The 142,566-nt window shown below is 50.3% G+C and overlaps 3 protein-coding genes across 3 annotated transcripts; all 3 read right to left on the bottom strand.

Moving 5' to 3' along the window:
- Positions 1 to 1,103: 1,103 nt before the first annotated feature.
- DCAF8 (DDB1 and CUL4 associated factor 8) lies at positions 1,104 to 51,878 on the bottom strand. Its single transcript, XM_065420559.1, has 14 exons — positions 51,780 to 51,878; positions 50,535 to 50,605; positions 32,555 to 32,624; positions 30,272 to 30,948; positions 29,170 to 29,310; positions 26,821 to 26,915; positions 24,562 to 24,672; positions 21,141 to 21,213; positions 20,187 to 20,244; positions 19,135 to 19,242; positions 18,520 to 18,650; positions 4,359 to 4,478; positions 2,959 to 3,075; positions 1,104 to 2,355 (listed from the first exon to the last, which is right to left on the bottom strand). The coding sequence occupies exons 3-14, from the start codon at positions 32,601 to 32,603 to the stop codon at positions 2,242 to 2,244; spliced, it is 1,794 nt and encodes a 597-aa protein (XP_065276631.1). The 5' UTR covers positions 32,604 to 32,624; positions 50,535 to 50,605; positions 51,780 to 51,878; the 3' UTR covers positions 1,104 to 2,241.
- A 26,423-nt stretch (positions 51,879 to 78,301) lies between these two features.
- Positions 78,302 to 93,894, bottom strand: PEX19 (peroxisomal biogenesis factor 19). The gene is made up of 8 exons (XM_065420560.1): positions 93,834 to 93,894; positions 91,310 to 91,416; positions 89,884 to 90,049; positions 87,144 to 87,229; positions 86,625 to 86,786; positions 86,366 to 86,542; positions 85,984 to 86,028; positions 78,302 to 80,016 (listed from the first exon to the last, which is right to left on the bottom strand). Exons 1-8 carry the CDS (start codon positions 93,892 to 93,894, stop codon positions 79,933 to 79,935), a joined length of 888 nt encoding a protein of 295 aa, XP_065276632.1. The 3' UTR covers positions 78,302 to 79,932.
- A 19,618-nt stretch (positions 93,895 to 113,512) lies between these two features.
- Positions 113,513 to 141,902, bottom strand: LOC135892821 (Fc receptor-like protein 3). The gene is made up of 14 exons (XM_065420617.1): positions 141,812 to 141,902; positions 140,750 to 140,764; positions 139,963 to 140,220; positions 138,277 to 138,543; positions 132,300 to 132,578; positions 130,430 to 130,717; positions 125,943 to 126,230; positions 125,230 to 125,532; positions 124,174 to 124,281; positions 123,716 to 123,743; positions 120,978 to 121,075; positions 120,040 to 120,108; positions 114,125 to 114,156; positions 113,513 to 114,015 (listed from the first exon to the last, which is right to left on the bottom strand). The coding sequence occupies exons 1-14, from the start codon at positions 141,900 to 141,902 to the stop codon at positions 113,884 to 113,886; spliced, it is 2,256 nt and encodes a 751-aa protein (XP_065276689.1). The 3' UTR covers positions 113,513 to 113,883.
- Between the last annotated feature and the right edge of the window lie 664 nt (positions 141,903 to 142,566).

Below are 142,566 nucleotides of genomic sequence, written 5' to 3' on the forward strand. Positions count from 1 at the left end.
GGCTGCTAGTGAAAGGGGGTTTCAGGCTGTGAAAACAGAGGGGAAAAGGGCCTGCTGCCAGCCCCAGGAGCCTCTTGGCTGAGAGCAGGGCATGGTCATTGTCAGCATGGGGTGGGGGTGGCACGCAGTAGGACATGGAACCTGGTTTTGGGGGCATGGGGTAGGGCACCACTCACGGACACAGGCGCCTTGGTGGCTATTTCTGCCTCCCCGTGGTGGAGGTCCCCTGCCCTCACACACAAAGCAGGGAATGGGGGAGACAGCAGGGAAGCCCTGGGACCCGTGGAAAGGATGCTGCCCACAGTGGAGATGTGTGGTGCTTTAGGCAGGACTGGCAAATGCAGGGCAGCAGGAGAAAGGTGCCCTCTTGCCCTGCATGCCAGCACAAACAGACTCAGCCCCTGTAGGAGTGGACAAGCCCTTAACCTGGCCGGCAGGTGCAGAGCCTGGCAAAGCCAGGAGGAGGGGAAGGGAAGTGGCAGGAAGTCTAAGGCACAGTCTGCCCATGCACCTGTTGCAACAGGAGTCAGTAAAAGCTTCTTTAAAAAAAAAAAAAAATACCAATGCCCAGAGCTCAACCCTCTCCCCCTCGGGGGGTGGCTAGGGCCAGGGGAGAACCAAGTAGCACGCAACCACGGCAACTGGGCTGGAAGGATCCATTGCCCTGGTGGAGGAGAGTGGAAGATGCGTCTGCCACCCAAGAGAGCACCAAGCTCCCAGGGGCCGGTCTGTCTGTGTACAGCCATGCAGAGAAAAGGGTGTAGGGTAGCCGGGTGCCTAGAAACGGGTGAAGCCACGTGGCCGCTCTGCTCCCAGCCCAGTGGAGAACTGGCCTTCGGGGACACTGCGCACTGTTCTCCCAGCAGCCTCCAAGCTGCTACAAGACAAGTGGCGACAGAGGGCAGGGGCCCAGCGTTGTACAGGGGCCCCGTCCTGCTCCAGCTGGGACCACAACATCGACCTCAACAAGAGAGCACAGCCTGCTCTGAAGCCAAGGGTGGCAGCCAAGGAAAAGCTCCAAGCTGCTGAGTCTGGCGTGGTGTGGAAGAAACGCTCACAGACAGCTCCCCCACCCCACTGCAGCTCAGGCCCCTGCAGCTCTCGCTCAATTTTTTATTGCATTTATATATAATATATATTTAAACTTTTACAATAATTTTAACTTGATAACATCCAAGTTCAGTTTGGTTCATTTGGTGTTTAATATATATAAAATTAGGCCTCTAAACAGTGATGGGGAACCTCCTGGCCACAGCTCCCAAAACAATAAATTTTTCTTAAAAGTAACAGAAAATTAAAGGACCTTCCTTTACTCCCCTCCACTAAGAGGCTGATCCTACCACCCTTCCTCTGGCAAATAACTCCCCTCCACTGGAATCTTACCAGGGTAAGGACAGCAAGATCAGGGCCCTATCTATCTATCTATTTGTCAAGGGGGGCTGGAGAAAGGGTCAAAACCAAGTGCAAATCACTGATATGTACAAACTAGGCAAGCATCTCTTTGCAAACACCCCTGTGGTGGGGCAGGAAGGGGTGGGAAGTAGGCATGACAACAGGTTCTGCATGGGTGATCCAAAACACAAGCTCGGTGGAGACGTTCTAGATCGGGTATTCCTTTCATAGGAACCAGTGGGAGGGGGAAAAAAAATAAACCCAACACAGAAAGGGAGGGAAGTCCCCAGTTTGAGAGAAGCAGAGCCAAAGATCTCTCGGGTGGGGGGGAAAAAACAAACCAAGAGAAGCACGAGACCGTGCCCCTCAAAGCACAAGCTTGCAGAATGCCTCTCGGGCCCACACCAACAACTCGAGGAGAGGAAGGAAAAAAAAACAAACAACTCAATGCAGGCTCAAGAGACGCTCTTGGGAAGAGGCATGCATGGAAGCCAAGCGCGCCCTCCTCCGGAAAAATCTTCTAGTACCAAAAGAACACGGCCTCTCCACAGGCCCCCCTGCTTCCAGGCAGTTCCACACGGGGAGACCAGGGGCTAATGCTCTGTCACTCTTTCTCTGACACTCCACCCCTCCCCTTCCTGGCAAGGGCTCCTAAAGCCCCTAAAGCAAAGGCGAGTCCAAAGTGCAATCTTGCTGAGCTGGTCACCCCAGGGACCACAGGGGGAGAAGGAGTTGGGGGTTCCTTAACATTCCAATAAAAAGCTGAAAGTGTTTGTTAGTAGAGATTTTTTTTTTTTTGTCTCCTCCCTTCACCCCACCCTTCCAAGGGGTTCTCCGTCCGCGGTGGCCTCATGAAGGCATGCACTGCACCCGATCTGGACCCTCCTCTTCGTCGTCCGAGGTGTCAGAGGAGCTAGGGGACTCGTCCGAGTCACCGTCTGTTGCTCCGGGTTCTCTTCGGCGCTGTCAAGAAAGAACAGGATGTCAGCCCCGCCCCCTCAACCAGGCCCCGCCCCCTTTGCAAACAGCAAGTCCTGCAGCGACTCCTACAGAGGGCAGCCCAACATGTAAACAAGCCAAGGAGGAGATGAGTCACAGGAGGCTGTTCCAGCTGGCTGGACCTTCCCATCCTCAGACAGTTAATGGCTGAGCCAGGAATAGAACCGAGGAGTCCCAGCCCTGTGCTCTAGGCACTAGCCTACACTGCCTTCCAAGAGAAAGGGCATCCAGCTGTTACATGCCGGGAAGCTCAGACCCAGTCTCCTGGGAACTGGGTCCTGGCCAGACTCATGCCAGAGTATGGGAAAAGCATGTTAGTCTGGGAACGCTAAGCAGAAAGGGGAGAGGGAGGGGATCAGCCATGTCAGAAACCACCTTGGTTCTTCTAGACTCTGCTCCTCACTAGCTGGAGCGAGACATGGACTGTACTGGTGACTTGGGAGGGAGCAACAGGAGGGCCACGTGGGCTGGCAAATGCTCAGGTCTCTCCTCATTAGTGTTGGTCAAGGACACCCCAGAAAGCCAAGGGGTGCAGGAGGGCCACATGCAAGCAGGATGGACACCTACCCTGTGATGACGTCTCTGTCGGAGATGGTGCATGAGGAACCACAGCATGTGGCTGTCAAACAGGTCAGTGTGGTGCAAGCTGTCCTCGTCTCGCTCCCGCTTGTTCTTCTTGATCACCTAGAAATGAGAGCACCAGAGAGTGACCAGACAGCAGCGGCAGCGCAGAGATGTCACTGCCTGCCATCGCTCTGGCACTAGATCCAGCCTCTGTTTATTCTGCGACAGAGTTCGACCCACCAAGAGGACATCAGGAGTCAGCTTGAGCAATGTGATCCAGAAAGACGATGCCACGGAAGGCGAGCAGTCAGCAGGCCTGGCCTGCTCCAGTCAGCTAGTGTCTCTGCCCGTTGGGTGCCACCTAAGCCGTGGCTGGGATCGAAGTAGGTAGTGCCGTACGGCTGGGACTCTCCCGCCCAGGCTGAGGTTGCTATCCACATGCAGCTCCTAGGCTGCTGCCAGGAGAGTAGCACCAGCTGGATGGAGGACTCCGCTTCGGAGCTCGATTCACAAAGCTTGGCTGGGAGGCAAGGGAAGTGCAGCAGCTATCCGGGGACAATGCCTTTCCTAGCCCCCTTCTCCAACCCCCTCCCGGCAGAGTGTAAGGGCAGCAAGGCAGGAACACGACTGAAAAGCAAAAGCAGTTCAGCCCGAGCATACATGGCTCAGATACTATCACAGTGCTGTCCAGTCAGAGATCCTTAAGCCCATCACAGCATTAGACCAGCTACACACATGGAGCTCCACACCTTGGAGGTGTCAACAGCACAGGGCAGGTCAGACTGGCAGTGAAAACACACCGCTGGAGGTGCAGGGAACAGAACAGCTCTTGGAGCTGGAGCTTGTCTGACCGTGCACAGCCCAGGAGCTCAGCTCAAACAGGGATCTGTGACCGAATGTGGTCAGGCCCTTCAGTTTTACCTGTCCCCTAAGCGACTGCACTTCCCACAGTGGAGCCCCCACAATACATGAACCGGCACTCTTCAGCATCCCTGAGCCTCCCAAGCCATCTCAGCGGTTTTGGGAGATCTCCCATCCAAACGCTGCCCAGGTGCTGCTGCCTGCTGTTACCTAACTTGGCAGCTACTTCGCCGTTGCCCTCGATACTGACGAAAGGGACTGAGCCCCTAATGTAACAGACACAGATGGTGATTTGGAAGGCAAAGGGGTCGCTTAAGAGATGACAAAAGTGACAGGGGATGGATCACTTGAGGATTACCTGTTCTGTTCACTCCCTCTGGGGAACCTGGCATTGGCCACTGTCGGAAGACAGGATACTGGGCTAGATGGACCTTTGGTCTGACCCAGTAGGGCCGTTCTTATGACAATTCATCCCAAGAGCCAGGCAAGCAGCACACTGACACCCAGAGGCATAGACAGCACTAGTTAGCGCCAGCTCTCACCTCCTTCAGTCCAGCGAGCTCAGTGGGCGCCTCCGCGGTCGGTGCCCAGATCTTGACATCGTGATCCAGCCCGCTGGTGGCCAGGACAGGAAGGTGAGGGTGAGGCTCCAGGCAGTTTACCTGCAATGGAAACAGTCTTGCAGTGAGAGCAGGCTCACGGGAAAGCCAGCGAAGGCAGCCCGGCGGGCAGGGGAAGCACAGGACGGAGGCAGATGACTAGGCACGGGTCAGCCCAACACACTGTATATTGGAGATGGCACCAAGGCACAGAACCCCCCAGTCTATTCTTGGCTCTGCCGCTGGCTCATTGATCGTGGGCAAATCACTTCCACTCTGACTTGGCTTCCTGATCGGTAAGCTGGGGACAGCACCACTCCGCACTACGGAAAGTGCTTTGAGATCCACAGAGAAGCCGCTAAGTGTTTTGCGCAATGCTGAGCACACTCATAGGCAGAGTGACCCCACAGTTACAATCTAAGATCTAGATCAGAGGTCCCCAACGCGGTGCCCGCGGGCGCCATGGCATCAAAGTGCGCCTGTGTACTGGCCGGCAGACGAGCATCCGCCGAAATGCCGCCGAATTTTGGCGGTGACTCCTCTGGATGACGCTGCTTGTCAGCGGCATTTTGGCGGATGCTCGTCCGCCGCCGCCACGGTCCTCCGTGGCTCGTCGTCTGGCGCCTGCCAGACGAAAAAGGTTGGGGGACCACTGATCTAGATTCTACTGCCACCTATGCTACAAGCTTGCCCCATGACCCTGGCCAAGCCGCCTCACCTCCGTGCCTCAGTTTCTCCATCTGTCCTACCTGGGGGCGGGGGGGGAGGGGGGGAGGGAGGGAGAGCTCAGTGGTTTGAGCATTGGCCTGCTAAACCCAGGGTTGTGAGTTCAATCCTTAAGGGGGCCACTTAGGGATCTGGGGCAAAAAATCAGTATTTGGTCCTGCTAGTGAAGGCAGGGGGCTGGACTTGATGACCTTTCAGGGTCCCTTCCAGTTCTACGAGAGACACACACACACACCCCTTAGAGCAGCATGAAGCTGGAGTCATTAATGATTTGTCGAGTGCTGAAGACAAGGGAAGTGCCCGAGTTCTCAGCCTTACACAGGCATAACAAAGTTCTTCGCTCACTGCAGCACAGAGCTGTAGATGGCTGACTCACGAGCCTGGTGTGCTGTACCAAGGCTGTGTCACCGCACCTGATTAGCAAAAAGAGATGCTGAAACAGCTGCTTCGGATGTGGGAAGCAGCAAAAGGCTGCTCTGACTTTCTACTGGGATCAGTCAAGTGCCATCGTGAAAATCATTTCTAGCACGACACCATGGAAGAGGGGGCCCCCCTCAGAGGAAGCCGCCACTACTTGTGGAGCTCTGCTTCAGACCCATTCCATGGGGAAGTCTGTAGTAAAGGAGGATGTCTACTTTCTCCTAGAGCTGCTCTAGCTGAGAGTAATGAACTCACATTTCCAGACAGCGCACCCAAAAAAAGGGGAGGCGGCAGACAGAACCGAGAGAGAGCGCGAGCGCGCGCTCAAGGGGAGTTAATGCTCACCAATTAAGTTGTACCCGAACTGTTTGGTACATCTTAAATAATTCATAAGACGACTGAATTCAGACGAGGAGGCATTCAAGCTCGCACGTTTCGCGAGTCTAATGTGGTGACAAAGGAGGGGAAAGCTAAAACCCAGAGGAGAATATTCAACACTCCAGTGAATTAGCTCAAGAACAGGGAAGGCGAAGTACACACTGAATAGCAAATTGAAGTGTAAAAGGCAAAGCTTGATAGTTTTATGCAAGTTGCTTGGAAACGAGTCTTCAGCCCAGATCCCTGGATTCAAAATTAGGCTACATGGAGACAGTAAAAAACATCTGCTTATTAGATGGTTATCTTAACCCTAAGTATTAAATACAGAGTATGTCCAATACTAGCTAAAAAGCGAAACCAGCATTTTAGTCTAGATGGAGCGGTGTAGAGAACACCTCATTCAGTGCAAGTGACAGATGGGGCGGTGCTGACCAGACAGGCCCTGCTTGTCCAGACTAGTGGTGCTAGCTGGTAGATTGGAAAAATCTGAGGTGTACAAGGCAAAGGCTAGAAGGAAGAAAGGCAAAGCTCAGCTGCAATAGGATTTGCTTTACCCAAGAGCTTCATTGGGATTCAGAATCCACTACACACCCACTTAACACACGCCTGCGTGACTACAGGATGCACGGTGGCTGTAACCCAATACAATCCACATCCAGCCGGTTCCCCGGGAGCCTGCCACTATGCATGGTCCAGTCGTGAAAGCGACAACCAAGGCTCTACTTTCCAAACAAGTAAAAGCTAGTTCTAATAACATGCACCTCCCGAGATCTCAGAGAGCAGTAATGAGCTGGTATTGACCAGGAAGAACTAGAAATGGATACCTGCACATTCACTACAAGGGCTGATCTCTGAAATGCATTCACCGTCAGCCCATTGAAAACACAGGTTTTGTGTTTCAGTGAAATCAGACACCTGAAGTAGGGCCTTTACACATAGGAAAAAGCGCCTCTTATTTTACATCACTCCTATGATTTACTGCATCTGTAATTACAGCGCTAGTATTACCGGTAATAAAACACCTGACATGAACAACAAGCCAGTTTTATCAGTGACAGACTTTTTTGATTAAGCTTCCGTGAGGAGTCAGAGCGTTCCAAACACAGTCAGGATTCAACATTTCTCTGAGTATTTCAATGCACAGTATCTGGCAGAATACATTTTGCTGTCAGGAAAAGAACAGTGTTCACAGGGAGCAGCAGAAAGTCTATCACTCGGGACACTTGATACAAGCCTAGAGAAGGCACGAGGAAGTCCTTGTAGGGAATAATCCTGTGCAGACTAAGGAGACTCATGAGCTTGCCCTCCATCCCGTCCACCCGATTCAACTGCATGGCCTTGTCCTACATGGGTTCTGTACCTTCTCCAGCATCCCACAGGTCAACACTTAGGACACGTGAACTCGGCAATGAATCTGAAGTGACCGGCTCAGTTAGTGCACATGAAAATTGTTGGTTATAGCACTTACAGAGGGCTCTGACAAGTCGCTTTTCCCCCCCTCTTGTGCATTTCGAGAGCCAGCAAGGAGCAAAGAATGTATTGTTTGGGATACAGCGTGTTGGAGGCCCAGTCAGACACAGAAAATAGAGGCCTGGCAATTAACCATAAACCCTGAAATGTGTTCCAGCTACATAGATGGCTAAGCCATCCAGAGCATAAGGCTAGAGGGATCAGTTTTCCAAACCCTTGCATTTGCACTTACTCCCAAGAATGCCCATGAGCAGGAATGATTGGAGGAGGGAAGAACAATGAACAAGGGAGCTAAAGGGAAAGCAAGACGCACTCCTGTCTCCCACAGCTAGCTGCCGCTCCAATGTCTCAGCACCATTAGCTAGCTGGCTGGATTCCCAACCAATAAACCTCATCTGTGGCAGAGCAAGTGTCGGAGGCCAATACAAAGCAATATGGCAGGTGTGTCGCACTGAGAAAGCTGACCGCGGAAATGAGTTTAGCTATAACCCGCTGGACTGGTCACCCCTTGGTAGTGCTCAGTTATCCCTTGAGGTCTGGCTTTAGCTCAATATACTACTTGTGGACACTGCCAAACACTCTGAGTGAGCTGTTCTGATCAGCTCCTGGTACTAAAACTCCTACAACACCCCGCCTCTCTCATTGCACCTCACAATATAATGGCACAAGGTCACCTCCCTTCCCTGGAAAGCCAATTTAAAGTATCTTTGCCAAGGACCACAGCGGAACTCTGACGTGGGACCCAAGGCAACAACTGGAAGCCAGGATACCATTCCCTTCACCATCCTGAGGCCTTCTCACTCAGCACAAGGTCTAACCATCCAAAGGGCCTGACTGAAAAGATTCTCAGGACAAGGCAGGCAGCCTAGTGCAGGGACAAAATCATGGAGCTGGGAATCTGGATTCTAGTCTTGGTTCTGGCACTGACTGACTGTGGGACCCTGGACAAGTCACTTCTCTCCTTGCTGGTGCTTACCCCTCTGTAAAATGGGTAGAACGTATACCTCAAAAGAGATCTTGGGAGACAATGTTAAAGTGCACAGTTCTGAGGAGAGGTGCTACCTACTGCAAAGCATCCATAATCTACGCAGGTTGGGTGTGTATTTTCGGGCTTTTAGCCCCTAGTTTGGAAGTGTTGCTGGGTGACATCACCGTCTGATGGCTGTTATTCTCTAGTGCCGTTACTATGTAATCTACTTACAAATCTGCCTTTCAGAGGAGATGGGTCTTAGTTGGAGAGGGGTTGCCCAACAGTATCTGCTCAGCACCAGTTTTCATTGTCATTATAATCCAGCCCTAAACAGTATCAAAATAGCATCTCTCTTGGCTCTGGATGGGAGTTCTAGGCCAGGCTCCAGCAGGAGCCATGATCAGATCCCTACAGAATTTTAGGGAGAATAAAGAATGCAGGAAGCAGAAGACCCCCAGCTACCGCCAGAACTAGATCTCTGTGCCATCTGACCCTGCGTGGTGCTGTCACATTTTAGGCTCACCGAGAGGATGCAGTAGGAAAAAACAAACAAACATTCTCCTCAGCTTTCATATTGCTACCACCAGATGCAGCTCCCAGCACAGTGCAAAGTCAGTGGTGCTGGAGACCACAGGGGCCTGAGCAGCACTGGGGTGGAACTGGACAGCCGTGAAATCGGTCTCCTGGTGCCAACAGGGTCAGTGCACCAGAACACACTGCTGAATGGATGAGGGGGTGTCACACAGGCAAAGGGAGGTGGTGAACAGCAGCCCAGGAAGCTACAGCTGGTAAGGGCAGCGAAGTAGCCAGGAGGATAAGCTGTGAGACCGAAGCTCATGGGAAGGGCAGCAATTGCCTTGTTAAAGGAGCTGCTTTTGGAGGTTCTCGTTACATGGGGTCTTTGGTGTGGAAAGTTGCCAAGACGCTGATCAAGCCTCAGCGGCCTGCGAGGCAGATAAGTGTTTGCGACTCATCCAAGCTGACACAGCAAAAATCTGTGACAGAGCTGAAAACAGGACCTGGCCTGCTCCCCAGCCCCCACTACCAACTCCCTTCCTACCCACCAGGAATATCCAGGAACTCAACACTAAACAACAGCGCCCATTGAGACGGCCGCACTGGATTCTGCTCTTCAGTGCTAGGTTCGGTTGCTTGGGCTCAGAGCTGAAGGGGGAAGAAGCACGTAGGAGACCAGTTACCACGTCACGGGGTGAACACACTCTCCAGTGTTAAGCCCAAGAGGCCAGTTGTGGCAGCCTGCCTAAGACTGTGTCCACAAGCTAGAGTGAAGAGAAAAGGGGTTGGGACCCCAGGACTGGTCCTGCCTCCACCCCCTTCTCTTTAAGGATTAGGATGGCAGCGGCACAGCGCTTCAAGGTCAGTATATTCACATCATGAGGGTGTTTATACTGAAGCCACCATCTGTGACAATCTGGTCAACTGTCCTTGTAGCCAAAACAGCAAAGGGTTTCTCTGATACCGGTAAAAATGACCAATGAAACCTTGTGAAAGGGCCAGTCTCATATCCGGGTATAAGGGCAAATGTAAAATTGGTGCCTGGAACGTTCTAATATGGAAACTGCTAAAGCCATCCTCCCCATGCAGCTGCACATCCTGATTGGGGATATCCGCACGCTGGATGGGACACTGAAGAGTTCAGGACTACATGCTTTTGTTGGCAGGCCGATGGGTAGCTCCAGCCAGGGGTGGCTGTTGTACTTTCACCCAGTGGGCACTGCAGGACTGGCAAGTGATTAACGAGCGACTCAGCAGCGTCCGATTGCGCACCAACCGTGGGCATCTTACCATCACTGCCCCGTACGGTCCCACGAACGCCAAGGCCAACAATGCGTGAGATGCAAGTTTTACAGTCTGAGAAGAGGGGTCATCATGACTTCAGAGCACAGCTAGGAAAGAACAATGACACACAGGCAAGTACGCTCATGAAGTTTGGTATTGGGCAGAAGAACAGGAACAGGCAGTGATGCTGGAATCTGCAGCTGCCAATGAGTGTGATCTCTCACTTGCTCTTCTAGTCACCCAGCGATTCACACGCTGAGCTACTACAGCCCAGATGGTTTCATCAGGACTGCTCCTGATCATGTCCACCAACAGTTAACAAGCTCAATGGTCATGGATGTGCGAGTGTGCAAAAAATGCTGCAACTTTGACACTGACCATTGACTTTTGCTGGCAAAAGTGTGCCTCTGACTTCAAAGACAACAACGGATAGGCCACCATTAGTCTGATTCAACCGAAAGCTCTCACTGCAACCAAGCTATCAGACGGCCTTCTGTTCTTAACTGCCCAAGGCCATCAAAGGGTTAGAGACCGAGGTCTCACTCCTTCGGTCATCTGATGAGGAATGGCGTTGTTTCAAGTCAATCAGTGCTGACTGCTGCTGCTCAGTGCTAGGGCCTCAGCCCTTCAAACATCATCCCTGGATCAGTGAGGAAATGCTCAAGACAGTCGTAGCAAAGAACAAAACGAAGAGGCTATCCTTCAGCCAAGGAGCCATCCGGATCACAATCCACAGGCTGAAGGGTGGGAAGGGACCAGGTGTTTGCAATATCATCCCGGAGTTGCAAGGGCATTGTACTGTGGCTGCATAGGCTCTTTCAGACCACCTGCTGCACTAATATTCCCCATGACTGAAAGAAAAGGGCAATGAGGTATTAAGCTGTTGTCGGACCCAGCGAAAGTCTTTGCTTCCACATTAAGGTCTGGAATCAATGATGCACTTCGTGGCAAAGGCCGGGACGCTCAGTGTGGCTTTAGAACTGGTGGTTCTGCTCTCGACCAGAACTTCACCTTGAGGCGGCTTTCGGAGATGATGGCTCAATTGAATAAGCCACGTGCAGCACTTTTTAGAGACTTCCATCTGGCCTCTGATTCCCTGCATCAAGCAAGCGTGTGGGATCTGATGTGGTGTCTAGGCATCCCTGGGAAGACAGAGCCATTAACAGAAGAGCTCTATAATGGAACAGAAAGCTGTGTTTGAGTCAATGGCAGATAGGAAACTATGCTGTGCATCTCCACGGGAGTTCAAGAATGGTTACAGGACCCAGCCTTGCGTTCAATATCAGCATTGATTGGCTGATGGATAAGCTTGAGGCGGCAGCTATTGGTAGCACTGACTGCTGAACACCACTGGACATCAAGGTCTTGAATACACGGATGACATAGTCCAGTTGGTGCAGTCTGGTGGATCGCTGTAGCTGATGGCTGATCTGGTTGGGCAAGAAGCAGTGTGCATTACTTGGGTTATTAATCCAGATAAGATGAAGTCCCTGGCTATTACCATCAAGCTCTAGTTTCCAACCAGCTCTGTAGTAACCAGTCCATGGCAACTCTCAGATACGTTGGTAGTGTTGGAGGATGGTGGAAAGATGTGGACACTTGTACAGCAGCAGCTGCTGCCATATTTTGGGCCTTTCAGAGGCCTCTGTAGGGACGATGTACACCTAACTTGCCATGAAGCTGTGAGACTACAGAACCATGGTTATATCAACTTAACTGTATGGAAATGAAACGTGTGCTGAGGAAGGCTGAAGAACACCAGGCTGATATTTTCAATTCTTGTCGTCTTTGCAAGCTGCTCCATATTAAATGGCAGGACGAGATCAGAAGTGAGGATATTTAAAGCCAAACACAGAAACCATCTTCATCAGCACTGGTTCGGTTTCCATGGTTTTCTTGGTATGGACGTATTAGAAGGGAAGGTCAACGAATTCCAAAGCGTGTTTACCAAGGAATGCCACTAAAAAGGCGTGCAATCACATGGCACCAACTGTTTTGATGGCACAATAAGAGTGCCAGAGATGGCCTTAAATGGAATGTCCAGACAGACCACTGTAAGGACCTAGAGAGAAATCGATATCCATGGGGCAACACCATCTATAGCAGCGAAGGGTTGAGGGAGAGTCTCCATATTTGTAAGACAGGAGGCAATAGAGGGCTGCCCAGCTCTGTTAGAGATCCTTGGTGAGAAGATGCTATACAACTGCAGAGTATTACTATGTGGGTCTCACACCAGCAGCTTAGCAGCGAAGACCATTCCCAACGACCTAGGATAAATTAGGCCAGTGCTCTGTCTGCAGTAAAGTTAGGGGCAGTCAAAGCAACACAGAGAGAAGGTGAAAGATCCCTTGTAATTTACAGCCTCAAAGCCGCTGCTTCCACCCAGGATTAGAGGTTCTCAGGACTTGCTGCCCTGCTGGTGAACAAACACTGACAAGCCCCCAACTGGGCAGGAGCTCAGAGATTCGCTGGCCAAGACAGTGCTAACTGGTGGCAGAGGAAAGACCATTTATAAATAGAGTTGGTTCAGCATTGGAGCAAATAGTTCAGAGCTCCTGGCAGGAGCAGCTTAAGGCTCAACATGGACAGACCAATAAAAATCACAGGAGCTTCCAACCATGGTCATGTAGGTTTTGGGGTTTGTTTTTTGCAGGGCTGGGGGGGGGGGGGGCGGGTGCACTGGTCACCCTTGCTGCTAGAAACAACATGGTGTTGCTAGAGGTGCTCTGGGAAAGAATTCTGGGGCCCTGTACAAAATACAGAACCCACAGAATCCGCTGTGCTCTGCTTGCTCAGACCTCTATAATTAAGTGCTGATGAACGGTGCTAGATTGAAAGCTCCCGGAAAGTGACCTGGAGGGACCTTCTCCTCCTAGGCTAAGCTTCACTGCTAAGACTGGCACTAACTGACCCTTGTTGCCATTCCTGTTCAAGTACCACGACCAACCCACTCCCTGCATGTACAATGCAGCAAAATAGACCTAAAGTCCCCAGTAGGAACCCCTGGTTTCCTTAACCATCAGCAGAAGCCGCATCATGCTCAGGAGAATCACAAATGGAAGGAATGCAGTAGTGGTGACCCAGCCAGGAACGAGCCTGCGTGTTGACTACAGACTCCTCCATAGCTAGGGCATCTGGCACTGTGTGGCAATGCACAGTTTGAGCTCCAAAGGCTGGTATCAGCCCCAAGTCCCAGATTGCTCAAGCTCAGTCCTCTACCGGAACAGTTATGGCCCCTTCCTACCTCAGCTCTGAGTCACAGCGACAACATGCTAATAAACTTGTATTGTGAGCTGGGACTGAATGACTGAGCCCAACAGGGCACAATGTTTATCTGCAATCACAGCAATTTGCTAGGCCCAGGGAACAGGAACTTGTTCCTAGCTGCTGCTGCCTTACTCATTGATGCCACCGTTGGCAATTGCATGGCCAGATGGAGAATGTTTGTTGCCGGTGGTGAGGTACAGCCAGGATTCCAACGCTCCCTGGAACAATTTTGCTCTGAAAATTCCATGTTTTCTTGAGTGGTTCCCAGTGACCCATGGTTAAACCACAGGATAAATAATAATGCAGCTGTAAATGCAGCTTTACTAACCTGCCTCTGAAACAGAACCCACTGACAGAGATGAGTTTCATGGGTTTTAGGCAGAGCTGCGCAGGTTGGCTATTGGGCAATAGGACGGAGATAGCATTTGAGAAAGTTACTTCTGGTAAATTTCTCATACTCCTGGTTGGCGACACTGCCCAGGTAAGTCTCTCTAAGTGTAGTTACCTTGATCACTATCGGTTACGCAACTTTTAAATATTTCTGACTTTCCCCCATTGATGCGGTTGCATGTCACTCCACTTGACTGCATTAACATTATCTCTCACCGAGCCCATGCACGAGCCCAGCACAGCTGTCTTTGGGTTGCCAACACCAACGAGATAGCTGAAATACAGCCGGCAAGACAGGAAGCTTGTGCAGGAAATAATATTGATGGCATTTGACTTCACAGGCTGTGGCAAGGGGGTCTAGTCAAGAGGACAATGGACTGGGAGTCAAAAGACCCAGGTTCTAGTCCCAGCTCTCTGACTTGCTGTGTGAACTTAGGTAAGTTACTTCCTCTCTGGACACTAGTTTCCCTGTCTGTAAAATGGGGACAATGATACTTCTGCTACTTTCTGAAGCACTTTGAGATCCACAGAGGGAAAGTGTCAAGTGATGAAAACCTAGCTGTGGGGGCGTGTACAACAGGAGGTGGGGATAAGATTTTGTTTGGAGTATGGGAGGAAAGGTAGGTGAATAACGCACTATTCTAAGAGTCAGCATTCCGGGCTATGTCAAGCATGTGGGGTAGCAGGATCTATCCCACACAGCCGGAATTACTCCATGTCTCTAGAACAGCTTGAGTGCCTGGTTTGAATGGGATACAATTCTTTCACATCCCAGTCCCTAGAGAGAGGAGCCGGAATCAGGGCCAAAGACTTGAAACCAGGGGTAGGCAAACTTTTTGGCCCGAGGGCCACATCTGGGTATGGAAATTGTATGGCGGGCCATGAATGCTCACAAAATTGGTGGTTGGGGTGCAGGAGGGGGTGAGGGCTCTGGCTGTGGGTGCGGGCTCTGGGGTGGGGCTGGAGATGAGGGGTTTGGGGTGCAGGAGGGTGCTCCGGGCTGGGACTGAGGGGTTCGGAGGGCAGGAGGGGGAAATCAGGACTGGAGCAGGGGGGTGGGGCACAGGAGGAAGTCAGGGGTCAGGCTTCGGGCGGCACTTACCTCAAGCAGCTCCCAGAAGCAGGCTTCGGCTCCTATGCAGACGCGCTGCCCCATTTGCAGGCATCGCCCCTGCAGCTCCCATTGGCCGCGGTTCCTGGCCAATGGGAGCTGCGGGGGCAGCGCTTGGAGTGGGGGCAGTGTGCGGAGGCCCCTGGCTGCCCCTACATGTAGGAGCCGGAGGGGGAACATGTCGCTGCTTCCAGGAGCTGCGCAGAGCCGGGCAAGCCCCTGCTCCCCGGGTGGAGATTGGAGCAGGGCAAGCTCCGGACCCCGCTCCCTGGCGGAAGCTCGAGGGCCAGATTAAAGCTTCTGGAGGGCCGGATGCGGCCCCCGGGCCATAGTTTGCCTACCCCTGCTTTAAATCATACTATACCAGTGATTTACAAGCTTCAGATGATTTCTGGACACTGCCACCATGATCAAGTCAAGAGTACTTGATCTGGCCTTTCTCAGGAGCACAGGAAGAGAAGGAGTCTTTTCCCTACCTAGCTGCTCTAATGCATCGTGCCACAATGTCATGTCAGTTCAGAAGCAGTGCTCATGGACTCTGGGGAGAGCTTCTGTCAGATGCTATGCACGACATGGCTCGGGGGACGGGAATGCTCCTCAATGGCTCACAGGACTCTAGCAAGAGAAAGGGCAACAAAAGCGATTCACAGTATGAAACAGCTTCCATAGGAGGGGAGATTAAAAAGAATGGGACTGTTCAGCCTGGAAAAAAGACGACTAAGGGTGGAGAGGATTGAGGGCTAGAAAATCGTGAATGATGTGAAGAAAGTAAGTGTTATTTACTCCTTCACGTAACACAAGAACCAAGGGTCACCAAATGAAATGAACAGGCAGCAGGTTTAAACACAAACATAAGGATGTACTTTTCACAACGTACAATCAAGCTGTGGAATTTGTTACCAGGGGATGTTGTGAAGGCCAAGACTATAACTGGGTTCAAAAAATCATTAGGCAAGTTCATGGAGTCATAGAAACATGAGAACGGCCGTACCGGGTCAGACCAAAGGTCCATCTAGCCCAGTATCCCGTCTACCGACAGTGGCCAATGCCAGGTGCCCCAGAGGGAGTGGACCTAACAGGCAATGATCAAGTGATCTCTCTCCTGCCATCCATCTCTACCCTCTGACAAACAGAGGCTAGGGACACCATTCCTTACCCATCCTGGCTAATAGCCATTAATGGACTTAACCACCATGAATTTATCCAGTTCTCTTTTAAACACTGTTATAGTCCTAGCCTTCACAACCTCCTCAGGTAAGGAGTTCCACAAGTTGACTGTGCGCTGTGTGAAGAACTTCTTCCTTGTATTTGTTTTAAACCTGCTGCCTATTAATTTTATTTGGTGACCCCTAGTTTTTGTATTATGGGAATAAGCAAATAACTTTTCCTTATCCACTTTCTCCACATCATTCATGATTTTATATACCTCTATCATATCCCCCCTTAGTCTCCTCTTTTCCAAGCTGAAGAGTCCTAGCCTCTTTAATCTCTCCTCATAGGGGACCCGTTCCAAACCCCTAATCATTTTAGTTGCCCTTTTCTGAACCTTTTCTAGTGCCAGTATATCTTTTTTGAGATGAGGAGACCACATCTGTACGTAGTATTCGAGATGTGGGCGTACCATCAATTTATATAAGGGCAATAATATATTCAGTCTTATTCTCTATCCCCTTTTTAATGATTCCTAACATCCTGTTTGCTTTTTTGACCACCTCTGCATACTGCGTGGACATCTTCAGAGAACTATCCACGATGACTCCAAGATCTTTTTCCTGACTTGTTGTAGCTAAACTAGCCCCTATCATATTGTATGTATAGTTGGGGTTATTTTTTCCAATGTGCATTACTTGAAATTTAATGTGGATAAATGTAATTTGCCATTTTGTTGCCCAATCACTTAGTTTTGTGAGATCTTTTTGAGGTTCTTCACAGTCTGCTTTGGTCTTAACCATCTTGAGCAGTTTAGTATCATCTGCAAACTTTGCCACCTCACTTTTTACCCCTTTCTCCAGATCATTTATGAATAAGTTGAATAGGATTGGTCCGAGGACTGACCCTTGGGGAACACCACTAGTTACCCCTCTCCATTCTGAGAATTTACCATTAATTCCTACCCTTTGTTCCCGGTCTTTTAACCAGTTCTCAATCCATGAAAGGACCTTCCCTTTTATCCCATGAAAGCGTAATTTACGTAAGAGCCTTTGGTGAGGGACTTTGTCAAAGGCTTTCTGGAAATCTAAGTACACTATGTCCACTGGATCCCCCTTGTCCACATGTTTGTTGACCCCTTCAAAGAACTCTAATAGATTAGTAAGACACAATTTCCCTTTACAGAAACCATGTTGACTATTGCTCAACAGTTTATGTTTTTCTATGTGTCTACAATTTTATTCTTAACTATTGTTTCGACTAATTTGCCCGGTACCGACGTTAGACTTACCGATCTGTAATTGCCGGGATCACCTCTAGAGCCCTTTTTAAATATTGGTGTTACATTAGCTAACTTCCAGTCATTGGGTACAGACACTGATTTAAAGGACAGGTTACAAACCTTAGTTAATAGTTCCGCAACTTCACATTTGAGTTCTTTCAGAACTCTTGGGTGAATGCCATCTGGTCCCGGTGACTTGTTAATGTTGAGTTTATCAATTAATTCCAAAACCTCCTCTAGTGACACTTCAAGCTGTGACAGTTCCTCAGACTTGTCACCTACAAAAGCTGGCTCAGGTTTGGGAATCTCCCTAACATCCTCAGCCGTGAAGACTGAAGCAAAGAATCCATTTAGTTTCTCTGCAATGACTTTATCGTCTTTAAGCGCTCCTTTTGTATCTCGATCATCAAGGGGCCCCACTGGTTGTTTAGCAGGCTTCCTGCTTCTGACGTACTTAAACATTTTATTACCTTTGGAGTTTTTGGCTAGCCGTTCTTCAAACTCCTCTTTGGCTTTTCTTATTACATTCTTGCACTTAATTTGGCAGTGTTTATGCTCCTTTCTATTTGCCTCACTAGGATTTGACTTCCACTTTTTAAAGGAAGTCTTTATCTCTCACCGAGTCCATCACTAGCGATTAGCCAAGATGGTCAGGGACGCAGCCCCATGCTCTGAATGTCCCTAGCCTCAGACTGCCAGTGCTGGGAATGGCCGACAGGGGATGGATCACTTGATTCCCTGTTCTGTTCATTCCCTCTGGGGCACCTGGCATTGGCCTCTGTCGGATATGGGGCTAGATGGACCATTAGTCTACCCAATATGGCCATTCTTACGCAGAGGGTCAAGGAGCTGCATTTACTGTTAAAATTGGCATTTCTACCAAGATCTCAGAGTGCTTCACAAAAGTGGACAAATACCCCATTGCAGACCCATGGGAGTGCCTTGTACATCAGTGGCAGAATTAGCTATAAAACCCAGATCTCTCAATTCCCATTCTGCCCTCACCACTAAGAAGAGAATCCATCAGTCACAACTCCCAGCTCGCTATCTAACGCGGTGGGAGCCCAAAGGATTGCGGACAAGAGATGGCTTCGCAGCACGGCTGTGGAGTCTGGCACGTACAACAGAAGAGGGCACTCACCACTCCTCCTTTATCGCCCTCCATGAACTGCACAATCTGGCAGGATGACTTCTCCCACAGGAAGATGTGTCCACAGTCACTGCCACTCACCACGAACTCGCTCTTCGGGCCATAGAAATTAACCCCCTTCACTGAAAGGAGAGAGATTTCAAGCAGAGAGCTCGAGGACAGCTCCAAAGTCCACGCAGCTCTCCCTGTGACATTTGTTTACTTTATGCCTGGCTGACAACAGGTTTCCAAGGTTACCAGCATGGATCTGTTCATCCCTCTACACACAATGGCTCACGCTGTACAAGCGCAAGAGTGGATTTTAACATGTGAATTTGGTGCTTGTGAAATAAGGGACTAAGAACGAGGCAGTAACAGGCACGGATTGTATTCTCCACACAGCTCTACCTATGCCCCCCAGTTCAAAACCGCACTATCCACCGAACCTCTTCCGAGTGGAGATGGCAGAGTTAGCGATCATGAACGATCTCAGTTTAAAAGCCTCAGAGGTTTTTGATGGCAGAAGCGTCCCTGCCACTTAAGAGGCCAAGGGGTTTGTGCATGCTCATTAGTGAACAATATCAGGGAGGAAAGAGACAGAGGTGCCTATTAATGGCTTATTCTTACCTGTGGCATTATTGCGATGTCCCTTGTATCTCTTGACGTACTCTGCCCCGTCGCTGTGAGAAGAGTTGAAGAGATAGATGTCTTCGTCATTGTAGCTGGCCAAGAGGTCTGCCACAGAACAAGAGACGTGCACACAGGATCATTAGCATCTGCCTGCTGATTCTAACATGCTAGACAGTCTCTGCCCTGAAACAGAGGCTAGGATGGGCAAGCCATACAGCAGCTTATGCCAGCACACCTCCCAGGAGCCCCCCCAAAGCAGACTCCACTACAGCCCAAGAGCCAGGGCTGATCTCAGAGCCTTGTAAAGAAGGTAGGCAGGTGTCCTTCCCATTTTACATTCAGGGATGAGGTAGAGTTAAGTGACTCATCCTGGAGCAAAGAATCTGACTCAGCTGCACACAGAACCTAGATCCCAGCCCCTTACTGCAGTCACTAGTATACAGTGTGCCCCCCCCGTAGCAGATGTCTGTGGCTGTGCAGTCCTAGCTTTGGGGTATGTTTCTCCCCTCCCAACACGTTTTCCTTTATGGAAACAGCAGGTTTAAAACAAATAAAAGGAAGTTCTTCTTCACGCAGCGCACAGTCAACTTGTGGAACTCCTTACCTGAGGAGGTTGTGAAGGCTAGGACTATAACAATGTTTAAAAGGGGACTGGATAAATTCATGGTGGCTAAGTCCATAAATGGCTATTAGCCAGGATGGGTAAGAATGGTGTCCCTAGCCTCTGTTCAGAGGATGGAGATGGATGGCAGAAGAGAGATCACTTGATCATTGTCTGTTAGGTTCACTCCCTCTGGGGCACCTGGCATTGGCCACTGTCGGTAGACAGATACTGGGCTAGATGGACCTTTGGTCTGACCCAGTACGGCCTTTCTTATGTTCTTATGTTAAACAGCTCAAGCTGCTACATACACCCAAGAAGTCCAAACAGGAAGGCTTCAACTCAAGGACATGGTATTCTCACTGCTCAGCACCTTAATGAGCAGGACCCACAGGAGCAGAGGGAGGTGGCTGCAGGACTGGCCCTAAAGACATAGTGCTTTACATACCTGATCCATCATGGCTGTACACGAGACAGGTGATGTTAGCTTTGGACTCGCTGTTTACCTAAAAGCGAGGGAGAAGGACCAGACAGCTCTAGTCAGACTTCCTTTGCTCAGAGGCTCCCAAATGCTAATTCAGCGATGCAGTTACACTGACCATCCTCTATTATGGTGGTGCCTGACAGCAATTGGCTGTGTTCTACAACAGACTTCAAACCGGGGCCTGTTTCTCTCCAGCCCTAGGCAGCCCATCTTTGTAAGATTTCACACAGCGTTAGAACATTCGAAGGGTGAAACACGCCATGCAGTTGTTGGGTTTTGCTCCATAATTTTTAGATAGGAGGTCTCTGGGTGCAATTTTTTCTTGGCAACCCAACTTTTCCCCACCAGACTCTACAGTACAGTGGATCCTGAGTAGATCTGGAACAACACTTCATAGATTTAAGTGTTGGCCTTAGGGGCCCTTTTCTGCTGCTCTTCACATAACCGAATGGTTATGTGCTGTGGACGCAAACCTGATTGGTTGGGGCTGGGAACGTGCAAGCTTGATTGATAAGGGCTGGGCACACAATACCTTCTCCATCGGAGCTACGTTTCTCTATCAATTTTCTCCTATGGAGATGGGTTCATGCACAGATGTGCAGCCCCCTCCAACCCTCCCAATCATTAAAAACCTAGACCAGTATGAGCAAGCTGCTTTGCTGTAAAGCAATTAGGGCTGCTACACGCCCACTCACCCCAAACCTGGCAAACCCACTAGGACAAGGAAATGAAGAGTTAGCCACCTAACAGTACATACCCTCTACTGACCCACCCATAAGCACGCACCTTCCCAGGCCACGCCTGCAGCCTATAGGCTGTACGGGATACTGCAGGCCATGGTTGAGGAATAACCCTCTAACCCTCACCCCCGTAAGCTGGGGGAAGGAATTCCAATACATCATGAAAGCAGCTTCCTACCAGGTGGTGAGGGCAGAACTTCTTAAGCACGCCATTGTTTTCATTTTCATCTATTTTCCGCTGATCATAAATCCTAGATGAAGACAGAAAGCCGGTAAGATTAATGCCAAATTCAAACACACGTAAAGCTCTTGCACGAATTAAGTGCTTTTCTGCAAATGAGTTTTCAAGTGCCCTACAGCTTCTAACTATGCAGATTAGATGTATCTAAGTCACTTCACCCTCGATTAAATGCACCAGCTCCGAGATGGAATGTGGCAGCTGTTTAAGACTGCAGTAAAACAAACTCTAGAGGGAACGTAGATAAAATGCAAGGATCAGAACTGGGATTTGGCCATGACAAAGGCTGACACAATAGCTCTTGAGTAGAGCCACGTGATCTTTAATGACAATGAGAGGTTGGGGCCTTAGATCTGAGTCTCATCTGACAGAATGCAACACCTACAGCTTACTGTCTACTTACATCATGCTGGAGCAGTTACATTTGTACCTACTACACCCCAGAGAGTTTTAGATAAACAGCAGATAGGCAAGGGAGAAAACAGGTTTTCAGCTGAGATTTGATATGACTCGGAGACACCATGTGGCAAGAGACAAGATTGTATCTCCTGCCAGTTGGAGCAAAGGGAAAAGGCTCTTACCCCAAAAAGGGGGACAGAGGTGGCTAGTGCTAGCTGAGCAGACGAAGGGAATTCAGCAGGAAAAGCCCTTGGGTTGTGGAGTAAGTCTGGGGCAAGCAGGAGTGGGGAGCTTGTGGAGGACAGGATGAGGCTGCGCATAATTGTATACAACCAACCACTAATAAATTAAACACCACAAAATTACCAGGGCCAGCTGGTATCGCACAAGAGTTCTGAAGGAACTCCTATGAAAATGTAGAACTACTAACTGTGGTTTGTAACCTGTCATTTACATCAGCCTCTGTACCAGATGACTGGAGGATAGCTAATGTGATGCCGATTTTTAAAAAAAAGCTCCAGAGGTGATCCTGGCAATCACAGACTGGTAAGCTTAACTTCAGTACCAGGCAAACTGATTGAAACTATATGAAGAACAGAATCACCAGACACGCATGAACACGATTTGTTGGGGGGAAGAGTCAACACAGCTTTTGTAAAGGGAAATCATGCCTCACCGATCTGTTAGAATTCTTTGAGGGGTCAACAAACTTGAATAAGGGTGATCCGGTAGATACAGTGTACTTGGACTATCAGAAAGTCTTTGACAAGGTCCCTCAAAGGCTCTTAAGGAAAGTAAGCTGTCACGGCATAAGAGGGAAGGTCCTCTCATGAATCAGTAACTAGGTAAAAGATATGAAACAAAAGGGTAGGAAGAAATGGTCAATTTTCACAGTGGAGAGAGATAAATAGTAGGGTCCCCCAAGGATCTGTACCGGACCAATGCAGTTCAAGACATTCATAAATGATCTAGAAAAAGGGGCAGAGGTGGCGAAGTTTGCAGCTGATATAAAATTACTCAAAGTAAGTCCAAAGCAGACTGCGAGGCGTTACAAAGGGATCTCCCAAAACTGGGAGACTGGACAACAAAATGGCAAATTAAAAATCAACTTTGTAGATGAAAGCAATGCACATTAGAAGACATAATCCCAGCTCTGCATACAAAAAGATGGGCTCTAAATTAGCTGTTACCATGCAAGATCTTGGAGTCATTGCAGATCGTTCTCTGAAAACATCTGCTCAATGTGCAGCAGCAGACAAAAAAAAGCTAACAATGTTAGGAACGAGTAGGAAAGGGATAGATAAGACAGAAAATATGCCACTACATAACTCCATGGTACGCCCACACCTTGAGTACTGTGTGCAGTTCTAGTTGCCCCATCTCAAAAAGATACATTAGAATAGGAAAAAGTACAGAGAAGGGCAACAAAAATTATGAGTATGGAACAGCTTCCATACAAGGAGAGATTGAAAAGAAAAGAGACAACTGAAGGGGGAACATGATAGAGGTCTATACAATCATGAATGGTGTGGAGAAATTTAATAAGGAAATGTTATTTACTCCTTCACATAACACATGAACCAGAGATCACCCAATGAAATTGACAGAAGATTTAAAACAAAAGGAAGTAGTTCTTCACACAATGCACAGTCAACCTGTGGAACTTGTTGCCAGGGGGATGAGGTGAAGGCCAAAAGTATAACTTGGTTCAAAAAAGAATCAGGTAAGTTCATGGGGATAGGTCCATCAAGGGTTATTAGCCAAGATGGTCAGGGATGCAGTCCCATGCTCTGAGTGTCCCTAAACCTCTGACCGCTAGAAGCTGGGACTGAACAATGGGATATGGATCACTCGATAAAATGTCCTGTTCTGTTGACTTCCTCTGAAACATCTGGCACCGGCCACTGTCAGAAGATGGGATTCTGGGCCAGATGGACCATTGGTCTGACCCAGTGTAGCTGTCCTGATGCTCTTCGGGTGAGGCTGCATGTAAATAGGCAGCTTCAAATGTGACACCGAAGTTGCACACTGAAGTGAATGCGAGTTCTGAGCTGAGACGGGTTGATTTGTGCTCTCGTGCAGTGAAAGCTCGTGGAGAGATTTAGATGAAGGGAGTAACAGTCATACAGGCAGGAACTCGTGGAACTTGTGTTTTAAATACAGCAGATTCAAAGTACTTGAGTGTAAGAACATAGGAACTGCCAGACCTAATCACAGTGATCCTCCTAGTCCAGCATCTTGTCCGACAGTGACTAGAAAAAGATGCTTCCGAGGAAGGCACCAGCAGACTAATAATAGAAGAACCAGCCTGTAATGGCAGCTTGCTTTCAACCCATCAGGAGAGGTTGGTTTATGCTCCAAAGCAGGTGGGTTTGGAGACCAGGGGTAGGCAACCTATGGCACGTGTGCTGAAGGCGGCACGCGAGCTGATTTTCAGTGGCACTCACACTGCCCAGGTCCTGGCCACTGGTCCGGGGGGCTCTGCATTTTAATTTAATTTTAAATGAAGCTTCATAAACACTTTAAAACCCTTATTTACTTTACATACAACAATAGTTTAGTTATAGATTATAGACTTATACAAAGAGACCTTCTAAAAACATTAAAATGTATTAGCGGCACGCGAAACCTTAAATGGGAGTGAATAAATGAAGACTCGGCACACCACTTCTGAAAGGTTGCCGACCCCTGCCCTAGACGACGTAAGTGTAGATGTCATCATCCATATTAAAAAAAGAGTCTAATACTGAGCCTCCCTGGCCCCAGTGATGTCCTGTGGAAGAAGCAGTGTCCATGAAGCACCACAGAGTGTGTTAGAAGACTATGGAAGGGATGTAGTTACAGGAGTCTTCAGAGCCGCTTTGCTTTCTCCAGGGCACCGATCATGCCCCTAAGCCAAATGTTCTAGCCCAATATGGAGCAGTGACTCTGCCTCTCTCATATCTTCTGGAGATAGACTTACCTGACAAACTGATCCCTGCCGCCCACAGCAAACTGGTGCGTATTAGAGGGATTCACATAAATGGTGTAGAGACCCACTTTCTTTTCTTTCTCCTTTGTCACAACCAGTTTCCTTTAAAGAGGAGGAAAATGAGATCCATGTGTTAATGCAAAACAGTGTCCAGATGGGAACTGCAGGCATGTCTCTAAGCTCACTCAGCAGACAGATTCTTACTCACTTTGAGTTTAAAAAAAAAAAAAAAGGAAGTCATTTCTGGTTCCAAACTGAAGAAAGCACATGACTATGATTTTATGCTGCAGTTCCTAGTCAATACACAGTGGAGTGAAGTCATTTTCTGGCTTTTTCCTTCGAAACAGAATTTAGTAGAGGGGATCTGAAGTGTTTTTGCTACTTTTACCAGAGGCTGATGCATCTGTACAATTGGTAATAACCTACTGCATGCTAAAGGGCACCAGACTTTATCCAACAGCAGAAACACTTGTGCTAAGGTTATTCTAGCCCAGTGGTTCTCAAACTTTTGTACGGGTGACCCCTTTCACATAGCAAGCCTCTGAGTGCGACCCCACCTTATAAATTAAAAACACTATCTATTTAAGTATCAAAGGGGTAGCCGTGTTAGTCCGGATCTGTAAAAGCAGCATCCGAAGAAGTGGGTATTCACCCACGAAAGTTCATGCTCCTATACGTCTGTTAGTCTATAAGGTGCCACAGGACTCTTTGCTATCTATTTAACCCCATTATAAATGCTGGAGGCAAAGCGGGGTTTGGGGTGGAGGCTGGGAGCTCACAACCCCCCCATGTAATAACCTTGCGACCCCCTGAGGGGTCCCGATCCCCAGTTTGAGAACCCCTGTTCTAGCCTGAAGGATAAGACTCAAACTTTTTTGAAAAGCTACACAAGTACAGGCCCAACATTCAGGTTTTGTAGAAGCTAGTATTAATGGAAATGTTTTCATGATATTTAAGAGATGACAATTCAAATCTTCCCCTGAAGAGTTAAACCCAAACAGCAGAATAAAAGCTATTTCAGGAAATCTAAAAACAAAAAGTGAAACTGACCATGCAGCTCCATTTTAGTATTATTTCAGTTGTAATAGGCAGAAGGTTTTAAAGGTTTAAAATCTACGATTTTTGTTTTAAATAAATAATGTCCCTTTAATCTTTACCTTGGTTATGAAGAAGATGGTTTTAAAATTGTAGGCAATCTAGATGTGTGATGTTAAACTAAGAACGGTCTATGTAAGACCAGCTCAGATGCTGTTGACTTTGAAACCCTTCATTTTAAATCAGATCATCTTCAAAGAGATTCCAGTGCATCAGAAAAGGACTATGTTACTAAACTAGAAGCCTGCTTTAAAAGCAACCTGCGTACTTTGGAAATTCGTCAAAATTGACAGTTCAACATGTGATACGAGGTTAAAACCTTAAACAACCTGCTAGTTCAATTATGATTTTTCAATTAACTACAACAGAGTGTAGCACGAGGCTCATGCTAAATGCTTCAAGTGCAACACTGATTAATTACTGCACTTCAGACCCTTCACTAAAACAGACTAGATAACAGTATCTCTCACTTGTAGAAGCCTCTCTTTCACACTCAATCACATTGGTATGTCTTGAGGAAAACAAACATCCACTTGTTTGCATGCACATGCAATTCAGCCCTGGACTGAGCCTTGACAGCAGCCACAGTACAGGTGCAAAGACTCTGCAATGTGAGCATGAGCTTCTGCAGCTATCATGATAGAGTGAGGGATCCCCTTGAGGGGGGAAGGGAGGTCAGTCCCAGTGGCCTAATTCATGAGGCTGACAAATGCAGACAGAGTGCCAAATTCATGTCGTGTGGGCCACCAAACATCTGCCAGATGGATCAGAAAGCAACAGGGAGGACTCAGACCAGTCATGTAAAAGCTGTCTATCCCAGCCATCAACAAACACCTTGAGCCATCCAGTCCAAAGGGTGCACACTGATTTAGTCATTAAAAGATTCTCTACAGCAGAGTAAACAGTTTGCTTAGCCAACTTTATTGCTGTCAAGTAAGCCCGTCTCTAGGTCACACTGATAAAACCTTTGCACGGCAGACAGCTAGCAAAACACAGAGGCCAATTTAAAATGATCAACTACACATTTCACCGAGACAACGTTCTGGCATACAGCAGAACATCTGAGGCCTCGGGAACCATTAGGAGCTTCGAAACCTCATTGATTCACCAGGATCTCATAGCAATCAACAGCAAGTGTAAAGGAAAGATACTTACGAAGCAGGGCGGTCTTGTCTCAGGTCAATGGTGAAGACCACAGCATCTTCGCCAGCTGATAAGAAAGTGCATGGAGAATCCGGCTCTAGGGCCAGCTGGAAGATAAATGCTTTGGGATTGGCTCCCTTTTTAACCAACAAGTGGGACAAGACTCCTTCCCCTGTATACCACCCTCCCTCCCACCTGAGATCGGAAAGCACTTCAATGACTAAGCCTCACAAAACCTGGGACAGGCCGATGTATGATTTTTAATTGGTCAGTGGGACTGGGACAGGTGCATCTGCCTTGAGACTGAGGAGGGAAAATGGGCTCAGAGGCTGCTTCCCCTGCTTCAAGGAAAGCAGAATTAGCCACTTGGACCCACTTTGCAGTGTGTTCTGGGACAGAGCCGGCTGAGGGGGGGGATTTGGTCAGGTTGTTAGGGCAGTTAAATCACATTTTTTAGATCTGTAAGGAAAGACAGGCGGAAGGAGGTCAGTTTGCATTTCCTGCCGCAGTTAGGCATGCCGGGTAGGTTTATTCTTAGCACATCACTTCGATGTGACTGTGATCAGACAATGCAAACCCTTCACTGCCGGCCCCTCCTGTATTAAGATGAGGCCAGGGGTTATTGATCTATTTCAGTAGTACCCAGATCGCTCTTGTGCTTGGAGCTGCACAGACAGAGGCACGGTCGCTGTCCACAGCAGTTCACAACCCGAGATTAGGTCTCAGTCACTCGCTTGCTCCTCTGTGACCAGTTGTGCAAATGTAATCAGCACTTTACATCTGATGAAAATGCTTCTTAAAGAGCCACTGAGGTCCGTCCTATGTCAACGGGAGGCTGGAGCACATGACTTATGAGGAGAAGCTGAGGACCTGGGATTGTTTAGTCTGCAGAAGAGAAGAGTGAGGGGGGATTTGATAGCTGCTTTCAACTACCTGAAAGAGGGTTCCAGAGAGCATGGAGCTTGGCTGTTCTCAGTGGTACCAGATGACAGAACAAGAAGCAATGGTCTCAAGTTGCAGAGGGGGAGGTTTAGGTTGGATATTAGGAAAAACTTTTTCACTAGGAGGGTGGTGAAGCACTGGAACGGGTTACCTAGGGAGGTGGTGGAATCTCCTTCCTTAGAGTTTAAGGTCAGGCTTGACAAAGCCCTGGCTGGGATGATTTAGTTGGGGATTAGTCCTGCTTTGAGCAGGGGGTTGGACTAGATGACCTCCTGAGGTCCCTTCCAACCCTCATATTCTATGATTCTAACATTTCCACACCTTGCCCAATGGAAAGACCCAGTGGTAAATGTACAGGTGCCTGTGCTATAGACCAAGCAGATTGCAGCCCATCCTGCCTTCAGTGCAGATGACACGGCCCATTAGTCAACATCCTGCATGTGACTGAGCCGCCCCAACTTGGATTGAGACAGAGCATGCTGGGATATGCAGTTTTCATGGGCCGCAGAACTCCAAATGCTGCCTTCGGCCTGCACTTTGACAGTCCCCCACCCCCGGATAAACACACTCCTGCTACAGTGACCATAAAAACAAGTGGTGTAGCAACAAGCCTCATGAAATCCAGGAGAGAATTGTTACTGGGCAGCATCTGGCAGGGGAGGAGACCAATGAAAAGGCACAACTCTTTAATTAGGATTGCAAAGTACTTCAGAAGGACTCCACAGGGGATTGGATGCTCGGCAGTGCAATCACAGATTAAATTCAATGTAGGTAAACGCATGGCAACGTAAACTGAAAGACTCCAGGACAACCTGTACTGCATTTGTTCTGACCTCATAAAGCTAGGAGTCCTAGCCAGCGCCAGGGACTCATCTGCTTCGCACGCAGGAGCCATCAAGGGAGAAAGATGCTAGAGTTGCATTGAGGAGGGGCCAGAGTAGGTGAAAAGGGACAAACTGTGACCCTCAGAGTGCTCCACAGAGAGCCCAGGAGGAAATCCTCAGCGCCAGGCGTTTTCAGAGGAACGCCCTGGACAATGAGGTAGTCCAAATCTTACCACCTTCGAAGTGCAAGGTGAGACCCATCTCCTTGGGCAGGCGTTCCCTTAGCAGTGACTGGAGATGGGACAGGCCAGTTTTTTTCAGAGACATGCAACTGAGTTAAAGGAACACATCAGCTTCAGAGGAAACCTACATACCGAGGGAGGAGAAAGCACAGGCCTTTCAAATCATGCTTTCAATTAGACGGAGGTTTATATACACTGAAAATAAGGGACGGAGGAGGGTACTGGCCGGTTCCATAGTCACACAGGTATAAGCGATTCCTTTTGACATCTAATGTACGGGAAGCTTGGCTGCTATGGGCCCTATCCGTCCCTACACCCTGGCACCAGACAGAAACAGCAGCCAGTTTGCTCACCTTATGTGAGGCGCCCTTGTGCTGTGCCACGCGCTTGGTATTTCTGCAGCACTGGGTGGCGGAGAGTTCGGCTACCCGGACTTGGCCATCCCGAGCGCACATGGCTAGAGTCGAGTCGCCGCTGTTGGGGAGGAACTTAGCCTGGAGGAGAGCAAAAGGAGATGCTGCGTTCCACTGGGGCTGGGAACAGCTGCCCTCCCACAGTCCTTGGGGCTGGAATCCCGCCCACCCTCCACCCCAAACACAGCAGCCGGATCTGTGGACTGAGCATACAGGCAACAACAACAACAAACCAGCAAGTCCCAAGCTGTAGTGCCACCTCGGATAGCAGGTCACTAGTGCTCTATGCCTCAGTTTCTCCATGTGTAAGATAGGGGGACTGAAGAGGCTGGCTTGGAGTCTATACAGTACTTCGAACAGGGTTTGACCAATTCTACCCTAGCCAGAGATGCCCTGCACAGTGCAGGGCAATGCCCTGGCTGAAAAGCCCAGCATTACCTCCATCTCAAGCAGGTACGGAGAGGTGGAGATGCTGGGATGCCCACAGGTTTGCCCCTGGACTTGGTCTTTCCTATTAGCCTCTGGTGAGCAGGCGAGATAAACATGAAGTCCGTTCCCCACAGCAACCTCTGGCTGCTAGAAAGCCAGAGTTCTCTGCTCTCCCTGCCACTCCAGAGCCTGCCTCCGTTGCTGCTCCCAGCTTCCCCTAAGGAGCAGCAGACCTGACTGCTAGAGTATCTGCTGCTGCTCAGAACCCCCTGGGCAGCAACTCGGAGCAGACCCCGTCAAGGTGCTATTGGCAGACTTGGTTTGCCTTTGGGAGGCTCTTCACAGCCGTGCCGATTGGAGACGCTATGGAAGCTCAGTGGGCTAGCACCGGCTCTCCCACTCGCCAGGGAAAGCGAGGTTCAATAGGACCCTGGAGTCCTGGCACCAAGACACCTGCTCTCCCAGCACACACACGTTCAGTTACTTTCACCCCTTTACAAACGTAGCAGAATAACTCAGCTCTTGGCACCTTTCTGAGCGGAGTGGGAGATGCCCCTACCAGCCCCTTCAGCCACCCCCTTCTCCGGACACACTCAGCCCCACCCCGTCTCACCTGGAAGACGTTGCTCTTATGGCCGCTCTCAAACTCCAGCACCGGCTGCCTCCTGACCCAGTCCCAAACCACCACCTTAAGGTCGTCGCTGCCGCTGGCCAGCCATGTGCCACGCTGGTTAAAGTGCAAGGTATTGACACAGCCGCCGTGCCCCTCGAGACCGTGCTGGAGGTGGAAACGTTGCACAAAGACCCTGGCCCCGCAGGCCTCGTAGACAAAGCGTGAGCTGGAGCCCAGCTCCCTCTCCCGGAGGGCACGCACAGCCTGCCAGCGGGGACGAGGAAGAGCAGTTGTCTCCGAGGACACCCAGTCCTCCAGCGCCCGCTCGTCATCCGAGGAGTCTTGATCGTGGTTGGCACGCTTGCGCTGGGCGCGTCGCCGGGACCGCTGCTCCTCCTCCTCCTCTTCTTCCTCCTCCTCGTCTGAGTGGGACCGGTCGTGGGCCCGGTTCTCCTCATTGATCGAGTAGTGGCCCGTGTCATCCATGCTGTCCGAGTCCTTTTCCTCTCCCGAGCTCTCCGTGTCCGTGTCCCGGCTCTCTGTGCTGGTGCGGTTGGGCCCTATGTCGTCCCCAGTGAGGCTCAGGCTGAGGTCCGAGGCCTCTACTTCGATGCCTGAGGAGGTCTCTCGCCCCTCCTCTGCTCCAGACATTTCTTCAGGGCTGCTGGATAAGCTCCCTGCACAGGACAGACCATGGGATTGATTCTAGGGTAAATAACTTCACATCTCTATAGCACCAAAGGATTCTCACGTACCCAAAAGCACCATTGAAATGCAGCCACTTCCAGGGTGGAGCCCAGCACAACAGAAGGGGGAGAAAATGCCAGCCAAATCCCTACTCTTACAAAGGGCCATGGGATCGCCAGCACATACACAGAGTGACCAAGACGTGGGGTTACGGTCTGGTCCACAGTCCCAGAACCATGCAACTCCAGCTAGCTCCCTGAAAGATGGAACTTTCCAAGCTATGGTTCTAGTCTAGGAAATCTCTGTATTTCACACCTGATGTTGGGACATCCTCTCTGGGCAACACTAGCTCTGGAACAACCCTCTGGCCAATTGTTTCACTCCCATGTGTTACATTTTTAAATCGCAGCTTCATTCAGGGATCACAATGTGCCTCCCATTATTTTCTTTCCTTTCCCAACCAAGTCTTGTATCCCCCCCCCCGCTTTCTTTGTCTCTTCCCATCTCCCCCTGGAGCATACCATTAACCCCCTTCCTCTCGCATTTATTAACAGGATCACAGACTGCTATAAACAAGCTCAGGATTCTGTAACCTCCACTCATTTAGCAACAAACAAAATCTGCCCCACATTGCAATACCTTGCACAAGAGCTTTAACAAATCTCTACTCCTACGTACAGAGGAGCAGGGTCTAAGCAGATGTAGGACGTTACCTGGCATTTGAATCAACAGCTAGCTTTGCCATGCTTCGGGGAGTTCTCTACAGTATTAGGCAACAATCCTGCTTACACAGACATACTCCTCTTCTTCATGACAAAGGCTATCTGAAGGCCAATTCTGCTTTTTAAGGGTTTCTCTGCCGATTCTCCTCCACCAGAAGATGATCCAGCCATGATCCGATTCAAGGGATTTTGAAGGAGACAACAGTGGAGCAGATATTAGGAACAGAGGGCCTAATGCTGGGTCTCCAGAAGTCAATGGAAGTTGTGTCACTGACTTCAGTGGAACCAGGAATTGGTCCAGAGATCCTATTCTAATGCAGCTTTGTTAGTGAAGTGATGGGAGAGAAAACACTGATCTAGGGACAGAATGAGGATTTCCCCATGTTGCAGGATGCTTAGATAGGACATTTGATTCCCCCATATCACTTTAAATGGCTTATATAGAGCTAAGTGAACAATTCACAGGGTAAGTGATTTGTTTGGCAAATGTAGCCTCTTTTGCTGCTCATAAGCAGCCTACCATTTTTGTGGGTGTTCACTAACCAAAGCTATTCAATAAATATTCTGTGCAAACAAACCCCTGCCGATGGAGGGCTGGTGAGCACTTGCATCACATTATGGAACACTTCAGTGAGGAATTTGTTTGGTCACCGTGTTCATTTCATTTACTAAAATGTATTTTGGTGCCACATCCAATATTTGCTCTGTACAAGAATTGACACTAAAAGCTCTTCATTTGAATAAGGGTTCACAACCGGCAAATTTAGAGGCTGAACATGCTCAGAGAAATCACTAAATGATCCCGAATTTCTTGTTCGCTGAGCGCTAGTCTTAAGCGCAGACGACTCAAACGGGCCTTCACCCCTACCCTTACCATTGGCTATATCTGTTTTTCCATCAGTGCTACTCCCCTTATCCGACATCTTGTTTTCGTTCAATTGAACCTGCAATTGAGAGATTAAAAAAAAATATGAGAATTGGTGAACAGCAAGATGAGATCCCCTCCGAGACCATTTCATAAAGGCCATGGCTTTCTAATACAGACTTGGTCTAGTAAGAGTGCACTCCTTCGCAGCAAACTACAATGGCTTGACCCAGTCTACTGAGAAAAAGTACCCACTTCTCAAACAGGGAAGAACTACTTAAATGAAACTGGACCGTTTACCACAGGACATGTACTATCAAATGCAATATAAAAATGCTAAAAGCCTAACATTTTCTCGAAGGCTGTTATTAGATTAGCAGAGATCAAGATACCAGATGTGTTAGTTTCAAATACACTGGGGGGGGGTGTGTGTGTGTGTGTGTGTGGGGGGGGGGGTAGATAGCCACATTTCCCCAGTAAATGCCTCCAAATTCCATAGCTCCTTTTACCTCAAAGGATCCCAAACTCATCTCCAAGGTATACAGGGGGACTACTTTGCTGGCCACTTCTGGGATGGAAAGTGGCTGTGCATTATTAAAAACTGCAACATTGGATAGCAGTTTACTGTCTACAAAGGACACTTCAGAAACGTAATGCCATCACTCAAGGTGGCATTTGGCCAGGACACCGGGGCCATCATAAAACTCTCTGGTAGTCCTACCACAAACTGTTAATATCCACAGGTGGTCAGGAGCTCAGCTTTTTCTCTCCTCTGATACGTGATAACTGGAGCATCATAGTGCCCCCTTTACACCATGCTGGGGCATGGGTTCGGAACACCAACACTTGTTACTAGACGACCTAAATATTCCTTGGATGTCTCCCACCCAAATACCGACCCTGTTTAGTGCACAAGATCAGTGGAAAATACATCATAGTACAGTTATGGCTGCTACCATTGCAGTCCAAAACTAATCTAAGCATAACTTCCGCAAGGCTCTGGTTCTCAGGGGATAATTCTTCCCCTCTGCCCCCGTCCAACCATTTCCACATCTGTATAGTTCTCCAGCTGCATTCTTCCATGAAGACTGCCTTGACCCAACAGGGAAGCAAAGGTCCCATGACTTAATGTATCTGCTTAATTTCTTAAAGCTTTCCACCATATTTCACTATGTGAATCTTCCCCAGTCTCTCCACTTTGGTCCTCGGACTCCCCTTTCATTTGTATCCTGCCACAAGGCAAGCTCTTTCCATCCAACTCCTGATCCCCAGCTACACTCAAAGGAATGATGAGTTATTGATGTTAGCTCTGCGATAACTGCTGCACAAAATCCATCCATAACTGAAGAGACCGGTTTCACATGCCCATACCACAAAATGAAGCATGTTAGATCTGAAATACAGCTGAGGAAGGGTAGCTTTGAGGTGCAGCAAGTGTGAACAACAAAACTTCTTGGCAGCCACAGATTGTAGGGTCAAAATATATTTGAGAAGCTTTTTTACCCCAAATCACAGATTTCTAAACACATTCCTACGCACAAGGTCCTTCCAAACCTCAAACGCTCTCTGTTAAGTGTGCAGTAATGTAGTGGGAGGAAGCCCCACTGCTCTGGAATTTGCCCCCCCTCACTAGTCTGGAGTCCAAGTCTTGACCCTCAGGGCTCATTTATCCTCCCATGCTTTTCCCAGAGCACAGGGGAACTTAGCGGTGAGGTCGGAAGCTCCCTCACACTCGCTGCCATTGCTCAATTAATTGAGCACTATTTTAATTTTACATGCGCACATGATAAATCCAAAATAAAAGAAAAATAGTGCTCCAGCGTTTCCAGCTCCCTCCATTCCAAGGGCATTGTGGAATAGATCGTTAATTACCCCACAGTGACATCACGTGGGATCTCATGCTAGCAATGGCTACTTTTAGTCTCCTTAATGCAAGTCTTAAGCCCACTCACCCAGGCATCTCCAGAATCCCTTCAAAAACCCAACAGGAAAGTTACCAGGGTAGTGACTATACTATCCTGTCAGGTACTCTACAGAGTTCTTCCCGCCATTCCTGAATTAAATATTCCAGGCCCCCGACCCCAGCCAAATGCTTTAGTGTTAATTCCCTGAGGGGAAAATGATTTTTAATCATTAGTTAATAAAACGTAGTCTAGCACCCAGAGCTCTTCCCATGGCAGAGAAATTTCAGTTTGCAGACTGCTAGACGCAGAGCAGCTATTCAATATTGATCTTTCCATCGAGCGGCAATTAGTAAAAGCTGCTTTTAGGCATTCACTTCAAAGCTGACTGTATCGTATTGGTCTATGCCACAGGGATATCCCCCCCCATACTGGATTTTAGTGACTTTTTTTTAAAATAGCATGGATTCTCTTACTTGCTGTAGTATTTAGAAAAGGCAATATTCTCTTTGCTATCGGCCATTTCCAGTGCAGTTAATGGAGCCTGTAATTAACGCAGCTCTGGGCACTTCTCTGCTTTGTCCATCAGCATCAATGATGCCTGAATATGGCACCACAAAAAAATATGGCACATTTCCCACTTCGGCAATGGTTTCACAATGCCGTGGGAATCACTGCTTCCTCCACAGCAGCAGTAGCTCAGATATAGTTCAATGGAACACCCCGCAAAAACAGTGGCACTATTTGCTCAGTTTATAAGCTCCCCCACAACTGCCAACAAAAAAAAAATATCTAGGTCACAATTCCAGTCGAAGTCAGAAGTGGCAAATGTTATTGCCAAGGTGGATCAAAATCAGGATATTTTTCATGTTGCTAGTCCTTTACTTCCTTCCCATTTTATAAACTGGGAGTGTGGATGTTTTATACTTTTTTCTTTAGTTTCTTATTCTTAGAATAATGTCAGGGTTTACGTAGATTCAACCATGAAGTTTTACACTTAAAATGCTTATATGAAGGGGAAAAAAATACAAGCCCAGGGCCTCAACATCCTTACTGTGAGAGCAAGACAAATTCAAACACAAAATTAACCAATGTTCTATTTATAGCTACCACCATCTTCTGATACACTGAACATCCACATGTCAAGAAAGCTGAAATGTTTTGGCCAGGCTACGTTCCTCCATCAGGGCTTAAAGTTTGAAATCAATCAGACTTATGCTCCTGAGTCACTTAGGTGATTAGGAAAATTCCATCCTTACAGGACGAATGCTCCTATTTTTGAAAATTCTGACCTGGGTGAATTTTTTCTACAATCATTTTGTTGAAGTCTGAATAGATTTTTCATTAACAGTGAGGCAATTTTGGTTTGAACCAGCAGATCTGCCACTTAAGAGAAGATTAATAAAAATACAGTTTTAGCCCCGATGCGGCAAACACTTATAGGTATACTTAATTTCCAGCACATGGATTAAAGTCAGTGGAATTATTCATGAAAACAAGTTTAGCAGCTATTCAAGCGATTGCAGGATCAGGGCCTTAGTTTTCAGGATGGTTTTTTGCCTATTTGAATTTTACAAATTTCTGTAATATACCCTAACAGGAATGGCATCTTTTAAAGAATTTGCAACTTGGTTCATTATAAGTTTTAATCTAAAGTTGCAATAGCACACATTACAAAATCTCAACCTGATTTAAAACCAATGAGACTTAAAAACAAACAAACCATGATGTAAATCATTGATTTCAATGGCCTTGATTTAAATTGCTCCACCCTGGTTACTGCCACCTGCTGGCAGCTCTGTGGCCCACATAAAGTTAGTGGATCTCAATCCAGATCTTGGGGACACAAATGGATCTTTGCACACTATCAGTTTTCAGTTGGCCTGATTTGTAGTCTCAGCAGAAAAGGCAAAGATTAGATGGATTAGAGAGAACAAACTCCCACCCCATCCAGCCTACATCCACGAGGTCAGACTTCTAGGTCAGTGCTTAGACACACTGATAGGGTAGGGTCAGGGCAGCCTACACTGGAACAAACATAGAACAGCAGTTTCCATAAATTATCTTTCACCAGCATGAATTTCACTAGACACCCCTAGGGCCTTCAGATTATTTCTTATACCAGTGCAACACATATTGTACCAAATTCTGGGACTAATCTATGTGAAAGCATCTACTAGATGTCATCAATACACATATAAATGGTCAGCTTTCAGAATGGAGAGAGGTAAACAGTGGTGTCCCCCAGGGGTCTGTACTGGAACCAGTACTATTCAACATATTCATAAATGATCTGGAAAAGGAGGTAAATAGTGAGGTGGCAAAATTTGCAGATGATACAAAACTACTCAAGATAGTTAAGTCCCAGGCAGACTGCAAAGAGCTACAAAGGGATCTCACTAAATTACTGGGTGACTGGGCAACAAAATGGCAAATGAAATTCAATGTTGATAAATGCAAAGTAATGCATTGGGAAACATAATCCCAACTATACATATAAAATGATGGGGTCTAAATTAGCTGTTACTATTCAAAAGAGAAATCTTGGAGTCACTGTGGATAGTTCTCTGAAAACATCCACTCAATGTGCAGCAGCAGTCAAAAAGCAAACAGAATGTTGGAATCATTAAGAAGGGGATAGATAAGACAGAAAATATCATATTGCCTCTATATAAATTCATGGTACGCCCACATCTTGAATACTGCATGCGGTTGCCCCATCTCAAAAAATATATTGGAATTGGAAAAGGTTCAGAAAAGGGCAACAAAAATGATTAGGGGTATGGAACAGCTTCCCTATGAGAAGAGATAAATGAAACTGACTTTCCAGCTTGGAAAAGAGACGAATAAGGGGGGATATGATAGAGGTCTATAAATCATGACTGGTGTGGAGAAAGTGAGTGAGTGTTATTTACTCCTTATCATAAGGCAAGAACTAGGGGTCACCAAATGAAATTAATAGGCAGCAGGTTTAAAACAAACAAAAGGAAGTATTTCTTCACACAACGCAGTCAACCTGTGGAACTCCTTGCCAGAGGATGTTGTGAAGTTAAAGACTATAACAGGGTTCAAAAAAGAACTAGATAAATTCATGGAGGATAGGTCCATGAAAGCTTTTAGCCAGGATGGGCGTCCCTAGCCTCTGTTTGCCAGAAGCTTGGAATGGGCGACTTGAGAATTCCCTGTTCTGTTCATTCCCTCTGAGGCACCTGGCATTGGCCACTGTTGGAAGACAGGATACTGGGCTAGATGGACCTTTGGTCTGACCCAGTATGGCCTCTCTTATACCACGGTAAATTCTGCCCCGATTTATACCCCTGCATCACAATGAGATTTCAGAGAGTACCAGGAAGGGACAGCATTTGGCTCAGTGGATTTTTACAGCAGAGTGAAGTATTACTCAGATTACTCTCAGTGAGATTGAATCACAAGGGCAATATTTCAAACTGCTGTCAACGAAACAAACAGATTGTGGTCATTTTAAATAAAGAGAGACAATGCTCTGCTTCTCATCCATGCGCTCTTTAAAGAGTAGTCAATTTAGAAATCACTTCTGTCTACGCATTTGCCATCGCTTTGGCATAAACTCTGAATGGTGATTTTCGATTTTGGGTAGTTCAATTTGAGACTCCAGATTTTCAGAAGTGGGTGCTCAGCACTTTCTGAAAATTGGGCCCTTTTAAAAGTCTCAACTTGGGCATGTAAAAACATTAGTCACTTTCAAAAAGCGTTGGCTGTTCTTTCTAGTCCATTTTCCTGCTTTGCATGGGGCAGTTCCACACAAGACATGCAGGATAAAAGCATACTTTAAAAAAAACGAGGACAGCAACTGGCAGGGCAGGTGTATGACAACTACTTTTAATCTGACCAGATTTCAAGCTGTTGTTGTCGCTTTTATTGTAACGTTCTGGATACATGATATGTACAAGGATTACATTAAACCACCGGAACAACCTTAGCTGGAAGGTTTTTTTGGAGTTGGACTATACATTGATACTGTTAATTATATTTCTCAAGCAATGAGCAGATTGGAAAGCCATTTAATAGCTTATCTTCAATTCCACTTGGTGAACGCTGCTATGGAACCTGGCAGTTAAAGTTACTTCACATTCAGTGGATGTATTAATCTGGAGGATTTGACACAGAACACTGAAATATGTAGGTATGGTTCTACTGCTACGGAGCTAGCTTTCAAGAGGTTCTGCCCCCGTCCCCAAACAACCTACTGAAATGGTAACCCTTTGATCAAGGCATATAACAAGAAACCCACTTCAAGAGGAAAGGTGGTCATTATTGGGTAATTAATCTGACTCCCTCTCACCTACTCACTCCAGAGGATTATAATCAAAGTTCTGTGAAATTCTAATTTATTTTTTTAAATAATTTTCATGTTATTTTTCAGGAATTTCATGTTATTTTGTTTTAGCCACACTGGGAAGGGGACAGACCTGGGGGGGGAACAAGCCCATCCTGCATTCATCCTGTAGTGACAGCTCCTGTTCTGCGGGGCTAAGCCCAGCTCCCCACTTCAGTCATTGCAACCTGGCACACTGGCCATATCACAGCTCAATTTTGGCAAGACAATGGAGGGGCAGCTGGGCCAAATTTGGACAGTGCTGTGACCCAGTGTACCAGGTCACAACACCCACTGTGGTGAAGCAGGCCTAGTCCCACGGGGCAAGAGCCACAGGAGCTGCCGCAGCGGGGTACTTTATACTTTGTTTTTCGTATTTGCTCTAATTATAAACCTAGCTAAGAAATAAGGAAGCAAACTGAAAACACTCAGCTGCCTAGCAAGGAACTTCTGATGAGGAAAGATTGCTCCCTCTTGCCTCTCCATCTCTTCCTCTGGCGGTATTAACTCAGCCGCTGTGAAGATGAAAACAGATTGCATCCGTTAGCCACCTCTTCTACCTTTAGGTAGTTGAAAGCGAGGGCTCTATAAACTGATTTGTATTTAAGGCAGGCTGGATTCTCTCCAGCTACAGAGACTTTGTGTCAGCCTGTCTAAAATGGGCTATTAGCTATCTGATTCATACACAGTTAAACACAGTTTAACTTGACAATGAGATTACAATGTACTTAGACTAGGAACTCCTTGGAGCAGGGTCTGGGTGTACAGGGCTGAATACGCCACTCAATAATAATAATGGAGATTAAAGAGTAGCACTCAACAAAGATCAAGTAGGAAAGAAACTAGGACTTTTGCAGAAGAGGGCCTAGTCTGCAATCCTCGAAAGGGGCAACTAAAGATCTTTTGCCAGTTCTACCAAATCCCTTCACTAGGGTATTCCTTGGCTGTCCTCCTTGGAAGCAATCCTGATCCTCTTCTGGGCCAATTGACCCCTGGGCACCTGGCTGCCCAAGTTATGCGTCTCCTTCTCTGTGCTGCTGTACTAGATGTGAGCTGCTTAAAGCATGGGGCACTCTCTGGGGGCTTGTGGCAGGGCAGTGCCAGTGGAGGGCACTCAATGTCAGTCTACCTTCCCCACAGGTCTGACAAAGCCAGGGCTTGCTGCATCTTTTGGCATGGCAAAAGGGTGAGGAGGGGGTCTTTTGCTTATGGGGTGAAGGTAGGTTTGGGCTGTGATTTTTCCTCCCATGTTGGGAAGGACGGACATCTTGTTCACATCTACATAGTAAGCACATCTTATAAACAGAGTACCGATTAAAGTCTTCTCAGGTCTACAAGGGACTTTACTCCAAGTTATTCCAGAAAGTAGCTCATTAGCAGGGACACACTTCTGGTGGAGCCTGCAGAAAGGGATGGCTTTAAGGGATGCCTAAAGACATCATCTGTCAGCTACTCTTCATTTAACATGCTGGCTCTTGTCTGTTATGGGCAGGTAGCCATCACATTGGAAAGATTTAGTGATGGCAGCTACTTTACTTGCTTCTCTGTAGTACACAATTGTGTGGAATAAAGGTTTGCTCTACAGACATTGAGATGGACACAATGGAGTTACATAGGTCACCCCAAACGAGTGTCAGACCTTTAGACTCATGCCATCATGTATTCTATTTAAGCCACACATTCCATAGGAAGTTTTTACTAGCGCTCATTTTCACATCCCTCTGTAAAGCCAGAGAGATTCCTTTGGACCACGAGTCCAGCTCCAGAGGCATTAGTGGGAGAAGAGAGCCACTCTGGTTTTAATAGCCTCTAGAAGAGCTTCTTAGTATGCAGTGTAACGATGTTCAGTCCAGCCTGAAAACCAATGCCTTCCCCTTCCTTCCAATGGTGTAAGTGGCCATTCGTAGACATAACTGTTCATGAAATACAGGATCAGAGACAGATTCAAGGTTTAGGACTGAACGCTGCCCGTCAGTGGCTTGGGTCAGTGGGGATGGGCAAACAGGCAGGTGAAATGGTTGAAGGTGCATGGTCAATACAGTTTACCACATGGTTCTTGCCACCACATGTGGCATCAGCGCTTTTAAGCCCCAATACCTGGTATGATCGCTGTCACTTCCAGGTGATCAATCAAGTTTTACTCAAAGCTCTGTTAGTTACACCTGGGCCATGTATAGCCCCTTCCACTCAAGGCCCTCAAAGTGATTTACAAAAAGCAGTCACTCACACCTGAGCTCCCGCATGCCCACCCATAAAGAAAGGGCGTCACTCTCAAGGCCACAACGCCCAGATAGCAGAGCTGAGAATAAAACCCAAGAGTCCCCTCCTGATGCCTGACTGTATGTTCCAACTACTAGAGAACAATCCCTCCCCTCACATATACAAGCTGGTGGCTCAGACAAATCTGTGCTGAGACAATGGGCAGGGGGATCTGTCATGGGGCTGCCTCTCCCTAGTTTCATGGGGGGCACAGGGCTGACGTAAGACCCCTTTTTGGAACCATACTTCTTAAAGTATGCCATTAGAGCTGCAAGCTCACAGCACTAGCCCGGCCTGCACTCCTCAACCCTGCTCTTCCTCAGTTCACAGGACTCATGGTTTCTCCTGGGGTCTCCTACCTCAGCTGCCCCTGGCTGGAGGCACAATCCCCTCTTTATTACCCTACGGAGCTGTTACCCCTACCTACTCCGATGAACTATCAACAGGGGGGAGGGATAGCTCAGTGGTTTGAGCATTGGCCTGCTAAACCCAGGGTTGTGAGTTCAATCCTTGAGGGGGCCACTTAGGGATCTGGGGCAAAATCAGTACTTGGTCCTGCTAGTGAAGGCAGGGGGCTGGACTCGATGACCTTTCAAAGTCCCTTCCAGTTCTAGGAGATATAAATATAAATTAATGGAGATATCCTATTTATTCCAACCACAGCAGAACCTTTTCACTGACACTCCATCTGGTTCCCAAAGGCCCCAATACTACACACTCCCACTGTTCTAGCAAATCCGCCCTCAAACGAGTCCCACGGAGCAGTGGGAAGGTGCAGCATTCTAGCTCCTTTTCCCAGGAAAGGGAAACAGTCAGATTGCTCAGCAGTGTAGATCTGCAGACTCACAGCCAAGGCAACGACAAGTCCTGGCCCTGCTCTAGTGACCATATGGAGAGAAGGGTGATAGAGGAGGAAAGCTGCTCAGATCAAAGGTGACTACCAGGATCCCTGGCCTAACAAAGCAGTTAGAGCCAGAGTTAGGGAGAGCACTGGTGGAGTCAGAGATAGGAACCAAAGGACAGCTGTAGCCTCTCAGGGGTTCAGGAGGGCATAGATGAGCAGAAGCCAGCAGGGGGAAGAGAGTTGGGATAAATGCAATGAGATGGCCCAGGGAGCAGACAGGCCAGGTCTACACTACAGACCTATATCAGTATAACTAGATCGCTCACAGGTGTGGATTTTTCACACCCCTGAGCAATCTAGTTATACTGACCTAACCCCCCCATGTAGACAGCACTGTGTCGGCAGGAGAACTTCTCCCATCAACATAGCTACTGCCTTTCGAGGAGGTGGATTCACTACTCCGATGGGAGACGCTCTCCTGCCAGCATAGGAGCATCTTCACTTAAGTGCTACAGCTGCATTTTAAGTGTAGACCTGCCCTAATCCTCATGGGGTTCTCCTGAAGGGGGCAAGAAGTAGTAAACTCTCCATAAACAAAAGAGGAGCAGCACAGAGTCAAAACAAGCTGGGAGGAAGGTGGGTATTTTAACCCAGTTTTCCCCATTAGTCCTATTTAATAGCCTCTTTCATCCAGATTGTATCTACATGAGACTTATTACTAACACAGGGTAGCTAACATTTGTAAAGGCTAGCCTGGACATTCCCCAGCTATCAGTGTTTGTAGTTTTCCCACAGGGATCAGCTTAGGACAGTGTTCTCAAACTTTTTTCATCTGCAGACCCCTAAAAATTTTCCAATGGAGGTGCAGACCCCATTGGAAATATCAGTCCGCAGACCACAGGTTGAAAACCACTGTTCTGTGGTAACGACAAGCTTTTGCAGATCCCTCAGACAGTCTGTAGACCCCAAAGAATCTGTGGGCCACAGGTTGAGAACTACTGGCTTAGGGTAGACAACCATGTATTCTGGAACAAGTGTTTGGGAGTGTCCAGACTAGCCTTTACAAAGGTGTTAACTCCCTGAGTTAATTGGCATCCAGAGAAAACAAGCCTCCAGCGTAGAAAGAAATTACAGAGGCATCACTTCCGTACCTAATGGAATGCAACCACCTCCAGGGTAAAACATGGCAGTTTACCAATCTACAGCAACACTGCATAACATGGGGTTCCCAACCCGGTGTCCGCGGGTGCCATGGCGCCCGCCGGTGCATCTAAGTGCGCCCGCGTACTAGCTGGCGGACGAGCATCCGCTGAAATGCCACTGACAAGCTGTGTCATCCAGAGGCATCGCCGCCAATTTTCAGCGGCATTTCGGCGGCGACATCTCTGGATGACACTGCTTGTCAGCGGCATTTCGGCGCTGCCACCGCCTATTGACATTGCCGCTTGTCGGCGGCATTTCGGCAGATGCTCGTCTGCCGCCAAGGTCCTCTGTGGCTCGTCGTCTGGCGCCCACCAGACAAAAAAGGTTAGGGACCACTGGCATAACAGCTTGAGGGAAGGAGGCAGCCATTCACTTGAAACTGCAGGAAGAATACAATTAGTGGTGCTGGTGTTAAAACGCCACATTGGGATTAGAAAGATTTAAGCGATGAAACTGGCCATGAGTCTGGGATAATATCCTGACTGTGGACAAAAGCATCATGGGATCTTTGTTATCCACCAACTCAGGTCTCACTGGAATGATGGCAACAGCTCCTTACACTCAGAGTCCTCACTCGGCCAATGGCAAAAGCCAGGAGTAAAGTATAGGTATAAGAAACTCTTTAGTTTTCAGTCTTTAGAGAGTGGGGGGAACCGAAATGTTAGGCTACTCAAAACTGTGTGTTCTAAACATCTGGAGGTGATAATTACACTAGCTTTCAAATGCCCAAAGGCTGGCGTCCCCAGTGCCCTTGTCAGAGACTTGAAGATATCCCTCCACAACAGCACGCAAAGCCTTCTAGATCCCTGCAACACAGCATGATCCTTCCAGCTGAGTACCGGCTGGACACTGGGAAACCCACCAATGCAACACTCTAAAATTGGCTCGACAGGAAGGAGCACAAGCAGGCACTTGGGGCCTAGCATCCTGAACAAGTCTCGTTCTCTAGTCGTGGAACCAGAAGGGAAAGCAACTCCTGGTCTGCTCCCACTCCCACACTTCTAAGAGCTTGGGATCCCGCAGATTACATGGCTAGACCAGAAATTAAGTGGGGGAATTGTCATTAAGGCAAAGCACCCACTTGCTCCCTGACCTACCAGGGGCTAAGCACGCTGTCTCTGTAGCTCTGCTACATATTATTTGCATTCCAGTAGTGCCCAGAGCATCAAATCAGAGTTGGTGTCCTACAAACACATAGAAAGATGCAACTCCTGCCCGAACGAGCTTACACTCTGGGCCCCCGTGTACAGACACCAGGATCCTCAATTAAACCTGAACCACCTACATTTTAATTACAGACAAGATCCTCTTCATGTTAAGCTGAAGAGATGCCGTCTCCCCAACAGGCTCCAATACCCCATATATTGCCACACACTAGATTCCACTACCAGGCAGCAATGCCAGGGCACTGCCCAGCACAATACCTAGATCACTATATTCAAAGCCAGCAAGCCTCCCAATGCAAGGAGGCCAATGTGCAGGAAGACGTTACTGTACCACACCTTGTTCCCCGAAAACCAGTGGCCGGCTGAGCCCCATGCAGATCTCTGATGCTGAAGAAACAGTAATTACAGAAGCAGGTAACAATGCACATGATGCTGCAACACATGGGAAACTTTTAGACATCCCTCCCACACCAGCCCCTCAGTGAAAGAACATTCACCCTCCAATACCTGCCATCCAAGGATGTGTACGCACTCTCCAAGGGTCACTGAATTTAGCCTCCCAACTGCCCTGTGCAGCACGTATTAGCCCCATTGTACGCAGGTGGAGAAAGAGGCAAAGAGCTGAAGGGACATGGCCCAAAGTCAGTAACAGACCCAGAGCATGGAACATCTAGCGCTTGTGCTTTAACCAAGAGATCATCCTTCCTCCCTTAACCTACTGCTTGTTAAAGATGGGCAGGAGTCTCTCACTCCTGGAATGCCCTCAATTCCAGCCCAGCGAGTGAGCCATTACCATTGGACAGCTTCTAGGAGACCTATGTCAAGTGTTTAATGGATTCACCCTAAATGTACAACACTTGAGGATTCCCCACATCCCGCACTTACACCATGCAGATGAATACTGCTGTGCCCACCAAAAGAGGGGTTTCCATGTTACCCAATGCTAATAAATGGATAGTGGAGAGGAAAGTTAGTCTTGTGGTTAAGACACAAGAATGGGAGTTGAGAACCGGATTCTATTCCCAGCTCTGCTGCAGTCACCTCCCGGCCCTGTACCTTGAGCACCCCAGGTGTCCAACAGGGATGATGCCTTGTTCACCGAGACGAGCTGAGCACCTTGAGATCACCTCATTGAAAGGTGATCGCTGAGATTTTTGAAGTAGTGCAGGGGCATTAGCCACAAGCGCCATTAACTAGAATGGAAGTTGTGGGGCCAAGGCCCCAGTACTGCTATGAACAACATCTACCAGATATTTTTAAAAATTGAGAAGCCAACAGGATGCAAGGCACTTTGCAAGCTCTTTCCAGAAGACAGATTCCTAGCTCCAATCAAACAACATTGTGTGCAAGTTCGTGTGTGTTCTGTTTTATATCAGACATACTTGCACTCTTCTGAAGTCTACAATCTAGTAGTGTCCATCAGTAGAAAGCCAGTTAGTCCCTGCCCCCACCTTGCAAATGACAATTGATTGTCAAACACTCAATTACACTTCAGTGGTACTCAATACAAAGTCCAATAACATGATTAAAATACTGCACACCAGCCCATATTAAGAGTGTTGAATTGATATTTATAGCTCCTTAGTTACTGAACAATCCATTATTATAATGGATATGTAGCTATAAACACACTAATGGACTAGCTTTGCCAGAACACACAGTATCGCAGCCACATCTGGTCTAAGCAGCACAGGCACAATGGCTGTGGAGATAGGGCAGCAGTATGAAAAATGTCAGGCATTTCTCTGGTCTACTAAAGACTCCCTACCTTCAGGGTCATCCTGATTTCAGTCTGCTTTACCAGACAGCAAAAACCCCATGGGTCTTTGCAGACAGATCCCTGCTGTGAACACAACCCTGTGTATCTGCATACACTGGATCTCTTGTACACTCTCACCGCCTTGTATTTGTTCACTTGAGGCTCCTATATTTAAAGCAGGATTTCCTCCTAAATACTGGAGTATGGCAGCCTGACTAAGACAGTGCTCCTTTAAGAACCAGGGAGGCTGTCAGGTGGTTTAGGCCCCAAATGTAACTTGATGAAGATCTTACACTGCCGAATAACCCATTCATCCCAACATGCCACTCTAGGAGTGCAGCAAAAAAGGCAGTACTCTTGACTCTCAGTAGATAGCTGCAGCTAGCCCCAGGCCCCCACCTTCCAAAGGACACATTCTACTGTTGAGCACTCACATTTCAGATGTGTGCAATATGTGAAGCCCAATTACATAGTATGAAAACCACAGGGCTGGAACCCCTACCCCTGGCCAGCTCTCTGCCATAGCTGCCCCCTCCACCATCACTCCTTTCTAGGGTATAGCTCTTAGGCCAGCTAGCACAGCAGCTAATGGCATTCCAGGCAGACAGCTACTGTTCATTCTCTTTCCCAAGTCCTCCCAGCTACAACTCATACACCACCACCACCCCTCAGTATTACAAAAATAATTCAGGAATAAGAGAGGGATGGGGATGTCAACTGATATTTACATGATTTTATTTTATTTTCAATTAAAAATATTTTGATTGCTCTTAAGCCTTGCCTTAGAGTGATGGGGATTTACACAGTCCTAGTGCATGAGAACCTGACAGTGAAATTGACCAGACTTAATCCTTCCATGGATGCTGTTTACTTTAGTTTCACTGCCTACCCAGAGGAGACAGCACATTAAAAGGATTTCCTAAGCATCTAGTTTTAAAAACAGATGACTTCCATGGCACCTTCCAGCCACAGATGTCCGTGTGTTGCAGAGACAGGTGAGTATCATTATGCCCATCTGTAAGACGGGGAACCAGAGACGCAGAGAGGGGAAGTGACTTGCCCAATGTTAGAGCAAGTCAGTGGCAGAACTGGGAGCAGAAACAAAGTCCTCTAACTACCAGTTTGGGGCCTCTTCCACTGGACAAATGCCGCCTCTGACACACAAAAAGCAGCAATTCAATAAACTCAAGGGGACTTTGTTTCTCAACTACAGAAGACTTCTCTTAGTGGAGCCTTCCCAGTAGAGTCTGAACTTGTTAAGTGACAAGACTTTCTCAAAAGCCTGAAGATCAGTTATTGTGCTGATACACGTCAGTAATACGCATTACTTAAGCTTGTGAGTGCTTCAAGGCAGGATGTGTTTGTCCAGCACCTAGCACAATGGGACCCTGATCTACGACTGGGGACCCTACGTGCTACCACTCTGCAAATCTCCTCCTTTCCCCGACCTCTCCCAAACACACACATCTTTATTTGGCATAGTCTATATTAACTAACCAGAGGTTCAATAGAAAGTCATACCCATGGAAAACCTGGGTAAAGACCACTTACCCTAGTAGCACTAGCTAAATGAGCTCACTGATAAGCAAAGGTTATGCCAATCCTGTACTGATTAGTCATCAGTCTTTGCCATTCACTATAATATCCTATTTATAATAGGAACATTTTCTAAAGATCTCCAATTGTTAGCAACACTGGAAGCCTTAAGACACGATCCTGCAGAGAGAACTGCATGAGCCCAGATGTCCTCTTGCATGGCGCTCTGTGCAGGACCAGGTTCTCCTGTCGACAGAGTGCCAGCATTTTTAACAGCGTATCATACAAGCATCCTACGAGCAGATCTAATCAAGATGGTGTTAGAAACACCAGCAGTCTGCCTCTCTTAGGGCCCCGAATGCAGTTAATATCAAGAGAGCAGAACCAGTAGTATCAACAGTGGGCATGTTTTTAGAAAGGCCCTCTCTATACTAGGGAAACTATGAGGCGAACACAGGTCCTGAAGATCACACCAAATATGCAGATTTCCCAATTAAGTGCTTCCCAATTAATGGAGAAAACTATTTTTTTTTTTTTTTTAAACCTGGCAGTGTCCTGAGTAATATATATATACACACACACTTTAATTTCCAGATTCACCCTCTCTTGGGGCACACAAATCAGCTCTTGGCTACTCTTTTCCTTAAAAATCATAAGGGGCGGAGGGGAGGAAGATAAACCATTAAATGAAGGGTTTCCTTTTAGAGATAAAGCACCTCAAAGCCACCACAAACCGGACACCTTTTAATTACTGCACAATAGGTTAGTTCTGAAGCACAATGGAACAGCCTTGTCAATGAATACTACTACTTTACATGCCATATCCAAGGCACTCAATTCAACTCAATGAGGCTTTGACACAACCAGCTTCACAAATGTTGCCAAACTGTAAGAGAGAGATCCCCCTCCGCCATTTGTCAGAGACACTCAGAACCCTTCACATTCACCCGCACCCTGTTTGGAGAGATCATTGATTCCATTTGGCAAGAGAAGAGAAGATGTGATTTGCCTGACATCACACAACCAGGCAGCACAATGGCCAATGAAATTCAATGTCATACACAAGGTAGCGTACACTGGAAAGAACAATCCTTGAATTACTCACACACATTATGGGTTGTCTACACACAAGACCTGTACCCCTTTAGCTGTACCAGTATAGTCAAAGCAGTTCAACCCCCTAGTGAGGGCACAGTTATCACAATATAAAGGTGCTTTATCCCACACCTGGTCTATATTTAAAACTTATGCCAGCATAGCTAGGTCAGGCAGCGGGGTCGGGGGGGACCACACACACCACAGAACACACCATAGCGACAGAGCAATGCTGACAAAACCCCCAGTGTAGGGAAAGCTATGCCAACACAGAGTGCTCCTATCAGCCCAGCCAATGGGAGGTGGTGTTCCTACACCGGCAGAACGTCTCCTTCCCTCACTGTTTACTGCATCTACACTAGGGGGCTAAGTAGCTATAGCCTCAGTATGGCTATTCTCCTTCTCATACAGGTACAAATATACCTGTATACATTGCTTTCATACCTGCAAAAGAGCTCAGGTGGACAGTTATTTCAGTAAAAAAAAAAAAATTCAGCCCACTAACCAAAATAAAGAGTGGTCAAACTATCAAGTGCAGACCAGGCCTTAATTAAATTAGCCACTCAGGAAAGAGACTTGGGCATCATTTTTGGACACTTCAATGTGCAATACTGTCAAAAAACAACCACCCGAGAGTGTTCTGACGTACAGACAACAGGAAAGCAAATATTATAAAGCTATTCAGAAGTCAATAGGGCCCCTTCACCTGGGTCACTGTGTTCATTTCTGACCACCTTATCCCAGGAAGTTCAAAGATAGGCGATGAGCGTGATCAGAGGCATGGAAAGGTTTCCATATGAAAAGATTGGGACTCATAAGCCTAGTCTAGCTATACTGTAAGCTTTACTGGTATAACTATGTCACTCAGGGATGTGATTTTTTATTAGCTAGTTATTCAGGTAAAAGACCTAGCATAAATGCAGTTATATGGTACTGGTATACACCACTCCCCTCTCTCATACAAGAATAGTTATACTGGTATGAGTACCTTTATTGCTATAACTGTGCTCATTTGGAGGGGGAGGGAGGTTGTACCTATTTAACTATACTAGTATGGTTATAGCAATACAACTTTCTAACGTTGACAACTCCTTAGTTTAGGGAAGATGAAGAAGAGACATGACAGAAGCACAAACTAAGAAATAGTACAGAAGGAAATCAGGTAATCCTATTTCCCATTTCTAGAGTCATTACAAGAAAGGGATATCCAATTCGGATAAAAGGCAACATGTTTAAAACCAAAAAACAAACAGCACAATTAACATGTGGAACTCATTGCCACAAGAAATCACTGAGGACAAAGTTTAGTAAGATTATTAATAGGATTAAACACTTACATGGATAATAAGAACATCCAGTTACATTACACAGGATAAGAAAAGGAGTGTGTATATATATACATATATATATACACATACATATACGCAGAGCATAAGCCAAATTACTGGGGTTATGATATAACCTGTTCATTGGAGGTTTCTTCCAGGTTGTCCTTTAAAGGGTTTCTTGCACCTCTCTCTAACGCATCTATTACAGGTGATGCTGGAAACAGGATACTGAACTAACCTGCCCATTGGCATAAGCCTGTATGGCAATTCCTGTGTTCTTACAAAGTCAGTGGCAGAAAAGGAAACGAAACCCAGGAGTCCTGATTCCCAATCTGCTGCTTTAACTACTAGAGCACATGATCTCAAGCAAATGAGCAGCAGCTCACTAGCCCAGGCATATCTAGTCACTCACCTTAGAAAAAACAAACTCCTAATATTTAACTCCCCTTCCCCCCCCCCAAAAAAAAACAGAGGAAAAGAAAAGTTGCTGGCCCCAGGCTGGGATACATCAGACTGAACACAAGACAGTTTTAGAGGCACTCACCTTTCCTACTTCTATCCACCACACAGACCCAGCAGCACCTGGGAAACTGGCTCTGTAGATTTGCTGAGAGACTGAGAAAAAATACAGTTTAAATTCAAGAGGTGCCATTTATAACTGATCTCACCCTCTTGCACCTTATTACTCTGAACTATAGATGGCTCAGACCAGACTTCAACCACCCCATTCCCCCTCAAGTACATGTTTTGTTTTAATTAAAGATTAAAGGCAGCAAAAGTATTTCATGCCAGCCTAGAGTGTGTGTCGTCAAGGGCCCACATAAAGGGCCCGAGATGGACACTCTGGGTGAACCCCAGAAAAGACACCTACTCCCTGCCCCCCAAATACAGCTCACGAGTTTCCCACACACGCCCACCCAACACGGTTAAAGCTATAGCTGGAGGAACAGCCTCTCTCTGCAGGCCTGAATAATCAGGTCGGGGGAGGGAGCAGGAGCATGGCCAGGAAAGGCGAGCTGGGTCAGGAGGCACCTGAGCCAGAGGATGGAAGGTCCAGGAGCAACCCCCTAACCACAGAGGAGGGGCCCGAACAGGGGGTAAGGGAGGCCTTGGTTCTGATGGCCGGGAACCCTGAGACCGTCCCAGCGGGGCCGGGGCCTGTGCGAGAGAGGGGGAAGAGGGGAGCGGGGCCTGTCCTGGGGGGAAGGGGAGCGGAGCCGGGGCCTGGCTGAGGGTTGGGGGAGGGGAGCGAAACCTGTCCCGGGAGGGGGCCGGGATCTATCCCGGAAGGGGGAGGGGGAGCGGGGCCGGGGCCTGGCTGAGGGTTGGGGGAGGGGAGCGAAGCCTGTCCCGGGAGGGGACCGGGTCGGGATCTATCCCGGAAGGGGGAGGGGAGCGGAGCCGGGGCCTGGCTGAGGGTTGGGGGAGGGGAGCGGGGCCTGTCCCGGGAGGGGGCCGGGTCGGGATCTATCCGGGGAGGGGGAGCGGGGCCAGGGCCTGGCTGAGGGTTGGGGGAGGGGGGAGGGGAGCGGGGCCTGTCCCGAGAGGGGACCGGGTCGGGATCTATCCCGGGAGGGGGAGGGGGGAGCGGGGCCGGGGCCTGGCTGAGGATTGGGGGAGGGGAGCGGGGCCTGTCCCGGAAGGGGGAGGGGGAGCGGGGCCTGGCTGAGGGAGGGGAGCGGAGCGGAGCCTGTCCCGGGAGGGGGGAGGGAAGCGGGGCCGGGGCCTGTCCCGGGGGGCCCAGGAGCGGAGCCCGCTCAGGCCGCGGCTCCGAGGTACACGGACGGACCCTACTCCCAGCGGCCCCGGGCCCGCTTAGGCCGAGATCCTCCTTCCCCGGGCTGCTGCCCAGCCGCCATCTTACTGCGCCGCCTCCCTCCGCCGGGGACGCTTTGCGGCTCCGCCCACGCTTTACGGCAGCGGCGGCTTCGCGACACCCGCTTCCCTCCGTGCCTGGGGATTGTTATTGTAGGGTCGCGGCCAGGGGGTGGGGCCCAGGCCCCCGTGTTAGGGAAGGGTCTGCCCGCGCCAGATCCACTGGTATTGTAGGGTCCCCTCCCCCATTAGACCCCTGTGCTAGTGTAGGGTCCCTTGAACCCCCCTCCCCCGTTAGCTGCACCGTCTCATCACATCAGCCTGGTGTGTCACTGTAAGGCCCCTCCCCGCCCCCCACTCAGCCCCAGGTTGCCAGAGCCGCCTGCCTCTGGGAGCCCTGCTCTGTTATTGTCGGGTCACTGCAATCAGGGATATAACACCCCCCCCCCCCCGTTTCCCCCTGGGGGGGCCAGGACGGGATTGCTCCTCCCAGTGACTTCCGGCACTTGCCTTGGGAGACTCCCTCAGCTGTGCTCCCCGGGGAGCTCAAGCCACCCAGCACCCTGTCATCATCCGTCCCATGGGTGAGCAGCCACCCCGCAGTCCCTGGTGTGGCGGGTCTGCAGCAGGTGTCGCCTCTCCCTTGCCTTGGATGATGCTCTGGGGCTACCCACGCTGCTTTCTCATCGGGCAGTAATTTCTCATGCCACCAGAGTTTTTATTTCTGTATGTTGGCGGTGCTAGCAGGACCTGCGTTTTCACTGAATCCCTCCATCCGTGGCATGGCCAATGCGGTAAGCAGGAGGGTGGCTGCCCTCCCTGCCGCCTCCCGCACTTAGGCCCCAAACAGCTGCTGATTGGGTCAGTCACAGGCCAGGCCTCCCACAAACAGACTCCCACCGGGAGGCCAGGTACAAGCCATAGTGCTGCACCCTCTGCACCGGGATCCCAAAAGGGATGGATCAGATGATCCTTTCCCTTTCTACTTTCTTTTCCCCAGGATGGGATCCCTGACCCTCCAGCGTGGGACTTCCCCGCATGACAGCCCCATCTGGAAGGAGCCTGGGGTGGTCTTTGCTGGTGAGCTAGAGGGGAGGGCCTGTCACGGATCCACAGGTCCAGTGCTCTCATATGGCTCTGGAACAGTCCCTGGGAGAACCCTTCAGTGTGTCAGCCCCCTTAGGGTCACACTCTCTCACTGGGTAAGAGCCTTGGTTTCATTGCTTCCTGGGACTGAACATCAGAGACTTCAGCACCCCTGCTTCACGCTGTGAGCTCCCTACAGCAAGTCCACCTCCATTGGACCCCGGAGGGAGACTTACACACCCAAAGGGAGCAATTTCCCCCCCCCCCACAAGTTTCCTTAATATGGAGTAAGAAAGAGTCCTGTGGCACCTTATAGACTAACAGATGTATTGGAGCATAAGCTTTCGTGGGTGAATACCCATGCTCCAATACATCTGTTAATCTATAAGGTGCCACAGGACTCTTCGTTGCTTTTTACAGATCCAGACTAACACGGCTACCCCTCTGATACTTAATATGGAGTGACTCTTAGCCAGCATTGTAAAAGCAGAAGGGTTTATTAGATATCTGGAACACGGTGTAGAAAGTCCTTGGTTATCACAGAGAACAGAAAGTTACAGCATAGTCCATCAGGGTTAGTTCAGAACCCAGAGCTCTCCCCTGAACCTTTCTTAGTCCCTGGTCAGAAGAGTTCCTGCTTTCAGCAGCTCACACTTAACCACTCCACCTGACCCTCCTCCTAGCCCTTTGTTCTTCAGCTAGTCACAATCGACTGGCTTTCTGCAGAGTGTGGGCCATCCACGGTCATCAGTTGCTAGGGTACCAAATGTCCAGACAATTGTCTTCTGGGACTCTCCATGGGGCCTGCACCCCAGATAGCCAGGCGTGAGTCACACCTGTATCTCTGCAATGAGTAAATAATCCGCCCCCCACCTAGTTAACCATGCAGCTCATAGGGGAAACTGAGGCACACAATACTCATCCAAAATATTATGAAAAATTCCCACTCCGCCACAGGGCCACAATCCTGGAGCCAAGAACAAGAGATTCTTGGGGAGGCAGTGTGAGCTAGTGGCTAGAGCACTGGGCTGGGAAACCTGTGTTCTGTTCCCCACTCTACCACTGATCTGCTGGGTAATGTTGGGCATGTCACCTCTCCTCTCTGTGACTCAGCTTCCTCCTCTGGAAAATGGGGATAGTGAGACTGACCTCCTCTCTAAAGCACTTTGAGATCTCCTGGTGAAAAGTGCTAGATAAGAGCTAGGTGTTATCACCAAATAATAACGTCTTTTATTTTGATTCAGTCACTTGTTGGGCTGTGGCCTCTGCTGCTTCCATGGCTGTGATCTTCGAGCAGCCGTGCCCAATGGGGCCCAGCGCCAGCCGCAGTCTCAGGAGAGTTGTGATCACTGAGATCTCCCCAAGGCTTTGACCACTGCAACACAATGCCTGCTGCTGCCTTTCCTCCTCCCTCTCCCCCGCACGCTAGGACTTCGAGATCGGGATTCCAACATCTCTCCCCTTTCACTGAGGGGCAGAGAAAGCTCTTTTGCTGCTCTAAGGAAACCTCCTCCTACAAATACACAGGGAAGAACAGGCTCGATGTCCTTCAAGGAAAAGTCAAGCAGGGTAAAAGTCACGTAAATAAGTCATAAAGAACACACACCTACTATGTGGTACCCACTTTCAACCCCTTAACCTGATTTGATAAATATTAACATGCACTGGGCCACATACATTTGCAATCCAGATCTAAGCTTTGGATCTATTCAGCACTGGTGAGGCCACACCTGGAGTATTGTGGCCAGTTTTGGTCCCCCCACTACAGAAGGGATGTGGACAAATTGAAGAGAGTCCAGCGGAGGGCAAGGAAAATGATTAGGGGGCTGGGGCACATGACTTACGAGGAGAGGCTGAGGGAACTGGGCTTATTTAGTCTGCAGAAGAGAAGAGTGAGGGGGGATTTGATAGCAGCATTCAACTACCTGAAAGGGGGTTCCAAAGAGGACGGTGCTCGGCTGTTCTCAGTGGTGGGAGATGATAGAACAAGAAGCAATGGTCTCAAGTTGCAGTGGGGGAGGTCTAGGTTGGATATTAGGAAACACTATTTCACTAGGAGGGTGGTGAAGCACTGGAATGGGTTCCCTAGGGAGGTGGTGGAATCTCCATCCTTAGAGGTTTTTAAGGCCCGGCTTGACAAAGCCCTGGCTGGGATGATTTAGTTGGGGTTGGTCCCGCTTTGAGCAGGGGGTTGGACTAGATGACCTCCTGAGGTCTCTTCCAACCCTAATATTTTATGATTCTATGATCTTCAACTTTGCTGCCGATCCACATGCGGCGACGCTTGCGAGGTGCATGGGCATGCTTTCCTGTTTGAAAAGGGCATGACACCCGTAACCCTGGGGGGTGGCACAAGAGGGTTTGGTTTTTAAATCCCTGCAAGTCCCGCAACAACTTTGATTTTAGGGACAGAGATAAAACAGCAGTGAAGACGTTAGGCTAGATTCTCAGCTGGTCAAAAATGAGCCCTGCTCTGCTCAGTTGAATGGAGTTACAATTGCTGAGCAATGACCCTTTGTTGGAAGGCAGGGAAAATAGACTCTTTCAACCACTGAAAGACTTCACAGACACAACCCAGCAGTAGGGCAGGTTTTAGTCGAACGCACGCAGCGTTTGCTTTTCAACCAGTGTCACTTCCCGTTGTGATTTTGAAATGTACTAGGAAATAAAGCTGTTTCCAAGGAGGGTTTTTAAAAAATAACACATGATGAGCAACAAGACTAGCTGTGCCCTGTGGATATGGGCCATTTCACCCAGTCAGCAGGGAAGTGCCGTCACTCCTGCCTGGTTTGCTTGTGCACACCACTTCCCAGTGCCATTTGCACCACTGGCGAGTGGTCAGCTGGAAACAGCACAAGAGAAGTGTGTAGATTTCAGGGCAGATTGGCCTAGCATGCACATGGGTCAAGAGCAGCACAGATGGCTCACTTTGGGCTCTGCTATGCCTTACCCTTGTAGTGCAGCAGCATCCCTCGCTGCCTGTTCTTTCACCTCTTCACTGTGAGTTCAGAGGAGGGGGTTAGACAATGCTTCTCTGGTGCGTGCTACAAAACATTCCAGTTTTATGCTCTCAGGAACACTCCAGTGATGCAGATGTGACCTTCTAATTCCTGCCTCTCATCCCAAAGAGTAAAATCACTTTGTATATGGAGGACGTGTCGTGCATGAAAAGATCTCACAGGGGGAATCCCAACAGTATAAAGCATTGCTCATTTAGTTAGAGTCATTGTCTTCCTGGAGAGAGTCCAGCAGAGGGCAATGAAAATGATTAGGGGGCTGGAGCGCATGACTTATGAGGAGAGGCTGAGGGAACTGGGATTGTTTAGTCTCCAGAAGAGAAGAATGAGGGGGGATTTGATAGCAGCCTTCAACTACCTGAAGGGGGGTTCCAAAGAGGATGGAGCTCGGCTGTTCTCAGTGGTGGCAGATGACAGAACAAGGAGCAATGGTCTCAAGTTGCAGTGGGGGAGGTCTAGGTGGGATATTAGGAAACACTATTTCACTAGGAGGGTGGTGAAGCACTGGAATGGGTTACCTAGGGAGGTGGTGGAATCTCCATCCTTAGAGGTTTTTAAGGCCCAGCTTGCCAAAGCCCTGGCTGGGATGATTTAGTGGGTGTTGGTCCTGCTTTGAGCAGAGGATTGGACTAGGTGACCTCCTGAGGTCTCTTCCAACCCTGATATTCTATGATTCTGTCATTCTATGATTCCTGTTCCAGTGTCAATAGCATGGCCAGACACAGAGGCGGGAGACTTTCCCGAGTTGCAAGAAGGGAAGCAGGGGAGGTTTGCTTCTGGCTCACAGTGGTTTTGAAAACCCTGTGCCTTCACATGCTGCATGCTTTGGCCAAGCCTCCATCCGGCGTGAAAGCTCCACTTCCAGGCCATGGTAGGGCCAGGGTAATATTCATAAAGGCAAGGAACAATTAAGTGGTACCTTTAAAGGGAATTCACCGTTATAGATTCCAAGACCAAAAGGGATCGTTGCGATCATCAGACTGACCACCTGTATAATCCTTCAGCAGTTCTGAAAAACCCAGCCAGGATATTGGCCAGGGGCGGTTCTATGTGTTTTGCCGCGCCAAGCCCGGCAGTCAGGCGGCTTTCGGCGGCATGCCTGCGGGAGGTCCGCCGGTCCTGCGGCTTCAGCGTACCTGCCGCCGAATTGCAGCCGAATCCGTGGGTCCGGCGGACCTCCCGCAGGCAAGCCGCCGAAGGCAGCCTGACTACCGCCCTCACGGCGACCGGCAGGCCGCCCCCCGCGGCTTGCCGCCCCCTGCACGCGCTTGCTGCGCTGGTGCCTGGAGCTGCCCCTGATGTTGGCACTCACTTACAAACATTTACGAGATTCTTTAAGCATTTTGCCAATCCTTGGCACCACTCAGGAGAAGTTCTTTTCCCAAAATGATTTCCAGTCATTTGCGAATTAATTCCCTCCCTCCCGGGCAGGGTGTGAGCCTTATTAGCTCTACTGTTACAGAGGGAAGAGAAAGTAAGGGGAGTGAGGCACCTGCTGCTCCCATCCACATCAGCAGCAGCTGTGGGGGCTTGGCCTCTGGTGGTGGAACAGGTGGAACCCGGCTCTCTCATCTCCTGCTCTCTGCAGTAACTGTGCTGCCTGGCTCATCCGCTCACCAAGAGAGGTCAGCGCTGAGGTTCTTTATAGGCTGACTCAGAAAGGTGGCTGGGCCATTGGTGGAAAACGCGGTCTCTCTTGCAGCAGAAGAGGCCAGGCAGAGCTGGTGATTCTATCAAATTTCACAAGCTTGGCATGGTCTGAACCTGGAGTGGAGAGTATCGAACGGCCCTTTTTCAGGCCAATGAATGCCCCAGAGCATCTCTAGGGGGCGCTGTGTTGCTAGAGGTAGAATCTTTTGTTTATAACCCAAGGTCCTGACTATTGGTGGTCATGTCATGGCAGCATGTGTAATTCCATGAGCAAGTTAACGATAGGAAGGGAAATCTACAGAATCATAATTTCACAGTGTCACCCACTGTGGCGTGGGCAGGGCGCTCGCTGCCCACCCTGCCCCTATTCTCAGCTCCAGGTCGCCAGGTTAGGGGAAATTTTGATAATGCACTGTCACTGGAAATGGGTCAGGTTGGGGATCATTGAAAAGCCCTTTCTCCCATGAACACAGTGGTACCAAACATGACAAACCTACAACAATTATGCAAATATACATCCAAGAAAATGTTTAAAAAGTGGTAGCCATGTTAGTCTGTATCAGCAAAAAGAACGAGGAGTCCTTGTGGCACCTTAGAGACTAACAAATTTATTTAAGCATAAGCTTTCGTGGGCTACAGCCCACTTCATCGGATGCATGCAGTGGACAATACAGAAGGAAGAGATATATATATACACACAGAGAAAATGAAAAAATGGGTGTTGCCATACCAACTATAATGAAAGTAATCAGTTAAGGTGGGCTATTGTCAGCAGGAGAAAAAAAAAATTGTAGTGATAATCAGGATGGCCCATTTCCAACAATTGACAAGAAGGTGTGAGTAACAGTAGGGGGAATAGTTCTACTTTGTGTAATGACCCATCCACGCCCAGTCTTTATTTAAGCCTAATTTAATGGTGTCTAGTTTGTAAATTCCAATTAATTCCAATTCAGCAGTTTCTCCTTGGAGTCTCTTATTGAAGTTTTTTTGTTGTACTATTGCCACTTTTAGGTCTGTTATTGAGTGACATGGGAGGTTGAAGTGTTCTCCGACTGGTTTTTGAATGTTATAATTCTTGATGTCTGATTTGTGTCCATTTATTCTTTTGCGTAGAGACTGTCCGGTTTGGCCAGTGTACATGGCAGAGGGGCATTGCTGGCACATGTTGGCATATATCACATTGGTAGATGTGCAGGTGAGCGAGCCCCTGATGGTGTGGCTGATGTGATTTGGTCCTATGATGGTGTCACTTGAATAGATATGTGGACAGAGTTGGCATCGGGCTTTGTTACAAGGATAGGTTCCTGGGTTAGTGTTTTTGTTGTGTGGTGTGTGGTTGCTGGTGAGTATTTGCTTCAGGTTGGGGGGCTTACAGACATTTGTGTGTATATATATATCTTCCTACTTTATTTTCCACTGCATGCATCCGATGAAGTGGGTTTTAGCCCACGAAAGCTTATGCTTAAATACATTTGTTTGTCTCTAAGGTGCCACAAGTACTCCTCGTTCTTTTTTTTTAAAATCAAGGGTTTTTTAAATTATACCTTAACACAGGCATGTCAAACCTGCAGCCCTCCCAAAGCTGAACTGCGGCCCTCACCTGACAGTATCGTGTTACCAGTTAATGCTCCGAACATGATGCTGGCTTAATTTTTTTAATGGTGCAGATTACTATAAATGGAAGGAGTGCTTAAAGTTGATTTGCCATCATCAGCACAAAAAAAAGCAGTTCAGTGGTATTGATTACCAGCTTTGTATATGATGTCACAAGAGTTGCAATGAGCGTGATGCTGGCAGGCCAGGGGACAACTCATCCAAAGGCCCCATGTCTCAGCAGAACGCTGACAAACACACAGCTGGAATTAGTCTGGCTCCCCTGTAGGTTAGTATTGTTAAAATAGGTATTAGAGTTATAAAAATGTGCTTAGTGATTAGACTTTATTGAAGGCTTGTAAATGGCTGCCTGCATTAATCTAATTTATAACAGCCATATCCCCTATTGTAAGGTAATACTGAAACATTTGCATTGAAAGCGTCTGTAAGTCACCAGAAAGGAAAGAGACACTAATTAGTGTGAAATATCAGTCTCCAGCAGGAGGCGTTATCTCCTGCCCCACACAGAAGGCCCAGTGACACCCAACTGTTGTGGAACATCAGAGGACAAAAGACTTTACGGGCTGTGGGGATGGAAAGCAGTCAGCAAAGAGGAGACGTGCAAGTCAGTTCCTCCCAAGAGCTGAATTTGCAACTCAAAGTAGAAAGGGGGAAGAAATAAAAAGCCCCAACAAGGAGGAACTGTGTCTTTTATGCTTCTTGGACTCTCAGGGTATGTTGACACAGAGGACAAAAGACCTGCGGCACGGCCATAGCTGGCCTAGGTCAGCTGACTCGGGTTCACAGGGCTCGGGCTGCGGGGCTAAAAATTGCTGTGGAGATGTTTGGGCTCAGGCTGGAGCCCAAGCTCTGGGACCTCAACCCTCACAGTATCCTAAAACTTGGTCTCCAGTCTGAGCCCGAACACCTGTACAGCAATCTTTCAGGCCCAGAGTCCGAGCCCTGCAAGCCCAAGTCATCTGACCTGGGCCCGCTGTGGGCTTTTGATCCCTGTGTAGACGTACCCCGAGGGGCAAGGATTACTAAGCATAAGCGAAAGATCCCCAGGGCTTGGTCTGGGTTAGCCCTAAAGGACATATAGAACTTGCTTGTCCTAGAAGCTTCTATTACTTTTTGAAACTTAAGACTGGAACTCATTTGTGTGTCTATGTTTACCTGCTTTAACCTTGTAAATAACTCTCATAAGAACATAAGAATGGCCATACTGGGTCAGACCAAAGGTCCATCTAGCTCAGTATCCTGTCTTCCAGCAGTGGCCAATGCCAGGTGCTTCAGAGGGAATGAACAGAACAGGTAATCGTCAAGTGATCCATCCCCTGTCATCCATTCCCAGTTTCTGGCTTTCCTTTTCCTAGTTAATCTTTGGATAGGTTATTTAGGATTGGCTACAAACCTTGTCTTTAATGTGAGATCTAAAGTGCAAGTGACCTGTCCTTTGGGACTGGGTGTAACCTGAATATTGCTGGGATGTTTGGGGTAAGGGACCCTCTATCACAAAAGGTAAGCTTACGTGCGTGGTGAGATAGGTCAGAGTACCCAAGAGGACTGTCTGTGACTCCATGGTTAGGCAGTTATAGGCTATCAGGAGTTTACACTTAATCAATGGTTGGTGAAAGCTAAGTATAGCATTCACAGCCAATGTGGGGTTTGTGTCCTGCTTCTTCACAGTCTGCCCTGAGGCTGGTACTCACACTTGAATCACTACAGGACAGCTGGAACAGGAGGCACTGGTTAAGATGTCAGCATCCAGCAGAAGTTACTGGAATCCATCTGCAAATGGTATGCACATACCTAATGTACATTATGTAACATGATTAATTACAATCCCAAAGGAATTTATTCCAAAATCCTTGCTTTTACTTTGGTCTTGATCGGTTTTAGGCATCAATGGGGAGACAAAGAGTACTGACTAGTAGCTGAATCTTTGGCAAATACCACGGTGGAGAACCTGGCTAACCACAATGCTCTGTGTCACTTTACATGCACCCATAAACTGAACTTGGCCAGCTTGGAGAGGAAGTGCATCAAGAAAAGGTTGAAGACATTGAGACAAAGGCCTGCTGTGGGCAAGATGTGCCTTATATTAGGTCCCACGACAAGTGTTTCGAGAAGAACACCCGCTTCTTCTGCAGTAAGCCAGAAGCCCAACAGCATCCATTAAGCACAGTTTCAACATGTGAGACAGGTGAGAAACTGTACGAAGCAGTCACTCTTCGCAAAAACGATGCACGGAAAGTAAAATCAAGTAGGTGCATAGACCTAAAAGACACCCATGCATATGACATTGCAGATCCCATCGAGTCCTGTACCAAGAATGTTTGTAATCTGTTGCATCAAAAGGTAAAAAAAAAAACCAGAAACAACTACAGTATATCCCTCAGACCTATCACTTGGACCACGCAAAGCTGCTGCACTGCCAGGTTTCCACGCCCTTCCGGGTGTGACGCTACTGGAAGGTTGGCTGGAAAGACCAAATTATCTTCCTGAAAGGCATTTGATTCAGCCTCCGAAGTCTCTCTCCTCTCTCGGAAGGTGCTCAGAATGGCCGAGACTGTCACGGATGAGTGACTGATAAATGCACCGGAGGCGTCTGTATGCCAAGTTTACCATTTGAAGTTTACCAAATTTACCAACATTACGACACTTGCAGAGCTACACCAGTGGACATCTTCCAAGAAACAGACAAATGGAGAAAAACTGCCACTGACAAGGGGTGCATTTATACCTGCTATCAAGCGGGCAAATTATCAAGCAATGAAATGGCTCCAGGATGATCAAGCGCATCCAAAACTACCCTCTCCTATCGGGCAGAGATGGGTCTTGGAGAATGAACTGATCACACCAGTTATGTATGAAACACCATGCACTCCCCAATCAATCCTTCAGCTAACCAAATGCTCACGTGCCAACACCAGATGCTCACCACCCTGCAAAAGTTTGGCCAGCAGCCTGCTTTGTATGGAGACGTGCGAGTACGGCGCAGATGAAGATCAGGGCAACAAAGCATATCGTGCTGGTGGCCTAAAGAGGGACAACACTGACAAATATATGTTTTCACTCCTACATGCCAAGGCTAACTTCCCGAGGATTACCAAAGCCCAGTGTCACTTTACGTGTGAGCAATGTATCCCTGCAGAAAGTAGAATTTCATAAATGCTGATTTTTAAACATTCTCAAATATACATCTGTGCAATTGTTCTAGATTTGTCATGGTTGGTACCTTCGTATTCATGGGTGAACAGGCTTTCGAACAACCCCCTGCTTGACCCATTGCCAATGACGTATTATCAACATTGCCACCAATCAAGGACCTGGGGTGAGGGGGTGGGGAACGAGTTGCCCCCGCTGCACCACAGAGGTGCATGACACCCACCCCCTTCCATTTCTATCACTAACTTGCCCACGGAATGAGATTTTAGTACTCCCAGGCTATCATTAAAGATCCCAACACACCTCTAGGAGCATTGACCAGTCCTGTCCTGGCCCCTGGCGGGTATTCCTTTCCACATCCTCAAATAGCCCCTGCAGTTTCAGCTGGGTATCGGTAATCAGCATTAAACAGGGTGTGACGCATGGATTAAACATCCTGTAAAATAAATAACCCTCAAAAGACATATGAGGAGATAATGTTTGTGGTTTTGTGTATTTACATAGGTATGAGTAGGGTCCACAATGTAATCAACAGTCCCTGTCTATGCTGTATTCTGATAATTCAGAGGTCAAAAGAACATCCTATCATTTAAATGAATTGTAAACATGGGATATCTCTGTATTCATCTCTGTATACATTTGAAATGTATAGCAAATAATCTGTGAATGATGGAGGAACAAGCAAATGGCCTTATGTTAATTCCTATAGCTAAGTACCGGTGATGACCTCCTTCAAAATCATCCTAATGACCTTTTGTTCCCTGAGGAATTCCAACTTGTCAAAAGACATGAAATTGTATCAAAGATCCTTGGGTCCTGATTCTGTCATCTTAGCTCTGCTTAAGCTTCTTCAGGGGAAGTTTGAGTCGCAAGACTGAGGTCCCAGTTATGCTGGTACGCCCTGAATATGAGATTTGGACGTTGGACTATAACCTATGAACTGAATTCTAAAGGAACTCTTTGCAACTACAAAGCTCACCATCTCTGCTATGAATTTGAACCTCAGTGAATTGAACTCATGTCTGTAGGTATATTGATCTTTTAACCAGACTCCCTCTCTTTTGTTTTTTTTAATACATTTTAGTTTAGTTAATAAGAATTGGCTGTAGCGTGTATTGGGGCAAGATCTGAAACATGAATTATCCTGGGAGGTAATGTGTCCGATCCTTTGAGATTGGTAGAACCTTTTCTTTTATATGATGAAATAAGATTTTCAGAAATCATCATATTTGACGTGGGTACCTGGATGGAGGCCTGAGGCTGGATCACTTGAAGGGAACTGTGTTGTTTGGACTTCTGAGTAGCCAGGAAGGTAATAAAGAAGCTATTTAATGCTGGCTTGGTAAATCCAAGTATTGGAATATTCACCAGCTTTTGGGGGGTTGGCTGCCCCATTCTTTGCAGTTCACCCTAATTGAGTGACCATGGCTGGCTCCCCACTAGGACCCCAGTCACAGTGGTGTAGTCATGCTTGAAAAACGGTTACTCACCTTTGTAACTTGTTCTTCGAAATGTGTTGCTCATATCCATTCCAATTAGGTGTGCGCGCGCCACGTGCACGATCTTTGGAGAATTTTCTACCCTAGCAACACCCAGTGGGTCAGCTGTGGAGCCCGCTGGAGTGGCACCTTCATGGCGCTGGATATATACCCCAGCCGACCCAGCACCCCCTCAGTTCCTTCTTGCTGGCTACTCCGACAGTGGGGAAGGGGGGCGGGTTTGGAATGGATATGAGCAACACATCTCGAAGAACAACAGTTACAAAGGTGAGTAACCGTTTTTTCTTCTTTGAGTGCTTGCTCATATCGATTCCAATTAGGTGACTACCAAGCCTTACCTAGGCGGTGGGGTCGGAGTGAGACATCGCTGTGTGCAAAACCGCTGATCCGAATGCAGCATCGTCTCTGGACTGCTGTACAAGCGCATAGTGGGCGGCGAAGATGTGGACCGATGACCAAACCGCCGCTTTACAAATGTCCTGGATCGGAACCTGAGCCAGGAAGGCAGTCGAGGAGGCTTGGGCCCTCGTGGAGTGGGCGGTGAGGCGTGGCGTTGGGGCACCGGCCAGGTCGTAGCAAGCACGAATGCAGGACGTGACCCAAGAGGAGAGACATTGCGAGGAGACCGGTAAGACTTTCATCCGGTCGGCCACTGCAACGAAGAGTTGTGTCGTCTTCCGAAACGGCTTCGTACGCTCAATATAGAAAGCAAGGGCCCTGCGTACGTCCAAGGAGTGCATACGTTGGTCTTGGCGCGTGGCGTGCGGCTTAGGATGGAAGACCGGGAGAAATATATCCTGGTTCACATGAAAAGCTGATACCACCTTGGGAAGAAAGGCAGGGTGGGGGCGAAGCTGCATCTTGTCTTTATGGAAGACTGTGTATGGAGGCTCAGACGTGAGCGCCCTGATTTCAGAAACCCGCCTTGCTGAAGTGATGGCTTCAAGGAAGGCTGTCTTCCAAGATAGGTAAAGGAGTGAGCAGGTAGCCAACGGCTCGAACGGGGGCCCTGTGAGCTTAGAGAGAACCAGGTTAAGATCCCACGCCGGCACTGGTTGACGATGCTGTGGGTATAGACGGTCTAAGCCCTTGAGGAATCTGATGACCATCGGGTTAGAGAAAACCGAGGAAGCGTGTTCTCCTGGGTGGAACGCCAATATAGCAGCCAGGTGAACCCTGACCGAAGATATCGCCAAGCCCTGCTGTTTTAGGGATAGGAGATATTCAAGTATAAGTGGAATTGACGCCTGCAAGGGGGGCGTGGCTCGCTGCTCGCACCAACAGGAGAAACGCTTCCACTTGGCTAAGTAAGTGGTCCGTGTAGAGGGCTTTCTACTTCCCAGCAGAATCTGTTGCACGGGATGTGAGCATCGTAGCTCTGCCCGATTCAGCCATGGAGCATCCACGCCATAAGGTGGAGTGATTGCAGGTCGGGGTGACAGAGTCGGACGTGGTCCTGAGAGATCAAGTCTGGGCACAAGGGAAGCGTGATCGGAGTTTGTACCGATAGCTCCAGAAGCGTGGTGTACCAGTGCTGTCTTGGCCAAGCTGGAGCGACTAGAATCATACGTGCCTTGTCTCTGCGTAGCTTGAGCAGTACCCTGTGGACCAGTGGGAATGGAGGGAAAGCGTAGAACAGCTGGTCTCTCCACAATAGGAGGAAAGCGTCCGACAGGGGGCCCGGAGACCGCCCTTGGAGGGAGCAGAACACGTGGCACTTCCTGTTGGCGCGTGAGGCGAACAGGTCGACCTGGGGAAATCCCCACCTCTGGAAGATGGAATGGATGATATCCGGGCGAATCGACCACTTGTGTGTCTGGAAGGATCTGCTGAGACGGTCCGCTAGAGTGTTCTGGACTCCAGGGAGGAACGATGCCGTGAGATGTATCGAGTGGGCAATGCAGAACTCCCACAGGCGAAAGGCCTCTTGGCATAGGAGAGACGACCGGGCTCCTCCTTGCTTGTTGATGTAGAACATGGCCGTGGTGTTGTCTGTGAGGACTGACACGCAACGGCCATGTAGGAGGCCGAGAAATGCCTGACAGGCTAGGCGCACCGAACATTGATGTGCAGAGCTAGTTGGGATGCGGTCCACAGGCCCTGGGTATGGTGCTCCCCGAGGTGAGCGCCCCAACCTAGAGATGAAGCGTCTGTGACCAGTGCAGGGAGGGTTGTGGGGCGTGGAATGGCACTCCTGCGCAAACCGCCCTGTGATCCAGCCACCAGTTGAAAGAGGTCAAAACCGGGTTCGGAACCGTGACCACCATGCTCAGGTTGTCCCGATAAGGACGGTACACCGATGATACCCAGGCCTGAAGTGGGCGAAGCCGAAGTCTGGCATGCCTGGTTACGTAAGTGCAAGAGGCCATGTGTCCCAACAGGCTGAGACACGTCCTTATCGTGGTGATCGGGAAGACCTGGAGTCCGTGGATGATGTTTGTGATGGCGTGGAACCGAGCGTCTGGTAGAAGAGCTCTGGCGAGTGTGGAGTCTAAGACTGCCCCGATAAACTCTATTCTCTGGGTTGGCTCCAGAGTGGACTTTTCTTCGTTGAGAAGGATGCCTAACTCGCGGAATGTTCGTAGTATTATCTGAACGTGAACGTGAACCTGCTCTCTGGTGCGGCCGCGCACCAGCCAGTCGTCTAGATACGGGAACACCTGTATTCTTTGATGACGCAGGTATGCTGCCACGACAGCCATACATTTGGTGAAGACTCTCGGAGCCGCAGACAAGCCGAAGGGAAGGACTGCAAATTGGTAGTGCACCTCGTTTACTACAAACCGCAGGAAGCGCCTGTGCGGGGGGTAGATTGCTATATGAAAATATGCGTCCTTCATGTCGAGGGCGGCGTACCAGTCCCCAGGATCCAGGGAAGGGATGATGGTCCCCAAGGAGACCATGCAGAACTTCAACTTTACTATGAATTTGTTGAGTCCGCGTAAATCTAAAATGGGTCGCAGACCCCCTTTTGCTTTGGGGATCAGGAAGTAGCGGGAGTAAAACCCCCTGCCCCTTAGCTCTGACGGAACCGCCTCTATGGCCCCCATAGAGAGGAGCCCAAAAACCTCCTGGATAAGGAGATGCTCGTGAGAAGGGTCCCTGAAGAGGGACGGGGAGGGGGGGTGAGAGGGGGGGGAATGAAGAAAACTGGAGAGCGTATCCCCTCTCCACCGTGCGAAGGACCCAACGGTCCGAGGTTATAAGGGACCAAGCACGGTGGAAACGGGAGAGGCGATCCTGAAATAAAGGAAATGGATCCTGGGTAGTGGCTAGTACGCCGTCCTTGAGCGCACCTTCAAAAGTTTTGCCTAGGGCCTGAAGGTGGTCTAGGAGGGCCTTGGTTCTGACCCGGTTGGGGGCCAGTCGACCTCCGTCTACCACCTCATCCCCACCTTCTGGGGAAGTCCTGTCTCGGACGAGGAGGAGGGTAGAACCTTTGTGGCTGAGGCCTAAAGGGCCTGCGCTGGGGTCCTGGGACATGCATCCCCAGGGAGCACATGATGGTTCTGGAGTCCTTGAGGCTCTGCAAACAAGAGTCTGTCTTGTCCGAGAACAATCCCTGTCCCTCAAACGGCAGATCCTGCAGGGTCTGCTGCAGTTCTGGCGGTAACCCCGAAACCTGGAGCCAGGAAACGCGTCGCATGGCTATTCCCGATGCTAGTGTTCTGGCGGCCGAGTCCGCTATGTCTAGGGAGGCCTGCAAGGAGGTCCTAGCCACCTTTTTACCTTCCTCCACTAAGGCCCTGAACTCCTCTCTCGAGTCCTGGGGAACCAACTCTTTGAATTTACCCATGGAGTTCCATGAGTTGTAACTGTAGCGGCTCAAGAGCGCCTGTTGGTTCGCGGCTCTGAGCTGCAGACCCCCCGCTGAGTAAACTTTACGCCCGAACAAATCGAAGCGTTTGGCGTCCTTCGATTTGGGCACTGCCGCCTGCTGACCATGGCGCTCTCTTGCGTTCACTGAGGACACTACTAGTGAACACTGTGGAGGGTGTGTATATAAGTACTCATGGTCCTTGGAGGGGACTCTCTACACCTCTGGCAGTGGGTGGGATGGAGGCAGGGGTTTGCCATATGGTATTGGCGTTAGCCTGAATCGTACAAATTAGCGGTAACGCCACCCGGGATGGGGCATCAGCCGACAGGATGCTCACCACCGGGTCCTGTACCTCCACTGTCTCCTCTGCCTGCAGGTCCATGTTGCGTGCCACCCTACGTAATAGGTCTTGGTGGGCACGGAGATCTATTGGGGGTGGGCCAGAAGCTGTTGTGCCCGCCACGGCCTCATCCGGGGAAGATGAGGAGGATGCCTCAGGGGGTAAGGGATCCAAATGAGGGTCCGGCTCTAAGGGTCCCTGATGTGAAGGATCTCCTGCCCCGGGGTCTGGGGCCTGTGCTGGTGTCAGCACGGGAGCCTCCATGCCCCCTGGGGGAGGACGGGAGATGGTGGCCTCCGGAACCCTGGGCTCAGATTGTGCCGAGCGAGAGGCCACTGTTGGAGCCCCTTGCGCTTGGTGATACGCCCATGGGGTCCAGAAAGACCAATGCGCAGGGTCCTGTGTAGGGTCCTCTGCCCCGTCCTGCCAATGGCCCAAGTCGTCGGCAGCCTGACTCTGAGCAGGGTACGCCGATCGGGAAGCCCCTTCGGACGAGCGAGACGCCGAGCTTGAGGGCCAGGGTGGTGCCGAGCGTGGTTGCATCGGCTCGGCCCAGTACGGTGCCGATCAGTGCCGGTCCACCGGCGAGCGGTCTCTGCGTGGTGCCGGTGAGCGGTACCGGGATCGAGAGCGGTGCCGATGGTCATGTCGGTACCGAGATCCGGATCTGGATCGGGATGACGAAGACCGCCTGTAGACTCGGTGCCGGGAGCGGCCTCTCGAACGGGAGCGGCGCTCGTACCGGTGCCGAGAACTGCGTCTGGACTCCGATCGGTACCGATGCTCAGGACGGTGCCGAGACGTAGACTGGTGCCGGGAAGAAGATCTAGGCCGCGAGTACGACCGGTGCCGAGATGAAGATCGGCGCCGGGACTGCGTGCGGCGTCGGGACCTGCTCCGAGACCGGGAGCGGTGCTGCAAGTCCAGGCTCGTAGATGGTGGCCGTACAAGGGCAGGCTTGCCCCTGGATTGCACGGTCCGAAGGGCAGGCGGTGCCGCGGGCTGAGACGGCGCTGGCTCCGTGAGGGCGATGAGGTCTTTCGCTGTTGCGAAGGTCTCCGGAGTAGAAGGGAGACAGGGCTGCACCACAGAACGAGGCGGTGAGCCAGTCCGCACCGGACTCAACGGCTCTACCCCCGGTGCCGGAGTCAACGGTGTTGAGGATGTCTGCGTCCTCTGGCGTTCCAAAGGCAGACGTGGCTCTACCACCGGTGCCGGGGGAGCCGGTGCCTGTAGGACAGCGGTGTCCTGGGTCTTGCGGGGTCTTTTATGTCCCGGAGACAGGGAACGGCGCCGAGGCGCTTGTGGCGGACGCGGTGCCGAGGGAGGACGGTGCCGTGAGGCCTTATCCGCGTCTGCTCGCGGTGCAGTACCGGCGGGTGCCGCTGGGGCGCTGCGCACGGAGGCGCTCGGTGCCGGGACTTGGCGCGCCGAAGGAGGATCTGGGCTAAGTGCCGCCTCCATAAGGAGCTGCTTGAGTCTGAAGTCCCGCTCCTTTTTGGTCCTGGGTCTGAAAGCCTTACAGATTTTACACTTATCTGTCTGGTGAGACTCCCCTAAGCACTTCAGACAAGAGTCGTGCGGGTCTCCCGTTGGCATAGGCTTAGCACAGGTCGCGCACGGTTTAAAGCCAGGAGCCTTGGGCATGAGCCCGGCTGTGCGCCGGGGGAAAAGGGGGGAAAATAGCCCCCTTAACCCCCGCTAACTATTTACAACTATTTATACTAGTGAACAAACTATTAACAACAAACTACTAATCTAAAGAATATAACAACAACTATCTAGAATAACTACGAGTAAAGCTAGGGAGAGTGGAGAACAGCTATGCCGTGCTCCACAGTTCCAACGACCGTCACAGGTGGTAAGAAGGAACTGAGGGGGCGCTGGGTCGGCTGGGGTATATATCCAGCGCCATGAAGGCGCCACTCCAGGGGGCTCCTCAGCCAACCCACTGGGTGTTGCTAGGGTAGAAAATTCTCCGACGATCGTGCACGTGGCGCATGCACACCTAATTGGAATCGATATGAGCAAGCACTCGAAGAAGAATTTACATTACCACAAGTTAATTGGGTTTTTGGATCAGAACCAGATGCTTGTCAAAATTTAATTTTGATATTGGAGAGTTTAAGGGTTAAAAATCAGTTACAGTGAGTGACCCATGATCAAGATCCTGACAGAAAAAGGCTGGAAGAATTGTGCTTACAGAGAGGGTTGTATTTTAAGCAAAAGACCCCAGAGCAGGAACTGAAAAATCTGTTAATTGCCAGGGATAAGGAAGCAGACCCAGCGAAAACACTTGCAGTGAAAAACCAGCAGCTAGAACTTGAACAAAAGCAAAAAATAGCTGATAAAGGAGAAGCTGCTGAAAGAGAACGCCTGTGTTTGAACATGAACAGAGAATGGCAGATATTCGATTGCAGGAACTAGAAACTAAGGCAAAAGTGGACAGACTTAAGCTCCAACTCAAGAGAATAAACGAACAACAGGAACTTTATCATCCTGAAAAATCAGCTCCTCTCAACAACAAAGATGGGGATAGAATCTATCCAGTTTGTAACAATGTTGGTATATTGTTTGAATCTAAGCAGTTGTCTGTGTGTAACTACATTTACCCCAACACTGCCCCCTTTTATGTAAATGCTTTTACTGTGAGCTCAGGTGAAGGTAACCCCATAACTTGTGCAGAGAATGTAAAAGTCAATGGTAAAAGTGGTTTAGGGCAAATTACAGCTTCTAACATCACTGTTGTTAAAACAGATTTTGTCAAAGAGGAAGATTATTTACCAAATCAGAGTGTGAATATTGTAATCCTCTATGAGTTTACTGTAAGTGTGCCTTAGCCAGAATCCATCTTAAATGGAATGGTGTTAAACATGAAGTTATAGCTGGTATAAGGAAGTTATTGCCTAAGGATCTTTTGATTGGGGATGATATTAAAACTTTGTTCAGTCAAGTTGATGACATAAACCAGTCACAGGAAAGAAATAATCCTGAACCTGTGTCTACTAGGGGCAAGGATTTGCCTATGGAGGGTTTCTCCAAATGTTTGTCCGAGGGAGATGGCTGTTTATCTGTGCAAAGAAGCAGTGCATATGTGGAAAAAATTCCTAATTGTCTGTCTGGTATCTCAGAAGTGAATCTGGCATTAGATACGGTTCAGGAAGATGTTTCTCTAAAGCAAATTAAAGTTGGGTTAAAGCCCTAATTGAGGAAGAAAGGGGTAAATTTTGTATGGGTGATGGAACGTTGGCTAGTAAAGCTTGGGGAAGTCAGCCTGGCCCAGGTAAAAGTGATGTGCTTAAGGTAGCTCAGTGTAATAAGACACTATTTGTGGAAAATAGCAGTTTTTCTGTTAAGGGAGGGGAAGGCAAAGAAAGTTTAGATGAGCAGACGCAGCCCTCTGAGCTGATGGCTTTGTCAAATTAGCAGTTTGGGAAGGCCAGGTTAGTGGAACATGAGTACCCCTATACTTTACCTGTTACCAGTGTGGAGAATTGTGACAGTGAAGGAAATGTTCCTGTGTCTGTTAGGGGTAATGACTTGCCCATGAAGGGAGCTACCCCAATCTCCAAGCAGTTGTCTGTGAATAGCCATGTGTGCTGGGACAAAGGAAAGGATATCCCAAGCTGTTTGTCCGTTAAAAGGGGATGTTTCTCCAGCTCTTTTCTGTCTGAAAAGCAGACAGAAGAAGCCTGTCAGCCTATGCTGGTTGAAAATTTATCAGTTGACCCAGAATTGATTCTGGATACAACTAAAGCCCAGGAAGGAAGTGGTCCTGAATTTGTGTCTGCTAGGGATGATGACATTGTAACTAGGTTGCATCCAGTTAATGTCATAAATAGCTCCCAGAGACCAAGTGATTCTGGTGCTTCTATTTTGCCTGTTGCTAGTGTGTTGCTAGGTAAAGATATGACAATCTTGTCTGATCAGGGTGATATCATAGCCAGGGCACAAGGAAAGCAGGAAGGTAATTTGGCTGTTACCTGCTGACAGTCTGGAAACTTGTAACAAGAAAGAGAATGCTTCTAATCTTGTGACTATGAAGTTTAGCAGTTTACCTGAAAGGGGGTTGTGTGAAAATCCTCCTGATGGGCGAGAGGTGATTCTGGATGTATGTGAAACTCAGAAGGAGTTTGGTGATTTGTCTGTTGTGCCAAAGTTGGTTCTGGACATAAATAAAGCTCAGAAAGAACCTGTTGCAGTGCAGGATATTGCAGAAGGAAAGGAATTTCTTGGTGAAGGCTTTGAAGTCTGTGACAAGGAATTTTTTCCATTGATTCTTAATGGGCCATTGTTGATAGTAAACTGTCTCTCTTCTGAGGAATGTGTGTTGGTGCCTAGTGGACAAAGTCTTTCAAATGAAAATGAATCCACTGAATTTGCTTTGAAAGAACCCATGGAGGAGAGCTTTGAGGAGATTTCAGATGGAATAAAAATTGTTAGGGAGTTTAAACAGCCCTATAAGCTTAACCAGCTTGTCGGGGAGACAATGGGGTTGGGACAGGACTGTCTCCATGTTTATTCTTTGAGTAAACAGTCTGTATCTCAGGTTCAGAGGGACAACAGGATAGCTGAATCTGCAGAGCAAGAGGACAGTTGTGCAGTGAATCTCTCCAGAATAGAGGGGATGGCAGGTAAACTCTCATCTCTAGATATTTTGGATATGACTTGTAGTCTCTTAGTGGACTTGACATCTGATTCCATGTGGAAGCAGAGGTTGGTAATGGAAGGAGAAAAGAACCTTGAGTCTAACATGCTAGTGAAAAAGGATGGTATCTCTTTAAGACAGAGTCCAGCCTTGAAATTGGTAAAGCTTGAGGACTTGAAAACCGGTAAACAAGCTAGTGTCTGTATTGATGCAAATTACTTGAATAACTGGGGGGAGAAAGATTTGCTCATAGCCATTAGCATAGGGTTACCATATTAAACAAATAAAAAAAGAGGACCCTCCACGGGGCCCTGGCCCCGCCCATTTCCCGCCCCAACTCCGCCCCTTCCCCGCCCCAACCCCGCCCCCTCCTCCCTCCCACTCCCAGCCACGCGAAAAGGGCTGCCCAAGCGCTACCGGCTTCACGGTTTGCCGGGCAGCCCCCAGACCCTGCGCCCCCGGCCGGCGCTTCCCCAGCACAGCTGGAGCCCGGGAGGGGAAGCGCCCAGCCGGGGGCGCAGGGTCTGGAGGCTGCCCGGCAAACCGTGAAGCCGGTAGCACTCGGGCTTCGGGCAGCCCCCATGCCTCTGGACCCTGCGCCCCCGGCCGGGCACTTCCCCTCCCGGGCTCCGGCGGCGCAGGGTCCGGAGGCATGGGGGCTGCCCGAAGCCCGTAGCGCTCGGCTCTTAAACAGAGCCGAAGAGTCAGGGGAGGAGCAGAGCCGCCGCGGCCGGAGGCTCTGCTCCTCCCCTGACTCTTCGGCTCTGTTTAAGAGCCGAGCTGCCCGAGCGCTACCGGCTTCGGGCAGCCCCCGTGCCTCCGGACCCTGCGCCGCCGGAGCCCGGGAGGGGAAGTGCCCGGCCGGCGGCTGGGGTCCGGAGGCAAGGGGGCTGCCTGAAGCCCATAGCGCTGGGGCAGCTCGGCTCTTAAACAGAGCCGAAGAGTCAGGGGAGGAGCAGAGCAGCCGCGGGAGGGGAAGTGCCCGGCCGGCATTTTCCCGGACATGTTCGGCTTTTTGGCAATTCCCCCCGGACGGGGGTTTGATTGCCGAAAAGCCGGACATGTCCGGGAAAAAACGGACGTATGGTAACCCTACATTAGCAAAGAGGACGCACCAGCCAGCCAATGGATTCTGTTACACAAAAGAGTTCAGATTTTGACCCTACTGGACAAGGAGGAAGGGAAGGATTAAACCTTGCAAATAAAAGCCACCTGTTAACCCTAAAATACCCAAACCCCAACGAAATGGTTAAACCGAAAGCCTATGTTAAGGAAGACCCTGAGGTCAAGAAAAAGCTACAAAGATTCAGTAGGGATATGGAACAAGCTGACCTAAAGAATGATTTGTCTAAACCAAAGGCTTGGCATGACAAAAATAATTGTCAATGTACACGTGATAGAACTGATGTGAATGTTATTGCTAATGATTGTAACTAACTTGTTGCTGATACGAAGAACTGTAAAAATGTACAATGTGCATGGTCTTTTGGAAAAGCCCTTGAACATGTTAAGACTGGTACATAATAGAAACCCTTATAATTATGTTGTTTGGTTCAACAAGAACATGGTTTGTGTTAAAAAACCTAATGATGTTGAGGCTTCACAGCTAATGCAGAGACAGATTTCTAAAACTTTCCACAGCAGAATAACCACTACAAGCTTGAACTGCTGTGCACAAAGGGAAACTGAGGTACAACACCTCACAGCCTTCATGGCTGAATGCCAGAGTAAGTGCTCTCTGAAAAACGTTAATGGCTATTGTGACGTTGCACTCTATATGATTTTAGAAAAATATGCTAATGAGTGTGAATATTATGTCACTGGAATATGCTTCATGAAAAAGGTCTCTTGTAAGGTATCATTACAAAGCTGATAATCTACTGAGTGTGTTCATCCTATTTGTATGAATGTATCATTCTTGTACCTGAAACTAGAAATATGAAATATAACTCTGAGGGCCTATTGTAATTATGCAAAGTGTGGGCCATTAATGGTGGTTTGGAATCTTGATGGCTCCCATTAACCAGGACAATTGACTATAGATGGCTCTGTTTTACTTGTAAGTCTTCCTGTATAGGTGTGTGCTGGCAAGTGGGTAATGAAGTCTTACAGTGACATGTGATCATGTCACCTGAACTGGAATCCATCTTTAACCTGGTGTTTTTCCATTTAGAAGGACAGGTGGGAACCCAGAGAGAGACAAAGGATTCCTGCCTTATGCAAAAGATATATAAGTGGGTGGAACAGAACAAAGGGGGCGACCATCATGAGAAATCCCCTAGCTATCACCTGAGCTGGAACAAGGGCTGTACCAGGGAAAAGGATTGTGCCCAGACTAGGAAGGCATCCAGTCTGTGAAAGAAACTTATTGAAACATCTCTGAGGGTGAGATTTTATCTGTATTCAGTTTTATTACTGTACTAGGCTTAGACTTGCATGTTTTATTTTATTTTACTTGGTAATTCACTTTGTTCTGTCTGTTACTACTTGGAACCACTTAAATCCTACTTTCTGTATTTAATAAAATCACTTTTTACTTATTAACCCAGAGTATGTATTAATACCTGGGGGGGGGAGGGGAGGGAGGGCAAACAGCCATACATATCTCTCTATCAGTGTTATAGAGGGCGAACAATTTATGAGTTTACCCTGTATGGATTAATTTGGGGTTTGGACCCCATTGGGAGTTGGGCATCTGAGTGTTAAAGACAGGAACACTTCTTAAGTTGCTTTCAGTTAAGTCTGCAGCTTTGGGGCACGTGGTTCAGACCCTGGGTCTGTGTTGGAGCAGACGGGCGTGTCTGGCTCAGCAAGACAGGGTTCTGGGGTCCCAATCTGGCAGGGAAGGCAGGGGCAGAGGTAGTCTTGGCACATCAGTTTACAGCCCCAAGGTGGGTTCTGTGATCCAACCCGTCACAGCTATGTTAAGTCAACACATGGACCAAACCCTGGAATCACTTAAGTGTTTCACAAAGTATGGACTAAGTTTTTGGCTGGGGCCAAAACATGCCTCAATAATTTGGCCTCACAAAGAATTCAATGTAAACACAGCTCATATCAATGTTGGAAGAGCTGAGCCCAGGCTGGAAAAGGTGTCTGGCCTTTAAGGTGAGAAATTACTACTTGTAACCAGTTTCTTTAATATATCAATCAATTTGTGTGTTCTATTTGTTCTGTAATCTGCGTTCATCTGTTTGCTATCCCTTATAATCACTTAAAATCTATCTTTTGTAGTTAATAAACTTGTTTTTGTTTATTCTCTAAACCAGTTTGTGGAATTCATAATGGGGGGGGGAAGCTGTGCATCTCTCTCTCCCCATTGAGGGAAGGGGGCAAATTTCAATTAGTTTATGCTGTACAGTTCTCGGTGCAGCGCAAAACAATACAATTTTGGGTTTACTCTCCAGAGCGGGAGTGCACCTGAGTGCTGGGCTAGCTGAAAGCCTTCCCATGCAGTATTGATTTCAGTGTCTGTGTCTTTCTGCAGCTGGGCTAGAGGCGGCTGAGCAGGACAGGGTGAGGGAGCCCAGGCTGGTGAAACAGGCAGGCTCAGTGGCACACTAGTACATTGGGGATTGGTCCTGCTTTGAGCAGGGGGTTGAACTAGATGACCTCCTGAGGTCCCTTCCAACCCTGATATTCTATGATTCTATGATCAGGTGGCACCCCTGAGTGGGGGGGGGGGGAAAGGGGTGGTAACCAGTCACACCCACATATGGCCATCAGGGAGACCCTGAGCAGGTGAGCGAGAACCAGCCAGCCAAGCACCCAAGAGAATGCTGGATGCCACCTCAGAGGTCTGGCCCTCCCTGTCCAATGTCCCATCCCCAGCCATGGCCATCCCTGATGCTTCAGAGGAAGGTGATATAAAACAAAACAAAAAAATCAGAGAATACATTGCAGGGGTAAGCAGGAGAATCCTTTCCTGACCCCTACAGGCAGCCTGCAGAAACATTGAAGCATGAGCTTTTAGGGACATAAGAAGTGAGCCCCAGGGCTGCTAAGCCCTGCCCCTATCATCACACGCTACCCCATCATACAATCACTCCTACATTTGTCCAGCTCGCTCTTAAAATTAATTGTTTGCTCCCAGCCCCCAATTCCTAAGGGGAGGCTGTTCCAGACCATTAGAAACCTTCTTCTAATTTCCAGCTTGTTCACGGCCAGTTTATATCCATTTGTTCTTGTGTCAACATTATCCTTTAGCTTCAATAGCTCTTCCCCCTCCCTGGTATCCCCTCCCATCCCCAATGTATTTATAGAGAGCAATCATAGCCCCGCTTAGCTTTCTTTTTCCTAGGCTAAACAAGCCAAGCTATTCCAGTCTCCTAAGGCAGGCCCTCCTGTCCCCTGATCATTCTAGTAGCTCTTCTCTGCACCTGGTCCAGTCTGAATTCACCTTTCTTGAACATGGGTGACAGGAATTGGACACAGTCTTCCAGTTGAGGTCTCCCCAGTGCCTTGTACAATGGTATTAATACTTCTTTCTCCCTACTGATACATCCTAGGATTGCATTTGCCTTTTTCACTGCTGCATATCACACCCAGGGCTCTCTCCTCCTGCTTCCAACCGATGAGGCCCCGGCTGGTAGTAGAAATTCTTCTTATTAGACCCTAAGCGCACGACTCTGCACTATTGAATTTCCTCCCATTTCTGTCACTCCAGGCTTCAAGGTCATCCAGATCTTCCTGCCTAATAGTCCAGCCCTCTTCTGTATTGACGATGCCTCCCAACTTTGTATCACCAGCAAGTTTCAGCAGCCCACTCCTACGTTTTGTGCCAGGGTCATTAATACAAAGATTGAGTACGATTGGCCCCAAGAGCACTCCTTGAGGAACACCATTAGTCACCTCCCTCCAATCCAATAATTCGCCTTTTAGCACAACCCATCTCCCCTGATTTAACTAACAGTTTCCCAGCTGGTACCCAGTTAAATGCTTTGCTGAAGTCCAAGTATGTTAGATCTTCTACAATTCCCTTATCTAAAAAAAAAAAAATCAGTTATTTTCTCAAAGGCGGCAATCAGGTTAGTCTGGCATGGTAAACCCTTGTTGCATTACATCCCCTTTATAAGGTGACCAGATGTCCCAATATTTGGGGCTTTGTCTTATATAGGCAACAATTACCCCCCACCTCCTGTACGGATTTTTCACATGTGCTATCTGGTCACCCTACCCCTTTACCGCCACGAAGTTATTCTTTCCTTCACCATTTGTTCTACAGCCTTGCCTGCTACTGAGGTCAGACTAACATAACACATCTGTACTTGCTCTGTTCACTCCCCCCCCGCCCCTTCTTAAATACAGGCACAGTGTTAGCTACTCTGTCACACGGTTCTACCCCCGCACAGATTAAATATCCTTGCTGCCAGATTAGCAGTCTCAGGTGCCAGTTCTTTCAGAAAGAAATGCTCCCCCCCCGCCGTGTCCTTAGGGGGCCCCGCAGGGAGAAGTGGAGCCTTTGAGCAGGGGCCTGGGCAGGGATTACCAGGGGTGAGCCCGGTTGTATTGCTCTGTACAGTTGACATGGGAGAGCGGGATTCCAGGAGTGGGGAGAAGGGCCGATGCGCTTGCAACTCCTCCCCACAGGTGTCTGTGCTCTATTCCTTCCCCCTTCATTTCCCCATTCAGCAGATCCCCCACCCCACCGAGACAGACAGGGAGGACAGAGTCAGAGAGATCGCCACCACCTTTATTCGGGGAATTTAGACAGCCCATCATGTACAATCAGGTTCTGTCAATGGGGGAGAGGGGGGGGGGGAAATCACATCACAGAGTTGATAGCTGCCAGTGTTGCCTGGGCAACCACTTCTGCCCCAGCTCCCCCTGGTAAGCCCGGGTACACAGAGGGCCCCGCTGGGCAGCACCCTGACAGGATTCGGAAGCAGCCGGCAGGGTTTTCACAAGCCGCTCCGAAAGAGTCTGCATTCTTAAGCTTAGCCAGGGCCAAGTTGAGCCGCTCCCTTAGAACGCACTGTCCCCACCTGGCACCCTGGCAGCGAGAAAGGTACAGAGCTGAGTTAATTAATGCCGGGCGTTTATTAGAGTTGGGAGGAGGGAGAGGTGTGCAGGTGGCAATTTATTCTGTGTTCGCTTCCGTCCAGGGGGCTCAGTGCAGATGCCTTTAAGAAGGTGTTTGGAGAAATTCCGTGGGGGAGCTCACAGGCATGTACTGCATGGGGCCTGTAGGCTGGAGGGGAGCTGAAAGCAAATCCAGCTGGGCAGTGTAAATTCCTGACAGATCTTCAGTACCTGGGAGGCCTGCACTGGTCTCACATTATTCAGAGGGGATCAGTGGTCAGAGGAGACTGACTTGTAGTAGAGAGATAACCGGATGCAGCAAGCTGGCACCAGGGACCAGGGCAGTGACTGTGCTGGCACACTAGGTCTAGAGTTTGGGTCTCAGGAAGGGGACGTGCAATGCACGCTCAGCCGCTGGACAGGGAGTTAGACAGCGGCTGCTCTAGCAGAGACAGCCACTGGCAGGGTACCGGCCTTTAGGAGAAGGCTCTTGCCAGCTGAAACGAGAGCCGAGGGGAGTGAGTGTGAGAAAAGGAACAGAGAGTTCAGTACAGGCCTCGCTCCCCCTTTCAGCAGCACCATTGAGCATGCGAGAGTGCTGCTAATACACTACAAACACTAACCAGCTCATCTACGCTGAAGAAACTCTGCAGCGAGATCTCCCCAGCTCCACCTCCCCTCGCTGCCCACCTGGGCTGCCTCAGTCACTAACAGAGCCTGTGTGCAGGGGAGGCAGAGACCAGCCCAAGGATTAGCTCATCTACTGCAGGACTCCCTAGAACCAGCAGTAAGACCCCCCAGCCCTGCCTGTCTTAGGGGATCGGACACAGCAGGAAGAGGCTTGGATCAGTATCTCTTGGGCCGAGGGGGCTGGTTATTCCTTTGAACGAGGATTAGATTTCAGACCACACAGTCAAAAGGCAACTGGCCCCCCGCCCCGTGAGGGAGCCCTGAACAGCTGGGGCTGCTCCACCAGGACTCCAGCACCCCAGAGGCTAATTATAAAGAATGAAAGCACCAGTTTGGGGAACTCCTAGCTCAGAGGTACCAGAGAGGAACCACGTGGTCAGAGCGCTCCAGGCGTCTCTGCAGGGCGCACTCTCTCGTCAACAGGCATCTCGTTAGACTTTCTGAAAGTCACAGACTGAGGCCATCCTATCTGGATTTTTAATTATATGTTAATGAACCTGGCATGCTCTAGGCACTGCAGCATTTCCAGGGGGCTGTCCCCCCAACCTACACCCATCACCCCTTCCAACTGGTCGGCTGGCGCGGGTGGCGATCACATGATCCGACACTGGTCGCCACCGGCGCTGGCTGTGTCTGACAGGTTGAGTCCATCGAGGTCAAAGTTCAGCCCAGGTGGCTGGGGAAAGAAGAGGGAAAGGGTTAGCACGTGGGAAGGCACAGCACGGCCACCCGCTGTCCGGCTTTGGTGCAACTGGGCCGGAGCCTCTGGCTGTGAGCCTAGTGCTACAAAAGGTGCTGGGCAGACGGCAAGTGGGCGAGATGTTAGAACCCAGGAGCCCTCGTCTGGCACTTTTCTCCCAGCTCTGCTGCCGGCTCAGTGCAAGACTACTCCCGCTCACGTCGCTTCTGTGGCTCCACTTCCTTTCACCCCGTGGGGGGCGGGGGCGGAGAGTAATACTTATACACCTGGGAGCTACCAGGCCTAACCTGATGGGCACCTGGACGGAAGAGGCTTTATCCATACAGCAGGTGTGACCTGGGCAACGGCACTACAAGCTCCCCATGCACACCTGCACCCGCATCAGCTGAAGTCCTCATCCCACCTAGGTACCAACTGTAAGGGTCTAACCCCCATTTGTAGCCTGTCTTGGCCTCCAGCCAACCATGAGCTAGACAGACATGATGTCAGAGAGCTGGGCAGATGGACCAGCTGGGGGTGGGGGTCAGCACCGTGCCCAGGTTGCACAGCAGGGAGATGGCCCAGTGCGGACGTCAGTTACATTCCCACTGTAATGGAAATCCTGATGCCCCCCTTCTCCAGCCAGGAGCATCCAGGTTGGGTTGCCTCCTTGTGTCACACTGGTTGTCTAGCTGCCCATGGCACACGCTGTCCAGCAAGGCACCGTTACGGCCCCAAGCCACCCCCCTCTGCCTCCCTTCCATCCCAGCACCACGGTAGCGTTCCACCCCACATTGGTACTGGGCCTTTATGGATCTGCCTGCCTAGAGGAAGTTACTCATTACTCATATTCAAGTGGGCTGGGTGCTGTGCAAACACTGACACCATCCTTCACAATTGTCTTACAAGCTAAATAGACACAGGGTGGGAGGGGAAACCGAGGCACGGAGCCAGGAAGGGACCTGTCCAAGGTCACACAGCAGGTGGCAGAGCCAAGAACAGAACCCAGCTCCCCTGACTCCCTATCCGCTAGGCCACACTGCCTCTTAGCAAGAACTGTCAGAAGTACAGCTTCAGTGACTACAGAGGATCTCTGGCCACTGAGCAGAGTGGACCTATGTGTTTTAATAAAGGGTTAACGTTTGTCAGATGGGAGCGTGAGCGACCCTGCTTTGCAGAACAGCTTCCCCCCCAACCTCTTCTGTTCCTGCAGCCTCCCTTTATGCTGCATTTATTCCTCCACCAGAGGTGAGCAAGCTGACAGCCGTCCCTCCCTCCTGCACCCAGGCGGGGTGACCTTTAGCTCGGTGCCTGGCCTGGCTCCCCTTCCAGACTTCCTTCCTGGCTCTGCAGCCTGCTAGCCAGGGTCCACTGCTGACGTCCCGCGCTGGGAGCCGCCCAGCAAGGCGCTTCCACGGCCCTCTCCTGTAGTTGGCAGAAACCCAGCAGCGACACACACACACGCACGCCTCTGCCCCCAGCAGAGTTGCTAATGTGCCATCAGGAGAGAAGTTGCACCTCCCAAAAGCCATCTGGGGTGCCAATGACACAGCAGCTCTGCCTGCAGATCAGGATGTCGCCACCGTACCCTGCAGAGCCGTTGCAAGGCGGTGCCTGCAAAGGGCTCCGGGCTGCTACCAATGTGAAGATCAATAAAGCATTTCATGCCGTTAATCGGCGCTGTGCTGTCAGACAGAGAGTTCAGCAGCTCCTCCTGCTTATGCTCCTTGGCCAAGTCGGTTAGGGGAGGAGTGTGGAAAAACCAGCCAGCTCTCCACCCTCTGAGCACCAGGCCACAGGCCACGCCCATCTCCTCAGGCGAGAAGGGTGTGTGGGAGGGGGAGTCAGAACAGTGACTCTCTCCCTGGCCCCTAGCATTGGCCCTACATCACAGTCTGGGCAGTGCAGTGAGAGGCAGCTGGACTGGGCACTTACATGGTGACATTTACCTTCCAGCAATTCTGCTGGCTTCCTCTAGGACCTTCCCACACCCAGGTGGCTGGGTTAAAGCTGTCCTGACAACCCCAAGCCTCTGCAATCCAGGTGTGCCGGGTAATTTCTAGTGCACTGATAGGGAGATCCTCAGGGATCCTCTCCTGCACCCCTTCTCCCACCCCACGGAGTAAGACTAGCAGCTATCCACGAGGCCTGGCCAAAGAATTCAATGGGAATTGCTCCCTTCCTGGGGGTGGGGGAAGGAAGCAGACCTCAGCAGGACAGTTTCAGTATTGGGAGCCTGAAGCTTCAGCCATATGATCCAAGGGCAGGGGGCAAAGTCCCATCCAATCACAGCATAACATGCCAAGATCCCATGGATTTTATGCAAACAGAGAAAGAGACAAGCCAAGTAGGTGTTTCCCCAGCCAGTTCTCCACCTGCGCTGCTTGCCCCGGGAGAACTCTGGGGAATTAACAGCTAAGCAGAGAGGGGCCCAAGGAGCAAAGCTCAGATCCTGATCCACATGGACCCTAAGGTTTTGCTTTTCAGACAGGAGGGGTGGTGTCACCTCTCAGCCCAGCTGCTAAGTGCTACGCTTACAAATGGGCAGACAGATGTATTCTGTTCTGATCCCCGGGAATGCACTCCTAAGGCAGCCTTGGAGTCCTACTGCAGTAAAGCCACAAGCTCACTGCTTCCTCGCTCTGGATGCCAGAGATCCTGACGCTTGGCACCCAGCCCACTGGGCACGGGCTCAAAAAAGCAAGGGCTCAACAGCAAGACCTGGCATGAGAGCATCGTCCAAACAGCCTGGGCCAGCCTTGCCCCCAAATCCTCTCCCAAGAACCCACATCACACCGTGTGGATCTGGGAGCAAAACAGGCAATGGACAAAGTAATGTCTATTGCTCCAGGTAGATTACGGGCAAGGAACTGACAAAGGGTATAGGGGAAGATCCATGTGATCTCAGAACCAGAGTCCTTCTAAGCGTGTCATTGGAGGATTTCAAGGCAAAAGCACCACCCCCTTCACCTGCGATAAATGAGACTCTCCATCTTCCAGCAGTGTAGCACCCATGACACAACTAAGCAGTTCTCATTTGAGCCAGCAGAGGGCAGTGGCACACCAGCTAGCTGATTATAGCACCGTCCCTGTTTTGGAGGGCTAAACTGAGCCACGGACAGGTTAAGAGGGTCTCAAAGTCAGCAAGAACCTGGAATAGGACTCCTGGGTCCTATTTCTGTCATACCTCCTTCCCCAAAGGAATTCCAGCTCTCCTAGGAGCGGGACAAGGTGCTAGCCCCCAGAGTTTTATGCTGCCTAGACAAGAGCTACAGCATTAGACCAAACGGCAACAAAGGCAGGCAGGGGACAAGCAGTTAAGGGGTTAAAGATTACATGGCTTGTGGAACATAATTCCCCACTCCCCCTACCCCCACCGAGGCTGCAGCTCCATGGTCAGTGAAGGGTTAAGAGCAGCCTATTCTCAGGCAATTTATTGTGCCAGCGAACAGCTCCTAGAGATTGTTTTTCCACCCAGCGTCAGCTGCTCTGTAATGCCCAGTTAAGGGGAAGAGCCAGGGGCTGATTCATGGCTGTTTTGGAAGTCGTAGACATTTTGAAATGTCACTGCGCCTGCCGCTCTCGCAAACAGATTGTTTTGGCTCCTGGGCTCCGTTAGTGCTAGGGCCTGCCAGTGAACAGAGCTCAGTCCCACAGATGGCATTCCACAGGGGGCCTCTTTTCCTACCCCCCAAGGAATCACTGGCAACAGGAAGAGACTCGGAGCAAGATGAGAGATGAGCACATGATCAGAATCCAGGAGGACACACGTGTTCTCCCCATCCCCACCCCTCTCGTTAAGCCCTCTTATGCGAGAATGTGCCCCAGGCAGAAACTTCCCCGGTGGGAAGGCTGCAGGGAAAGTGATTGCCCCAGCACCTGGGGAAGACCAGCAAACTGGAGCGCAGAGAGCCTTTGAGAGCAATTCACTGCACAGCTAGAGAGCAGGGGAGAGCCAGCGAACCCAAGCTACTCCAGAATGGCCATGGCATGGTCTACACACACCTTTCATACCAGTACAACGATGCCAGTTAAATGTGTGGGATTTTTACAAATACAGTGATACCGGGACAGCCCCTAGCGGGGACGTCTGGTCTAGAGGTGCCTTACACTGGAACAGTTTATTCCCCTTCCCTTCTGGGCATAACCTATGCTGGGATAAGCACCTTTATACTGATCTAACTGCATCCGCACTACAGCTTGTGTGCAGACAAGCCCTGTAGCAGCCTCCCAGGAGCATGAGCTCCAAGAACACGGCAGTGGGGCTGGAAACTCGCTCATCTGCTCCGAGGATGTTCCAGAGCTCCCCCACTGCCAGACTAGTGTCAGCACTGGCACGAACGGTGAGAGCACGAGCACAGACCGGCTGCCAACGTTTCTACCAGCTTGCCCCGACAACGCTGTGAAAGAGCAGAGCGACCACTCTGAGGGACATGGCAGGTGCTAGACCAGCAGTAGGAGAATGGTCCAACATGCCCAGTGCAGAGACACCTAGGAGCATTGTAAGGACCCAGCTCTGGCAAGGGAGAGCTTGTCCCATGCATATAGCCCCTCACAGCCGTACACCCCAGGCATGTCCCAGGCACCAGCTGTGAGGACAGGGACAGGGTCTATAGCTCAGATCTACCTGGGCCAGGCTTGGCTACAACAGATTCTGCCCAGTGTGGGTAGAAAGCCACAAACGTCGCACTGGCCCTGGATCAGCCACCTCTAACCCCAGCCCGCAGTGCAGAGCCTTGGAGATGGACTTGCCCCAGAGGCCTGCTCCCAGCTGCAGAGCCTGGCCCTCTGGGAGAGGCGTGCCAATGCACGGGCACAATGGCGGTAAGGCAGCAGAGCAGTCTGGTCAGGAACATTACTGCTGGCTGCATGGAGAAGCAAAAATCAAATGCTACGTGCAATTGAGGCCCCGGAACCGTTTCCCAGGTCCCAGGTCAGTACTGGCCCCGCATGGCATCCCAACAAGTAGATCTCGAAGCACCCCACTAGCTTATTATCCCTGCTTTCACAGAGGTAGAGAGGCTGAGTGTCTGGCCCAAGTTCACAGAGGGGGGTATTGAACCTGGGTCTCCCACATCCCAGGCTAGTGCTCTAACCACTGAACTATCCCCAGCTACTCACCCTCTCTACCAGAGGCAAGTCTGAGTAAGGTGCACAGACAAGCAGCATCTGGTGGATTTGCTCAGGAAGATTTTTCCTTTTAAAATCCAGCTTCACTGTTCTCCTGGGCAGACCCACCTGATCCTTTCCTTTGGCTGGAACCAGCCAGCACGGGAATCGGCACCATTAGGTGACAAAGGGTTACACCTGACTAATTAGGGCTCTGCTGGTCAGTAGAGCAGATGACTGCAGAATTAGACCCTGGCAGCACCTGATCAAAGCCCTCCAGACATTAATGAAGCCACACAAGTCCCTTTCTCCCCAGAACCAGTATTACCCCCATTTTACCCTGGAGAATGGAGCCACAGAGAAGACTGCCCCTGGTCACAGCACACTGGTGTCTGAGCCAGGAGTCAAACCAGCACACAGAACTGAGTGCGGATTCTAGCCGCTAGAGAGCTCTCCTTGCTGGGAATATGCAGCGGCCACAAGGTTTCCTGTATGATCTGTATCCCATCAAGACACTGCTTGTTCCCATTGGGAAAGTCAGTCCTTCCACGTCCCCACCAGCCCAAAGGCACTCAGCACTCATCTAGTCAGTAGCAAGGAGGTGCTGCCTTCTGTTGCTAGATACCAACCAATGGAAAGAAGAATAGTGGAGCAGCTAGAGACAAGGTCCAGGGCTACCTGACAGCTCTACCATCTCCCAGCAGACTCCTAGCTGAGCCTGCAGATTAGAGGCCCAATCCCTCCAGGTGCAGAAGGCTCTAAATTCCCATTTGACTGCAGTGGGGGCTAAGGGTGCCGAGACCAGGGCTGAGAATCAGGCCGTGTCTACAGGAGGAACGTACGTCCCACACTCACCGACTCTCCGGCCAGCTCCTTGGGAGGGTGCCCCAGGTCCTGGAGCTGGAAAAGAGACAAGAGCATTAAGGAAGAGTAGCTCCAAGCAGCATGTGTCCAGCTGGACAGCACAGCATGAGGGGATGGCTCAGGAAAGGCAAAGCCTTGCCTCTCAGTGGCTGGATCCTGGCCCAGCAGAGGTCAGGAATGAGCTGGGTTGTCACCAACAGTGCTTCTGTGGCCTGAGTGACGCGAGTCTGGGCTCTCAGCCTGGTTCCTAGCGGACTGATGCTCTCAAAAGCCACCATCCCAGTTGACAGGCCAGGGACCCCTGAGCAGAGCCCACCGCTGGAAAGGGCGTGCAGGCCCCAGAGGTAGGCTCTACACGAGGACAGCTGCTCACCTGCTGCATGAGATCCAACACCATTTCAAAGCGAGCTTTCTGCTCGGCGTCACTGTCCGTAGCCTGCTCAGCCTCGAACTGCTGGCAGATTTTACCCATGATGCTGTGCTGCTCCTGGTACTTTTCCAACTGCTCTTCAGGCAGGGTGTCGCGGTGGCTGCGCAGCCACTCAGGGTACTAGGAGCAAAGGACATGGAGATATGGTGACCCTCGAGGCGGGGACGGGGTCGTGCCACTCTGCCAGCTCCCAGCCGCTTACTTTTTCCGTGATCTCTTTGAGGGAGGGATAGAGCACGTCCTTGGACAGGAGATTCTGCATGATGCTTTGCATGATGGGTAAGATATTCCCCTCACCGTCGCCCTCTTCCAGGCCCAGGCCATCCATGGCTTTTGCCAGCTCTTCCTCCGACATGTTGGAGTTCTGGGGAGGGAAACCAAACCCCACAAATGAGGAGATTTGCATCCACCACATCACAGGGGTCAGAAAGAGTGCAGGCAACCGGCCCAAGGACTAGAGCGCAGAGAACGTCCCTGGGAGAGGGAGGAGCGCCCCCTCCTGTGCCACCATCAATACAAGTCAACGCTCTCCTGTGGTGCAGAAGCCAGACTGTTGTGCCCCAAACACCTCTGCAACCTGCTGCTTCCTCCTCTGGCAACTTTCAAGCTATTTCCCTTCAGGATCTCGTCCCCAGAGGAGTCAGGGTCTGGACCGGAAGTCACCTCATTTGAACTGGGTCAGAACATGACCAAGCTCCGGGAATCTCAGCGGCTGCTTTACCTGTAAGTCGTTGGCATTCTTAGCCAAGCCGCTGAGCGTCTCTTTCAGACAGGAGGTGAACTCTTGTTGGGATGTCGTGTCACTTCCTGTGGAGATCGGGGGAGAGATGCTAGATCAGACAAATACCCATGTTATTAAACAGGTTAAATTACGGTTCCAAGTTATTAGTGCTTCTATGTCTGCAACAGAGAGAATTTCCAATAGCAGAGACGGGACTGCGGACCCAGACTACCTTCGTAATAACGATACTTCGCTTTCTCTGCTGCTCTTTTAATCCACAGACCTCAGAGAGCTTCTCTAAAGGTGCCTCAGGATTATCACACCCAATTCTGCAGGAAGAGAGAGAGGACATGATTTACCCTGGTCACAGAGCAAGGCAGAAATGGGAGAACTAGGCCCTGCAGATTCTCAGGGTGGTGCAGTGACCAAGAGACCATGGTGCCTTGCTGACCAGATGTGTGCTGCTCCTTGGAAATGAGGGCAAATCTCTATACCCTCAGATCTGCAAGGCGGACTCTGGTCTCCCTGCACGTCCGGAGCGAGTTGGAGTCTCAAGCCCCTGACAGTCACTGGGAAGAGGCTGCTTGGGGCTGTGGACAACATGCTCAGCTCTGGGCAAACTCTCTTCTGCCCTTCGATTAGGAACGTGAAGAGGGCATGGGTCAGGGACAAGATTTACAGACAGAGGAAACCCAAACTCTCCTGCAGCCCGTGCTCCTCTGCACCTGAGCCCACGGCCCAGACATGATAGGAAGCTTTGTTTAAAGAAGACAGATTTGCTTTGCATGGGACTTTTTGCTCTCTTTAAATGCTTGTAAGGGCTGGTCTACACTAGAAAAGTTACACCAGTATAACAATGTTGGTTGGGGGTGATTTTGTACCCATCAAGTTACACCAACACAACCCCTAGCATGGACTCAGTTATACTTACACAAGGGTATCTTATACAAGGACAGCTGATTTTGCTTCCTGAACTGGAATAAGCCATACTTATATAAGCATTTAAGCCAGTATAACTGCAACGACCCTAGAGGGTTTTTTGCTGCTTTAGCTCAGTGGTTTGAGCATTGGCCTGCCAAACCCAGGGTTGTGAGTTCAATCCTTGAGGGGGCCATTTAGGGATCTGGGGCAAAATCTGTCTGGGGATTGGTCCTGCTTTGAGCCGGGGGTTGGACTAGATGACCTCCTGAGGTCCCTTCCAACCCTGATATTCTATGATCTGTAGGAGTATGAGGTAAAGTGTACACTACAAACTTTTGCTGGCATCACTGTGACCCACATAACAGTGCTGGCAAAGCATCTAGGTAGATCTAGTCGTGCTGGTAAAAGCATGTTGATGGTGGAATAACCTATACCATGAAAAGCACAGGTTTGCCAGGACGAGCGGCATCCACACTAGGAGCGCTTTGCCAGTGCAGCTATGCTAGTGTAGACCTAGCCAAATTAAAGTGGTAAAAGTTTTCTACTGCAGCTATGCCCTAAGCTTTTAACAGCTCTGTAAGGCTTCGAAGTGAACAAACTGCATCTCAGTATTGTGCGCCCTGACTGCATGTTTTCTACTACAATTATTCCTGGTCCTCTCTGCCATGACAGCCAGCCAGCATCACGAAGTGAAGTGGTAGTCGTTTGATTTTTTTTTTTAATGCTCCATTTTAATACCTTGCTCTCCTGGTGCTATTTGTGATCAGGAGTTGGGTTTAGAAGCACACCTTAGGGACGGATTCAAACAGTTTCTTTGTTGCATGGGCAGGTAATCTGAGTTTGCACAATAAAAGAAAGTATCTGTAAGTCGTTCTTTAAAGAGGAAATCTCATTCACAGAAATCATGGGGATGGGTTACACAGGCCAGTCAATGAAACTGACAGCTGGCAAATCCAAAACTGATTAAAGGAAACTTTTTTTCACATGAGCCAAGGATACTTGGTAGCAGTGAGTTCCACTGGCTATCATTGAGGCCAAGAGTTTAGGGAGAATCAGAGAGGATACGACTTTATATGGAAAATGAGTATAGCCAGCGTTAGTCTAGTAAATATTAAAAAGTAACATTTTGCAAGGGCTATTCACCCTCTGCACAAACCAGCCACTGACTATTGAGCTCAGGAGCTAGCTGTGCATGTCTGTCCCATAATTGCTGGATTTTTTGCACCTTCCTCTGAAGCAGCTGATACCAACCACTGTTGGAAACATACACTGCACCTGATGGCCCCCAGGTCGGGCCACTCCCACGTTCCTAACCCAAGGTCCCAGACTGTCCCTTGGTTTCATATATTTCACTCTGCAAAAAAACTGGTGCAAGTTTGCCCCCTCAATGGCAGCCTGAGGGGGTCAAGGGCTGATGAGGTCATGGAGCCAGAACTCTCCTCTTCCCATTCTGGTCAGGGTGGATGTACCTTAGTGGGGAAGCACATGAGATGCTTGAGCAGCCACTGCCTGTGCTGGACAATCAATATTACAGTAAGCTTTACAATGCTCTCCTGAAGTCCATCATCCGATGGTCTCACAGCCCACCAAATGGGAGTTAAGCCCCTCAGCGCCACGGAGAGGTAGCAAGGTATCACATGGAGAAGCAACTGTCCTGTGGCCACCCAACGAGCCAGTGACAGAAACCAGGAGTCCTGACTCCCAGGCCCCTGTGCTAACCCACGGGGCAGCTAACTCCCCTAATGTTAAATCCAGGTAGCTCCCCCTCCAGCAGAATCAATGCCACACAAAGGGTAACAGTGCCACATCCGCTCCTCACCAACTCTGCCGGCTGCCTCTGACAGCTTCTGGAACTGCTCCACCAGGTGGGGTTCTTCTTCAGCCAGCTCCTTCATGGCCTTCTCAAACTCCGCCGTGGCCTGCGACGCCAGCTCGCTGTCAAACAGGTCCTGGAAGAACTTCTCCTGGGAGGCAAAGAGGGAGTGCTGGAAGGAAGCAAGCAAACCATGGTATCACAGAGCTCTGTGCCCCGCTCAGAACAAAATCTTCCCACAGGGACCATGAGCTGCACATGGGTGTTCCCTGGGCAACTGGACAGGACCAAAGCCCAGGAAGGACCACAGGCCAATTCCAGTGCTGATCCAAGCTTGCCAAGTCTGTGAAACGGAGCTGAGTCTCCTGAGAACAGGTTCCTGCACAACTGCCGTTCTGCTCCCAGAAATGGGGAACACAGACACAGCAAGAACAACGACTTGTAAAAACAGAATAAATCAAAGCGTTCAGGCCGGGTTCAAATTTGAGGTAGAGATTTGGACTTTTCTACAGACAGAGAAGTTCACGCCTAGAGGGGACGTGACTTGCCTGTGCTCATGTAACCCACATGCATCCTGGGTGTGGTGTTCTGTCCCATCTAGTGGCACCGAGACCACTCAGAGAGAGATTATGAGTCTTCTCTACAGCCTTAGCTAACAGCCATATAACTTTTAGCTCATGCAGTAGAGGCTCAAGCATTTAGCTCCAGAGATCCCAGGTTCGATTCTGCCCGCCGACGACCGGGATCTGTCGGTGTTACACTCACACAGCAAGTCAGTGACAAACCCAGAAATCGAAGCCAGGAGTTCTGACTCCCAGATCCAGCTCTAGTCATTAAAACCCCTCCAAAAACATGGCCCCCACTACAGCTGCATCTGGGCAAGTCACAACCATCAGAAACAGTGACCTTTGCAACGAACGGTCCCAGACTAGCCCAATCCCCACCACCTCCACCCACTAGGAGTGCCCTTCCAGCTACTGAGCTGGACTGAACAGATGCAGCTTCCACTGTGTCCTGACCAAGCCACAGGAAGCGTGAATTCCAGAGACAAAGGGCTGGACCCGAACAGCCCTGCCACATGGCTCCCAAGGCCTGATTCTGTGGACAGGCAGCAAGAACATTCTGGCCAATCACAACCGCAGCGACAGGGATCAAGGACAGGCAGTTCCTGAAACAGCAGAGTGCTTGGCCACATGACCAAGCCACTCTACTCATCCCCAAGAGAGACCAGCAGTCAAAGCTACAGCCCTGATTAGCCAGCATATTTGGGAGGAAGGCTTGGCGGGAGTGGGGGGAGAATGGGACGCCAAGAATCCCCAGACAAGAGCCCCTGCCCACAAGAGCAAGGAACTCTACCAGATCTGTAAAGCAAGGGGAACTTCTCCCCATACCCTCTCCACCCTGCACTCAAATGGACTTTTCGAGCTCATACTTGGGCTGCATCGCCTGGCGACTTCTCAGAACTGCAGGCATCCCCCACTCCAGCAGCAGGGGGCGGCGGTGGGACCGGTTTGGTCTTCTCAAAATCACCGAGTGCACCTTAAAGACAGAAGCAGGGAGAGTTCACTTGAGTGGCTATAACCATGCAGGCCCCAGAAGAGGGGGAGACAGGAGGGGTTACACGAAGTCTGCTAGGAAGCCAAGGCAGCCAGCCCAGGGGAAGCCATGCACACTGTGACAAGGAGAAAGTCTTTAAGATGCTCATGCTGCAGTGAGGGTCTGTCTACACAGCATTTTGGAGCCAGCCTCCCAGGCTGGGTTGACAGACTTGGGTTAGAAGGGCTCACCCTAGCGCTCTAAAAACAGCTGTGTAGACAGCTGTCGGCCCAGGCTGGGAGGCTCGCTCCAAAATACTGTGTAGAAACGCCCTAAGCGGCCTCAGACAGCTTATACTGAGTCATACTTTATCGTTAAAGCCATTGGCTTGCCAGCCACCACCCTCACGGCACAGAACTTTCCAAATCCTAGAGTTGCTGCAGATGAGGGTGGAGGGAGATGAACGTCCAGTTCTCATCCTACGCTTGGTACTTGAATTTACGCCCACAGCTGCATGGCAACATGGCCATGATCCCTGCAAACCCAGCTTTGTGGGGCAAGTCCCCCATCCTCCAGGGCTCAAGCTGATGCACTGACACAAGGCGCCAAGCTGAGGGATGGTTAAAGGGACCCAATCAGGTTAAATTTAACCCGACGTTCAGATTTTGTGAAAGATGATTTAAAAAAAATAAAATCTAAGCGCTAGTGAAATGTTTAAAGTTCATTTTAAAAAAGTGATTTCTGTTTGAACCAAGCTGTGCGGCACGAGGCTGGCACCAGAAAAACCTCAAAGGAAATCGGTCAGAAACTCACGATGAACCAGAAGTCCACCTGACTGGTTTGCATCGATATTCAAACTGAGAGGTGTGCAGAACATCAACAAGGAGCACAAAGAATGAGAAGGAAGGCTCCAGTCCCGAAAGCACGTTTAGCTTCACCACTGGCTACTGACTTGAGCAAAAGGGGAGCAGGACTATGCACGAAGCCACCAGATATTCAGTGTTTGCAGAACTGGGCCCTAAATTCTTAGCATTCATTCAGTTTAGCGATCGGAGATGTTACTACCTAGTTGAGAAAACTTTTTAGTACTATTCTGTAGTGTGACAGTGTCCCTTTAAGGATTCAGATTCCTGTAACATAGCAATCTGGGTCCAGTCTTAGATCTTGTTGCAAACATAAGGAAAGTTAGTGAATTGACTTTTACAGTGTGATCCCGGCTGACTAAGAATTATCCAGGTCCTACTATTTGTTACCTTGTTTCCCCCACCACAAATTTGTCTCATCCATACTCTATGCCTTGGCTTTTGGGTGTAAGCTCTGTGGGGTGGGACTGCCATTTCTTATACACAGCACCTAGGACAATGGGGCTCGGTCTGGTTAGCCTCTGGGCCCTACTGCAATATAAAATAAACCATCCCCACCAATGCCAACAAGAAAGATCAGTTCATCCACTGAAATGCCACTGCCTCTGGGGTGAAGCTTGGCAGCTGTTTAACAGCCACATAAATAAATTTAAGACAAATGAGGGACAAAATATCTTGTATCTAAATGAAGCCACAAGGAAATCTGAGCTGACACTCTGTAATCATCTAAGCAGCAACTCAGCCCCAATAGAGTTAATGGCCAGGCTCTTGTGAAAATGCCAGGGAGTCCATAACAAGCCCAGATAGCTGGGAACTTTCACCTCTCTCCCAGAGGTCACATCCCTCTGACCAGCACTTCCCAACCCTTGCACTGGCTGCGGGAGAACTGGGAAGAGGGTCACACACTGAATCTTCCCTGAAGTCTCCCAAACTCAGTTACTGACCGAGGCCAATTTGGCAGCTGGAGAGAGCCAAGCGGGTCAAAGACCAGCTGTTGTCAACAGATCCTCCTAGTCAGTCATCTGAGAACTCCTACCCCGACTAAGAGCAGGGCACAGACCAGGCTCCTATGGCCCCGAGGAATCACTGTTATTTCTACCCCAACAGCCCCCAGTTAGGGGTCAGGGCCCCAATTCAGCCCATCTTATGGCCCTTGTCATGTCCTAGATGAAGTTTATTTACCAGTTTTACACACCTCCTCCCCCCAGGGTCTCCCGCTGTTTTAGCTGATAGGCCCCCCGGCAGCACCCCTGAAATCCCAGCCCCAGGACAAGGAGCACCCCTGGGGCAATGAAGGGCGCAGCAGGGGACCCACCCCCGCCTCACCGGCTCCTCCAGCCACTGCCGGGGGGGGGGGGGTGAGCCCCTTGGGCCTGGCTGGCTGCGAGCACAAGCGAGGCGGGGAGTCTCACGGGGCTCAGGCATTGGGGACAGGGACCCCCAAGGCCCCTCTAGACACCGCCCTGTCCTGTGACGGGGTCCCCAAAGGAGGGAAGCCCCCTCTCCCCATATGACCCCCCCAGGCCTTGCCCCCCACCAGGATCCCGGCCCCCTTACTGTCCAGCAGCTCGTCCAGCTCCCGGTCCGGGCCCGCCTGCCCGGCGCCCGCCGCCGCCATCTTCCGCTGCCACCGCCTGGCCCGGCCCGCCTCCTGCCGGCGCGGGGCGGAGCTGATCGGCCCGGATCGATCCGCCCTCTGGGGCGGGCCCGGCCGCCGCCGCCAGCTTTAAAGGGCGGGGGCCGGAGTCTCCTCAGCGCTGCGCAGGCGTGCCGCCCCCCCCCCCCCGCGGCACGGCCTGGTCCCCCCCATCTATCCCCCCCAGGGCCAGCCCCCCCTCAGGCCTGGCTCCCCTCACCTACCCACGCCCAGGCCAGCGCCCCCAGGCCTGGCCCCCCTTGTCTACCCCTGTCAGGGCCAGTGCCCCCCATCTACCCGTGTCAGGGCCAACCCCCCACCTTAGGCCTGGTACCCCCCACCTGCTTCCACAAGGACCTGGTACTCCCTAACTGCCCCTGCTGGGGCCTGCCCCCCCCCTTAAGGCCTGCTCCCCCCCCCGATCAGGCCTGACACTCTCTCACCAGGGCCTGGCACCCCCTAACTGCCCCTTAGGGCCTGGCACCCCCCACCTGCCCCCACCAGGCCTGGCACTCTCCTGCCAGTGCCTGTCAACACCCTTAGGATCTGGCACTCTCGCCTGCCCCTGCCAGGGCTTGGCACCCTTCTTAGGGCCTGGCATTCACCATCTGCCCCCACCAGGGCCTGGCACCCCCCTTAGAGCCTGGCACCCCCCACCTGTCCCTTAGGGCCTGGCACCCTTCTCCCCCTCTTGCCAGGGTCAGACACAGACCCTGCCCCCACCAGCAGGGCCTGACATCAAGGGGACAACTAGAATTTTCCTAAGGAGCATGCCCTGCCTTTACGCCAGCCAGCTCCAGTCAGGGGGCAGGGAGGCTCTGCCCACCCCCACCTGCGTTTGCCCCTGCCTGACATTGGAGTTTTCATCCCTTGCCCTGCACTGCCCGCTTTCACTAGCCCATGGCTCTGGGGCTGGTACTGACCCTCTCGCCCTCCTGTCCCCTTCCAGCAGAGGGCATTGTGGCTCTGGGCTCCCCATGTCCTCTGCCAGCTGGAGCCCAGGGGCACCATAGTGATGCCCTGCTGCCCCTGACACCCCTGCACCTAGTGGGTTTGGAGGTGGGGGTGGGAGTTAACTCCCCTCATGAGCGGTGCTGCTGGGCTCAGGAACAGGAAGGTCCTGCCATTTGGCTCTTTAGCGTTTCTATAAAAAGTGTTTATTCTGCTAAGAACTGTTCAGCAAAGGGGCAGCGCATGTGAGGCCTCCCCTCACCCCCTGCCTACAGGGTGCCCACCTTACCATTGCAGGACCCCCTATGTCCTCCCTGAAGAACGTGCTCTGTGTCCTAGCAGTGACTGTTACCTGCACCATGCTCTTATCATTTTGAGTCTCAGCCCCTGCATTGCTTGGGTGCCCAGAGGCCCTACTGAGGTCAGTGGGAGCGGTGGGCACATGAGCCATGTGGGATTGGGCCTGCTCTTTATTCAATGTAATTTACAGACCAATCCCTGCCCCCTACTCCACCCCCACTCCAGGGCTCCCCGCAGGATTGGGGCCTTCAATTGGAAGCTCCCAGTGACAAGGACTTTGGGGTGAAAACCTCCATCAGGCAGGCACAGCAGCTCCCACTGCAGGTAGTGGGAGTGATGTGTCCAAAATGCAGCCACCGCTGGGGTGGAGGGCAGCAGACAGGTGCACAACAGCTGGGGCAGGGACATTTATGTCAAGAATCCTGGGGGAAACCATGTGAAACGTGCCCTGGATGCTTCACATGTGGAACAGACAAAACCTTGGTGTTTAAGGACTCACTTAAAGGATCCCTGGCCCCCCACTTCCCTCATTTAAAGGGACTCTCCTTCTCTGCTGTGTGTAGCACTGAGACATTTAAACCTCCCCCCTTCAGGATATGTCTACACTGGAGCTGGAGGGGTAATTTCCAGCTCAGCTAGTCATACCCATGCTAGCTCTGGTCATGCAAGCATGCTAAAAACAGCAGTGTAGCCACTGCCGTGAGAGCAGCAGGACTGTGTAGCTGCCTGAATATGTATCTACGGTTTCAGATGGGGTTTACATAGGCAGCTATCTTGTACCACGCTCACGCCACCAGCACTACACTTCTGTGTTTAGCTCAATCAGTGCTAGTGTAGGTATGTCTCCCCGGGCTGGAAATGACACTGCTAGTTGCCATGTAGACGTATCCTCAGGTTGGCATGAGGGCCCAAATCCTCAAAGGCATCCTAACTTCCATTGAAATCGGTGGGAGTAAGTACCCATATACCCTTGTGGATCTGGGCCAAGGGGATAAGGAGCATTTTGTGAAGAGGCATTGGTGGGAGCATCCACGAGGTGGCACCAGAGCTCTTTGAACCCACATGAAGAGCAAAGCTAGTGGCACTTCCAGGCTCCTCGGTAGAGGGTGCACTTGGTGCTGGATTGTCAGCCAGAGCCGCTCACCCAGAGATCCCCACTAGAGGGGGCTGCGAAGCTCGGGGCCTAGTGTCATGGTTTGCACCAGATCCCTGCAAAGGGACTGGGATCCCATGCGTCCCACCCTCGGGTTGCCAACAGACAGTCCCTTATTATAAGGGACATCCAGTATTTTTTCATCTCTGTACAAGATTGGGAGTTCCTGAGCGCTGCAAAAAGCAGCAAGAAATACCCCTGGTGAATGTAGGTGAGTACTGCTTATTATTAATAATAATATAATGATCATGATAATAATACTATTGGGAGGAGGGATGGGATTGAGGTGCTAAGAAAACAGAGCCTTATTTTTGAAATACAATGTTGGCAACCCTATGCAGGACCCGCTGCCATCATAGGACGGTTGGACGATTGGAACGGTTTAAAGCCAGTGTTCACAAACACAGATTTCAGAGTAGCAGCCGTGTTAGTCTGTATCTGCAAAAAGAACAGGAGTACTTGTGGCACCTTAGAGACTAACAAATTTATTTGAGCATAAGCTTTCGTGGGCTAAAACTAGAGTTATGGTTCTCCCAGGAAGGAGAAGAGACGTAGACTGGAGTTGCTGTGTTGTTAGTTCCATTGTACCAGCACCTCAGGAACTCTGCCCTGATGCGCAGAGCGCCAGTCGTGCCCAAGCACTGAACGCCTCCTACACGATTCTCCTTGATAGCACAACTGTGCTCCCCAAGCGCAATCCTCGAAGCATTGGCCTGGAACTCAGGCAGGCCGAGGATCAGCAGGTATTCATGATTCAAGCTGGCATCATTGGTGATCTTCTGCTCAACTTTCTTCACTCCTGGCAGGACCCAGGGCTGCCCCTCATCTGTGCAATAGGCACCCACCCCCAGGTTGACTTTCCGTGGGTCCCCGTCCTCCCGGAAGTCAGCTGTGAGCTGGAACACGGCAATGTGCGAGGTCCGCAGGACAGAGGCAAAGACAGAGCCAGCGGTCATGGCTCTGCACTGCTGCGGTGCTGGTTTATGGAGGCTACTGCTCAGAGGAGACTCTCATCTTCACCAGCACGATTGGATAGGACAATTGGAAAAAGGCAAATATAGTGCCCATCTTTAAAAAAGGGAAGAAGGAGAACCCGGGGAACTACAGACCGGTCAGCCTCACCTCAGTCCCTGGAAAAATCATGGAGCAGGTCCTCAAGGAAACCATTTTGAAGCACTGGGAGAGAGGAAGGTGATCAGGAACAGTCAACATGGATTCACCAAGGGCAAGTCATGGCTGACCAACCTGATTGCCTTCTATGATGAGATAACTGGCTCTGTGGATATGGGGAAAGCAGTGGATGTGATATATCTTGAGTTTAGCAAAGCTTTTGATACGGTCTCCCACAGTATTCTTGCCAGCAAGTTAAAAAAGTATGGATTGGATGAATGGACTATAAGGTGGATAGAAAGCTGGCTAGATTGTCGGGCTCAATGGGTAGTGATCAACGGCTCAATGTCTAGTTGGCAGCCGGTATCAAGCGGAGTGCCCCAAGGGTCGGTTCTGGGGCCGGTTTTGTTCAACTTCTAATGATCTGGATGATGGGATGGATTGCACCCTCAGCAAGTTCGCAGATGACACTAAGCTGGGGGGAGAGATCGATACGCTGGAGGGTAGGGATAGGATTCCAGAGTGACCTAGACAAATTGGAGGATTGGGCCAAAAGAAATCTGATGAGGTTCAACAAGGACAAGTGCAGAGTCCTGCACTTAGGATGGAAGAATCCCATTCACTGTTACAGACTGTGGACCAACTGGTTAAGCACCAGTTCTGCAGAAAAGGACCTTGGGATTACAGTGGATAAGAAGCTGCATATGAGTCAGCAGTGTGCCCTTGTTGCCAAGAAGGCTAACGGCATATTGGGCTGCATTAGTAGGAGCATTGCCAGCAGATCGAGGGAAGTGATTATTCCCCTCTATTCGGCACTGGTGAGGCCACATCTGGAGTATTGCGTCCAGTTTTGGGCCCCCCACTAATGAAAGGATGTGAACAAATTGGAGAGAGTCCAGCGGAGGGCAACGAAAATGATCAGGGGGCTGGGGCACATGACTTTTGAGGAGAGGCTGAGGGAACTGGGCTTGTTTAGTCTGCAGAAGAGAAGAGTGAGGGGGGATTTGATAGCAGCCTTCAACTAGGATGGATGGAGCTCGGCTGTTCTCAGTGATGGCAGATGGCAGAACAAGAAGCAATGGTCTCAAGTTGCAGTGGGGAGGTCTAGGTTGGATATTAGGAAACGCTATTTCACTAGGAGGATGGTGAAGCACTGGAATGGGTTACCTAGGGAGGTGGTGGAATCTCCATCCTTAGAGGTTTTTAAGGCCCGGCTTGACAAAGCCCTAGCTGGGATGATTTAGTTGGTGTTGGTCCTGCTTTGAGCAGGGGGTTGGACTAGATGACCTCTTCCAACCCTAATCTTCTGTGATTCTATGAATAGTGGGAGCAGGTAAAATGTACTTTGTTGCAGGCAGGATTGGGTGGGCGAAAAATCCAGACTGCAATAATTTGCAGGAAAACAACATGCAAGCTTACCTACACCTCCCGTTTAAGCTGACCTTATTGTCGATCACTTAGAAATAAATTTTAAAAAGAGGCTTTAAACTATCAAAAACCTAGTGCTGTGAGCAGTTTTTCCATTAAGTGTTTTTCAAAAGCAATAATAATCCTGACATATAAATAACTTGACTGGTATGTTTCAAAGTTCTAAAACAAGTATTTAAGCGGTTTAAAAACTTCCAGTTTTTTTTAAACAACTTTCTTTTTATGATCATTAAAAAAAATATCTGCACATTTTAAGGCAAAATAGTGGTGCAATTTGTTTTGACGTCCCGTGTGATAGACATACAACAGCAGTTTGTCATAAATTGAATTTCAGCAATGTAAAGCGAGGTTTTCTTTTTTTTTTTTAATAAAGGTTTTAATTCTTAAATTTAAGAGAGGAATAGAAAGAGATTTGATGTCTATTACAACAGGAGTTAAAGTATTTTTCCATGGTTTAAGCAAGATTTGTTTTATTCATTTAGTAGTAAAAATTGTGTCTGAATTCTATTTAGCTATATAATATATTAACCGACCGTTGCTGGTTTTAGTTCGTTAGTAGCATGGGGAAATCTGTCTCTCTTGCAGGGTTTGTGGGATCTAAGGCTTTTGCGAGTGGAGATGAGATAAAAACATAAGAAACAATGCAGGAGCAGGTGGGAATGGGATAAAAAATTAGTCCCACGTAGGGCTCTACTCTCAGGGTACGTCTACACTACGAAATTAGGTCGAATTCATAGAAGCCGGTTTTATAGAAATCGGTTTGATACAGTCGATTGTGTGTGTCCCCACATAAAATGCTCTAAGTGCATGAAGTCGGCGGACCGCATCCACAGTACCGAGGCTAGCGTCGACTTCCGGAGCGTTGCACTGTGCGTAGCTATCCCACAGTTCCCGCAGTCTCCGCCGCCCATTGGAATTCTGGGTTGAGATCCCAATGCCTGATCATGCAAAACAGTGTCGCGGGGGGTTCTGGGTACATGTCATCAGGCCCCTCCCCCTCCGTCAGAGCAACGGCAGACAATCGATTCGCGCCTTTTTACCTGGGTTACCTGTGCAGATGACATACCATGGCAAGCATGGAACCCGCTCAGCTCAGCTCAGCTCACCGTCACCATATGTCATCTGGGTGCCGGCAGACATGGTACTGCATTGCTACACAGCAGCAGCTCCTTGCCTTTTGGCAGTGGATGGTGTATTATGATTGGTGTCCGTCGTTGTCGTACTCCTCAGTGAGTTCAATCAGAGGCACCTGGGAAAGTTCTTCAGCAGATTCCTCTAAGGAATACTGCACCAAACTTTCCACTCTGGGCATCTGATTCTTGACGATGATGGCTATCAATCGTAGTACATCATTTTCTGCCAAGCACCCAGAAGATGCCGATGGCTATCAGTCATGCTGCACCGTCTGCTGCCAGCTTAAGATATAAAAAATGGATGGACCAGATTTGTTCTGTATTCATTTGCTTCCCCCTCCCTCCATGAAATCAACGGCCTGCTAAACCCAGGGTTTTGAGTTCAATCCTTGGGGGGGGGCCATTCTATGTGACAGTTGTTTGTGTTTCTCCCTGATGCACAGCCACCGTTGTTGATTTTAATTCCCTGTACCTGTACGCCATGTCGTCAGTCGCCCCTCCCTCCCTCCCTCCGTCAGTTTCGCGCCTTTTTTCAGACCAGACGCCATAGCACTGGGATCATGGAGCCCGCTCAGATCACCGTGGCAATTATGAGCACTATGAACACCACGCGCATTGTCCTGGAGTATATGCAGAGCCAGGACATGCCAAAGCAAAACCAGGACCAGCCGAGGAGGCGATTGCAGCGCGGCGACGAGAGTGATGAGGAAATTGACATGGACATAGACCTCTCACAAAGTACGGGCCCCAGCAATGTGCAAATCATGGTGTTACTGGGGCAGGTTCATGGCGTGGAACGCTGATTCTGGGCCCGGGAAACAAGCACAGACTGGTGGGACCGCATCATGTTGCAGGTGTGGGACGATTCCCAGTGGCTGCGAAACTTTCGCATGCGTAAGGGCACTTTCATGGAACTTTGTGACTTGCTTTCCCCTGCCCTGAAGCGCCAGAATACCAGGATGAGAGCAGCCCTCACAGTTGAGAAGCGAGTGGCGATAGCCCTGTGGAAGCTTGCAACGCCAGACAGCTACCGGTCAGTCGGGAATCAATTTGGAGTGGGGCAAATCTGCTGTGGGGGCTGCTGTGATCCAAGTTGCCAAGGCAATCAAAGACCTGGTGATATCAAGGGTAGTGACTCTGGGAAACGTGCAGGTCATAGTGGATGGCTTTGCTGCAATGGGATTCCCAAACTGTGGTGGGGCGATAGACGGAACCCATATCCCTATCTTGGCACCGGAGCACCAAGCCACCGAGTACATAAACCGCAAGGGGTACTTTTCAATGCTGCTGCAAGCCCTGGTGGATCACAAGGGACGTTTCACCAACATCAACGTGGGATGGCCGGGAAAGGTACATGATGCTCGCGTCTTCAGGCACTCTGGTCTGTTTCGAAAGCTGGAGGAAGGGACTTTCTTCCCAGACCAGAAAATAACCGTTGGGGATGTTGAAATGCCTATCGTTATCCTTGGGGACCCAGCCTACCCCTTAATGCCATGGCTCATGAAGCCATACACAGGCAGCCTGGACAGTAGTCAGGACCTGTTCAACTATAGGCTGAGCAAGTGCCGAATGGTGGTGGAATGTGCATTTGGACGTTTAAAAGCGCGCTGGCGCAGCTTACTGACTCGGATAGACCTCAGCGAAACCAATATCCCCATTGTTATTGCTGCTTGCTGTGCGTTCCACAATATCTGTGAGAGTAAGGGGGAGACATTTATGGCGGGGTGGGAGGTTGAGGCAAATCGCCTGGCCGCTGATTACGCGCAGCCAGACACCAGGATGGTTAGAAGAGTACAGCAGGGCGCGGTGCGCATCAGAGAAGCTTTGAAAACCAGTTTTGTGACTGGCCAGGCTACGGTGTGAAACTTCTGTTTGTTTCTCGTTGATGAACCCTCCGCCCCCCCCCCCCGGTTCACTGTACTTCCCTGTAAACCAACCACCCCACCCTCCCCTCCCCCCTTCGAGCACTGCTTGCAGAGGCAATAAAGTCATTGTTACTTCTCATTCATGCATTCTTTATTAATTCATCACACAACTAGGGGGATAATTGCTAAGGTAGCCCGGGATGGGTGGGGGAGGAGGGAAGGAAAAGGACACACTGCAGTTTAAAACTTTAAAACTTTAACACTTATTGAAGGCCAGCCTTCCGATGCTTGGGCAATCATCTGGGGTGGAGTGACTGGGTGGCCAGAGGCCCCCCCACCGTGTTCTTGGGTGTCTGGGTGAGGAGGCAATGGGACTTGGGGAGGAGGGCTGTTGGTTACATAGGGGCTGTAGCGGCGGTCTCTGCTCCTGCTACCATTCCTGCAGCTCAACCATACGCTGGAGCATATCAGTTTGATGCTCCAGCAGCCGGAGCATCGACTCTTGCCTTCTGTCTGCAAGCTGACGCCACATATCATCTTCAGCCCGCCACTTGCTCTGTTCAGCCCGCGATTCATCCCGCCACCTCTCCTCTCGTTCAAATTGTGCTTTTTTGCACTCTGACATTGACTGCCTCCACGCATTCTGCTGTGCTCTTTCAGCGTGGGAGGACATCTGGAGCTCCGTGAACATATCATCCCGAGTCCGCCGTTTTCTCCTTCTAATCTTCGCTAGCCTCTGCGAAGGAGAAACATTTGCAGCTGGTGGAGGAGAAGGGAGAGGTGGTTAAAAAAGACACATTTTAGAGAACAATGGGTACACTCTTTCACATTAAATTTTGCTGTTCACATTACACAGCACATGTGCTTTCGTTACAAGGTCGCATTTTTCCTCTTATATTGAGGGCCTGCCGGTTTGGTGTGAGAGATCACTCACGCAGTGCCAGGCAACAGAATTCGGCTTGCAGGCAGCCATGGTAAGACACAGTCTTTTGGCTTTTTTAACCTTCATAACATGTGGGAATGGTTTCAAACAGCAGCGCCCTCATTTCCCATACCAAGGACCCATTGGGTTGGCCATTTAAAATGGGTTTGCAATGTAAAAGGAGGGGCTGGGGTTTCCGGGTTAACATGCAGCACAAACCCAACTACCCCCACCCCCACACACAAACCCAATTCTCTGGGATGATCACTTCACCCCTCCCCCCCACCGCGTGGCTAACAGCGGGGAACATTTCTGTTCAGCCGAGCAGGAACGGGCACCTCTGAATGTCCCCTTAATAAAATCACCCCATTTCAACCAGGTGACCGTGAATGATATCACTCTCCTGAGGATAACAAAGAGAGATAAGGAATGGATGTTGTCTGCATGCCAGCAAACACCGGGACCATACGCTGCCATGCTTTGTTATGCAATGATTCCAGACTACGTGCTACTGGCCTGGCGTGGTAAAGTGTCCTACCATGGCGGACGGGATAAGGCAGCCCTCCCCAGAAACCTTTTGCAAAGGCTTTGGGAGTACATGAAGGAGCGCTTTCTGGAGATGTCCCTGGAGGATTTCCGCTCCATCCCCATACACGTTAACAGACTTTTCCAGTAGCTGTACTGGCCACGATTGCCAGGGCAAATTAATCATTAATCATTAAACACGCTTGCTTTTAAACCATGTGTAATATTTACAAAGGTACACTCACCAGAGGTCCCTTGTGTGCCCTCAGGGTCTGGGAGCACGCCTTGGGTGAGTTCGGGGGTTACTGGTTCCAGGTCCAGGGTGATAAACATATCCTGGCTGTTGGGGAAACCGGTTTCTCCGCTTCCTTGCTGTGAGCTATCTTCATTGTCTTCATCATCATCATCATCTTCCGCGTACCCCGAACCCGCTTCCCTGTTGCGTGTTTCTCCATTGACTGAGTCAAAGCACACGGTTGGGATAGTGGTGGCTGCACCCCCTAGCATGGCATGCAGCTCCGCGTAGAAGCGGCATGTTTGCGGCTCTGCCCCAGACCTTCCGTTTGCCTCTCTGGCTTTGTGGTAGGCTTGCCTTAGCTCCTTAATTTTCACGCGGCACTGCTGTGCGTCCCTGTTATGCCCTCTGTCCTTCATGGCCTTTGAGACCTTTTCTAATATTTTGCCATTTCGTTTACTGCTACGGAGTTCAGCTAGCACTGATTCATCTCCCCATATTGCGAGCAGATCCCGTACCTCCCGTTCTGTCCATGCTGGAGCTCTTTTGCGATCCTGGGACTCCATCATGGTTACCTGTGCTGATGAGCTCTGCGTGGTCACCTGTGCTCTCCACGCTGGGCAAACAGGAAATGAAATTCAAAAGTTCGCGGGGCTTTTCCTGTCTACCTGGTCAGTGCATCTGAGTTGAGAGTGCTGTCCAGAGCGGTCACAATGAAGCACTGTGGGATAGCTCCCGGAGGCCAATAACGTCGAATTCCGTCCACACTACCCCAAATCCGCCCCGCAAAGGCCGATTTTATCGCTAATCCCCTCGTCGGAGGTGGAGTAAAGAAACCGGTTTAAAGGGCCCTTTAAGTCGAAAAAAAGGGCTTCGTCATGTGGACGTGTCCAGGCTTAATTCGATTTAACGCTGCTAAAGTCGACCTAAACTCGTAGTGTAGACCAGGCCTCATTCTCTAGCAGACCTGCCAAGTCTTCCCAAACCAACAGGAGCTTTTTGCAGCCAGGAAACCTTTCTTTCAAAAGCTCCCAACAAGCAAGATGCAGGAAGGAAATTTCCAATAAGCTATTTGAATAGAAGGGGATAAAGTATGTGTGTGTGTTTGGAAGGGGGCTGATTTAGGGGGGAGGGAGTGGGGCCAGTAACATAAATTTACGGGAGGAAAAAAAATCCAAGCATCAGTTAATCATTTGCACAGACTGTGTAGTTACAGCATCTGGATGTTGAAGCAGGAGTACAAAGCTGTTTTCTGAACATGGAATAGACGGATACTCCAGCTACTCCCTCATTCCACATTTTTCCAGATCTGATAACATCTGGGATTCAAAGCAACTCTTCTGTCTGTGCAAACTGTTTTAGTCTTACGTCTCCTTCATTTTCACGCCTAGCACAATATTATTGTATGTTACATGGCCTATCATCCATCTCTATCCACTTCACTGTTTCAACCCTCTGCTCCTATTCTGCCTTCAGCTGTTTCACCATGGCCTATGTGATCTTAACAGGTTTCCAAGGCTAAGCAGGGTTGGTCAAGCCTGGTCAATGTTTAGATGGGAAACCTCCAAATCTAATCACAGGTGCTACAGGAAATGGTGCTGGGAATTCAGTAGGGGGCGCTCTTCCTTTTGAGTCATGCTGAGCCAATGCCTGGGTATGGTGTCCTGGGTGCTGTGCTAATGAAGGTGCCCGGTGTCAGATGAGAGATTTAAGGCCCTCACAACTTGTGGTCACTAAAAAGCTCAGGGCTCTTTGCACAGGAGGAAGTAGGCCGTTACCTGGAGATGAGGAAATAATTTATCACCTGAATTTTGCCTTTGATTCAGGTTGTGAATTGTCAGCAGCTGGAATGTGAAATGCACAAATCCCTCCAGGCGATCAGGGCAACTTCTCTCCAAGGTATTTGTGACACTGCAGGTTTGTGTCCCATGCCGTGCAGATGCCAAGGAAGGAAGAAATTCTCATGCCAGGTCACTGACTAGGGGTGTGATGAGTCTGCGGTGATTTATACTGGCTGTGTGTTTAGCAGCACTCCCTTCAGCCAGGTCCTCATGCTCAGACCACCCCAGCTCCTTTGCCTGACCAGGCAGGATGATAGCCCCAGATACTGATGGACTGCCCTAACAGCAGACGCGACCCACACCTGGGGAGATGGGGGACCAGACATTCTGGAAAGTCCCCCCAAAGTGTCCCCTCCGCACCAATAATTTAAATGCCCAGCCCCAAATCCTGCCCCTTGCCCATGTCCCCCCACATAGGGCAGCAGCTGGCCAGGGATCTCAGCTCCATACCGGGTCCTTTATTATTCATAGAGCCCCATAGCTGGGCATGTCATTTGGCAGATGGATGTCTGAGTTATCCCTTCCTGCGCTTGGGGCAGGGACAAAAGGATAGGAAAGGGGGCTTTAAATTGCGTTCTGGATCTGGGCAGGACCCAGGGATGAATTAGAGCAGCCTGAAGGTCATTTAGGAATTTAAAAAAATCTAAGAGACAATTTATGCTGGCCTCAAATGAACAGCAACTTTGAGGAAGCTGCTAAGGGTTGTTGCATATCCTGAAAATAAAGGCCAAGTCAAGGGAAGGAGCTGATGTTGGTGGCATAAGAAAAATTGTCCCCCTGGACCAAGGTAGGGATAGATGTGTTCGTGATGGATGGCAAAACATGATGTATTTGTCCTGGACTATTATTCTCACTCCCCTGAGATAGCCTTACGAGAGGATACTACAGCTAAACAGAGCATATCCAATCTGGTTTTGCTAGACATGGCATGTGTGACATAGTAATGTATGACAATAGGCTACAGTTTGGTGGGCATGAGTTTAAGCAGTTTGCAGTAAAGTTTGGGTTTAGGTATGTAACCACTAGTCCCTATTATTACCCCGGGGGAATTTAGCGCCAAAACATTAAAAATTCTACACACAATATTGTAAAATTCAGCATTTTTTTGGTGTCAAAATAACACAATATAATCACACCAATTTCAATTATTTTGGTAATTTATTTCAAAATACCTGTCAGCAAGTATGTCTGTAACAATACAGATAATGAAAAAGATTCAGGAAATGTTTTTTGTCAAATAGATTTCTTACCAGGCTTATAAATACGGAACTTTGAGTAATTCATCACTTGATGATTCCCTGTTCCGTTCATTCCCTCTGGGGCACCTGGCATTGGCCACTATCAGAAGACAGGATACTGGGTGAGATGGACCTTTGATCTGACCCAGTCTAGCTGTTCTTATGTTCATTTAAACTACAATACAGAACCGTATTTCCCACCCCCCCCTCAGAAGCAGTGCAAAGGCTTGGGGGAGTCAGGGTAATGGAGGAGCTGAGGGAGAGGGAAGGAGCCTGAGAGTGAACCTGGAGGGTTGTTGGGTGTGGGTGGGAGAAATATGGAACAGGTTTTTTTGGGGGGGGGCAGGGAGGGATTGGTAGGGAGCCTCCCGCATGCAGACCCTAGCTGACCCCTAGCCTTTCCCATTCAGTCAGGCACATCTGTCCTTGTCCCCAAGTGTCCCTGTACCCCCATGTGTCCTTGCACCCCCTCCCCCCATCCCCATGTGTCCCTCCATCCCCACTCAGACTCCCACTCCCCCATCTGTCCCTGTGTCCCCATTCAGCCCCCCCTTCTCCCCATGTGGCCCTGCACCCCCTGTCCCCATGTATCTGTGCACCCTCTCAGCCAGCCCATCCCCATGTGTCCCTGCACTCCTTTCCCCCCGGTCACCATGTGTCTCTGTGCCACCTCAGCCACCCCCCCAACCTCCATGTGACCTTGCACCCACTAAGCCAGCCCCTCCCACCATCCCCATGTGGTCCTGCACCCCCTTCCCCCATGTGGTCCTGAACCCCCTCTCCCTTCCCCCATGTAGCCCAGCGCCTCCACTCCCATTCAGTCCCTTCCCCAATCTGTCCTTCCTCAATAGCCCTTATGAACCCCAGTCTGTGACACCCCCTCCCCCCATCCCCTGTCTCCTGACCTGGCCTCACAGGCACGGCGCTGCCAGGCAGGCAACCTCTTCCCTTCCCTATCGGCAGCTGGGCCTGCTCCTGCCCGGGAGTGGCCGCTCTGCTCTAGCACCGCAGCGGCCTCTGGTGGGCAAAAGGCGGAACTGCAGCAACTTTCTGGCAGAAGTTATTTTCTGCGGGAAAAAACTATGTGGCACATTAATTATGCATGCATGCAGTGGCGCAGAATTCCCCCACGAGTACTATTATCCCCAATCCAATGGTTTGGTGGAAAATGGTGTCAAAATAATAAAGCACCTACTGAAAAATGTTGCAGAGTCAGACTTTGATCTGTATTTAGCACTTTTACATTACAGAATGGCACTGATGAAACATGGGGTGTCACCTGCTGACGTTTTGATTAAAGGAAAACCAGAATGCCTGCTCTGATAGAAACTGGTGTCAGTTACCAGGACCTTGCAGACATACACTGAGGCAGAGACGGACAAACAAAAAACTCAGTATGATTTGGGTTTCGGGAGCTGGCCCCATTCATGGAAGTGATGCTGCGGAACAATTGCTGTAAACAGCAGTGGGTCCAAGGAGGTCACCACATGGTCATGGGAGGGCATCACCCAGGCAGACTCGTACTTCAGGGAATCCCAGAAAAGAGGGATACAAGGAGTGCAGAATCGGATGTTTACCTGAGGGTTGTCAGACAGGAGAAACCACTAGGGTGAGCACCTGTCCCAAATCGGGCGGGACAGACCCGAAATGCAGAGTTCAAGTCCCAGTCCTGGGCTGAATGACTCCAGGACAACATTTGTCCCAGATTTCCTGTGGCACCACTCCACGCCAGCCCAAGGCTCAGGGGAAGCACCAGCCTCTTCCTTATGGGAGGCGGTGGCTGAGATGGGCCTTAGCCCCCCCTTGCCACAAGGCACTACCCCTGCTTCTCCTCTTCCCCCAAAGTTCCTCCCCCATACCAGGTCAGAAGCCAGAGCTGGACTGTGGTAAGAGCTGCCCAGGAAGCCCTGGTGTGACACTCTTGTACCCCAAAGCAACACCCTGGCACCCCCATATTCACCACTGTCATATAATTATGATATGTTTTGCACAAAGTATGCCTTGTGAGGTATCATTTGAAAAGTCTTGATCTGTCGAATATTAATATCCTGTTGGATTGTATGTGCTATCACTGTATGTGAAGTTATGAAGTTTTGCTATGTGTGTGTTACTGAAATATGTTGTGAGGTTGGGAACACCCACAACCAGCCTTTCTGGTACAATAATGAGACAGCCAGAAACTGATGATGGCCCACTAAGGGGAGTATGCACTCACAAGGACTGTCCCAGGTACCGCATACAATGGAGACTTCTCAGAGATAGCACATAAGCATCCGACGAAGTGGGCATTCACCCATGAAAGCTTATGCTCCAATACATCTGTTAGTCTTAAAGGTGCCACAGGACTCTCTGTTGCTTTTCACATAAGCAATAGAGACTGTTTGACTCATGTCATAGCAAAGGATCTTTCCAGCAAGCTGGAAGAAGCTATAAAAGGGGGGAAGTGACATCATCATTGGGGCCTCACTCCCGCCCACAACTCAACACCTGGAAACATGTCTGGAGGACAAAGACTGAACTGGGCAGGTGGTTCCAGGCTGGAGAGGAGAATCCCAGCGTGTGTATAAAGGAACTGTACCATCAGGGTGAGACAGTGCTTGATTTAAATCGGGTCTAGTTTATAGGACTCAGATTGCAATTTTACTTTTTATTTCTTATGTAACCAACTTTGATCTGTGCACTTACTACGTATAAACACTTAAAATCGATCTTTCTGTAGTTAATAAATCTGTTTGATATTTTACCTAAAACAGTGTATTTTGCTTGAAGTGCTTGGGGAAATCTACTCAGGAACAAGAGCTGGTGCACATCCACTGTGCTTTGTAGAAGTGGTGGACTAGGTAATAAACGTACAGTGGTCAGGCTTCTGACCAGGGCAGGACGGTACAGCCCTGGAGTGCTAGGCTGGGGAGCTTGGGGGAATTGGTTGGAGCCTCTCTATTGTTGGTTCATGAGTGAATAGGAGAAGCATTCATGTAACTGAGTTGGGTGCGTCCCTGCCTGTGGATGTCTGTGTAAGTGCAGGACCTGGAGCAGGTTGCTGCTTGTCACAGCATCACAGTGTGAGAGGGAGCCCAGGTGGGTGAGACAGAGGTTGTGCGGTATCCTGGTTCCAGGTTGCACCCAAGGGAACCCATCACACTGGGCTACTGTGGGGAGCCCCGGACCTTCCACCTGCCTTGGGTGGGGGGCCAGAGTGCCCGAGAGCAGCCCCAAGCCAGTGTTCCTGCCCCCTGGGGCATGTCGCCCAAGGCAGATGGAGGGTCCAGGGCTCCCTAGAGTGGCCTGGTCTCCCTTGGCAGCTCTTACCATGGCCAAGTTCTGGCTTCTGGCCCGGCCAGGGGGCAGGACCTTGGAGGAAGAGGAGGAGCAGGGGACAGGGCCTCAGGGGAAGAGGTGGGGCAGAGGGTGTGGTCACACAGAGGGTGTGGCTCCTGCATGTGTCCCGCTTTTGCCTTTTGAAAAGATGGTCACCCTAGCAACCACAGACGGGTGGGACAACAGAGCCCACGGACACGGCACAACTGGAGCATGGGACCTTGCTGCCTCCAGACAGCAGAATTCCAGAATTGCCAACTATCACGATTTTATTGCAACTCCAGCACTTTCAGGTGGGTTTTTACCTGCCTCACGAAAACATGATGAAAGGGGCCAACTGGTGAATTTTCCCTTATTCAAGATGGCCGCCATCTCCCATTACTGTCAATGCAGTTGAAGCCAGCAAGATGTGGCCACTGCCCTGCAGCTATCTGCAAGGGGCATGATGCGTCCCTTAATAAAGATGGCTGACACCTCCCACTGTATTTGTTTAGACTGAAGCCAGGCCCACAGGCAACCACCCTTGCTGCAATTTAAGCCCATTCCTTCTTGTCCTATCCTCAGAGGTTAACAAGAACAATTTTTCTCCCTCCTCCTTGTAACAACCTTTTATGTACTTGAAAACTGTTATCATGTCCCCCCTCAGTCTTCTCTTCTCCAGACTAAACAAACCCAATTTTTTCAATCTTCCCTTCTAGGTCATGTTTTCTAGACCTTTAATCATTGTTGTTACTCTTCTCTGGACTTTCTCCAGTTTGTCCACATCTTTCCTGAAATGTGGCACCCAGAACTGGACACAATACTCCAGTTGAGGCCTAATCAGCACAGAGTAGAGCGAAAGAATTACTTCTTGTGTCTTCCTTACAACACTCCTGCTAATACATCCCAGAATGATGTCTGCTTTTTTTACAGCAGTGTTACACTGCTGACTCATATTTAGCTTGTGATCCACTATGACTCCCACATTCCTTTCCGCAGTACTGTACTCCTTCCTAGGCAATCATTTCCCATTTTGTATGTGTGCAACTGATCGTTCATAAGAACATAAGAATGGCCATACTGGGTCAGACCAAAGGTCCATCTAGTCCAGTATCCTGTCTTCCGACAGTGGGAGGGAATGAGCAGAACAGGTAATCATCAAGTGATCCATCCCCTGTCGCCCATTCCCAGCTTCTGGCAAACAGAGGCTAGGGACACCATCCCTGCCCATCCTGGCTAATAGCCATTGAAGGACCTAGCCTCCATGAATTTATTTAGTTCTTTTTTGAACCCTGCTATAGTCTTGGCCTTCACAACATCCTCTGGCAAAGAGTTCCACAGATTGACTGTGCGTTGTGTGAAGAAATACTTCTTTTTGTTTGTTTTAAACCTGCTGCCTATTAATTTCATTTGATGACCCCTAGTTCTTGTGTCATGAGAGGAAGTAAATAATACTTCCTTATTTACTTTCTCTACACCAGTCATGATTTTATAGACCTCTATCATATCCCCCCTTAGTTGTCTCTTTTCCAAGCTGAAAAGTCCCAATCTTATTAATCTCTCCTCATATGGAAGCTGTTCCATACCCCTAATCATTTTTGTTGCCCTTTTCTGAACATTTTCCAATTCCAATATATCTTTTTTGAGATGGGGCGACCACATCTGCATGCAGTATTCAAGATGTGGGCATACCATAGATTTATAGAGAGGCAATGTGATATTTTCTGTCTTATTATCTATCCCCTTCTTAATGATTCCCAATGTTCTTTTAGCTTTTTTGACTGCCGCTGCATATTAAGTGGATGTTTTCAGAGAACTATCCACAATGGCTCCAAAATCTCTTTCTTGAGTGGTAAACATGACACACTTTAATGGATTACAAGCTGGCTAACTGGTAGGTCTCAAAATGTAACTGTAAATGGGGAATCATCATCAAACAGGCGTGTTTCCTGTAGTGTCCTGCAGGGGCTGGATCTTGGCCCTACGCTATATAACATTTTTATTAATGACCCGGAGAAAACATAAAATCACTGATAAAGTTTGCAGGTGATACAAAAATTGAGGGAGTGGTTTATAATGAAGAGTACAGGTCACTGATTCAGAGCAATCTGGATCACTTGATAAGCTTGGCAGAAGCAAACATTATGTATTTTAATATGGCTAAATGTAAATGTATACATCTAGAAACAAAGAATGCAGCCATCCTTACAGGATGGGGGACTGCCCTGGGAAGCAGTGACTCTGAAAAAGATTTGGGGTCATAGTGGATAATCAGCTGAACGTGAGCTCCCAGTGTGACGCTGTGGCCAAAAGAGCTAATGTGATCCTGGGAGGCATAACCGGGAATCTCGTGTAGGAGCAGAGAGGTTATTGTACCTCTGTATTTGGCACTGGTGCGACCTGTGCTTGAATACTGTGTCCAGCTCTGGTGTCCACAATGTAGATTTTGATGGCCACAATTAAGGATATTAATGAATTGGAGAAGGATCAAAAAAGAGCCATGAGACTGAATAAGGAATTAGAAAATATGCCTTATAGTGCTAGACTCAAAAAGCTCAATCTATTTAGCTTAACAAAGAGAAGGCTAAGGGGGACTTGATTACAATGTATAAGTATATACCTGGGGAACAAATATTTAATAATGGGCTGTTCAGTCTATCAGAGAAAGGTATAATATGATCCAGTGACTGGGAGTTGAAGCTAGACAAATTCAGCCTGGAAATCAGGTGTACATTTTTAACAGTGAGAGTAATTAACCATTGAAACAATTTACCAAGGGTCATTGTGGATTCTCCATCACTGACCATTTTTAAATCAAGACTGGATGTTTTTCTAAAAGCTTTGGGGAAAGTTCTCTACCCTATGTTACAGAGGGGGTCAGATTTGATGATCACAATGGTCCCTTCTGGCCTTGGAATCTATGAAAGGTGGGACAGTGGCTCTCTCCAGCTGCTCTGGGCACTTTGGTGTTTTATTGCTTTTCCAGATCTAAGAAAAGAAACAGTTTTGAAAACACCTTTGTAAAGTTTAACTGAACAAAGTTTCCGCCAGAGAGACGAGGCTGGGAAATTCCAGCAATCTTTGGCCACCAGGTGTCCTTGTGCTAGAGAAAACCAATGTGCAAATCACCTCCAGCGCCAGTCAGACACCAGCTGGGTCATGCTCCATGTTGTGTGATCATGGATACAGCCATTCCCCAGGCAGGCTTCCTGCTAGAGTATTGGATAGGGACCCAGTCCTGACGCTGGTCTATTGCTGTATTTCATCATTATAGCCAAGCAGGATGGAAAAATCTCTCTCCCAGCTGCAGGTTCCCTAGTGAACAGACTTGCTCCCTGGGTGTTACATTGACCCTGCTCTCTCCAGGATCAAGCCATGGAGGAGTTTCTATTCAGCATATCCTTGCACAGGGTCATGCCTGACTGGGAACAGCACTGAGCTAGGCGAGCAGGACAGGCAGAGGGCACTTCCCGCGGGTCAGTCCCCGGGGACAAGGGTTGTACATAAAGCCATTTTAAGCAAATGAAAGAATTTCAAAGACAAACCAGGTAGCAAATCCAACCTTTATTGGTGGCAGGGCGGACTAGCCCAGTTGTCACAAGTCCCACTGGGCCAGATCCTCCATGCACAACAGCCAAGCCGGCAACCCCCTGGGATGGATACCTGAGAGGCACAGACCCATCACAGGGATTAACAGAGATCAGGACTGCTGCCCGGGCCCCTCAGCAAATCACCTGCTCACGATGCCTCACTAGGCAGCAGCAGCTGTGCAGACCCAGAGCATTTGCCTCCATCTTTGCTCTGGCTTGTCAGTCCCAATGCAGAGGGCACCAGCCAGGGACAAGGCCCCCATGGCCCCAGCCTGCATGTGCTGCGTTCCATGCCCTACATGCCAAGCAGGGGAGTGAAGTGTTAATGAGGCTGTCAGACTCCCCCAGGCTGGGCCAGGGGATGGGCTGGGGTCACTCGCAGGTCACAGGTGGGGAACGTTTTCATAAATGTCACTGTCCGGTAGGGATTTCCCTTCTGGAGCCCTCGCTCCTGCGGCTGACTCCCAGGTGGGCTTGGGGTCCGGAAACACAGAGTAGCTGACATAGTATTCCTCCTGGAGAGGGCACATGGACAGTGAGTGCGGGGACAGAGGCAGACAAAGGCCAGAGAGAGTAGCAGGGAGGGAGCAGCAGAACTGGGGAGGGGGGAGGTGTTGCACTTACGTTGTCCCTTGGCAGAGTTCCCTTGGGTTTATCTGCAAGAGGAACAGGAAGGGATCAGGACTAGGCATTAACGTTCACCCCTTGAGCCCCCATCACCAGCAGCCCAGCTCCTCAGCGACCAGCCCCAGCTATGGGATGGGTGTGAGACACAAAACTGAGGTGCTCAGGATCCCAGCCTGGGGAGTTACATCCACCAACATAAATGCTAATCAGGGTGAATCTGTTCAAGATGTCAGAGCCCTGCACTGCCAGCCCACCGCCTGCTTCTGGAACCAAGTTCTGAGCAAGCTTTGAAGGGTCTCAAAAGCCGAGATTACTTTTCCCATCCTTCCCATCCTTCCAGTGGTTCACAGTCATGCTGGAAGGGCATAACGAGTGGGGTCCCGCAGGGATCAGTTCTGGGTCTGGTTCTGTTCCATATCTTGATCAGTGATTTAGATAATGGCATAGAGAGTACACTTATAAAGTTTGCGGATGATACCAAGCTGGGAGGGGTTGCAAGTGCTTTGGAGGATAGGATTAAAATTCAAAATGATCTAGACAAACTGGAGAAATGGACTGAAGTAAATAGCATGAAATTCAACAAGGACAAATGCAAAGTACTCCACTTAGGAAGGAACAATCAGTTGCACACATACAAAATGGGAAATGACTGCCTAGAAAGGAGTACTGCGGAAAGGGATCTGGGGGTCATAGTGAGCCACAAGCTAAATATGAGTCAACAGTGTAACACTGCTGCAAAAAAAGTGAACAACATTCTGGGATGTATTAGCAGTAGTGTTGTAAGCAAGACACGAGAAGTAATTCTTCCGCTCTACTCCACGCTGATTAGGCCTCAATTGGAGTATTGTGTCCAGTTCTGGGCGCCACATTTCAGGAAAGATGTGGACAAACTGGAGAGTCCTGAAAAGAGCAACTAAAATGATTAAAGGTCTAGAAAACATGACCTATGAGGGAAGATTGAAAAAATTGGGTTTGTTTCGTCTGGAAAAGAGAAGACAGAGAGGGAATATGATAATAGTTTTCAAGTATGTAAAAGGTTATTACAAGGAGGAGGGAGAAAAAATGTTTTTCTTAAGATCTGAGGATAGGACAAGAAGGAATGGGCTTAAATTGCAGCAAGGGTGGTTGCCTGTGGGCCTGGCTTCAGTCTAATCAAATACAGTGGGAGGTGTCAGCCATCTTTATTAAGGGCTTAAATTGCAGCACAGGAGGTTTAGGTTGGACATTAGGAAAAACTTCCTAACTGTCAGGGTGGTTAAGCACTGGAATAAATTGCCTAGGGAGGTTGTGAAATCTCCATCATTGGAGATTTTTAAGAGCAGGTTAGACAAACCCCTGTCAGGGATGGTCTAGATCAGGGGTTCTCAAACTGGGGGTTGGGACCCCTCAGGGGGTCGCGAGGTTATTACATGGGGGGGGTCGTGAGCTGTCAACCTCCATCCCAAATCCCGTTTTGCCTCCAGCATTTATAATGGTGTTAAATATATTAAAAAGTGTTTTTAATTTATAAGGGGGGGTCGCACTCAGAGGCTTGCTATGTGAAAGGGGTCACCAGTACAAAAGTTTGAGAGACACTGGTCTAGATAATCATAGAATAGAATCATAGAATATCAGGGTTGGAAGGGACCTCAGGAGGTCACCTAGCCCAACCCCCTGCTCAAAGCAGGACCAATCCCCAATTAAATCATCCCAGCCAGGGCTTTGTCAAGCCTGACCTTAAAAACCTCTAAGGAAGGAGATTCCACCACCTCCCTAGGTAACCCATTCCAGTGCTTCACCACCCTCCTAGTGAAAAAGTTTTTCCTAATATCCAACCTAAACCTCCCCCACTGCAACTTGAGACCATTACTCCTTGTTCTGTCATCTGGTACCACTGAGAACAGTCTAGATCCATCCTCTTTGGAACCCCCTTTCAGGTAGTTGAAAGTAGCTATCAAATCCCCCCTCATTCTTCTATTCTGCAGACTAAACAATCCCAGTTCCCTCAGCCTCTCCTCATAACTCATGTGCTCCAGCCCCCTAATCATTTTTGTTGCCCTCCGCTGGACTCTTTCCAATTTTTCCACATCCTTCTTGTAGTGTGGGGCACAAAACTGGACAGTACTCCAGGTGAGGCCTCACCAATGTCGAATAGAGGGGAACGATCACGTCCCTCGATCTGCTGGCAATGCCCCTACTTATAATACTCAGTCCTGCCATGAATGCAGAGGACTGGACTAGATGACCTCTCGAGGTCCCTTCCAGTCCTATGATTCTATTCCTCATGTTTGTGTTTGCCTCGGTGCTTCTGGACTCTGATGGGGAATGGAGACACAAGAGCCAAAATGCCAAGGGAAACACCATTCCCACAGTATTCCAGGCCGGAGCTGGATGCCAGGAGAGCCAGAAACCTCAGTAGAAATTTCCACCCAAGAGATTCAGAAAAGCATCCCAATTCCAACCCATGAGATTCACCCAGCTCAGTATTTCCTGCTCGTTTAAAGGGACATGTTCAACTTGCAAATCACATTTATCTGCTGGTTTTGTAGTTATGACGTTATGAGTAATGCCTGAGATGACTGAACTTGTAAGAAGTTAGTGTAGAGAAAATACTTTTCCCCATTTTTTGTTGTTTATTTTGTCATTTGAAAGTGTGACACTCTGTCTACATGGGCTGTCGTCCCCCCCCCCACACTAATGCCTGCTCCACACAGAGGACAAGAACCTACTACTGCTACCAGTTTATGGATTTATTCTTTTAGGTCAAATGGTAGAGGCCCATGCTTTTACTGCTAAAAGTCTCAGGTTCAAACTACACTGATGAGCCATGAATGGGGTTACTCGAACAGTAATTTCCTTGAACAATCAGTCAAGCACAGAAGAAAATGACCCCCTTTAACATCAACAGGGGAGCACAGAACCCCTCTTCCTTTCAACTCGGGATGCAATGTTTAAAGGGGGCTCTCCCCTAAAACAGAATTGTTTGAAATTAGTCAATTAAAAAAAATTCAAGTTGACAGTGTCCCTTTAAGTGACTCGGCTGTGGTATTCCCCCGCTTCCTGTCTCTCACTGTCCTGCCCTGTCGCTGTGCCATTTACACAGCTAGCACTACTCCCAAGAGGATGCGTTTCTAGGGTGGGTGGAGAGAAGTGATCTGTATGGGTGAAATACACCCTGTGTCACCTGTTAGGTTGTAAATGCGACTTGGGATGCCCAAGCCGTGTGTGGAGGGAATTCCTCTCTCACGCAACACATCCCTGCTGATCATCTGCAAGCTGCATGGACGCTTTTCAAAGACGTCATAATAGAGGCCTAACTTAAATGTATACCCCAAATTAAAAAACACAGTAAAAGAACTAAAAAAGAGCCACCATGGCTTAACAACCATGTAAAAGAAGCAGTGAGAGATAAAAAGGCATCTTTTAAAAACTGGAAGTCAAATCCTAGTGAGGTAAATAGAAAGGAACATAAACACTGCCTAATTAAGTGTAAAAATGTAATAAGAAAAGCCAAAGAGGAGTTTGAAGAACGGCTAGCCAAAACCTCAAAAAATAATAACAAAATGTTTTTAAGTACATCAGAAGCAGGAAGCCTGCTAAACAACCAGTGGGGCCCCTGGACTTTCGAGATAAAAAAGGAGCGCTTAAAGATGATAAAGTCATTGCGGAGAAACTAAATGGATTCTTTGCTTCAGTCTTCATGGCTGAGGATGTTAGGGAGATTCCCAAACCTGAGCCAGCTTTTGTAGGTGACAAATCTGAGTAATTGTCACAGATTGAGGTGTCACTAGAGGAGATTTTGGAATTAATTGATAAACTCAACAGTAACAAGTCACCGGGACCAGATGGCATTCACCCAAGAGTTCTGAAAGAACTCAAATGTGAAGTTGCGGAACTATTAACTATGGTTTGTAACCTGTCCTTTAAATCGGCTTCTGTACCCAATGACTGGAAGATAGCTAATGTAACGCCAATATTTAAAAAGGGCTCTAGAGGTGATCCCAGCAATTACAGACCGGTAAGTCTAACGTCAGTACCGGGCAAATTAGTTGAAACAATAGTAAAGAATAAAATTGTCAGACACATAGAAGAACATAAATTGTTGGGCAAAAGTCAACATGGTTTTGGTAAAGGGAAATCGTGTCTTACTAATCTATTAGAGTTCTTTGAAGGGGTCAACAAACATGTGGACACGGGGGATCCAGTGGACATAGTGTACTTAGATTTCCAGAAAGCCTTTGACAAGGTCCCTCACCAAAGGCTCTTACGTAAATTACGCTGTCATGGGATAAGAGGGAAGGTCCTTTCATGGATTGAGAACTGGTTAAAAGACAGGGAACAAAGGGTAGGAATAAATGGTAAATTCTCAGAATGGAGAGGGGTAACTAGTGGTGTTCCCCAAGGGTCAGTCCTAGGACCAATCCTATTCAACCAATCCTATTCAACTTATTCATAAATGATCTGGAGAAAGGGGTAAAAAGTGAGGTGGCAAAGTTTGCAGATGATACTAAACTGCTCAAGATGGTTAAGACCAAAGCAGACTGAAGAACTTCAAAAAGATCTCACAAAGCTAAGTGATTGGGCAACAAAATGGCAAATGAAATTTAATGTGGATAAATGTAAAGTAATGCACATTGGAAAAAATAACCCCAACTATACAAACAATATGATGGGGGCTAATTTAGCTACAACAAATCAGGAAAAAGATCTTGGAGTCATCGTGGATAGTTCTCTGAAGACGTCCACGCAGTGTGCAGCGGCGGTCAAAAAAACAAACAGGATGTTAGGAATCATTAAAAAGGGGATAGAAAATAAGACGGAGAGTATCTTATTGCCCTTATATAAATCCATGGTACGCCCACATCTTGAATACTGCATACAGATGTGGTCTCCTCATCTCAAAAAAGATATACTGGCACTAGAAAAGGTTCAGAGAAGGGCAACTAAAATGATTAGGGGTTTGGAGAGGGTCCCATATGAGGAGAGATTAAAGAGGCTAGGACTTTTCAGCTTGGAAAAGAGGAGACTAAGAGGGGATATGATAGAGGTATATAAAATCATGAGGGATGTAGAGAAAGTAAATAAGGAAAAGTTATTTACTTGTTCCCATAATACAAGAACTAGGGGCCACCAAATGAAATTAATGGACAGCAGATTTAAAACAAATAAAAGGAAGTTCTTCACACAGCACATAGTCAACTTGTGGAACTCCTTGCCTGAGGAGGTTGTGAAGGCTAGGACTATAACAGCGTTTAAAAGAGAACTGGGATAAATTCATGGAGGTTAAGTCTGTTAATGGATATTAGTTAGGATGGGTAAGGAACGGTGTCCCTAGCCTCTGTTTGTCAGAGGGTGGAGATGGATAGCAGGAGAGAGATCATTTGATCATTGCCTGTTGGGTTCACTCCCTCTGGAGCACCTGGCATTCATTGGCCATTGTCGGTAGACAGGATACTGGGCTAGATGGACCTTTGGTCTAACCCAGTACGGCCGTTCTTATGTTATCTGCTGTGTTCATTCTGCCCCTGTGCACACACAGACAGAAATCAGTGGCACAATCTATACAACCAGATTCCAGGATTGTTTCTGTCACTCTAAAGCCTAGAGTGTCTGTTGAGTCAGAGTGAGGCCGCGGAAACAGCTACAAGCAGGAGCGAGAGCTCTTTGTTCTTTAGGATTTCACCAGGGTCAAATCATTGCGACTCTCAGTCTGTTACCATCCATTTTTCAGTTCTCAGCCACTTCAAGCTTTTTACACTTAACGAACCACACCTGTACGCCTGCAGGGGCTTTCACCAGGGACAAGTTAATTGGCCTGCAGAGTTGCAGAGCAAGTGAAGGAAACGTCAGTCGCATCTGCCTGTCTCATCCCCTACATCTCTATTACATCCTTTGTTGCCTCTTGAGGCAAGACACTGTTTTGTTCCACTCACCCCCACTTCTTTTCTTGATGTTGACAACTGTATACTCCACGTCTCCACTCTCCGGCTCCAGGGGACACACTGTGAAAACAAAGCCACATCTTCCTTTGGCCTTGTGCCCCTAGAGCAAGCGCCTGCGCTAGGCACCATCTGCTCTCCCTGCAGCTGCTGCAGTGTGCCTGCTGCCCACTCCCAGAGGGCGTCCCAGCAGCATGCCGACTTGCCACGTTTCACTGGGATCCGACCAGGCTACAGCAGGGCTGAGCGCTGACCACTGCCACCTGCACCCTTTCAGTGCCAGGGTGGAGCCAGCTCCCTGACACGGCGCAAACCCTCCTCCCACCACAGCCCCACGCCAGGGATTGGGGGATAGGTACTCAGTGGGTGTTACGATTGGAAGGATGGCACTAGTGGGGATGTGCAAAGACTCAGAGCATGACCCAGCCCGGCCAGCATGGACACACTGAGCTGTTTGCACCCAAACGGGCTCAATACAAGGGGTCGGCTCAGTTCTCTAGCGCTGGGGTTCTCACTGCTCACTGGAAGGGGGGGCAGGGTCCCAGCTGGGAGGGATGGGGGCTCCGAGGGGTCCCAGTATGGAAATGGAGACCCCAGCCTGGGGAAGGCAGAGAACCCTGCTCTAGTGCGGACAAGGCCAACAAAGCCCTGGTATTAACCACACACTGGTATTAACCGTGGCTCCCTCGGAACAGCGGCCAGGGTCACAGAGCCATGTCTGACCCGTGCCTCCCAGCGAGGTCACAGACTGTGTGTGCACAATGGGACAACAACCGAGAGAGCAGCACAGCCACAGAGCCTGGGCAGCTCTCCACAACCTTGGGACCCAGCCCGTGCCTCGGGGGAGGGGCACCGCCTCCCCTCTCTGGTGTCGGCCACACGCAGGCCTCCAGCAACGTCACCTCCCCTGAGCGCGGGTTATTTCCCCTTACCATTGCCGTAAGATGGCTCCTCAGCATGGGGGCCCAAGCTCCCCGGTGGAGGCAGCCTCTGGTCAGGGGGTTCGTGCTGGGCTGGGAGCCGCGTGTCCCTGGGGATAGGAAGACACGGTGAGCACAGTGGAACCGGGCAGACATAGACCAGAGAGAGGAAGAGCCAGCAAGAGATGGAGAAGGCAGGAAAACGCTGAGGGCCAGAGCTCGTACACACCGAGGGCAGGGCCAGGGGTGACAGGGCTGAGCGTAATGAGAATTCAGCCCTGAACATTTCCAGGGGAAGGGGGAGAGGGGTCCTGCTGCTTTTGGGTCATGGGCCCTTCCCATCCCCTCACTAAATGTGACTGTTGTGTGAATCTAGTGTCAGAAATGCACCTGGCCCTCTGTGGCCACCCCCTTCCTGGCAGGCAAAACCCTGAATAAACCCCGCCCACTGAGCCACGCCCCTTTCATAGAATCATAGAATATTAGGGTTGGAATAGACCTCAGGAGGTCATCTGGTCCAATCCCCTGCTCAGAGCAGGACCAACACCAACTTTGTAGAACCACATCCTTAATAAAGGCCTATTGGCATTCTTGGCTCCTCCCCTGCTGGGATTCTTTCCTGTAGCCCCTTTTCTCTGGGACAGGGTCCTCTCCCGGGTGCCACGGGGCTCTGGGGACGGATGAACGGACATCAGCCTGCTGGCCTCTGCTCAGCCAGAGGTGCAGATTGTCTCGGAACAGGCAGAGAAGAGCTGTTTCCAAGCAATATGCTCTTGTGGAACCAGATATTTTGACTCCAAGACATAATCATAGAATCATAGAATCTCAGGGTTGGAAGGGACCTCAGGAGGTCATCCAGTCCAACCCCCTGCTCAAAGCAGGACCAACCCCAACTAAATCATCCCAGCCAGGGCTTTGTCAAGCTGGGCCTTAAAAACCTCTAAGGATGGAGATTCCACCACCTCCCTAGGCAATCTACCAGACCACATGTTGCTGCTGCCCACCCTGTGACGAAGGTTACTGCTGTAAGCTGAGAACAGTGGAGAGGCCAGGTAAATCTAAGAAGCCAGCTTCAGTAATGAAAAACTGGTTCTTACATCTCATAACGAGCAGGCGGTGAGCGTGCTGTCTTCCACCGCTGAACAAGTGGGGGCCCAAATATTCAGGAGCAACCTGTGACTTTGGTGTCTCCCCTTTTGCCTCAAGGTGAGTCAAGTTGGGTACAGAAATATCATAGAATCAGAAATGTCAGGCTGGAAGGGACCTTGATAGGTCAAATCCAGTCCACTACCCTGAGGCAGGACCATGGAAACTTAGACCATCCCTGGCAGGTGTTTGTCCAACCTGTTCTTAAACCTCCCAGAGTTTAACTCCCCTTACGGATAGAAAAGTTTTCCTAGTATTTAAGCTAAATCTCTCTTGCTGCAGATTAAGTCCATTACATCTTGTTCTAACTTCCGTGGCCCTGGAGAACAATTGACCACTGTCCTCTTTATAACAGCCCTTAACATATATGAAGACTGATCTTTTCGGTCTTCTTTTCTCAAGCCTATACATGCCTCGTTTTTTCTAACCTTTCCTCATAGGCCAGGTTTTGTAAACCAGGGTTTATCATTTTTCTTGCTGTCCTCTGAACTCTCTCCAATTTGTCCGCATCTTTCTTAAAGCATGGCACTCAAAATTGGCCACAGTACTTCAGCTGAGGCCTCGGCAGTGCTGAGTAGAGCAGGACAGTTATCTCCCGTGTCTTGCATGCAACACTCCTGTTAATACCTCCCGGAATGACATTTGCCATTTTTGCAAGGCATCGCACTGTTGACACATCCAATCTGTGATCCTCTACAACCCCCAGATGCTTTTCAGGAGTTCTACTGCCTAGCCAGTTATTCCCCAGCCCTGGAGCACCACAGAGTCGGTGCCCATGTTGGCCAAGATGGTCAGGGGTGCAACCCCGTGCTCTGGATGTCCCTAGCCTGGACGACAGGGGGTGGATCACTCAATAATTGCCCTGTTCTATTCATTCCCTCTGAAGCACCTGGCATTGGCCACTGTCGGAAGACAGGATATTGGGCTAGATGGGCCATTGGTCTGACCCAGTATGACCGTTCTTATGTTCTATTTCCTTCTTTGACAGAGTTACTGGCCTAGTGGAGGGGGTATCCACTAGGCCAGTAACTCTGTCAAAGAAGGAAATTAGGTTGGTATGGCATGACTTGTTCTTGACAAATCCACATTGGCTATGACTTATTACCCTTTTGTCTTCTAAGTGCTTACAGATTGGTTGTTTAATTATTTGTTCCAGTATCTTTCCAGGGTATCGAAGTTAGACTGATAGGTTTATAATTCCCCGGGTTCTCTTTGCTCCCACTTTTAAAGGTAGGTACCATGTTTACCTTTCTCTGCTGCCCTGTCCCTTGTGTGTCCTTCTGCACCAGCACAGTGTGGCAGTAAAACGCTGCTGCTCTGATGTGATGGCACTTTACACCCACATTGCACTGGGATCAATGACCCACAAGGTGCAAGGCAAAGGAGAATCGGGCCCCAAAGCATTCAGGTGGACGTGCTATATAGGGTCAGCTCCAGAGAGCCCACATAGAACAGAGGGGAAGCAGCCAGGAGGGCCAAGAGCTGAAATCAACGGGTCACTTAATGATTAAATCACGACCCATTTAAATCAAAGCAACACTGAACTCATCCTTTTCCCCTGCCCCACACCCCAACATGCCTCCCCCCGTCTGTGCCCGACTCACCTCCCCTGGGCATTGAAAACCATTCCTTCTGCAAAGCAAGCGAGAAAAAGGTGCATTAATCTCTCCAGATGTGTCACCTTGGCCATCAGGTCTGGGTCGCTCTCAGGAGGAGTGAATGCAAGGGAGGGGGCATGGGTGATTCATTACAGGAGACGAGACACCAAATGTGACCGAAGGGATCAGCCTTTTCCCATTCAGGAGCCTCCAGGGCTAAAGCTGTGGGATGGATTTGGCAAAAGAGCTAAATTATAGTAGAGCAAGCATGGGGACAAAGGTCTAGAATTCATGGTGTGAATTTGGCAGGACGTTGGAATCCACCCTGGCTCAGACCAGTTCAAGCTCCCTTTCCCCAGGAGCGGTTGCATGGCCGAGACTCCCAGAGACACTCGGAAACGGCCATGAGTTTCCGAGCACCCAATGGATTGTGATAGCCGCACGCTGTGGAAGGAGCCACACACCTGCTTTCTTCCAGCACTTGAAGTAGAACACCAGAGCAGCAGTGACACCCATCAGGAACAGGAACAGGAAGGAGACAGTCACAGGCACAACCAGGGAGCTCGCGTGCTCTGGAGAAGACAAAGGGAACATGCCCAGATAAATACACTGCTCCTGGAGAAGAGACTTCCTGCCAGAAACCAACTGAGCCTGTTGAACCACACCTCTGCCAGTGACCACAGGGCACAGGACCCAGTCCAATGGGTCAGGCCTCAGACTGGGAGCCAGGGCACTTGAGTTCTCCCTCTGATTCACTGTGTGGCCTTGGGCAGGTCCTGTCCCTGCTCTGTGCCTCAGTTTCCCCATCTATACAAATCATAGATTTCAAAGCCAGATGGGGCCTCTGTGATCGAGCCTGACTTCCTGTACAGCACAGGCCCTTGAAATAATTCCCATTTGAACTAGAGCATGGGGCCAGTGACCCTGATCTGCTCTTTGGGATCTAGCAATGAGGAGCTCTGTTCTGGTCACTATTGAAAGGATCAATAGAGAGAACAGGCCACCACCAGCATCAGAGCCCTTTGATTTCTGGGTAAGGGCTATGGTGCAGGAGGCTCACATTTTAATCTCTAACTCTGTAGCTTTGATTCTGGGTCAGATCCAAACCCAGCTTCCATTCCAGCATGGCTGGAATCTCATGGGAACAGTTGATCTTGTGAGAGTTTCACAGCCTGTGTCCAAAGCTGCACAAGGCGAGCCCATCTGGTTTTGGTGTCACTGTGATGGCCACCATCTTGGCCGACACACCAGGGGTTGGTCTGGGGACCTCCAGAGCTGAGAGCAGGAGCTGCTACAGCTTGAGCCAAGCCTCTCTAGGAGGGGCTTTACCGGACCCAGCTCCTCTGTGGACCAGGCCCTGAGGGGACATGTAACACACGCTGGCCAGGGGGTTACCCATGGACATCCCATCCCGACGGGGTCTGGAATCTGAATTCTGAAACTGAATGTGAACTGGACCTTAGTCTAGATCCCAGCCTGGCCTCTCCCTCCCCTGTCCCTGAGCCAAGCCCTGCAGGTACCTATCACGGCGATGGCCAGGATCTCACTGGGGGCCTGGAAGACTCTCTGGGGGCTGAGCTGGTTGCTGGCAATGCACTGGTAATTCCCTCCATGGCCCAGCTGCACAGACCCGAAATACAGCGTGTTCCCCACAGCCGTGGGCGGGCCGAGCCCCGAGATTGCAGCCAGCTCCTGGGCGTTGTGAAGCCACTTGAACAGGGGGGCGGTGCCGGACTCCACCGAGCAGCTGAGATTCAGGCTTTCTCCAGCCATGACCTCTGGCCCCATGCGATCTGCGGCAATGGTGGCCCCGGACACAGGCACTGCAAGCACAAGGGAGACAGCCTGAGAGCAGAGTTGGGGGTGGAGAGATGCTCCATCACAGACACACCAGAAAGGGGTAACCCAGGCTGGACCAGGCAGAAGAGAACAGGCTCCAGAGGTAGCGATGTCTGGACCTTGTTCACCCAAGGGGGCTCCCTTACCACGATGGGAGGGTCGAGGGCAGAGTCCCACAGCCCAGTCAGCGGTGTGGGGTCCATCCTGCCCACCACACAGAAGCACCAGGGACAGAGAACGGAGGAGCCCCTACATGTGGGAGTCAGGATGCTGCCATGTCTCGCTCCCCACAGTCACCACCGCAGCTCATCCCACCATCATCCCGGTCTACACACAGAGATCCTGCCCCATCCCACCCCACCCCACCCCGAGGGAGTGCGTGGAGCCGGCATACCGAGCACAGAGAGGTGGAAGGGGTCGCTGTGCTGCGGGCCGCTGGCCATGCCATTATCAGCCTCGCAGGAGTAGGTCCCAGAATCCCGCTCAGATGTCACATTCAGGGCGAGGGATCCTGGCCCTCGGGAACTGACCGTCCTGTTCCCCAGAGCAGCCCCCTCGTGATGAAACCGATAGAGGATGGGGGCTGAGCCGCGGGGCGACTCGCACCGGATCTCCACGACGTCTCCGATGGTGGCCCAGGTGCCGGCCGCGCTGACGGTCAGGCGAGGCGGGGACACTGGAACTGACAGAAAATCGGGGCAGGTCAGGGCTCAGCCTGTACCCCAGGGAGCTGAGAGGAGGGGCAAGGAATTCACTAGGATTAGGAGCTCTCTGGGTGAGAGTGTCTCCTGGCTCTGTGTCGGTGTAATGCCCAGCACCGTGGGCCGGGTCCCTGGCTGGGCTCCTTGGCGCTGCCCTGTACAGATATCAGGTCATTCGAAGGGAAGGACCATTGTGTTCTGGACCTGGCGCGTCAGCCCATTTACCCCTTGTGTCATTGAGGCATCAGGCTGCTCTAGGGTTGCCAACTTTCTAATTGCACAAAACCGAACACCCTAGCCCTGCCCCTTCCCCGAGGCCACATCCCCTGCCCCTCACTCACTACATTCCTCCTCCCTCGGTGGCTCGCTCTCCCCCACCCTTTCACTGGGCTGGGGTAGGGTGTTGGAGTGCAGGAGGGGGTGAGGGCTCCATCTGGGGGTGCAGGCTCTGGGATGGGGCTGGGGATGAGGGGTTTGGGGTGCAGGAGGGGGCTCCAGATTGGGGGGTGGGGCAGAGGGGTTCAGGGTGTGGGAGCGGGCTCTGGGTTGGGGCAGGGGTTTGGGGTGCAGGAGATTGTGAGGGCTCCATATGGGGATGCGGGATCTGGGGTGGAGCTGGGGATGAGACTACGTGGCTCTGGGAAGAAGGATAAAGGAGTTTGAGGCACAAGTGGTATTCTCGTCCATCCTCCCTGTGGAAGGAAAAGGCCCGGGTAGAGACCGTCGAATCGTGGAAGTCAACGAATGGCTACGCAGGTGGTGTCAGAGAGAAGGCTTTGGATTCTTTGACCATGGGATGGTGTTCCAAGAAGAAGGATTGCTAGGCAGAGACGGGCTTCACCTAACAAAGAGAGGGAAGAGCATCTTTGCAAGCAGGCTGGCTAACCTAGTGAGGAGGGTTTTAAACTAGGTTCACTGGGGGAAGGAGACCAAAGCCCTGAGGTAAGTGGGAAAGTAGGATACCAGGAGGAAGCACGAGCAGAAGAGCGCAAGAGGGGAGGACCCCTGCCTCATACTGAGAAAGCAGGACAATCAGCAAGTTAGCTTAAGTGCCTATACACAAATGCAAGAAGCCTGGGAAACAAGCAGGGAGAACTGGAAGTCCTGGCACAGTCAAGGAATTATGATATGATTGGAATAACAGAGACTTGGTGGGATAACTCACATGACTGGAGTACTATCATGGATGGATATAAACTGTTCAGAAAGGACAGGCAGGGCAGAAAAGATGGGGGAGTTGCATTGTATGTAAGAGAGCAGTATGACTGCTCAGAGCTCCAGTATGAAACTGCAGAAAAACCTGAGAGTCTCTGGATTAAGTTTAGAAGTGTGAGCAACAAGGGTGATGTCATGGTGGGAATCTGCTATAGACCACCAGACCAAGGGGATGAGGTGGACGAGGCTTTCTTCAGGCAACTAACAGAAGTTACTAGATCACAGGCCCTGGTTCTCATGGGGTACTTCAATCACCCCGATAGCTGCTGGGAGAGCAATACAGCGGTGCACAGACAATCCAGGAAGCTTTTGGAAAGTGTAGGGGACAATTTCCTGGTGCAAATGCTGGAGGAACCAACTAGGGGCCGAGCTCTTCTTGATCTGCTGCTCACAAACTGGGAAGAATTAGTAGGAGAAGCAAAAGTGGATGGGAACTTGGGAGGCAGTGACCATGAGATGGTCGAGTTCAGGATCCTGACACAAGGAAGAAAGGAGAGCAGCAGAATACGGACCCTGGACTTCAGAAAAGCAGACTTTGACTCCCTCAGGGAACTGATGGGCAGGATCCCCTGGGAGAATAACATGAGGGGGAAAGAAGTCCAGGAGAGCTGGCTGTATTTTAAAGAATCCTCATTGAGGTTGCAGGAACAAACCATACCGATGTGTAGAAAGAATAGTGAATATGGCAGGTGACCAGCTTGGATTAACAGTGAAATCCTTGCTGATCTTCAAGACAAAAAAGAAGCTTAGAAGAAGTGGAAGATTGGACAAAGGGATGTTAAGAGTAACAAGAAGGGTTTCTACAGGTATGTTAGCAACAAGAAGGTGGTCAAGGAAAGTGTGGGCACCTTACTGAATGAGGGAGGCAACCTAGTGACAGAGGACGTGGAGAAAGTTAATGTACTAAATGCTTTTTTTTGCCTCTGTCTTCATGAACAAGGTCAGCTCCCAGACAACTGCACTGGGCAGAACAAAAATGATTAGTGGGCTGGAGCACATGATTTATGAGGAGAGGCTGAAGGAACTGGGATTATTTAATCTGCAGAAGAGAAGAATGAGGGGGGATTTGATAGCTGCTTTCAACTACCTGAAAGGGGGTTCCAAAGAGGATGGATCTAGACTGTTCTCAGTGATACCAGATGATAGAACAAGGATTAATGGTCTCAAGTTGCAGTGGGGGAGGTTTAGGTTGGATATTAGGAAAACTTTTTCACTAGGAGGGTGGTGAAGCACTGGAATGGGTTACCTAGGGAGGTGGTGGAATCTCCTTCCTTAGAGGTTTTTAAGGTCAGGCTTGACAAAGCCCTGGCTGGGATGATTTAGTTGGGGATTGGTCCTGCTTTGAGCAGGGGGTTGGACTAGATGACCTCCTGAGGTCCCTTCCAACCCTGATAATCTATGATTCTATGAGGGGTTTGGGGTGCAGGAGGGGGCTCCAGACTGGGGGGTGGGGCAGAGGGGTTCAGGGTGTGGGAGCAGGCTCTGGGTTGGGGCAGGGGTTTGGGGTGCAGGAGATTGTGAGGGCTCCATATGGGGGTGCGGGCTCTGGGATGGGGCTGGGGATGAGGGGTTCAGGGTGCAGGAGGGGGCTGCAGGTTGAGGCAGAGGGTTGGGGTGCAGGGGGAGGTGAGGGCTCCATCTGGGGGTCAGGGCTCTGGGGTGGGGCCGGGGATGAGGGGTTTGGGGTGCAGGAGGAGGCTCCAGGCTGAGGGGTGGGGCAGAGGAGTTCAGGGTGTGGGAGGGGGCTCTGGGGTGGGGCAGAAGGGGTTCAGGGTGCAGGAGTGGGCTGCAGGTTGAGGCAGGAGGTTGGGGTGCAGGGGGATGTGAGGGCTCCATCTGGGGGTGCAGATTCTGGGGTGGGGCCAGGGATGAGTGGTTTGGGGTGCAGGAGGGGGCTCCAGGTTTGGTGGGGGCTCAGGACTGGGGCAGGAGGTTGGGGCATGGGCTTCCCTCCGGCAGCTCCCAGTCAGCGGTGCAGCGGTGGGGGAGGGGGGGGGGTAAGGCAAGGCAGGCTTCCTGCCTGTCCTGATTCTGTGCTGTATCCAGGAAGCAGCCAGCACGTCCAGCTCCCAGGCGGAGGCATGGCAAGTGGCTCTGTGCGGTGCTCTCGCCCACAGGCACCGCTCCCACAGCTCCCATTGGCCGCGGTTCCTGGCCAATGGGAGTGCGGAGCTGGTGCTCGGGGCGGGGACAGCGTGCGGAGCCTAGTGCCCCTCCCGCCTAGGAGCCAGACCTGCTGGCGGGGGCAAAACGCGGAGCCAGGACAGTTAGGGAACCTGCCTTCGTGTCGCAGCACCTCCGACTGGACTTTTAACTGCCCAGTCGGAGGTGCTGACCAGAGCCGCCAGGGTCCCTTTTCAACCAGGCGTTCTGGTCTAAAACCGGACGCCTGGCAACCCTAGGCTGCTCTGAGGCCCAGCTAGGCCCAGCCACCTCCCCAGCCAGCTGTGATCCCCCTGGGCACAAGCATACCCCACACCCACCAGGTTGGTGTCTGGGCCACGCCTAGTGGTGGCTGAGCCTGCTACAGCCGTGGCTGCCAAGCTGGGGCTTTCGACTCAGGCAGGAGAGGCTTGTACATTTAGAGCCCAATTCCCGGTTCTCCCGGTTGCCAGCAGCCCGCCTGAGGGCGCAGTGTAACATGCCCCATCTCTGCAGGGTGGGGAGGCTGGAAGTCGGCAGAGGTACCCCCCGGGGTGCGTGTGACAGGCCTCTCTGCTCTGTGGGGGAGTTTGACAAATGCATTTCAACCAACTCCATTCACAGCCCCGTGCGCAGGCCACGTCCCTCCCTGGGGCTTCCAGCTGCTACAGCCATGGGCCTCGTCCCTCTCAGCAGGCCCAAGCCAGCAACAGTATCCCCCCAACATCCCCCTGCTGACCTTATGGCTAGGGAGAGTCTCTCATGCCCACCCGGGCGGGGTAAAGCCCCTGTCACCACATCACTCAGCTGGGACCTGGCTCACCCTTCACGGCAACTTTCACCCTTGGGCTCGGTGCTGGGGTGTTGCCGTTGGAGGCCATGCAGTAATACTCCCCTGTGTCGGTCTCCGTGGCCGCGGAGATCTCATAGACCATCCTCTGAGAGCTCCGAGTCTCTGTTCTCAGAGCCTGATTGGAGTCCTCTCGGTGCCAGGAGAAGGTGATTGGCCCCGTGCCCATAGTCACAGAGCAGTTCAGCACCAGCCGCTCCCCTTCCGTCACCTGCCCCCTGAGGGGCTGGACCTCCAGGGAGACTCGGGACACCGGGATTCCTGTGGGAGAGGGGGACAAAGGAGGGCAGGACGTGCTGCGGTGACCCAAGGGATGGGCTCGGTACCATCTGGACAGATCAGCACTTCTGTCCTGTGTGGAAGGGTAGGAGTCCTGTGTGTAGAGCATTGATTTGGGGAGGGGACAGAATGCAGGGCCCAGGCTCACAACACTATGGATCATGGGTCCACATGAAGTGTGTGGTAAATCTGCTCAGGTTTGCAAAGGCTGGTGTATGTCCACTTTCCATTGATGAAGTGGTGAACCAATTAATAAATTCGCACTGCTTATCTTGAGCAGTGCAAGATGGTATATTCCTGAGATACAAGACTGGGAGCTGGGGGGATTTGACTGCTGCCTTTCTCTGTGTGATTCATAGAATATCAGGGTTGGAAGAGACCTCAGGAGGTCATCTAGTCCAACCCCCTGCTCAAAGCAGGACCAACACCAACTAAATCATCCCAGCCAGGGCTTTGTCAAGCCGGGCCTTAAAAACCTCTAAGGATGGAGATTCCACCACCTCCCTAGGTAACCCATTCCAGTGCTTCACCACCCTCCTAGTGAAATAGTGTTTCCTAATATCCAACCTAGACCTCCCCCACTGCAACTTGAGACCATTACTCCTTGTTCTGTCATCTGCCACCACTGAGAACAGCCGAGCTCCATCCTCTTTGGAACCCCCTTTCAGGTAGTTGAAAGCAGCTATCAAGTCCCCCCTCACTCTTCTCTTCTGCAGACTAAATAACCCCAGTGGCTCTGGGAGCATTCATGCAATCTAGCTGGGTGGGAGGCTCCACATGCTGTTGGGCTGAGTGATCACAGCACCTGGAGGGGTTTGCTGCTTGTCACTAGCAAAGCATTGTGAGAGACAGCCCAGGCTGGAGAGTTAGGGGGCTCAGTGGTCCCACAGTCCCAGGCTGCACCCCGGGGATCCCGTCACAGTCAGAACCTGCAGCTGGGGGATCATTTGCCCTCATCGCAGGACCCAGCCTGGTCGCTGATAGTCAAATCAGCTTCAGCCCTGACACATGAGGGTTAATCTGCCTGCCAAAAAACATGCCCAGATTCACTTTGCACCATCAGTCAGTCTAGGCTCTGCTGTGATCCTGCTCTCACTGTAGCAAGGGGAGTTTTTCCATTGACTCCAATGGGAGCAAAACCAGGCCCTTTATCTGGGTCAGTCCCACCTATCCCCTCAACTGGGTCATAGTAGCAAATCAGAACAATCCAAGACAATGTCAACTGGCTCCTCTCCCTGAGGCCTCCAAGCCATTGCTTTGGCATCAATTTCTCTGTCAAGATTTCATTGTATCCAGGGCCAGATTCTCACATGAGCTCAGCCCCCAGCATCCCCCACCCTGGTCGGGTTCCCCCACGAGCTGACGTGCTGTGCTCTTTTGGCCCTGTGCGAGCAGAGCGGATTCAACTCCAGCCGCCGTTCCGAAACTCTATTTTGCACCATGGAATTTATCAGGCTCAGACGCCACAGGAAGCTCTGCATAGATTCCATGTGGTTTTCTTTCCATCCCAGGTAGGTGGGAACCTTCAGAACCTGCCCCCAGCATCCCTGCCCCAGACACTCACGTTTAACAGCAATCTTTAACTCGGGACTCTGTTTCCATACACTTGAAAACTGCACCTCACAATGGTAAGATCCTGAGTCTTGTAGCCCTGACACTGGGATGTGGTAGTCAGGGGAGCTCCAAGCTTCTCCCAAGGCCCTGCGGTCTTTGTAGAAGAATCTCTGAAGCAATGCGTCCGATTTCTGGGGGTTGAGCTGTGTGACACAACTCAGAGTCACCGGGCTTCCTTCTATGGGGTCACCTGAGTGTGCTGCCCTCAGCACCGGAGACGAAAACAACTCTAGAAGGAGATCAGACTTGGTCACCAGCAGTGTTCAGCGCCAGAGCCCAGGGTGGGCTTTGGAAACTAGTGCATTTCAGACTGCCAGACAGACAGGGATCTATCCCCTGCCCCATTCCCAATCTCTGCTCCCCATCCCTAAAATCTCCCATCACAATGAACCTGTTTCCCTGTGAGAGAACATTTCACTCTCATTTGGAGTCCTGATCCCCTGTAACAGCCTGTCAATGACTTCCTGTTGGTGTTTAAAACCTCTGACCACATCAGAACAGGCCTCCTTCGAGGGACCTTCTGCTGCTTTATCTCCCATTGTAGAATCATAGAATATCAGGGTTGGAAGGGACCTCAGGAGGTCATCTAGTCCAACCCCCTGCTCAAAGCAGGACCAATCCTCAGACAGATTTTTGCCCCAGATCCCTAAATGGCCCCCTCAAGGATTGAACTCACAACCCTGGGTTTAGCAGGCCAATGCTCAAACCACTGAGGGAGGCAGGTAGCAGGTGCCAGATGATCATTTGTGAGGCCATTATTAGGTATTATTATCATTGTCTTTCATTGTATTATCCAACCCCACTTGCTTTGCTCCATGTAGACGTACAGATATTAAAATATTTCTCAAACATACGTTGTTAGCAGCTACGGCTCTTGCTCCTTCTTTGCAGAGGTGGATTAGGGGTTTGTGGGGCCCTGGACCAGAACAAATGGGGCCCCTCCCCACCCCTTCCACCTGAAGTCCCCCTTCACACACCTCTGGCACTCCTGCTGGGGAGCGGGGTTGGGGTGCTGGGGCTTCCCCTGCTACCCGGAAGGAGCACTGGGCGAGTGGGGGGAGCGGGTCAGGGTGTGGGGGCACCCATTTTTCCAGAGGCCTCCCAATTGGCCCAGACTCCTGGGCATGGGCCCCGTTGGCCCAGTGGCTAATCCGCCACTGATTCTCTGCCCTTCTGTCTGCAGCAAGTAAGATGGTCAACACTCACCCTTATGCATATTCCAAACCTTTAGCTTCCCCTCAGAGCTAAAGCCAATGAGAGTCAGTAGCCCCATCCCAACAGGTGGGACATCTTGTCTGGGGACCATTAATTAGGCTAAAGTTAAAATATGCAGTTCCCAGGAAAGGAAGCTCTGATCTTTGATAAGGAATCTTCCAACCAAATCAAAGACTCCCATCATTCACTTGTGGCTAAGATTCCCATCTCTTTCAGTCTAGCTAAGGAAACCCCCTGCCAGGCGACTGACAGGAATAACTTCCTTTTCCCATGCAGAGTGCCCTATGTCTCCTATGCGTGAACCAAGGGCCAGGGAGGAGGATAGAAGCTGTAGGAGTTAAACCAACTACAGCCAACTGTCTGGGAGACCCAGAAAACTGAAGGTCAAATAGGGTAAACCCTGTTTCCCCAAGAAATCCAAACTACCCTGCCTTCACCTCCAGCCCCATTGCACATTTGTTTGCCTGATTTATCTCTGTGTGAATAATCTGTCTTGTTCCTCTGATGCAATGTCTCATGTCCTATGATAAGCCCTGGAAGACGTAAAGTGAAAGGTATTAGATACAATCAAAGAATGTCTGGCCCGTGTCCATGGATTTAGAGGACTATAAGGGTATGTCTATACTTACGCGCTGGTTCGGCGGCAGGCAATCGAACGTCTGGGTTCGATTTATCGCATCTTGTCTGGACGCGATAAATCAAACCCAGAAGTGCTCGCCGTCGACTCCGGTAATCCTGCTCGGCGAGAGGAGTACGCGGAGTCAACGGGGGAGCCTGCCCTGCCGCGTCTGGACCGCGGTAAGTTCGAACTAAGGTACGTCGACTTCAGCTACGTTATTCACGTAGCTGAAGTTGCGTATCTTAGTTCGAATTGGGGGGTTAGTGTAGACCAGGCCTAAGAGGTTGTTTGTTTCCTTTCTAATTGGTTGCTGCGCTCTAGAAGTGACAGCTATTGTATAGCACAAGCAAGAGACAGGAATGTTAAAAGATATAAGCATGTAAAAGGGGGGAGCCCAGTTCATAGTCCAGGCTAATACTGAAATACAATCCATGGAATGAATTAAACCTTCTGACTAATAGGAGCATCGAAGAGACAAGGTGGGGGAGGTAATATCTTTTATTGGCTCAACTTCTGTTGGTGAGAGAGACAAGCTTTCGTGCTTACACAGAGCTCTTCTTCAGGTCCGGGGACGGTCCTCAGGCCTACTCTACACTAGGAAATTAGGTGGGTATAACTGTGTCACTCGGGAGTGTGAAAAATCCATCCCGCTGAGCAACGCAGTTAAACCAACTTAATCCCCAGTGTAGAATAGGCTAGGCCAACGGGAGAATTCTAGCTACCGTCTCTCGGGGAGATGGATTACCTATGCCGATGGAAGAACCCTGTCTGTTGGCGTAGGTAGCGACTTCACTGAGGCGCTACAGCCTTGCAGGGGCAACGATGCCGTTGTGTCACTGTAGCAGTTTATGTGTAGACAACCCCTCAGAGTGTCACAGCTAACTACTAGGTGAGTTGGTGGGTCCTGGTCTGTAGGGAGCTGGCTTCTGATGATGAGCTTGAAGAGGCTGGGGCGTTATTTGAAGGCTGGAAGAGGAGGTTTGGGAAAGATTTCTTTCTAGAATCTTTCAGCTGCCCACAGGCCAGAACCCACCAGCCCAAAGCGGCACCAGACTCAGCTAGAAAAACAGGTGCAAAACCTGCAGACACAGCTCCACTGCTACAATGATCCACACCCCCCACAACACATTTGTCAAGATCCATGGGTCCTACACGTGCCTATCCCAACATGTGGTGCACCTCATCCAGCACACTGAATGCCCAAACAACAACTATGTGGGTGAAATGAGACAATCACTACACCAGGGGTGGGGAACCCTTTTTCTATCAGGGGCCATTGACCCACAGAAAAAATCAGTAGTGGGCCACACACAGACCCGCAGGGGAGCGCGGAGGCTTGGGGCTTCCCCTAGGCTCCGGGGTGGGGCTACAAATGAGGGGTTCAGGGTGTGGGAGGGGGCTCCAGGCTGGGGCAGGGGGTTGGGTGTGGGAGGAGGTTCGGGGTGGTGGCTGGGGAGGGAGTTTGGGTACAGGAGGGGGCTCAGGGCTGGGGCAGAGGGTTTGGGTATGGGAGGAAGTTCAGGGTGGTGGCTCCGGGAAGGAGTTTGGGTGTGGGAGGGGGCTCAGGGCTGGGGCAGGGAGTTCAGGGTGCGGGCTCCGGCCGTGCGGTGCTTACCTCAAGTGGCTCCCGGTCGGCGGTGCAGTGGGGCTAAGGCAGGCTCCCTGCCTGCCCTGTCTCTGCACTGCGGCTGGAAGCAGCTGGCATGTCCAGCCCGTAGGCAGAGGCATGGCCAGGTGGTTCTGCGCTCTGCCCACAGGCGCCGCCCCTGCCCCCCGCCTGCAGTTCCCGGCCAATGGGAGCTGTAGAACCGGCGCTGGGGGTGAGGGCAGCACGCGGAGCTTCCCTGATCACCCCGTCGCCTAGGAGCCACAGGGACATGCTGGCTGCTTCCAGGAGCTGTGTGTGTGTGGGGGGGGGGGGGCGGGAGAGCACTGAGGCTCAGGGCTTCTGGACCACGTTGTGGAGACTTGCTGCAGGCCAGATGAAATTAAGCAGTGGGCCGGATCCAGCCCATGCACCGTAGGTTCCCCATCCCTGCACTACGCTCTCAAATTAACTCACACAGAAACATTACAGAAGAAAAAAAAAAAAAACTATCACCTGTGGGCGAACACTTTTCACAGAACGATCACTGCATATCTGACCTCTCGGTCATTGTCCTCAAAGGAAACCTGCACAACACCTTCAAAAGATGAGCCTGGGAACTTCAATTCAGAACTTAGCTAGACACTAAAAATCATGGACCGATAGAGACACTAGATTTATGGCTTATTACAAGAATCTACAACCCCCTAAACTCCCCCCCTACAGTTTCCTCCTCCCTATGATTGGAGGGGTGTTAACTGGCCACTTCCCCTTGAACGGTCCCTTGAAATGTATTAACTCCTGATGCTAAACAATCTGCTGTGACACTCTCGGTACCTTTCCCAGCCCTGTTGAAGAGCTCTGTGTGGCTTGAAAGCTTGTCTCTCTCACCAACAGAAGTTGGTCCAATAAAAGCAATTCTCTCCCCCCCACTCCTTGTCTCTCTAATATCCTGGGACCAACAAGGCTACAACACTGCATAGGAGCAGCCAAGAAATTTGTCATGTCCCAACACCACCTGCTGGATACTGATGGAAGCAGCTGAAAAATGGAGAGCTGACATATGAGTGCCCGTTTACCAGGGCCAGATAGAAATAAGAGGGGATATAACCCGTGACCACATGTGGACCTCAGAGCTTTGCTAAACCCCCATGTGGGAAAGACTCTCTCTGCCCCCCACATCATGGTCACAGCATCCAGGCGTGTGACCCGACGCCCAGACCAGCTGGGTGGAAAGGACTCTCCCCTATGCCAGGGTCACCGGGGTCAGGAGAAGTGGTGAGATTTCATTTCAAAGATTGTGTTTCTCCTGCTATTCTTTAATATGACAAACTGCAGATTAGCTGGTTGAGTCTGCGTTCTTTAGTGAGCCCTCACTAACTAATGCCATACGCAGGGGTCTCTGACGTAAGCCCAGGCAAACTGGCCTAAGAGAGATTTAAAACAATACCTTTACGCAATTGCTTTTGGTATTTTAAACTTGTCCCTTTCACCCCAAACTATTTAAATAGCAGGGCCCACACGCTGAGCCTTAAAAGTGCCTTTGAGACAAGCGTATCCTTCCTCCTTGGAGAAATCTTGGAAGTGTGAGAAATGTATCAGAGGGATTAAAGAACCGATGAACGTAAATAAATGTAATAAGAAATTTTGGTGATCTGCACTCTTCCTCGGTACACCTGCCGAGCTAGTCTATGACAGTTGTAAGACTGTATTGGTGTGTTCAGTGCATGCCTAGAACACTTGTTATGTGTACACTTGACTGGTGCCGTGTTAATGGTAGACCAGCGTGGTCCGGAGTGAATTAATAAACTGTTGATTGGTTAAGAATAACCAAGTGACCTGATCTGAGAAACACTGTCCCAGGTAAAAGCTGACCTGAAAAGAACCTAGCATAAAAATGAGTAAGCAAACCACTCATGGGGCTCTGTAGAAGGGGTTATCCTGTTTAGATTCCATTCCAATACTGGCTACAGCTCTTATCACATTGACAAATCGAGTCTGTTAGATCTCAGCTTTAAAATTGAGCCGGCACCTCGGCACATTCCTAAAATGGATCCATTTTACACTGTCGCCCGTCCCTGCCTGCTATGCTGTAACGCTGCTGCTCCTACAGCTAGAGATAAAGGGCCCGATTCTGACCTCACTTACCCCTGGGGACGTCAGTTGTAGCAGCCAGTGCAGTTACGCCAATGTCAAAGCAAGGGGTGATCAGATTTAGGACTAAAGTAATGGGCCAAATAATGACTCTCCTAATAGCATCTAGGTAAAGCCTTCCCCTCCAAGGAAGCTGGGGCAGGATGTTCACTGCTTATTGTGTGAAGAAAGAGGTGCCGGGCTCAAGCAATTGTGATGGTGTCCTCTGCACCACATGACCTCGCACACACCGTACGTGCGAGGTCATGCCTTGCACCACTGACAGAAGACGCACCAGGCTCAGCTCTGAGTATGTCCTATGTGCTGGGATTGCCCCCACTCTGCCCAGCCCCCTCACTCACAAAAATTCCTCACCTTGGACAGAAATAGACACTATAGGAGAAATTTCTTTACTAATCCAGATTGTTGTTTTCATTGATCCTGTGCATTGATATTTGCCACTGTCACGTGTCCTTGCTTGTTTGATGAACAGCTCTGAGTTCACACGGAATGGTACAACTTCTGCTCCATCTCTGTAATATCTTATCCCAGACACCTCTGCTCCCTCCCATCCGTAGCACCTCAGGCGCAGCGGGTCCCCTTCGAACACGGCATAGTAAGGGGCCTGGAGAATTAGCCAATCTGAAAGAGAGACACCGAGAGCCAATGGCAGGTTACTGCATGGCCCAACAGGGCCCATGCCCAGGGGCCCCGGCCAATTTGGGGCCCCCGGAAAAATCTCCCCCTGGCATGGCCATGGGGCTGGAGGAGCTCTTGCTGCCCGCCACGGCCCCAGGGCACAGAACTTCTCCAGTCTCAGGCCCGCGGGGGAAGGGGAAGGGGTGGAAAGGAGCAAGCAGGGGGAGGCACCATGGGGGAAGGGCGGAATGGGACGGGGCCGTGGGCAGGGCCTCAGGGGGAAGGGACAGAGCTGGGCTGGGTGTGGAACGGGGTCAGGGCCATGTGGGAAGGGGCAGAATGGGGTGGGGCCGTGGGCAGGGCCGCAGGCAGAAGGGGCGGGGCCACGGTTCCAGCACCGGGCTCCTCCCCCAACTTGCTCCAGCCAGGGCCCCAGGAGACCTTAATCCGCCTCTGCCGAGAGCAGCAGCTCCAGGAGATTGCGGCACCAGAGAACTCAGTGCACTCGGTTCTGCAGGCTGTGGGTTGCAAGTCGCACTCATCCCTTGCGGGGAGGGAGAGGGAGAGTCAGGCAAAAAAGTTCCCCAGGCCGCAGGTAAAAGTGAACCACAAGAAAATCCTTTCTAGCCAGGAGAAGGTCAGACATTAATTTGCCCTGGTAGGGAGGGGCAGGCGAGCCAAAGAACAGCGAGAGGGGTGAGTCCAGGCTGAGCAAGGGGCGGGGCAGGCAGGAGACAGGGTCAGGGCTCTGGAGAGAGCGAGCGGGAGGGAACAGCATCAGAGGAGGTGGGATGGCAGCTCCCAGAGGGGGAAGGAGGGGGCTGTGCCTGCTGGCCTGCACCGTGGAATTTAGGAGCAAACCCAGATTCTATTGACTGATCCCCCACCACAGCTCAACGCAGGAGCAGCCTCCCCAGACTGCAGGGACGGGAGCATGCCTGCCCCACTGCTGCTCCGGCTCCAGCGAGCTGGGGGCAGGTGCCCCAAGGCCTTTCTACTGCAGCCAGGGGGCCTCCAGGTAGGGTGACCACCCATCCCTTATTTTAAGGAACACCCCTTGAGCATTTGAAATATTAAATTGAAGCTTACGACAATTGCACTGTATTCCAGAGGGCAGAAGAAATGTACACGTGAGAGAACAACATGGCCTGCTAAGGGAAATGGTGTTTCCCTAAATTGTCCCTTATTTTTCATGTGGTTTTCCCCAATTTCCATTCAACAAAAGTGCCCCCCCCCCCACGTGCAGGCTAGATCCCTGCCAGACCCCGAGTGGAGCTGTGGGCAGGTAGCTGGCGGCATTTCCCTCCGCTCACTGCTTCAGGAGGCTGGGTTTGCCCTACTGCAGAATGGGCAGCAAGCTCCACAGGGCCCCACAGGTCAGAGCAGAGCAGAATGGCTCCGACCTGCTCTTATGTTACTCACCATTAGAAATGGTCAGCTGAACGGGGTCGCTTCGCCCGGAGCCAGGAGCCTCGCACTGGTATCTACATGGAGCACTCATCTTTATGTTTTCAATTCTGAGACTGTTTTCTTTTGTGGATCTGAAGAACTTGTCGTTGTGATACCATGTGAAACTCCGTCCAGGAGGGTGGGATGTGCTGCACATTAGAGTAACGCTCTCCCCCCTAAACACTGTGCTCCACGGAGGGTCAAGGGTCAGCGTGGGCTTTTGTGCAGTCGCTGAAGGGCCGGCGGAGAGGGAGGGAGAGAACAGGACAGAGCCGACCTTAGCGTAAAGGAGGAGATGAGCCCCATGCCCTCAGCACGGGAGGCCGGAGCCAGGGAACTGCGCAGGGCTACGCTCTAGGCTGGGATTGCCAAAGGGGTTAGGCACCTGACCGCCTGGGCAGTGCCCCTGGTTATCAAGTATTGTTTGGCATTGGGGAGGGGGCGATGTTCTAGTAGCGCCCCATGGCATCCAAGTCCTGTTTAGCATTAGGGGGTCATGGGATAATGTCCCAGTGGTGCCCCCCTGGTACCCAGGTATTGTCTAGTACTAGGGGGCAGTGGGGTAATGTCACAGCAGCCCCCTGTACCCAGGTACTGTCTGGTGGCAGGGGCAGTGGGGTAATGTCACAGCAGCACCTCCTGGTACCCAGGTACTGTCTAGTATTAGAGAGCAGAGGCAGTACCCCCTGGTACCTGCACATTAGGGGTTGGGGCCCCTGGAGTTTATGCTAGCAGGAATAATCAGACGAGCAGGACTCACCAGCTAGTCCAAGGGCTGCAAAAGAAACGAGAAGGAGCGAGGCTGAGTGCAGAGCCTGTTTCCCCCGACACCAGCGCGGGGGCAGTTACGGGAAGCCCCCTGGCCTGTGTCGAGCAGCTGCTCAGATGCGGGGATCACAGAGGTCCCTTCTCGCGTCACAATCTAGGCAGGGAGCCCGCTCCCCAGGCGGTCAGAGCCCTCACCTCCCCTGCACATGGGGACACGGAGCCCACATGGGCCAGGGGCTCCTCCAAGGCCTCCCGTGGAGTCTGGGGCAGAGCTGGGGAGAGAGCCCAGGCGTCCAGACTCCTAGAGCTGCACCGTCAGGACTAAGCACAGACCAGAACCTGTCTGGGATGGGCTCAGGGTGAGTCCATGGACTCAAAGTGCTGCCGGGGTTTGCTGTGGTAATGTGCATTCAAACCTGCACCTGGTTTGTCACACGTGAGACACCTGCTGGCAGCACATCCCAGCTACCCCAGCAGCTCACCCGCCCCACCCCACTGTGCCCGGCTCTGCTGCCCCACTGACACTGGCCATGGCGTGTCCCTCCGTAGGACCACGTTGGATCCCTCCTGGTACCAGAGCCCAGCTCTCTTCATTCCCCGGAGTGAGAAGATCTGGGAAGCCAGCAAACCCCAGGGGAGCCCACGCTGAGCTGGACAGGACACATGCTGCTCCCCTGGTGTCCCCGGCTCTGCGGCTCGGTGAATGGGGCTGATGTCTCGCCTGCTCTTGGACAGTGAAATGTCTTCCCTGGCCGTCACCAAACCTCGCTGTCACCTCATGCCCGCAGCTAAAATGGCCCTTTCCTTGGCACTAACTGCCCCCTTGGGGCTGTCTGCAGACTGCCCAGGGACTGAATGGGCCATGGAGACTGAGTCCCCCTCTCCGTCCCTGCAGCAGGGGGATCCCTCTGAATCTCACTAAACTCCTCGGGGACAGCTGCTCCCCCCTGCAGCCTGCATGGGCTGTCAGCGCCCTGGAACTGCAGTACAATCACCCAGCCCTCCTGCCCACCCCCACGGCCCCCCAACACCCAGCCCCCCAGTCCCTACTCACCCAGCACAAGCAGCGCTGCTCTCCCCGGCATCCTGGGCGCTGTAAAAGGGGCCTGCTGACGCACCGCAGCAAAACACGCTCCCCTTTGCATAACGTCTGTGCTGGGGAAAGAGGAAGGAAGCGGCTTTCCCTTTCGCGTAAGGGCCGCTCCACTCCTGCTGCCGCAGGGGCTGCCCCTTTCGCCCAACTAGGGTGACCAGATGTCCTGATTTTATAGGGACAGTCCCGATATTTGGGGCTTTTGCTTATATGGGCACCTCCCCACTCCCATCCCAATTTTTCACACTTGGTATCCGGTCACCCTACGCCCAGCCCAGGGACCGGAGCCAGCTGAGGGGAGCTCAGCACTCACTCACAGCCAGCCTGGGATGCGGCTGCCGCAGCCCTGGGGGAGGGGTGCTACCCATCGCCTCTCCTGGGGCCAGGAGATCTTTGACCCCCCATATGGAGCTGCCCCCAGGCACAGGCAGGGGATCTTGGTTTAGCCTCATCCTGGCTCTTGTATATACCAGGCGAGACACAGAGGACCAGACCCCAGTGGGTGTAAATTGTCTCTACTCCAGTGAAGTCAATGGAGTGATTTACACCAGCTGTGGATTTGGCCCAGGGTACTCATCTCCCTCTGGTCTTTCTGCACATTGCCAGCGTTCAGCTGCTGACCCTGCACATGACACCAGAGGATCTGCAACCCCCCCCAGCTCCCCGAATCCCCCGACACTCCCAGCCTTCCCAGCTCGTTTGCCCCGTCTATAATG

This window comes from Emys orbicularis, chromosome 20, assembly GCF_028017835.1.
Source record: "Emys orbicularis isolate rEmyOrb1 chromosome 20, rEmyOrb1.hap1, whole genome shotgun sequence".
Classification (NCBI taxonomy): Eukaryota; Metazoa; Chordata; order Testudines; family Emydidae; genus Emys; species Emys orbicularis.

Excerpts from the sequence above, each read along its gene's own strand:
- PEX19 (XM_065420560.1), bottom strand. The coding sequence starts at position 93,894 with ATGGCGGCGGCGGGCGCCGGGCAGGCGGGCCCGGACCGGGAGCTGGAC. Across the intron at positions 86,787-87,143 it reads AGAATGCCAACGACTTACAG|AACTCCAACATGTCGGAGGA; the intron begins GTAAAGCAGCCG and ends TTCCCTCCCCAG. Across the intron at positions 86,543-86,624 it reads TCAAAGAGATCACGGAAAAA|TACCCTGAGTGGCTGCGCAG; the intron begins GTAAGCGGCTGG and ends CTTTGCTCCTAG.
- LOC135892821 (XM_065420617.1), bottom strand. The coding sequence starts at position 141,902 with ATGCAAAGGGGAGCGTGTTTTGCTGCGGTGCGTCAGCAGGCCCCTTTT. Across the intron at positions 126,231-130,429 it reads GGTGAAAGTTGCCGTGAAGG|TTCCAGTGTCCCCGCCTCGC; the intron begins GTGAGCCAGGTC and ends ATTTTCTGTCAG. Across the intron at positions 124,282-125,229 it reads CCTGGCCATCGCCGTGATAG|AGCACGCGAGCTCCCTGGTT; the intron begins GTACCTGCAGGG and ends TGTCTTCTCCAG.
- DCAF8 (XM_065420559.1), bottom strand. The coding sequence starts at position 32,603 with ATGTCGGATAAGGGGAGTAGCACTGATGGAAAAACAGATATAGCCAAT. Across the intron at positions 24,673-26,820 it reads AGACAAGACCGCCCTGCTTC|GAAACTGGTTGTGACAAAGG; the intron begins GTAAGTATCTTT and ends TCCTCTTTAAAG. Across the intron at positions 18,651-19,134 it reads ACATCGCAATAATGCCACAG|TGAAGGGGGTTAATTTCTAT; the intron begins GTAAGAATAAGC and ends CTCTCCTTTCAG.